Source organism: Salvelinus alpinus, chromosome 30 (assembly GCF_045679555.1).
Source record: "Salvelinus alpinus chromosome 30, SLU_Salpinus.1, whole genome shotgun sequence".
Lineage (NCBI taxonomy): Eukaryota > Metazoa > Chordata > Actinopteri > Salmoniformes > Salmonidae > Salvelinus > Salvelinus alpinus.
The window spans coordinates 13,853,469-13,974,824 of record NC_092115.1 but is presented as its reverse complement, the minus strand read 5'-3'; the positions used below and the strand labels follow the sequence as shown (position 1 = coordinate 13,974,824).

General features: G+C 41.8%; 5 protein-coding genes and 1 long non-coding RNA gene across 10 annotated transcripts; 4 read left to right on the top strand and 2 right to left on the bottom strand.

The window, feature by feature from the left end:
- Nucleotides 1-413: 413 nt before the first annotated feature.
- LOC139559644 (uncharacterized) lies at nucleotides 414-19,510 on the bottom strand. 2 transcript variants are annotated; one of them, XR_011671801.1, is made up of 5 exons: nucleotides 19,363-19,510; nucleotides 18,450-18,569; nucleotides 11,692-11,793; nucleotides 11,170-11,281; nucleotides 414-1,650 (listed from the first exon to the last, which is right to left on the bottom strand). It is a non-coding gene; the product is annotated as an uncharacterized lncRNA (long non-coding RNA). The 2 variants fall into 2 exon arrangements; XR_011671802.1 differs by lacking the exons at nucleotides 18,450-18,569; nucleotides 19,363-19,510 and adding an exon at nucleotides 12,810-18,443.
- A 3-nt stretch (nucleotides 19,511-19,513) lies between these two features.
- LOC139559643 (nucleolin-like) lies at nucleotides 19,514-23,701 on the top strand. 3 transcript variants are annotated; one of them, XM_071375816.1, is made up of 13 exons: nucleotides 19,514-19,671; nucleotides 20,036-20,096; nucleotides 20,330-20,380; nucleotides 20,500-20,583; nucleotides 20,677-20,800; nucleotides 20,906-21,042; nucleotides 21,142-21,268; nucleotides 21,371-21,513; nucleotides 21,722-21,851; nucleotides 22,032-22,168; nucleotides 22,292-22,418; nucleotides 22,501-22,712; nucleotides 23,345-23,701. In XM_071375816.1, the coding sequence occupies exons 1-13, from the start codon at nucleotides 19,654-19,656 to the stop codon at nucleotides 23,374-23,376; spliced, it is 1,383 nt and encodes a 460-aa protein (XP_071231917.1). In that variant the 5' UTR covers nucleotides 19,514-19,653; the 3' UTR covers nucleotides 23,377-23,701. The 3 variants fall into 3 exon arrangements, with proteins under 3 accessions (XP_071231917.1, XP_071231915.1, XP_071231918.1); XM_071375814.1 differs by having other exon boundaries at nucleotides 20,906-21,060; XM_071375817.1 differs by lacking the exon at nucleotides 20,330-20,380 and having other exon boundaries at nucleotides 19,517-19,671; nucleotides 20,906-21,060.
- Nucleotides 23,702-31,549: 7,848 nt separating this feature from the next.
- On the top strand, nucleotides 31,550-67,050 carry LOC139559526 (polyamine-transporting ATPase 13A3-like). Of its 2 annotated transcripts, XM_071375599.1 has the most exons (33): nucleotides 31,550-31,862; nucleotides 43,329-43,405; nucleotides 43,821-43,997; nucleotides 45,578-45,757; nucleotides 46,014-46,084; nucleotides 46,251-46,334; nucleotides 46,811-46,880; nucleotides 47,405-47,539; nucleotides 48,004-48,076; nucleotides 48,573-48,704; nucleotides 48,952-49,119; nucleotides 49,765-49,922; nucleotides 50,322-50,510; nucleotides 50,747-50,808; nucleotides 51,553-51,703; nucleotides 54,367-54,489; nucleotides 54,596-54,613; nucleotides 54,756-54,909; nucleotides 55,082-55,202; nucleotides 55,407-55,531; nucleotides 55,899-56,065; nucleotides 56,335-56,466; nucleotides 56,818-56,897; nucleotides 57,120-57,162; nucleotides 57,725-57,834; nucleotides 58,201-58,297; nucleotides 58,453-58,525; nucleotides 58,735-58,912; nucleotides 59,416-59,597; nucleotides 59,957-60,045; nucleotides 60,179-60,259; nucleotides 60,575-60,676; nucleotides 61,788-67,050. In XM_071375599.1, the coding sequence occupies exons 2-33, from the start codon at nucleotides 43,355-43,357 to the stop codon at nucleotides 61,965-61,967; spliced, it is 3,756 nt and encodes a 1,251-aa protein (XP_071231700.1). In that variant the 5' UTR covers nucleotides 31,550-31,862; nucleotides 43,329-43,354; the 3' UTR covers nucleotides 61,968-67,050. The 2 variants fall into 2 exon arrangements, with proteins under 2 accessions (XP_071231700.1, XP_071231701.1); XM_071375600.1 differs by lacking the exon at nucleotides 60,575-60,676 and having other exon boundaries at nucleotides 31,552-31,862.
- An 11,464-nt stretch (nucleotides 67,051-78,514) lies between these two features.
- Nucleotides 78,515-80,236, top strand: LOC139559663 (transcription factor HES-1-B-like). The gene is made up of 4 exons (XM_071375859.1): nucleotides 78,515-78,844; nucleotides 78,956-79,051; nucleotides 79,192-79,279; nucleotides 79,453-80,236. The coding sequence occupies exons 1-4, from the start codon at nucleotides 78,737-78,739 to the stop codon at nucleotides 79,959-79,961; spliced, it is 801 nt and encodes a 266-aa protein (XP_071231960.1). The 5' UTR covers nucleotides 78,515-78,736; the 3' UTR covers nucleotides 79,962-80,236.
- A 12,186-nt stretch (nucleotides 80,237-92,422) lies between these two features.
- On the bottom strand, nucleotides 92,423-95,220 carry LOC139559839 (carboxypeptidase N subunit 2). Its single transcript, XM_071376213.1, has 2 exons — nucleotides 95,111-95,220; nucleotides 92,423-94,790 (listed from the first exon to the last, which is right to left on the bottom strand). Exon 2 carries the CDS (start codon nucleotides 94,782-94,784, stop codon nucleotides 93,186-93,188), a length of 1,599 nt encoding a protein of 532 aa, XP_071232314.1. The 5' UTR covers nucleotides 94,785-94,790; nucleotides 95,111-95,220; the 3' UTR covers nucleotides 92,423-93,185.
- A 3,068-nt stretch (nucleotides 95,221-98,288) lies between these two features.
- cldn1 (claudin 1) lies at nucleotides 98,289-101,365 on the top strand. The gene is made up of 4 exons (XM_071375928.1): nucleotides 98,289-98,674; nucleotides 99,631-99,795; nucleotides 100,160-100,244; nucleotides 100,469-101,365. Exons 1-4 carry the CDS (start codon nucleotides 98,452-98,454, stop codon nucleotides 100,629-100,631), a joined length of 636 nt encoding a protein of 211 aa, XP_071232029.1. The 5' UTR covers nucleotides 98,289-98,451; the 3' UTR covers nucleotides 100,632-101,365.
- The last annotated feature ends 19,991 nt before the right edge of the window (nucleotides 101,366-121,356 follow it).

Genomic DNA, 121,356 nt, shown 5'->3' with positions numbered 1-121,356 from the left:
GGCGTAGAAGACATGTTGAACAAGTACAAAGGAAAGAGGTTCTTAGTTGTGCAGATAGACCCAATCCTCAATTCCTGTTTTGTCTGTGGCCAGATTAGGATATAGAATCACATCTTTTACAAAAATAGCCCTCAAAATAGAAAGCTCTGCACATAGTGTTTTTATATTTCATTGACTCCAAATTGTAATTACTAAGTGAAAGGCGAAAGGTTTATTAGTTACTGAAGAGAAACCAGAGTTGAAGGCAGTGGTGGAAAAAGTACCCAATTGTCATACTTGAGTAACAGTAAAGATACCTTAATAGAAAATGACATAAAAGTCACCCAGAAAAATATTACTTGAGAAAAAGAATTTGGTATCAAAAGTAAAAAATAATTTCAAGTTCCTTATATTAAGAAAACCAGACAGCACAATTTTCTTGTTTATATTTTATTTACGGATCACCATAGGCACATGCCAACACTCAGACAGCATTTACAAATGAAGCATTTGTGCTTAGTGAGGCCGCCAGATCAAAGGCAGTAGGGATCACCAAGGATGTTATCTTGATACTGTAAGTGCGTGAATTGGACCATTTTCCTGTCCTGCTAAGCATTCAAAATGTAATGAGTACTTTTGGATGTCAGTAAAAATCTACAGCGTAAAAATTATATTTTCTTTAGGAATGTAGCGAAGTAAAAACTCAAAAATATAATAGTAAAGTACACATACCCCAAACTATTTTTACCTAAGTACTTTACACCACTGGTTGAAGGTAAATCCAGATGTAATTCCTAATCTGGGCACAGAGACTAAACAGGAGTTGAGGACTGGGAGTTACACTAGAGAGTAAAATTGCTATATCAACGTATTCGATTTGTGAGTTTGAATATGGTATCAAGAATTCCTTCCTACTGGCAACTTAAACATTTGCGGAACATTTGTGGTCCCAATACACATGGCAAAGCACTTGGCTGAGCGTCATGTTATCCTGTTATATGTTGTATGAATTTGCTTTAAAATAGTCATTATAAAAAGGGTTTATTAAACCTTTAAAGTAATTTATTTAAAGTGGGACAGAGTGTCATACTATGAATTGATGGGGAAAAACAAGTTCTTGCAAGGTGACTGCTACCACTAATCAACGAATTGCATTGTGACTGAAATGGCGAGTTACTGTAAATCTCGACATTAATAGAACAGCTTAGTTTAAACCATGTTTAGTTTATATTATCTTCACACATCGACTGTGTATATACTTTTGCAAAAAATTACATAGGGTCAAAACTGCTAAATATAAAACGTTATTCATTGCAGTATTGGCACTTTTACAGTTCATTTCAAAGCGGTCCAGGCCGTATTTAAATAACACTGTGCTACTTCAGAGCCTTGGCTCCTCGATGGTAGTTGAACCATGAAGTAAAATAAAAAATGGCTTTTCTAATACATACAAAAGAACATGTGCAATGACATGTGTGTTATCATGTGTGTGTTGTCAAGCGCACAATACTGTCCAAGTAAGCTTATTCAGCAGAGCTCGGTCTGTCTTATCGATGTGTGTGCTTTATCGTAGTATCCACGACGATGTCTCATTGGGCCTCTTGATTACAGCACTGTATTTCATAGGAGCTCCGTCTGCCCTCAGCTGTCCAGACTAAAGATGGAGATCTCCTGAAGGACAGACAGGACAACCCTTCGTTAGAGGACATAAAACAATTACATTCAGTTTGCTTTCAGCTCCTATTTTACCACTGGGTTGGAATTCAACGCTCTACTGTTTAAGAGAACCTGCTCAATGTGGGCTAGTGCCCACAAACATGCCTCGACAGGGATTCCTGGATTTGTTTGGGGCGTCAATCTCACTAAGTATAGCGAATATGCTAAATCATTCAGTGAGTCTTTTCAAATCAAATTGTATTGGTCACATACACGTGCTTAGCAGATGTTATTGTGGGTGTAGCGAAACGCTTGCGTTTCTAGCTCCAACAGTGCAGTAATATCTAACAATTTCACAACAATACACACAAATCTAAGTAAATTAATGGAATTAAGAATATATAAATATTTGGACGAGCAATGTGAGAGCAGCATAGACTAAGATACAGTACAAGAGAATACAGTATCTACATATGAGATGAGTAATGCAAAATATGTAAACATTAAAGTGGCCAGTGATTATGTACACTACCGCTCAAAAGTTTGGGGTCACTTAGAAATGTCCTTGTTTTTGAAAGAAAATAACATTTTTGGTCTATTAAAATAACATCAAATTGATCAGAAATACAGTGTAGACATTGTTAATGTTGTAAATGACTTTTGTAGCTAGAAACGGCAGATTTTTTTATGGAATATCTACATAGGCGTACAGAGGTCCATTATCAGCAACCATCACTCCAATGGCACGTTGTGTTAGCTAATCCAAGTTTATAATTTTAAAAGGCTAATTGATCATAACAAAAACCTTTTGCAATTATGTTAGCACAGCTGAAAACTGTTGTGCTGATTAAAAGAGCAATAAAACTGACCTTCTTTAGACTAGTTGAGTATCTGGAGCATCAGCATTTGTGGGTTCGATTACAGGCTCAAAATGGCCAGAAACAAAGATCCTTCTTCTGAAACTCATCAGTCTATTCTTGTTGTGAGAAATGAAGGCTATTCCATGCGAGAAATTGCCAAGAAACTGAAGATCTCGTACAACGCTGTGTACTACTCCCTTCACAGAACAGTGCAAACTGGCTCTAGCTAGAATAGAAAGAGTGGGAGGCCCCGGTGCACAACTGAGCAAGAGGACAAGTACATTAGTGTCTAGTTTGAGAAACAGACACCTCCCAAGTCCTCAACTGGCAGATTCATTAAATAGTACCAGAAAAACACCAGTCTCAATGTCAACAGTGAAGAGGCAACTCCGGGATCGGGTCTTCTAGGCAGAGTTGCAAAGAAAAAGCTATATCTAAGACCTGCCAATAAAAATAAAATATTAAGATGGGCAAAAGAACACAGACACTGGACAGAGGAACTCCGTCTCGAAGGCAAAACATCCTGGAGTCGCCTCTTCACTGTTGACGTTGAGACTGGTGTTTTGCGGGTACTAAACTCAGCAAAAATAGAAAAGTCCCTTTTTCAGGACCCTGTTTTTCAAAGACAATTTGTAAAAATCCAAATAACTTTACAGATCTTCATTGTAAAGGGTTTAAACACTGTTTCCCATGCTTGTTCAATAAACCATAAACAATTAATAAACATGCACCTGTGGAAAAGTCGTTAAGACACTAACAGCTTAGAGACGGTAGGCAAATAAAGTCACAGTTAGGAAAACTTAGGGCACTAAAGAGGCCTTTCTACTGACTCTGAAAAGGCATGCTGCAAGGAGGCATGAGGACTATAGATGTGGTCTGGGAAATAAATTGCAATGCCCGTACTGTGAGACGCCTAAGACAGCACTACAGGGAGACAGGACCGACAGCTGATCGTCCTCGCAGTGGGCAGACCACGTGTAACAACACCTGCACAGGATCGGTACATCCGAACATCACACCTGCGGGACAGGTACAGGATGGCAACAACTGCCCGAGGTACACCAGGAACTCCATCAGTGCGCAGACTGTCCTCAATAGGCTGAGAGAGGCTGGACTGAGGGTTTGTAGGCCTGTTGTACGGCAGGTCCTTACCAGACATCACCGGCAACAGTGTCACCTATGGGCACAAACCCACCGTCGCTGAGTGCTCTTCACTGACGAGTCGCGGTTTTGTCTCAACAGGGGTGATGGTCGGATTTGCATTTATCGTCGAAGGAATGAGCGTTACACCGAGGCCTGTACTCTGGAGTGGGATCGATTTGGAGCTGGAGGGTCCGTCATGGTCTGGGGCGGTGTGTCACAGCGTCACTGAGCTTGTCGTCATTGCAGGCAATCTCAACACTGTGCGTTACAGGGAAGAAATCATCCTCCCTCATGTGGTACCCTTCCTGCAGGCTCATCCTGACATGACCCTCCAGCATGACAATGCCACCAGCCATACTGCTCGTTCTGTGCGTGGTTTCCTGCAAGACAGGAAAGGCACCTTTACTGACTTCGCCTTCTGGATGATAGCGGGGTGAACAGGCAGTGGCTCGGGTGGTTGTTGTCCTTGATGAACTTTAAGGCCTTCCTGTGACATCGGGTGCTGTAGGTGTCCTGGAGGGCAGGTAGTTTGCGTGCGTCTCTCCGTGTCTTCTTACCTGCCATACACTAGGCTCCCTGGCTCTTCTACAGCCCACACCAGTCAACTCCCTTGTGGAAATGGAATGTCACCAGACCCTGTAAACCCTTAAGAACATGACCATAACACAACTTTACACATCTCCAACTACACACCTCTGCATTCATTCTGTTCATCCCAAACATGAGAATCTCTTCCTGATCATTTATCTGGGTCATGTTTATTCGGGGAGAGAACGCAAAAACGTTCAACAGAAAACGTAAATGAGTGTTTGTTATCCGGGTAGTACCTCCCCAGTTTCAAAACGTTTTGCTATGGCTTGCTTGGGCGTGCACTTATCAATACAACCATGGTCTTGTTCATTAGGGCAGACCGTAGCAAAACTTTATTTGACAAGTTAAGAAAACAGAAATGGAGGTTCTTTCTTCCATATTGTGCCTAGCGAACGCGACCCAGGTTACCATCCACGAGTGACTCCTCTCCATTGATACAACGTCAAGCTTTATAAGCTTGCTATAGTGCTACAATCTACATGAGAAGTTCCAAATCAAATAAAATTTTATTTGTCACATACACATGGTTAGCAGATGTTAATGCAAGTGTAGCGAAATGCTTGTGCTTCTAGTTCCGACAATGCAGTAATAACCAACAAGTAATCTAACCTAACAATTCCACAACTACTACCTTATACACACAAGTGTAAAGGGATAAAGAATATGTACATAAAGATATATGAATGAGTGATGGTACAGAACGGCATAGGCAAGATGCAGTAGATGTACCAGTCCAAAGGACCACTCTCCTGCAGGGGGGCAAATAACAGTCAGCAGAGTGCAATGCTGGGACTGCCCTGAAGTCCTAACTGGAGCGAAGTAAAGTCCTAACTGGAGAGTCCTAACTGGAGATCTTTGTGTAACAGCCCTGGGTTCAAATTGTATTTGTTTTCTTTCAAATAGATGGAACCAATAGACAAGTTCCAAAACTACATCACCATCTAACACTAAATAGACTCAATCAAATGCCAAAGGTACTTGAAAGAAAACAAATACTATTTCAAGTCAGGCCTAGTATACCCTCTAACTCAACTGGACCTCGAAGCCCGTTCCACTGTCTCCCCTAGCTGCATCCTCAGAACATGCGCAGACCAGCTGGCTGGAGTGTTTACGGACATATTCAATCTCTCCCTATCCCAGTCTACTGTCCCCACATGCATCAAGATGTCCACCATTGTTCCTGTACCCAAGAAAGCAAAAGGTAACTGAACTAAATGACTATCGCCCCATAGCACTCACTTGTCATCATGGAAGTGCTTTGAGAGGCTAGATAAGGATCATATCACCTCTACCTTACCTGACACCCTAGACTCACTTCAATTTGCTTACCACCCCAATAGATCCACAGACGATGCAATCGCCATCGCACTGCAGTGATGGCACAGGAGAGGATGGCTGCTCTTTTATTGACTCTTAACCAACTGTGCGATTTTGTTTGGAACTTATTTTGTACATAATGTTGCTGCTACCGTCTCTTATGACCGAAAAGAGCTTCTGGACATCAGAACAGCAATTACACACCTCAAGTTGGATGAATAATTTTTCTTTAATGAGTCAGATGGGAAGGATATACTCCAAACACCCGAACAGGGCCTCAAACCAGTCATTCGCTGGAGAAAGAAACAGAGATCGGTGTGCCTTATGAGGATCAGGCAACAAGTGGCTAATCTGCCTTTGCCATCCGTACTGTTAGCCAACGTTCAATTGCTGGAAAATAAATGGGACAAACTGAAAGCACGTATATCCTACCAACGGGACATTAAAAACTGTAATATCTTATGTTTCACAGAGTTGTGGTTGAACGACGACATTAATAACATACAGCTGGCAGGTTATACACTATCGGCAGGATAGAACAGCAGCCTCTGGTAAGACACGGGGCGGCGGTCTATGTATATTTGTAAATAACAGCTGGTGCACGATATCTAAGGCAGTCTCGAGGTTGTTTTTTTTTAGAGTATCTCATGATAAACTGTAGACCACACTATCTACCTATCTGTATTTTTCTTAACTGTCTACATACCACCACAGACCGATGCTGGCACTAAAACCGCACTCAATGAGCTGTATTCCGCCATAAGCAAACAGGAAAACACTCATCCAGAGGCGGCGCTCCTAGTGGCCGGGGACTTTAATGCAGGGAAACTTATATCAGTTTTACCTCATTTCTATCAGCATGTTAAATGTGCAACCAGAGGGGGGGGGGATCAAAAAAAACTCTAGACCACCTTTACTCCACACACAGAGACATGTACAAAGCTCTCCATTGCCTTCCATTAGGCAAATCTGACCATGATTATATCCTCCTGATTCCTGCTTACAAGCAAAAATTAAAGCAGGAAGCACCAAATGGTCATTTGAAGCAGATGCTAAACTAGTGGACTGTTTTTCTAGCACAGACTGGAATATGTTCCGGGATTCTTCCGATGGGATTGAGGAGTACACCACATCAGTCGCTGGCTTCATCAATAAGTGCATCGATGACGTCGTCCCCACAGTGACCGTACGTACAAACTAGAGGTCGACTGGCATGGCCGATTAATTAGGGTCGATTTCAAGTGCCGATTATGGCCGATTATATTGCATTCCAGGAGGAAACTGCGTGGCAGGCTGACCACCTGATACGCAAGTGTAGCAAGGAGCCAAGGTAAGTTGCTAGCTAGCATTAAACTTATCTTATAAAAAACAATCAATAGTTAACTAGTTAACTACACATAGTTGATGATATTACTAGGTTAACTAGCTTGTCCTGTGTTGTATATAATCAGTGCGGTGCCTGATAATTTATCATCGAATCACAGCCTTCTTCGCCAAACGGGTGATGATTTAACAAAGGATCATTTGCAAAAAAAGCACAATCGTTGCACGAATGTACCTAACCATAAACATCTTTTGCCTTTTTAAAAATCAATACACAGAAGTATATTTTTTTTAACTGCATATTTAGTTGAAAGCAATTCATGTTAGCAGGCAATATTAACTAGGGAAATTGTGTCACTTCTCTTGCGTTCATTGCACACAGAGTCAGGGTATATGCAACAGTTTGCCTGGCTCGTTGCAAACTAATTTGTCAGAATTTTACATAATTATGACATAACATTGAAGTTTGTGCAATGTAACAGCAATATTTAGATTTAGGGTTGCCACCCGTTCAATAAAATACGGAAAGGTCCGTATTTCACTGAAAGAATAAATGTTTTGTATTCGAAATGATAGTTTCCGGATTTGACCATATTAATGACCTAAGGCTCGTATTTCTGTGTTCATTATATTATAATTAAGTCTATGATTTGACAGAGCAGTCTGACTGAGCGGTGGTAGGCAGCAGCAGGCTCGTAAGCATTCATTCAAACTTTACTGCGTTTTCCAGCAGCTCTTAGAAATGCTTGATCACAGTGCTGTTTATAACTCCTGAGATTAGGCTGGCAATACTAAATTGCCTATTAGGACATCCAATAGTCAAAGGTATATGAAATACAAATGGTATAGAGAGAAAGTCGACGCGTCATAATTCCTATAATATCTGCAACCTAATATTTATTTACTGGGAATATTGAAGAACTGGGAATATTGAACCACCAGCTTTCATATGTTCTGAGCAAGGAACGTAAACGTTAGCTTTTTTACATGGCACATATTGCACTTTTACTTTCTTCAACACTGTTTTTGCATTATTTAAACCAAATTGAGCATGTTTCATTATTTATTTGAGACTAAATAGATTTTATTTCTGTATTATATTAAGTTAAAATAAAAGTGTTCATTGTTCATTCAGTATTGTTGTAATTGTCATTACAAATATATATATAAAAATTGTCCGATTGATCGGTATCGGCTTTTTTTGGTCCTCCAATAATCGTTATCGGCGTTGAAAAATCATAATCAGTCGACCTCTAGTACATACCACAACCAGAAGTCATGGATTACAGGCAACATTCGCACTGAGCTAAAGGGTAGAGCTGCAGCTTTCAAGGAGCGGGACTCTAACCCAGAAGCTTATGAGAAATCCCGCTATGCCCACCGACGAACAATCAGAAAAGCAAAACGTCAATACAGGACTAAGATCAAATCGTACTACACAGGCAGGGCTTGCAAACTATTACAGTCTACAAAGGGAAGCACAGCCGAGAGCTGCCCAGTGACACAAGCCTACCAGACGAGCTAAATAACTTCTATGCTAGCTTTGAGGTAAGTAACACTGAAACATGCATGAGAGCATCAGCTGTTCCAGACGACTGTGTGATCACGTTCTCCTCAGTCGATGTGAGTAAGATCTTTAAACAGGTCAACATTCACAAGACCACAGGGCCAGACGGATTACCAGGACGTGTACTCTGAGCATGCGCTGACCAACTGGCAAGTGTCCTCACTGACATTTTCAACCTCTCCCTGTCTGAGTCTGTAATACCAACATGTTTCAAGCAGACACCATAGTCCCTGTGCCCAAGAACACTAAGGTAACCTGCGAAAATGACTACCGACCCTTAGCACTCACGTCTGTAGCCATGAAATGCTTTGAAATGCTGGTCATGGCTCACATCAACACCACTATCCCAGAAACCCTAGACCCACTCCAATTTGCATACCGCCCCAACAGATCATGTCATCTCTATTGCACACCACACTGCCCTTTCACACCTGGACAAAAGGAACCCCTATGTGAGAATGCTATTAATTGACTACAGCTCAGCGTTCAACACCATAGTGCCCTCAAAGCGCATCACTAAGCGAAGGACCCTGGGACTAAACACCTCCCTCTGCAACTGGATCCTGGACTTCCTGACGGGCCGCCCCCAGGTTGTAAGGGTAGGTAGTAACATACCCGCCACGCTGATCCTCAACATGGGGGCCCCTCAGGGGTGCGTGCTCAGTCCCCTCCTATACTCCCTGTTCACCCATGACTGCACGGCCAGGCACGACTCCAACACCATCATTAAGTTTCCCGATGACACAACACCTGATCACCGACAATGATGAGACAAGCCTACAGGGAGGTCAGAGACCTGACCATGTGGTGCAAGGACAACAACCTCTCCCTCATCGTGATCAATACAAAGGAGATGATTGTGGACTACAGGAAAAGCAGGACCGAGCACGCCCCCATTCTCATCGACAAGTTCCTTGGCGTCCACGTCACCAACAAACTAACATGGTCCAAGCACACAAAGACAGTCGTGAAGAGGGCAAAATCTATTTCCCCTCAGGAGAATGAAAAGACTTGGCATTGGGTCCTCAGATCCTCAAAAGGTTTTACAGCTGCACCATCGAGAGCATCCTGACGGGTTGCATCACTGCCTGGTATGGCAACTGTTTGGCCTCCGACAGCAAGGCACTACAGAGGGTAGTGCGCATGGCCCAGTACATCACCGGGGGGAGGCTTCCTGCCATCCAGGACCTCTATACCAGGCGGTGTCAGAGGAAGGCCCTAAAAACTGTCAAAGACTCTAGCCACCCTAGTCATAGACTGTTCCCTCTGCTTAGGCACGGCAAGCGGTACTGGAGCACCAAGTCTAGGTCCAAGTGGCTTCTAAAAAGCTTCTACACCCAAGCCAAAAGACTCCTGAACATCTAATCAAATGGCTACCCAGACTATTTGCATTGCCCCCTCTTCTACGCTGCAGCTACTCTTTGTTATCATCTACGCATAGTCACTTTAATAACTCTACCTACATGTACATATTACCTCGACACCAGTGTCCCCACACTACGATTCTGTACCGGATCCCCCTGTATATAGCCCCGCTATTTTCCTGCTGCTCGCTGATACTCAACACTGGGACCGTACAGGGATGCGTTCTCAGTCCCCTCCTGTACTCCCTGTTCACCCATGACTGCGTGGCCTCGCACGCCTCCAACTCAATCATCAAGTTTGCTGACGACAACAGTAGTAGGCTTATTAATTACCAAAAATTATGTGACAGTCTGCAGGGAGGAGGTGAGGGCCCTGGGAGTGTGGTGCCAGGAAAATATCCTCTCATCCAACGTCAACAAAACAAAGGAGCTGATTGTGGACTTCAGGAAACAGCAGAGGGAGCACCCCCCTATCCACATCGACGGGACAACAGTGGAGAAGGTGGAAATCTTCCAAGTTCTTCAGCGTACAACTGAAATTGTCCACCCACACAGACAGTGTGGTGAAGGCGCAACCGTGCCTCTTCAACCTCAGGAGGCTGAATATTATTTTTTACAGATGCACAACTGAGAGCATCCTGTCAGGCTGTATCACCGCCTGGTACGGCAACTGCAACGCCTGCAACCGCAGGGCTCTTCAGAGGGTAGTGTGGTCTGCCCAACGCGTCACCGGGGGAAAACTACCTGCCCTCCAGGACACCTACAGCGCCCAATGTCACAGGAAGGCCAAAAAGCTCATCAAGGACAACAACCACCCGAGCCACTGCCTGTTCACCCTGCTATCATCCAGAAGGCAAGGTCATTACAGGTGCATCAAAGCTGGAACCGAGTGACTGAAAAACAGCTTCTATCTCAAGGCCATCAGACTGTTAAACAGCCATCACTAACACATTAGAGGCTGCTGCCCTATATACATAGACTTGAAATCACAGGCCACTTTAATGTTTACATATTTTGCATTACTCCTCATATGTATATACTGTATCTTAGTCTATGCCGCTCTGACATTGCTTGCCCAAATATTTACATATTCTTAATTCCATTCCTTTACTTTAGATTGGTGTGTATTGTTGTGAAATTGTTAGATATTACTGCACTGTTGGAGCTAGAAACACAAGCATTTCGCTACACCCACAATAACATCTGCTAAAGACGTCTATGTGACAAATAAAATGTGATTTAGAACTGGGACACCAGGTGGATGAAATTCCTTGGCAGGTAAAACAGAATAAGCAGGCTCCGGACCTTGTAGGGTAAGAGTTGAGTACCCATGCTCTAGTGGGAACATTAAGCATTGTCTTGGTTGTACCATGATGAAGAACAGCTGAGAGCTGAGCTCCTGGACTCTCTCGGAGGCAGTCACGTCATCGTTACAGCGGGACGCCTGCTTCTGCACCTCCGCTACAGAAGAGGACCACAGCCTACACACCAATGTCACAAAGAGGCAGAGAATGTATTGTAAAGACAAGACGCGCGGGCACACACACACACGTCAACTTGAACTACTTTTTTCTTACAGAGAGGGCAGCACAACACCATCAAAGGCAATCAATCTCTCAGAGAGAACACCAGGAGAAACAAAGCCTCATCTGAGATTGAGGGTGTTTTGGAACCTAAGGGAAGCTTTGTCTTTCAACACATTACTATTCCACCACAGACCCAATCTTCTCTGGTCTTTTAACACATTACTATTCCACCACAGACCCAATCTTCTCTGTGTGCTACAAGACAGCAGAGACACTGCCTCCTTGCCCTCGTTCTACAACAAAGCCATTGTCCTCTATGGGGTAAACACACACACAGCCCAGTGTCCTCTCCTCTCGCCACCCACCCAGAGAGTCTGCCAGCCTGTGGATGATGACATCAGCGTTGCAGCGAGGTGAAGTGTCTGTAGAACAGCACGTTGCCAAGCAACATGAACTCCTCCACCAACCTGGAAGATGAATGAAAGAAAGAGGAAAATAAAGAAATTAGACAAAAAATACTGGCAACACATATACAACCAGATCTCTAGTTGCCGTTAAGCTCACTTTGAATCCAGTTCGCTTGCTTTCTTAATGTATACACACACACACTGCATTGGCCATATACCACAAACCCCCTAGGTGCCTTATAACTATTATAAACTGGTTACCAACAGTAAAAATAAATGTTTTGTCATACCCGTGGCATACGGTCTGATATACCACGGCTGTCAGCCAATCAGCATTCAGGGCTGGAACCGCCAAGCTTATATAAAAAAAAAAAAAATGTGTACACACACACACAAACAGAGAGATACATGTTTGTGTAGACATACATGTTTGTGTAGACACACACAGTCCAAACAAACATGTATCTCTCCGTTTGTGTACACACACACACACACACACACACAAACACACCCACACACACACACACACAGTCCAAACAAACATGTATCTCTCCGTTTGTGTACACACACACACACACACACACACACACACACACACACACACACACACACACAGTCCAAACAAACATGTATCTCTCCGTTTGTGCACACACACACACACACACACACACACACACACACACACACACACACACACACACACACACACACACACACACACACACACACACACACACACACACACACACACACACACACACACACACACACAATGAAAGCCTCATGATACTTTTTGGGGTTGATTCTTCTTGATCCCTGCAAAGAAGATGGAAATGTTTTTATTAGTATGCTACAGCTTTGCTTAACTTGTTAGTAGTCACCTTGACCAATATCTTAGACTGGAAGGATGGTTAGATGCCTAGCGCGTTAGATCATCTTTGACAGATACAGCTTTTGGTCAGCAGTGTCTGAAAGCCAGTATTCTTTGGTAAACAAGTAGCCATATGATTACCGTAGTTACTTGGTTTGATATAAGTATTCATCATACTAATCTTTATTTTTGGGGATGTCTTCACCTGAATGTGCTCTCCTCTCTTTAGGCCGCCGGAAACGTCCTCCATGGTCATGTACGCTTCAAACACTGTCTTCTTTGGTCCTCCTCGGCATCCTGAGTGGGCTCCCGAGTGGCGCAGCGGTCTAAGGCACTGCATCTCAGTGCAAGAGACCCTGGTTTGAATCCAGGCTGTATCACATCCAGCCATTTATTGAGAGTCCCCATAGGGCGGCGCACAATTGGCCCGTCCGGGTTTGGCCATCATTGTAAATAAGAATTTGTTCTTAACTGACTTGCCTAGTTAAATAAAGGTTCATTTAAAAAAATATATCTGTTAAACCGGCTTTTGGGGGAGATGTCCCATGACTCATGTTCTTTGGTTACCTGTGGGCACTTTGGAAGCATGGTCTTTGTAGTCTTTGTTTTGTCATCTGGTGTTGCTGCTGGGAGTCCCTCTGTTTGAGAGAGCACAACTACTCACCGGACTCCACATCTCTGTCCTGACTGGTTTTGGTGTCCCTACGCACACCTGTGGCTGCTTTTCGGAAACCCCCTGCTTCCTCTCCGGCTCCTGCAGCGCGCCACTTGTCCATGTACAAGGACAGAGAGCCCTCTTGTCTTCCCTTACCTTTCATAGGTGAAGGCAAGAAGTCACTTGAGTCAGAGCACTCGATAAATGCATGGTCCCTTTTTCTCTGCGGTATGTCTTGTTTGTTGCTGTGGGCTAGACCCTGCCTCTGTGCGTTTGGCCCATTCTGTTTCCCCTGCTGTTGGGCAGAACATCCTACTGTGATGTTGGCCGATGAGTCTGGCATAGGCATCGTTCTGATGAGGGGTGCTGGACTGGCTGGGTCCACGTTTGCCATTCCGAGACCTATTGCCTTCCTTGAATTGACGAGGAGGAACCATTTAGCAATGACAGTGCTCAGATTTTGTATTTAGCTATACAATTAATCAGAGAAAACATACAGAAACGTACAGATTTAGGTAGCGAACGTTATGCAGACTAGCTAGCTAGTTGTCACCTTGACCAATCTCATAGACTGGACGGATGGTTAGATGCCTAGCGCCACCAAGGTTATTTTGCTCCATGCCTCCTCCATCCACTGATGTGTGGTTACCTCGCTACATCATCAGGGTCACCAAGTCAGATATTGTGGCCAAGTTGACACAGATGCAAACACTAATTTACATGGCATCAAGTTACATAGCTAAAGACAACTTGGCTAGCCAACTCTACATTACCTAGCAATACAAGCAACCTCGCGTTTAAAATCTTCACCAGCTATAGGTTTCGATTTTCCTCATGAGGCTGAACTAAATATACAGCTAGCAAGACTAGCTAACTAACTCGCCAATGCAATGTTGCATCTGTTTAGTGCAACTAACGCCTTTCTCTGACACCAGACGGTGTCGGAAGAAGGCCTTAATAATCGTCGAAGACTCCCCAGTCATAGACTGTTCTCTCTGCTACCGCACGGCAAGCGGTACCGGAGCACCAAGTCTAGGTCCAAAAGGCTTAACAGCTTCTACCCCCAAGCCATAAGACTCCTGAACAGCTAATCAAATGGCTACCCAGACTATTTGTATTGCTCCCCCTTTTACGCCGCTACTGCTACTCTCTGTTTATTATCTATGCATAGTCACTTTAACTCTACCTACATGTACATATTACCTCAAATAACCCGTGCCTCCGCATATTGACTCTTTACCGATGCCCCTGTTTACAGCCTCGTCAGTTATTTTACTGCTGCTCTAATTATTTTTTGCTTCACTTATTTTTCTTAAAACTACATTGTTGGTTTAGGGCTTGTTGTTGTATTCGGCGCATGTGACAAATACAATTAGATTTGAATCAAACTTGGACTTTGAATAACAAGTCAACTGTGAATGATATCTAACGTTAGTTGTTGATCAGCGAAAAAGTACGTTAGCTAGCTATAGACGCTATAAACCAGATAGCATTAGCTACCTGAATCATGTACTTTTGATGTTCGTTTCGTGAAATTGACTAACTACTGATACATTTAACTAGCTAGTTACTTAAATAACGGTTGTTACCAGTCATATTTCTACAATTAATCTTATTAAAAATTAATTTTAAAACCAACCTTAACCACACTGCTAACCATATTCTTTTTTTTTTTTTTTTTTATTAACAACAAATCAATACAGAGAGTACATGAGGGAACACAAGTAACGTTATATATAGATTATATACAATGGACAATTGAGCTAGGGGGTACAATATCACATTACACAAAGACCTTAAGGGACATACATACACTTATAATTCTAACAGCTTTTTTGTTAGTAGAGTATTTAATTGTCTTAAAATACAGTTCAATTTCTTTTTGTAGGGTAAGAATTATTTTTTTGTTGTTGTAAATTTACATTTGTGAATATGAAGTTTGGCCAAAAGAATAATGAAATTAAGTACATAAAAATGTTTCAGCTTATTCCTATCATAGGTAAAGAATCCAAGCAGTACATCTCTCCACAATAGTGTAAGATCTTCATAAAAGTGTTCAATTATAAATCTACTGATGTCTTGCCACAGTTTTCTTACATGAATACAATGCCAAAAAAGATGCAACACTGTTTCTGGGTGGTCATTACAAAAGGAGCAATTTGAGTTGATGTTTTCCTTAAACTTCTTCATATAGTGGTTGGCAGGATAATATTTATGAATATTTTATTCATTTTAAAGGAAACTTCCCTCATTTTGTTAACAAGTAGGTATGTGTGTGGCAACATCCAAACTTTTTTCCAGCAGATATTATCAATAAATCCATTCCAATAAGGCATGACATAAGGTATAGATAGATACAACATCCTACTGAAACAAGGTTCGTATCGCTCTGTTGTTGATGGACCAAAAGAGAAACAAATCTTTCCTACTGATGAGTCAACAGGGTCAACGGAAGGTAGGCTCTGAGGCGCAGGTCTTGACACACGTTCCTGAATAATAGAGCAACATCTGAGGGAATGGCATCTAAAACAATTGAGAAATCTTTAGGTGTTACAGGGACCTTGTAAAGTGATAAGAATTCCTTATAATTGAGTAAAAGACCCTCTGCATTTACCAGTTGGCTCACCAATAGCATATTATTTTGGAACCAATATTCTAAAAACAAAGAAGTATTTTTATACAATATATCCCGATTATTCCATATATAATATCTGTGTGGAGAAAAATTGTGTTTATAAATTAAGGACCATGACAAGAAAACCTGCCGATGAAAGCAGAAAGTTTCACTGGAACTTTGTCAATATTATAATAGCAAAACAACATGAAGTTAAGGCCACCAAAAGTAGAGAAGACATGATGAGGAATACAATTCCAGATAGAAGTGGGTCTTCTTAGAAATTGTTTTATCCAATTGATCTTAAAAGTATTATTTAAGGTAGTAAAGTCCAGGAAATTCAGCCCACCATTCTCATAAGTGTTCATTACAACAGTTTTCCTAATGTAATGGGTACGGTTTCTCCACAGAAAGTTGAAAAGCATCTGGTCTATCTCCTTGCTTATTTTACTGTCAAGATATAAAGATAGAGCGCCATATGTTAGTCTAGAGATACCTTCAGCCTTGGTTATTAGGACTCTACCTTTTAAAGATAAGTCCCTCTGTAGCCATTGATTTAGCTTCTTCTGGGTTTTTTTAATAAGAGGGTAAAAATGTTGTAAGTCTCTAGACTTCTGATCCTTTGTAATGGTTATGCCTAAATATGTAAGTTCTTCTTTTACTGGAATACCATAATATGAAGGTGTCACACAATCTTTGACAGCCATGAGTTCACATTTATTAATGTTAAGATATAGACCAGACGCTTTGGCAAATGATTGTATCACATTGATCGATATGGGAATTTGGTTAGCGTCTTTCAGAAAAAGTGTAGTATCGTCAGCCAGCTAGCTTATAATAATTTATTTACCAGCTATGGAAATACGTTGTACATGACTATTATTTAAAGAATTTGCAAGAAGTTGCGTGATTAATAAAAACAGGTACGGAGAGATAGGACAACCTTGCCTAATTCCTCTCTTTAACTCAAATCTAGGTGAGGTGCCATATTTCAATTTGATAGAGCTGTTACCATTTGCATAGAGAGTCTTAATAGCCTTACAGAAAAAGTCCCCAAAGCCAAGTCTCTCAAGGGAGTGGAAGAGGAAATTATGCTCTACTGTGTCAAATGCTTTATAAAAATCAAAATATAATATGAAGCTATCCTTGGTTATTAGGTCTGAGTAGTCTAGAATGTCTAATATTAGTCTGACATTGATAGAAATATGTCTGTTCCTCACAGCCAGACTGTGTTTCATCAATGATTGCATCCAGGACTTCTTTAATTCCTTTTGCAAGTAGTAAGGCTAATATATTATAGTCATTATTAAGAAGTCAAATTGGACGCCAGTTATCGATGAGCAGCACTTCTTTTTTAGGCTTAGGTATCAGTGTTATTAACCCCTGACTCATTGTAGGAGGGAGAATATTGTTTTTAATACTCTCTAAAAGGACTTCAAATAGGAAGGGAGCTACTTGTTCAGAAAGTAATCTGTAAAATTCTGATGTAATTCCATCAACACCTGGTGATTTATTGTTCTTTAGATGTTTGATAGACTCTATAATCTCTTCAACTTTGATGGGTTCATCACACTGTTTAGATTCTATATCACTGATAGAGTGAACATTATTCAGTGAGTTAAAAAACATATCTGTGGATTCCTGACAGTCCATAGAGCTATACAATTTTCTGTAAAAATTGCTACAGTGTTTAGCGATTCATTTTTGGTCATCTGTAATAACACCATCAATGTTTAACTTATGGACAGTGTTATTTTTAGAGTGAAATTTCTCAAGTCTAAAGAAATAGGATGAATTCTGTTCTCCCTCCTCAATCCATTTTTTCCTAGATCTAATAAAGGCTCCTTCTGCTTTTAATCTATATATATTATCCAGTTTATTTTGTAACTCAATTATAGCAAGATTACTACCATATTTTCTAAGGTATTTGGACACCTCAAATTTAAAGAGCTCCCAGTTCTTGCAATAAGATTTTTCTTCGCAAGCCCTTTCCCAAAAGTGTGAGAGCAGATATTTAACCTCAAATTTAACTATATCATTATTTAATAATGAGCTATTTAGCTTCCAGTAGGATGCTCTACCAAGGTTAGTATCAGGGGTAAATATTATGATATCAATGTAAATTGCCCTATGGTCTGTGAGGGGAGTAGTACAAATATTTGTAGTAACACACTCACCATCAGTACATTTGGATATAAGCCAAAAATCTATTCTGGATTGTCTGGAACCTGTTTTGTTACTCCAAGTGAATGATCTGTCGGCCAGAAACCTCTCTCTCCATAAATCAGTAAGATCAAACTTTTCCATAAAAAGTAGTAAACCCAAATTCTGATTGGTTGGCCTACCTGGGGGCCATCTGTTAGTTGAATTATCTATCGTAATGTTAAAGTCCCCTCCTATCAATAATAACAAATTGGGAAATTTAGATAACCAATATGTTTCTCTATAGATTCAAGCAATTCATCATTCTCATGTTTGGTGTTGTACCCGTAGAAGTTTACAGTAATGAGCGTAATGTCATTGTAACTGATCATAAGACAAATAAAGTGACCACATTCCTGCGTGTAGAATATTACCACCAAAGGTATTTTTCATTGTAGTGACACCAGCGGAGCGTTCAGATCCATGGGAAAGCCAAATATCGTTGCCCCACTGCGACCTCCAGAAGTTGGCATCAGCCGAAATTGAGTGAGACTCTGGAAAAAAGCAAAAAACTGTTTGAAATTGTTTAGCAAATAAAAATAAGGCCTTGCGCTTCACATTGCTTCGTAACCCCCTAGCATTAAGATAAACTATAGACAAAGACAAAACAACAAAGATTATATAAAAGTATAAACTGTAGTAGGATGAGTCAAAGACGTAAGAGCAGTAAACGTAAACGATAAGGAACCGAGATCTGCACCATTTAAGTAAATTTAAAGTGAAAATATTCTGAGAAATAAAATACAAAATAATAATTTAAATAAAAGGGTACCTACTATTTTAAGTGCATATGAAAACTGATCATAAAACAATTTAATAAAAAATGTTTTACATATACATGTTCCTAAGACTTTTTTTCACTTGGAAATAAGTATTAATAACTAAATAGAACAATACCCGTGTAAAGTCAGAGCAGACCTGTACGCCCTTTAAAACCGTATCTTAGTTACTGTATACATAAAAAATAAATACAGCTTTCAGTCTTCTTCGTAAGTTTGTAAACAAAATAGGTGTTCTGGTCATATAAGAACAAACTAATAAATTGAAGTACCTGAGTATTCCGAAAAATAGTCACCTGATGCTTGTTAGGTAACCATATGCCTAACCTTACATTAAGACCAAAAAGCTTATTTGAGTCAAGATATAGCTTTGTGGCTGTGCTATCTAGTGGAGACCTTAAATAACTACTGTGTAAATGACTGGTAATTGCAATCTGGAATCCTTGGGACGTCCATGCCCTAAACCCTTTATTTTATTTACCTAAAAACCCTTAACCCCTACACTTACCCTAATCCAGTGTTTCCCGAACTCGGTCCTGGGGACCCCAAGGGGTGCACGTTTTGTTTTTTGCCCTAGCACTACACATCTGATTCAAAGGCACAATCCTTACTTATTAACCTTAATAGCCGTAGGGACGTTCCAAGGATACCAACTATCCCCGTCAAAATTTCAAACCATATCCGGGCGTTAGGTCAACTTGCATGCCGGGAAAGAAAGAATTTAATCGCTGCTCCGCACATGTTAACAGTCGTGTTCGCTGTACAGCAACGTTAGCAGAAAGAAAAGATAGCAGAAAACATGGCGAAGTCAGGCAAAGTAAGAATGACATCTAAAATATACTTATTATTAATGGCGAACTGGCTCACTGCAGTTAGTCTCACACGGCCACACGTGAAATGACATTGTTGAACGCTAGCTAATTAGCTAAGTTAACGTTAGGTAGCTATTGCTGAACTCCGATGTTACTCTGCCTAACTGTGTGTTCATGGAATGTTTAATTAGCAACTTTGTATCACAATTTACTTGAAACACGTGTTCAACGTAATGAGTTATAATGTATCTATTTCGAATGCTCAGTATCGGCCTGTTCTGTTTGATTGACGATTATTAACCAATCACCAAAGTCCACACCATGACTTGCAATGTACTGAAATGTTTATTCCCCCAAAATGTTTTATAGTCAACCCAATTAAAGGCCTCTAAAAAGAAAACTGGAAAGATCAGCGAAGTCAATAACTCTGGTAAGTGGGCCAGTGTAACTTTGGCAATAAATAAAATGATTTGCCCCAGGTAGCAAATGCTTTGAGGGGTGGTAAGAAGCGTAGACGGTATATCTGCGTATGACATCAAGTCCCAACATGTAGCCTAATTGGAATGGTGATAATGTTCATATGAAATTCCTTAAATGCAAAACAATATTTTTAAATTCAGTAGGTATTTCCAATGTCAATGAATATTGTTTGTGTATCTTCAGAAGCGGAACAGGTGGACACAACTGCTGATGCGGAAAAGGTTAAAGTCCAGGGTGAGGTCAAAGAACAGAACGGAATTGTAACCAATATTTGCCAGATGTCACCCATTAGGTATTTTTCATCAGGGTCTCTATGGAATAGTGTTTTAATACATGTCTGTATTTCTCTCCAGCTGTTGCAGCAGCCCCAGTAAAGAGAAAAGCGGAAGCAGAGGATGAGACTTCTCCAGCGAAGAAAACAAAGTGCATTAATGATGGTACGATTGTGAACAGCAGTAAATATCACCCCCTCTGTTTGAGCGATGTGATGGTTTCAGTGTGCTGACATGCATCTTGTTTTTTATTTTTAGGTTTTTGTCTTTTTGTTGGAAGCTTGAACACATCCAAGAAAGTGGAGGAAATTAATGATGCCTTGGCAAACTTCTTCACAACGCATAGTCTGTTGTTTCAGGATATTCAAGTGGACATTACAAAGTGAGTACTTGGCATTTTTATGCACTGCATAAACTTAACCTCTACAAATGTTTGTAGATTTCTTCATGATACAGATTCTTCCCCATGTTTTTGTGCATTCTATAGGAAATTTGCATATGTCAACTTTTACACAGAGGAAAACTTAACAAAAGCCCTTGAGCTAAATGGGGAGAAGATCCTGGACCGAAAGATGAGGCTAGACAAGGCCAAGGTCAAAGACCCCACAGTACATGACAAAAAAGGTACTAGTCTCATCTTGAGTGAGTTATCCTTGCTACTGTTATATTTGTCATTTCTAGAATTGATTGATTTCCATGTAGTGACAGTCTTTTTCCTCACAGCTAAAGATGCCAGGACCTTGTTTGTCAAGAATATCCCGTTTGCAGCAACAAAAGAGGACTTGAAGAAAGTCTTTGACACAGCTGTCGAAATCAGGTTTCCTGGAGGCATTGGCGCCCCAAGCAAAGGGTGAGATGCAGTGTCCATTTGATATTGATGTGAAATTGCTAGTTATGTCTATCCCAGGATTCTGTTCTAAACATGTCTATTGCATCAATTTTGTTGTGACAGAATTGCCTACATAGAGTTCAAAACGGAGGCCACTGCTGAGAAAGTGCTGGAGGAGAAGCAGGGGATTGATGTCCAAGGCCGTGTAATCGTTATTGACTTTTTGGGAGAAAAGAGCCAACAACAAAAAATAATCAAAGCTCCAGGTAAAGATGGAAAGAAATGAGGTCAATGGGAATTCAATTACTGTAGAAGCGCAAGGTACTTGAATAGCTAGCTATATGGCTAGTCATGCTGTTCGTTAGCATCTTCAAGATTAAAGTATGTTGCAGTGATTAGTTGAGACATCTTGTTTATCATAGTTCTCTGAAAAGTGAATGAAGTTAACATGTTCTCAAATGTTCTGTTCCAAAGCTGAGGCCACACCAAATAACGAATTACTGGTGACCAACCTGGCTTACGCTACAAAAGAGGAGGCCCTGAAGGAAATCTTTCTCAAAGCAGTCAGTGTCAAGATACCAAAGAGAAATGGTAAACCAAGAGGGTGAGTGAAGGCGTATGTTGTTACTGCATCTGCTGTGTTGAGCTCTATTGAAAATGTTGAACGCCATCAAATTGCATTTATTTTTATTTTTATTAAATGATTTAAGTATTCATGTGATTCATTTCATGTTCTGACTGGAAATAATTAAATTGTGACAATTGGGCCTTTTTCTTTCAAAAGTCGTGCCTTGATTCAGTTTGAAAGTGTGGAAGATGCCGAAGAAGCCCTGGAATCATCGTTAAACAAAGAGATTAGTGGAAGAGCAATCAAAGTAGAGTTCAGCCCGAAGGGGCCAGAAGGTGGCAAAGGGAACTCTGGTAAATATTACTATTAGACTTGCCTAATGAACGTCTCATAGCAGAGAATTGGTTGGCGAATCATTTGAAGTTGTTTGGCTGTGTGATCATGCATACTTCTGTAATGTGTGTGTTCTCTTGTAGTTCCTTCGAAGACGTTGATGGTCAGGAATCTTGCCAAGGAGACGAGTGAGGAGACTTTGAAAAGTGTCTTTGAAGGTGCCATTGAAGCTCGAGTCACCAAAGACAAGGAGACTGGCATATCTAGAGGGTATGTGGTGAAAAATTTCCCCCTTCAAATCACATTTTTACATTGATGTCCTTTGAATACTCACAGTTGGCCACTTCTTAAGGTTTGGCTTTGTGGACTTTGAGAGCCCAGAGGTCTGCAAGGCTGTCAAGGATACCATGGCAGACCTTCAGATTGATGGGAGCAAGGTGACCCTGGTCTATGCCAAACCCCAGGGTGAAAGAGGACCTCGTGGAGAAGGAGCGGGCTCCAACTGGCGTTACGGAGGGAAATCCGGAGCTAGAGGTGGCTCTGGAGGCAGGGGTGGACGAGGAGGTGAGATCATCTAGGTCAGGGATGGTTAACTGGCGGCCCGCCTTTTGTAGGCCCGTAGATCAGTTTCCACCAGGAGGAACTCAGCCGGGGTCTCAACTTACTGTTGAGTGATAGAATACACAAGGTGCAATTTGGTTGTGTGTCGGATGTTTTTCTATTATGTCAGTCTCATTCTTTTTTTTTTTAGAATGGTAAATTTAGTCCAGCGGCCAGCTATCTAAACTTATGGGGGGGGGGGCTGTGAACATTTCTCTCCGCCCCATGGCAAAATGTCAGGAAATTAAAGATGCATTATGCAAAACTAGCAAGTATAGCGTAGAGAATCATTGTACCATCTTAAACCACTGTGAAATATATTTTACATGAACAGAATTTTGCTTGGGGCCCCCAAAAGGCTAGGGCCAACTCTTACTGCTTGTATGGATGTGGGTAAGCAGATACAAGCGCCACTGTGGCCCCATGTGATAAGTTCAGATTTTTTGGGGAGGGTTGATATAGGTTGAATTGAAGTTGCAAAACTGATGAGGACATGTCAAGTGATACTTCATACTTAATGTATTCTCTTTACTCCACTTGTATCTACCAACAGTTCTACCAGCGTTGTAAGATGCTTTCGTTTGTTTTTTTTTTAGGCAGAGGTAGTGGCGGTGGAAAGAGGACTTAAAAAAGAAGAGAAGTAAAGGAAGGCGCTTTTTTTTTTTTTTTTTTTTTAACAATGGACTGCTGCAACAGCTCTAATTCAACGTCTACATTTCCTGGCAAGTTTGTGATGGGTACCAAACGATTATAAGAAACAAACCAATTTGTTTAGAGATTTATGTGAAAAGATTCTACCATGTTGTTCATACATAACGATGAAATGTCTTGACACATTGTACTGTACATGTAACATTTTTGTCTGTTTTACTTTAGTGTACCTTTTTAATTGTTAATTTCATGTAAAGACTTTATTGAAGACTGGGCAATTAAAAGGTCCCCAAATTTCAGAATTTCAGTTTTTTTCTATGATTATTTTGTCAGTCTTTTTTAGGGGAGCTTGTATTTTGTTTGAGACAAATTCTTTAAAAAATAAAATAGTGTACAAAACATTTAGGAACACCTGCTCTTTCCATTACATAGCTTTCACCTGGTCAGTCTATGATCACTTGTTAAATCCTTCAATCAGTGTAAATGAAGGGGAGACAGGTTAAAGAAGGATTTTTAAGCATTGACATGGATTGTGTATGTGTGCCATTCAGAGGGTGAATGGGCAAGACCAGACTTAAAACGGGGTATGGTAGTAGGTGCCAGGTGCACTTTTTTTGTCAAGAATTGCAACACTTGGTTTTTTTCACGTTCTGCAGTTTCCTGTGTGGATCAAGAATGGTCCACCGCCCAAAGGACATCCAGCCAACTTGACATCTGTGGGAAGCATTGGAGTCAACATGGGCCAGCATCCCTGTGGAATGCTTTCGGCACCTTGTAGAATCCATGCCCTGACAAATTGAGGCTATTCTGAGGACAAAAAGGGGGTACTCAATATTAGGGTGTTTTGTACACTTACTGTGTATGAGAAGTTTACTTTACCAGAATGAATGTAGACCAGAATTTAATTTGTATTCAAAACTGAAATATGCTATTTAGATTGCCTATACTGATTGACAGTCCACTGTCTAGACACTGAATGAAGTCAGTATATTTTGGGGGGCTTTCATTTTAAAAGGACACTGCTGGACCAATTACAGATAGTTGATAAAACAACTTTCTATCAAAAGAACAGTACTGCCATGTAAGAGAGACACATTTTAGCACATTTTCCAAGAAGCTTAGCTAGAACATATTTTCAAGATATCAGCTGTTGCTTCAGTGAAAGTCTGAAGACTAGCTCAGAACAAGCACACAACATTTGGTGAATGCACGAGCGTTTGAAGCTAAGATATGATACAGAAATGTCCAAATCCACAACCGTAACGGATATAACGCTGAAAAAGGATACTGACAATGAAAAGAGAGAAACCAATTGGGCTTTTAAGGATAATTATGAACATGGTTTCATTTGGAAATGACCACATTTTTTGTACCGCTTCAGGTTAACTTTTCCACGATATCACCCATATATACAGTACCAGTCAAACGTTTGGACACACCATTGTAGAATAGTAGTGATGAGATCACAACTAAATTAACACATGAAATAAAGTAGTAAACAAAGTGTTAAATCATGTTTTAAATTTAAGATTATTCAAAGTAGCCTTGACAGCTTTGCACACTCTTGGCATTCTCTCAACCAGCTTCATGAGGTAGTCACCTGGAATGCATTTCAATTAACAGGTGTGCCTTGTTAAAAGTTCATTTGTAGTATTTCTTTCCTTAATGCATTTGAGCATATCAGTTGTGTTGTGACAAGGTAGGGATGGTATACAGAAGATAGCCCTATTTGGTAAAAGACCAAGTCCATATAATGGCAAGAACAGCTCACAAAGAGAAATGACAGTCCATCATTACTTTAAGACATGAAGGTCAGTCAATCTGGAAAATTTCATGAACTTTAATAGTTTCTTCAAGTGCAGTTGCAAAAACCATCAAGCGCTATGATGAAACTGGCTCTCATGAGGACCGCCACAGGAAAGGAAGACCCAGAGTTACTTCTGCTGCAGAGGATAAGTTCATTAGAGTTATCAGCCTCAGAAATTGCAGCCCAAATAAATGCTTCACAGAGTTCAAGTAACAGACACATCTCAACATCAACTGTTCAGAGGAGATTGTGTGAATCAGGCCTTCATGATTCAATTGCTGCAAAGAAGCCACTACTAAAGGACACCAATAATAAAAGACTTGCTTGGGCCAAGAAACACAAGCAATGGACATTAGACTAGTGGAAATCTGTCCTTTGGTCTGATGAGTCCAAATTTGAGATTTTTGGTTCCAACCGCCGTGTCTTTGTGAGACGCAGAGTAGGTTAACGGATGATCTCTGCATGTGTGGTTCCCACCGTGAAGCATGCAGGAGGTGGTGTGGGGGTGTTTTGTTGGTGACACTGATTTATTTAGAATTCAAGGCACACTTAACCACCATGGTTCACAGCATTCTGCAGTGATACGCCATCCCATCTTGTTTGCGCTTAGTAAGACTATAATTTATTTTTCAACAGGACAATGACCCAAAACACACCTCCAGGCTGTGTAAGGGCTATTTGACCAAGAAGGAGGGTGATGATGCTGCATCCGATGACCTGGCCTCCACAATCACCCGACCTCAACCAAATTGAGATGGTTTGGGATGAGTTGGAACGCAGAGTAAAGGAAAAGCATCCAACAAGTGCTCAGCATATGTGGGAACTCCTTCAATACTGTTGGAAAACCATTCCTCATGAAGCTGGTTGAGAGAATACCAAAAGTATGCAAAGCTGTCATCAAGGCAAAGGGTGGCTACTTTGAAGATACTCAAATATAAAATCTATTTTGATTTGTTTAACACTTTTTTGGTTACTACATGATTCCATATGTGTTATTTCATAGTTTTGATTTCTTCACTATTATTCTACAATGTAGAAAATAGAAAAAAGAAAGAAAAACCATTCAATGAGTAGGTGTGGTCCAAACATTTGACTGGTACTGTACATTTATACTGAACAAAAATATAAATGCAACATGTAAAGTGTCGATCCCATGTTTACCAAATTCCCAATCTGGCCCTCAAACCATCATGGTCACCTAATAATCCCCAGTTTATAATTGGCTCATTCATCCCCCTCCTCTCCCCTGTAACTATTCCCCAGGTCGTTGCTGCAAATGAGAACGTGTTCTCAGTCAACTTACCTGGTAAAATAACGGTAAAATAAATAAATAAAAATGTTTCATAAGCTGAAATAAAAGATCCCTGAAATTTCCAATAGCACAAAAAGCTTATTTATTTTTACTACCCTGTTAGTGAGCATTTCTCCTTTGCCAAGTTAATCCATCCACCTGACAGGTGTGGCATATCAATAAGCTGATTAAACAGCATGATAATTACACAGGTGCACTTTGTGCTGGGGACAATAATGTGCAGTTTTGTCACACAACACAATGCGGCAGATATCTCAAGTTTTGAGGGAGCATGCAATTGGTATGCTGACTGCAGGAATGTCCAACAGAGCTGTTGCCAGATAATTTAATGTTAATTTCTTGACCATAAGCCGCCTCCAATGTCGTTTTAGAGAATTTGGCCGTACATCCAACCGGGCTCACAGCAGCAGACCACATGTAACAATGCCATCCCAGGGCCTCCACATCCGGCTTCTTCACCTGTGGGATCATCTGAGACCAGCCAGCCGGAAAACTGATGAAACTGAGGAGTATTTCTCAAATCAAATCAACGTTTATTTGTCATGTGCGCCGAATACAACACCTTACAGTGAAATGCTTACTTACAAGCCCTAACCAACAGTGCAATTTTTAAATAAAAAATTGGTATTAGGTAAACAATAGATAAGTAAAGACATTTTAAAAACAGTAAAATGACAGTGAAAATAACAGTAGCGAGGCTATATACAGGTGGTACCGGTACAGAGTCAATGTGCGGGGGCACCGGTTAGTCTGTAATAAAGCCCTTTTGTGGGGAATAACGTATTCTTATTTGCTGGGCCTGGCTCCCCAGTGGGTGGGCCTGGCTCCCCAGTGGGTGGGCCTGGCTCCCCAGTGGGTGAGCCTGGCTCCCCAGTGGATGGGCCTGGCTCCCCAGTGGGTGAGCCTGGCTCCCCAGTGGATGGGACTGGCTCCCCAGTGGGTGGCTGCGCCATGGCTGCATCCCTGCCCAGTCATGTGAAATCCATAGATTAGGGCCTAAATAATTTATTTCAATTGACTGATTTCCTTATATGAACTGTAACTCAGTAACATTGTTGAAATTGTTGCATGTAGCATGTATGTTTTTGTTCAGTATATACTGTATATATATATACTGTAGGTTTTCAGTAGGTGCCCATTTTGCTAATGTTTTCTTAGTCAAAAATGTCCAACCTGGTGTAAAATGTACGTGATGTGACCGTAATGATTGGAATATTACACACATTGTTATTTGATATCAGTCGATTTTAGGTCATGGTTAAATGTTGTAGAACACTGCCATCTCTTGGATAGGCATGATAGGGTAGTGTAAACCGATGGAAGAAAGATTTCAGAATGAATTGGAACATTTTCTTATTTCCCCCCAAGAAAACAGAAAAATCTTGCATGCAAGTAGATGTAAAACATTGAGATGGATGATGCAAGCCCAGTCTTTGAGGTCTGTTTTAACCAAAGATGGTGGATAAATTAAGATGTCTTACTCAGGTTGTTTACCATTGGAAAAAAAGTCTACATATATACAGTGGGGCAAAAAAGTATTTAGTCAGCCACCAATTGTGCAAGTTCTCCCACTTAAAAAGATGAGAGAGGCCTGTAATTTTCATCATAGGTACACTTCAACTATGACAGACAAAATGAGAAAAAAAATCCAGAAAATCACATTGTAGGATTTTTTATGAATTTATTTGCAAATTATGGTGGAAAATAAGTATTTGGTCACCTACAAACAAGCAAGATTTCTGGCTCTCACAGACCTGTAACTTCTTCTTTAAGAGGCTCCTCTGTCCTCCACTCGTTACCTGTATTAATGGCACCTGTTTGAACTTGTTATCAGTATAAAAGACACCTGTCCACAACCTCAAACAGTCACACTCCAAACTCCACTATGGCCAAGACCAAAGAGCTGTCAAAGGACACCAGAAACAAAATTGTAGACCTGCACCAGGCTGGGAAGACTGAATCTGCAATAGGTAAGCAGCTTGGTTTGAAGAAATTAACTGTGGGAGCAATTATTAGGAAATGGAAGACATACAAGACCACTGATAATCTCCCTCGATCTGGGGCTCCACGCAAGATCTCACCCCGTGGGGTCAAAATGATCACAAGAACGGTGAGCAAAAATCCCAGAACCACATGGGGGGACCTAGTGAATGACCTGCAGAGAGCTGGGACCAAAGTAACAAAGCCTACCATCAGTAACACACTACGCCGCCAGGGACTCAAATCCTGCAGTGCCAGACGTGTCCCCCTGCTTAAGCCAGTACATGTCCAGGCCCGTCTGAAGTTTGCTAGAGAGCATTTGGATGATCCAGAAGAAGATTGGGAGAATGTCATATGGTCAGATGAAACCAAAATAGAACTTTTTGGTAAAAACTCAACTCGTCGTGTTTGGAGGACAAAGAATGCTGAGTTGCATCCAAAGAACACCCAACCACGTTTCATCTTCAATGCCCTTGCTGATGGAAGGAGGTTTTCACTCAAAATCTCACGATACATGGCCCCATTCATTCTTTCCTTTACATGGATCAGTCGTCCTGGTCCCTTTGCAGAAAAACAGCCCCAAAGCATGATGTTTCCACCCCCATGCTTCACAGTAGGTATGGTCTTTCAGCATGACAATGATCCCAAACACACCGCCCGGACAACGAAGGAGTGGCTTCGTAAGAAGCATTTCAAGGTCCTGGAGTGGCCTAGCCAGTCTCCAGATTTCAACCCCATAGAAAATCTTTGGAGGGAGTTGAAAGTCCGTGTTGCCCAGCAACAGCCCCAAAACATCACTCCTCTAGAGGAGATCTGCATGGAGGAATGGGCCAAAATACCAGCAACAGTGTGTGAAAACCTTGTGAAGACTTACAGAAAACGTTTGACCTCTGTCATTGCCAACAAAGGGTATATAACAAACTATTGAGATAAACTTTTGTTATTGACCAAATACTTATTTTCCACCATCATTTGCAAATAAATTCATAAAAAATCCTACAATGTGTTTTTCGGGATTTTTTTTTCTAATTTTGTCTGTCATAGTTGAAGTGTACCTATGATGAAAATTACAGGCCTCTCTCATCTTTTTAAGTGGGAGAACTTGCACAATTGATGGCTGACTAAATACTTTTTTGCCCCACTGTATATATATAATCCCTTTGCTGGAGTCAATGACCAAAAGCGCCCTCTTTGGCCTCATGGGTGGAATGGTAATAATATTTTTTATAATTTCATAATTAAATAAAGATTTTTTTTTTTAAACAGATGAAAATCTGGTGTGTCTATGTCAAACAGTTTTGTTATATTTCAGTCTTCTGTGATGTATATAAAGTGGAATATTGGGATGCAAACTCAAAATGGAATACATTTAAACTCTATATCTGACATGGTACAGGTTTCTTCTTTTTTTAAAGCCCATAACCATGTGTGTGAGGTGTATACTTTTGTTTCAAAGTAGATTTATTTAAGACCACCAAGAATCACTCTGTGTTACCCTGATTTAGCCGACTACAGTAAAAGGTTATTAAGGGGTGACTCTCACATAGACACCAATGCATAGCAGCTGGGTCTGGTCTACCTACTTCATTGACCACGTTTACATGCACACAGTATTCCGGATAATAGCTCATATCCCGGTTAAAGCTGCAATATGTAACTTTTTGGGTGATCTGACCAAATTCACATATGTGAGTTATAGATCTATCATTCTCATTGAAAGCAAGTCTAAAAAGCGGTAGATCTGTTCTATGTGTGCAATTTCTATGCTTCCCGTTCTTTAGGTTTTGTATACCAGTTTCAAACAGCTGAAAATACAATATTTTTGGTTATGGAAATTATATTACATGCCCCTTTGATATCCCGCTCACCAGTATTCCTGTGGTACCCATGAATAAACAGAATATTCATAATTTGCCTAGGGATAGCAAAACTTTTTTTTTACAGGGGGTGGAGGGAAAAAAAGGTTTTAAGCCTCAGTCATTTAGCTATTTTTCTGCTTATAATTTCCGACATTAGGTAGGCTATTTGTTAGTCAACTTGTTTATAATTAGATACATGCAGCATATCTTCTGTCATTACCTGGTGCTCTAGAACATTAAATAAAGCCACGCTCACCAGAATGATGTCAGAAATCAATAGAATGGATGCATAATCAACAATCTAGTTGACATTGGTCAAGTTTTCTCTTTCATTTCTGCTTCTCTCGTGGAGTGGAGACGCTGACCGGTTTTAAGGAAATGAAAAGCCTTGAAAATGATAGTATTTCAGTTTGTCTTGGATGCATATTTTGGTTTAAAGTGAACTACTCTCAGCTTTTATGTAGCTGGAAAATAAAATCAGGGTTCGGCTACATAACAAGGTCCCTAAGCACACGTTCACATTTTCTCAAGGTGGAATAAATAAATAAAATTTCTCCACTCCTGTTCCCGAGACAAAGTTGACATTTTACGGCAAGAAACACTTCATTCTACAGGAGTTAATATTATTATAGGCTACATGTAAGGCCTAGAGTCAGTGTCCAGACTTCAGTTACTATTCCAACTATTACTGTTTCCGTCTGAACTTCAAAGGTGATAGCCTGCTATGCGAAACAGCCCGTGCAGACCGCGAAAAACAACAGTAAACGGTTTACATGCCACAGTATCCTATCAAAGAAAAGCATATCCCAGTCATTTTATTCAGGTTTCTCAAAACCGGCGTATATGAGCTTATTCGGGTTATTGTAAATAGGATGTTCATATGCATCAACTCAAAAACAGAATACTGGTATGCATGTAAACGTGGTCATATGGTGCTTTCAAGACAACTTGGAACTCGGAAAAAACGAAGTAATATCCTATGATGTTAGTGATCTTCAGGTCGGAAAGTATGAGCTCTAGAAACGCCCGAATTTTCGACGTGAAATTCCGAGTTGGATGACCGTTCAAAACGATTTGTGTCAATCGGACCACGTTTTTTCCCCGAGTTCCCAGTTGTCTTGAACGCGACAACTGACTGTAAATGAACCAGAAAAAATGGTAAGGGACTTCTCGCTTCCTCTTCCGTCTGGTTTTAACTATCCCAGAGGGGTTTGACGGCGATAGGAAATAATAAGATAATGGGAGAAAATAGGCGTACGCAAAATGTGTCCTCACATCCTGTTTTTCCACTTCCTCCTCAATGGTCGTGAATGAACCAGTTTCGGACGGTCTGTACGCGCATGGAATATACCACAGCACATTGTCAATATTGCACACGCGCCCTTTCTGTGGACACTTTACAGGCCACATAAATTGTAGAAGACATTTGTGCGCGGTGAAATTCTGAATCCGTATTTTTCCCGCAATATGAGTGATTTCTGACAGCAAGAGGCCAGAGGGTTCTGGTGAGTATTTTAAATGTTTAGAAAAAATATATATATATCGAACAAGACCCAGCGAGATAAAAACATGTTGTCTTACGTCATACAGCTCTGTTACAACGTTACAACTGTAGCATGTACTATTGGGGAATGTTTGAACAGATAACGTTACACTCTAACTGTCGTGCAAGGAATCCAGAAAGCTCTAACTTTTCTTGTGTGGGATATACCAGTAGTGAAGTAACCTAATGGTAAATATTTCTCTAAACTCAGTATTTACCATGTGTGGACTTTCAAATACTTTATTGAATGGGTTTTTAAAATAGATTACAAATTGTCTAGAAATTACGATGATAATGTTTATTATTTTACTTGAAACAATTTTAAATAATAGACACAAAAATAAACACTTTTGCCCCTAACAGTGACTGGTGTGTACAATAACTAGTGAAAGTGACTGCTAGATTTAAAGTGGTTGGTATTATCTCCTACTGTAACGTAGTAGACCACCATTACTGCTGGGTCGTTCCACGAAAAGAGTGACGTCTCTTTGATATTTTAAGTACAAATTGTGCACCAAGCCTGTTATATTAAATGAAGTGCCCTTTATTATAGACCTCATGGATAACTCAAGAAAATATATTTTTTATATGAATAAAGGCTTGTCCCTCCAACCCTGTGTCACTTCTAGGAATATTTGAATCCCCATCTGTCTCCAAGTTCACCATCATTGTAAAGCCCATGCTATTTTATTGCTCTGACAAAGTCATTCCTGAAGATTTATTATTAATTTCATGTGATTAGTCGTTCATTTATGTCTGTCCCTCATTTTAAGGTCAACCCTGTTAGGTGAACTGAACTCTCATTTTAATATGGTGAAGCTATTCCTTCCTCTTCCCCTGAACAAGGCAGTTAACCCCCCTGTTCCTAGGCCGTCATTGTAAATAACAATTTGTTCTTAACCAAGTAAAATAAAGGTTAAATAAATAAAAATATACATATTGTTTTCAAAAGAAACATCTAATAGTGAAATCATAGAGTAAACACTGGTTCTACTCTTTTTGGCAATGTACGGGTGTTTTGTGGTGGAAAACTGAGTGGGTCGAGCATAAAATATCAACCCTGTTACCCATAGATTGACAGGCTAGAAATGTTTTAACAGCTTCATTTTTTTGTGAAGCCTGCATTCAATTGCCACTCCCTGTTGCACACAACAAGCTTCCATTCCCCTTGTCACAAGGGGATTTATGGCTTATTTAAGAAGAAATCATCAACCCTGTTACTTTATTTGGCACTTACTCTAGTCATTTAAAAAAAAAAGAACCTTATTATGTAAAGTTGAACATGGGTTCTTTATGACAGAATGTTTACAAATGTTTTTTTTGACCAAGTTACACCAAATTGGTGGAATTACCCTACTATTACTTTTACTGGTGAAATAAAGTTGGAAGTCCATCTCTTATCAAATCAGGGTAGTAGACATGGTTTTGATCAGTTATCAGTTGCATGTTCACGTAACCTATAATAAGTCATAGGCAAATGCACAAAACCTCACCGGCCAAAGGTCCCCTTCTTTTGTAGGCTATATACTTAGAACCCTAACCCGACCTTAAGGGTCGTTTGCACGCTCTATAGCCATTATGGTTATTATCTGGTCCTGCTGGTCATCTATGAACTTTTGAACATCTTGAAAAGCAATCTGGCCTTAATGGCCACATGTACTCAGCGGTCTAAGGCACTGCATCTCAGTGCAAGAGGCGTCACTACAGTCCCTGGTTCATATCCAGGATGTATCACATCCGGCCGTGATTGGGAGTCCCATAGGGCGGCGCACAATTGTCCCAGCGTCGTCCGGGTTTGGCCAGGGTAGGCCGTCATTGTAAATAAGATTTTGTTCTTAAGTGACTTGCCTAGTTAAATAAAGGTTAATAAATAAAATGTTTAACATTTCTTTAAATTAAATGTCTACCTGGAAAAGTCCTGAAGAGGGCTGACCACCCCTCGGTGCCTGGTTCCTCTTTAGGTTTCTTCCTACTGTATGTTCCTGCCAACTAGGGAGTTTTTCCTGGCCACTGTGCTTCTGCTTCTGTATTGCTTGCTCTATGGGGTTTTAGTCTGGGTTTCTGTAAAGCACTTGGACTGACAACGACTGATGTAAAAGGGGCTTTATACAATGTATTTGATAATGTTCTGACTGTGAATCGTAAATTAAACTAAAATGTAGTCAGGATTCACACGGATCACCATTTAAGTGACATTTGGAGTCATTTTCTCCTTACTATAGTTACTGTATTGTGATGTGTTACAGTTTGAAATAGACCGACATTGAGCACATCCAGCCTTAAAATATAGTTAAAAATGCTTCTGATGCAGAATGGTCCACTATTTCAGTAGAAATGCTTAATGTTGACTAAATGAAATGACCGAACAGAAGAGTCAGGTCTTGAACAAGACAGAAAAAAGAGGATATCACTTTTAGGCAAAGGTCACCAGCTTTTAGTAAGGAAGAAGGCGACAATATCTTAAGTAGTGTGTTTTACATTCTTTCAAGCTTCTTCCACTGCCAAAAGCCTGCCTTTATTGTTGGTAGTTGGCGTCTGTAAAGAAGAGCTGACTAATCATCAACTAAATGTAAAGAAGCAACTAAATGTAAAGAAGCTAGGAAAAACGCCCTTTTCACTGTTAGAATGTTTACACCAAAAGTGCTCTCATTTTACATGTTCTCTTCACACCAACTATATGATTTTGTTGTTACTATCGTGATGGTTAAGACTGTGTTACCTCTCTCCAGCCTACTTGAACCATGTTCCCTCTGGTATGAGGAAGTAGGGCGTCAACTTAAAACCTCTTCTTGATGGAATGCAAAATGTACAAGCTGCAACATCTTTATGAAAATCTATGTTTATTGGTTGCATACAGCGTTTTGCAGATGTTATCTGCAGATGTTATCTGTTATGTTTCTAGCTCCAACAATGCAGCAATATCTAGCAATACAATAACAATACACACATAATCCAAAAATAAAAGAAAGAACAAGAAATGAAGACATGTCAGAACGAGCGATGTCAGAGTCCGGAATATAAATATATATGTACACTACTTTTCAAAAGTTTGGGGTCACTTAGACATTTCCTTGTTTTTGAAAGAAAAGCAAAAAATTTTGTCCATTTTAAAATAACATCAAATTGATCAGAAATACAGTGTAAACATTGTTAATGTTGTAAATTACTATTGTAGCTGAAAACGGCTGATTTTTATGTAATATCTACATAGGCATATAGAGGCCCATTATCAGCAAACATCACTCCTGTGTTCCAATGTCACATTGTTAGCTAATCCAAGTTTATAATTTTAAGGCTAATTGATCATTAGGAAACCCTTTTGCAATTATGTTAAGCACACCTGAAAACTGTTGTCCTGGATTAAAGAAGCAATAAAACTGGCCTTCTTCAGACTAGTTGAGTATCTGGAGCATCAGCATTTGTGGGTTCGATTACAGGCTCAAAATGGCCAGAAACAAAGATCTTTCTTCTGAAACTCGTCAGTCTATTCTTGTTCTGAGAAATGAAGGCTATTCCATGCGAGAAATTGCCAAGAAACTGAAGATCTCGTACAACGCTGTGTACTACTTCCTTCACAGAACAGCGCTAACTGGCCCTAACCAGAATAGAAAGAGGAGTGGGAGGCCCCGGTGCACAACTGAACAAGAGGACAAGTACATTAGTGTCTAGTTTGAGAAACAGACGCCTCACAAGTCTTCAACTGGCAGCTTCATTAAATAGTACCCGCAAAACACCAGTCTCAACGTCAACAGTGAAGAGGCGACGCTGGGATCCTGGCTTTCTAGGCAGAGTTCCTCTGTCTGATGTCTGTGTTCTTTTGCCCATCTTAATCTTTTCTTTTTATTGGCCAGTCTGAGATATGGCTTTTTCTTTGCAACTCTGCCTGAAGGCCAGCGTCCCGGAGTCGCCTCTTCACTGTTGACTTTGAGATTGGTGTTTTGTGGGTATTATTTAATGAAGCTGCCAGTTGAGGACTTGTCGTGCCCTCTTCACAAGACAAAATATCGAGAGTACACAGAGTCCTCGTGAGCGGCGTGGCCCACGTTGGCGGCTCTGTTTTCCTCTAAACGGGCAAAGAAGGTGTTGAGCTTTCTGAGAGCGAGGCGTAGGTGTCCTGAACCCATTCATCTTTATTGACACAGACAGGGTTGAAGAGCTGACAGCCTTTCTTAATGGAGGTCTGAGATTAGTTTCAGTCAGTCAATAATGTTAGTTATTCAAATAAAATTTTATTGGTCACATGCACATGGTTAGCAGATGTTATTGTGAGTGTAGCGAAATGCTTATGCTTCTAGATCCGACAGTGTATTAGTATCTAACAGGTAATATCTAACAATTCCAAAACAAAACCTAATACACACAATCTAGTGAAGGAATGGGATGAGAACATATAAGTATAAAATATATGGATGAGCAGTGACCGAGCGGCTAAGATGCAATAGATAGTAAAGAATAGATAGTGAAGGATACAGTACATATGAGATGAGTTATCCGAGATATGTAAACATTCTTAAAGTGGCATTAAAGTGACTAGTGTTCTATTTATTAAAGTGGCCAATGATATCAAGTCTGTAGATAGGCAGCTGCCTCTCTGTGCTAGTGATGGCTGTTTAACAATCTGATGGCCTTTTCAATCTCTCTGTCCCAGCTTTGATGCACCTGTACTGACCTCGCCTTCTGGATGGAAGCGGGGTGAACAGGTAGTGGCGCGGGTGGTTATTGTCCTTTATGATTTTTTAAAACTTTTTTGCCTTCCCGTGACATCGGGTGTTGTAGGTGTCATGGAGGGCAGGTAGTTTGCCCCCGGTGATGAGTTGTGCAGATCGCACCACCCTCTGGAGAGCCCTGCGGTTGTGGGCGGTGCAGTTGTCATACCAGGCGATGATATAGCCTGACAGGATGCTCTCAATTGTGCACCTGTAACAGTTAATGAGGGCTTTGGGTGACAAGCCCAATTTTTTTCAGCCTCCTGAGGTTGAAGAGGCGCTGTTGCGCATTCTTCACCACACTGTCTGTGTGCGTGGACCATTTCAGTTTGTCTGGTATGTTCACCGAGGAACTTAACTTTCCACCTTCTTCGCTGCTGTCCCGTCGATGTGGATAGGGGGGTGCTCCCTTTGCTGTTTCCTGAAGTCCACGATCATCTCGTTTGTTTTGCTGACATTGAGTGAGAGGTTATTTTCCTGAAACCACACTCCGAGGGCCCTCACCTCCTCCCTGTAGGCTGTCTCGTCGTTGTTGGTGATCAAGCCTACCAGTGTAGTGTCGTCTGCAAACTTGATGATTGAGTTGGAGGCGTGCATGGCCACGCAGTCATGGGTGAACAGGGAGTACAGGAGAGGGCTGAGTACGCACCCTTCTGGGGCCCCAGTGTTGAGGATTAGCGGAATGAAGATGTTGTTTCCTACCTTCACCACCTGCGGGGCAGCCCGTCAGGAAGTCCAGGACCCAGTTACACAGGGCGGTGTCGAGACCCAGGGTCTTGAGCTTAATGATGAGCTTGGAGGGTACTATGGTGTTGAATGCTGAGCTGTAGTCATTGAACAGCATTCTTACATAGGTATTCCTCTTGTCCAGATGGGATAGGGCAGTGGGCAGTGTGATGGCGATTGCAACGTCTGTGGACCTATTGGGGCGTTAAGCAAATTGGAGTGGGTCTAGGGTGACAGGTAGGGTGGAGGTGATATGATCCTTGACTAGTCTCTCAAAGCACTTCATGATGACCGAAGTGATTGCTACGGGGCGATAGTCATTTATAGGATTGCAGATTTTGGGGAATCTTCAGAGGTGGAAACTTTCTGTGGGAATTAACGGGAATGTATGGGAATTAATGAAAATATATGGGAATTAATATTAATACCATTTAAATGTAGATGTTTTTTTGCATTGGATATATTTTCCATATCATATGGAGACAGAAACATAAACCTTTTACGTTATCATAAGTAGACAATTGCAAATGATTCAATAGAAATCAAAGAATATATTTTTTTTAACGAATTGAAATTCAATTAAATTAGTTGATTTTTCACATGGGATGATTTCACTGACCAACAAAAGAAAGGGAATATTGAATGATCCCCAATGATCCATCGCATCTCCCAAAAACGTTTTCATCATACATCTGTACATCTGTAAAAGAAAATATAAAAAAAATGGTTGCCTTTCTCTCAGGCTTCCATGTCTTCTCCCTGGACCTCCTCAATGTCCACCTCTTCAACATCAGACTCTGAGGCCTCATCTTCACTGTCACTTTCCAACCTTGTTGAGGATGGCTCGTTGTCAGGCTCAAAAAGCCTCAAATTTGTCCGGATGGCGACCAATTTTTCGACCCTTGTATTGGTCAGCCTGTTGCATGCTTTGGCGTGTGTTCCCAAACAAGGACCAGTTGCGCTCTGACGCGGCTGATGTTGGTGGGATTTGGAGGATGATGGAGGCAACAAGGGAAAGAGCCTCAGATCCACAAAGTCCCTTCCACCAGGTGGCTGATGCGATATGTTGGCACGACTGCCATATTGCATCTCCATCCCAAAGACCTTGCTTGGAAGTGTACTTCGCCAGACTGCCAAGAACCTTGCCCTCATCCAGGCCAAGGTGGTGAGACACGGTAGTGATGACACCATAGGCTTTGACAGGATGCTCTTGCCAGCATACTTGGGGTCCAACATGTACGCTGCGGCATGTATGAGCTTCAGGCAGTAGTAGTCTTCACGCCTTTTGATGTATTTCAGAACTTAAGTTTCCTCTGCTTGGAGCAACAGTGAAGTGGGCAGGGCAGTACAGATTTATTCTCTTACATCTGCAAGCAGAGTCTGAACATCAGACAGGATGGCATTGTCTCCCTCAATCCATGCAATGGCTACTGCTATCCCAAAATACATCATCCAGGAGGATCCTCTTGATGGGCCTGTCCATATCGGCAGACTGTGATATGGCCATTTCTTGGAGAGACTCCTTCCCCTCCAGGAGACTGTCAAACATGATGATGACAACACCACCCCAACGGGTGTTGCTGGGCAGCTTAAATGTGGTGATCTTATTCTTCTCACTTTGCTTGGTGAGGTAGATTGCTGCTATAACTTGATGACCCTTCACATACCTAACCATTTCCTTGGCTCTCTTGTAGAGTGTATCCATTGTTTTCAGTGCCATGATGTCCTTGAGGAGCAGATTCAATTCATGAGCAGCGCAGACAATGGGTGTGATGTGAGCACTTTATGCACTTGGCCAGATGATTCTGCATCTTTGTTGCATTTTTCACATGATTTGGAACAGTATTTGCAAATGTACACAGCTTTTCCTTCTACATTAGCTGCAGTGAAATGTCTCCACACATCAGATAGTGCCCGTGGCATTTGTCACGCCCTGACCATAGTTTGCTTTGTATGATTCTATGTCTTGTTTGGTCAGGGTGTGATCTGAGTGGGCATTCTATGTTGTATGTCTAGTTTGTCTATTTCTATGTGTTTGGCCTGATATGGTTCTCAATCAGAGGCAGGTGTTAGTTGTTGTCTCTGATTGGGAACCATATTTAGGTAGCCTGTTTTGTGTTGTGGTTTGTGGGTGAATGTTCCTGTTACTGTGTTCCTGTGTTTGTATTGTCACTTTACGGGACTGTTTCGTCTTCGTTCGTTTATTCGTTATTTTGTTTGTTTGTTTCAAGTATTCCGATTAAAATGGATACTCACTACGCTGCATCTTGGTCCGACATTTCTTACTCCTCGTCAGAGGAGGACGAAGAATTCCGTTACAGCATTTTCCTGTAAAGATTAGAAAAAAATGAGTAAAAAAAACAACAAATACAATTCCATGTACAGATAAATATTTAAGCAATTAGATTAAAACAACTCCTTTGTAAGATAAATGTTTTAAAATGAAACATGTATGGAAACAGGTGAATTAACACTCCTCAGTTAGCAGGCTCAAGCAAGCTAAAACCCACAAGTTAGAAATTATTTAAACACACTTTGCTGTAGGCTACTATTTACTCATTAACAAAAAATTATGTATGTCATATAAAATATATTCACCCCACCCAGTATTGTAATTCAAACTTACCAGAAAGCATGTAGTCCTTGGCTCAGACAGTGTAGTAGTGTGGGCTCAATAGCATCTCATTAGTGTGCAAGATCTTGCGAATCAGCTGTACATGTGATGGAAGAGTACACTGCACATGTGATGGAATAATGCACTGCATGCAGATGGTTGCGATCCCATTGCATTGGGGATAGTTTAACCAAGATATGCCACAAGACCTAGAATTGCCTTGTGTATCCCACAAAAAAAGGTTCACTGTTATAAGCAATCTTATTTGATTCATTTAAGCAAATTTCCCCAAATTCCAGGGCCTCTCTTGGGCATGTGAGACGGTAGCGTCCCACCTCTTCAACAGCCAGTGAAACTGCTGGGCGCCTAATTCAAATACAGAAATACTCATTATGAAAATTCAGAAAACAAAACATATTTTACATAGGTTTAAAGATTAACTGCTTGTAAATCCAACCACGGTGTCAGATTTAAAAAATGCTTTACGGCGAAAGCATACCTTACGATTACAAATCATTACAAACAGTAGCCAGCCCGATAGAACAGTTACACAATTTAGAAATAGAGATAAAATTATTCCCTTACCTTTGATGATCTTCATATGGTTGCACTCAGCAGACATTCATTTACTCAATAAATCTTCCTTTTGTTAGATACAGTCTCTTTATACCCAAAAACCTCAGTTTTGTTTGCGCGTTTTCTTCAGTAATCCACAGGCTCAAACGCAGTCAAAACAGGAAGACAAAAAAATCCTAATTGTATCCGTAAAGTTCATAGAAACATGTCAAACGATGTTTATGTTCAAACCTCAGGTTGTTTTTAGCCTAAATAATCGATAATATTTCAACCAGACAATAACGTTGTCAATATAAAATGTAAACAAGAAACGCACTCTCTCGGTTGTGTGCAGGAAAAAGCTCCGTGAAACTTTAGGGTCCACTCATTCAGTCTGCTCTTACTTCCTCATTTTTCAGAATACAAGACTGAAACGCTTTCTAAAGACTGTTGACATCTAGTGGAAGGCATAGAAACTGCAAGTTGAGTCCTAAGTTAATGGATACTGTAATGGCATTGAATAGAAAACTACAAAAACAAAAAACAAAACTACTTCTTGAATGGATTTTTCTCAGGTTTTCACCTGCCAAATCAGTTCTGTTATACTCACACTATTGACACTATTGTAACAGTTTTGGAAACTTTTGAGTGTTTTCTATCCAAATCTATCAGTTATATGCATATCATATCTTCAGGGCCCGAGAAACAGGCAGTTTACTTTGGGCATGCATTTCATCCAAAATTCCAAACGCTGCCCCCTACCCTAGAGAAGTTAACTTCCCGTAGAAGATTTCCGAAAAAATTCAGGAAATGTATCATAAAGTTTCCGACCCATTGCAACCCTAGTCATTTAGCTTTCTTGGGAGCAGGAACAATGGTAGGAACAGCAGACTGGGATAGGGATTGATTGAATATGTCCGTAAACACACCAGCCAGCTGGTCTGCGCATGCTCTGAGGATGCGACTAGTGATGACGTCTGGGCCGGCAGCCTTGCGAGGGTTAACACGTTTAAATGTTTTATTCACGTCAGCCACGGAGAAGGAGAGCCCACGGTCTTTGTTAGCGGGCTGTGTCGGTGGCACTGTATTGTCCTCAAAGCGCACAACGAATTTGTTTAATCTGTCTGGGAGCAAGACGTCGACGTCCGCGACTGGGCTGGTTTTCTTTTTGTAATCCGTGATTGTCTGTAGACCCTGCCACATATGTCTCATATTTGAGCTGTTAAATTGCGACTCCACTTTGTCTCTATGCTGATGCTTTGCTTGTTTGATTGCCTTAAGGAGGGAATAACTACACTGTATGTATTCGGTCATGTTTCCAGTCGCCTTGCCATGATTAAATGTGGTGGTACGTGCTTTCAGTTTTGCATGAATGCTGCCATCAATCCACGGTTTCTGGTTAGGGAAGGTTTTAACAGTCACAGTGGGTACAACATCTCCTATACACTTCCTTATAAACTCGCTCACTGAGTCAGCGTATACGTCAATGTTATTGTCTGAGGCTACCCGGAACATATCCCAGTCCACGTGATCGAAGCAATCTTGAAGCATGGGATCCGATTGGTCAGACCAGCGTTGGATAGACCTAAGCACGGGTGCTTCCTGCTTTAGTTTCTGCCTATGGGAGGGGAGGGGATTTGCCAAAAGTAGGGCGGGGGAGGGCCTTGTATGCATCGCGGAAGTTAGAGAAGCAGTGGTCGAGTGTGTTACTCGCTCGTGTACTGCAATTGATATGCTGATATAATTTAGGTATTGTTCTCAGATTAGCTTTGTTAAAATCCCCAGCTACAATAAATGCAGCCTCAGAATATATGGTTTCCAGTTTGCATAAAGTCCAGTGAAGTTCCTTGACGGCCGTCTTGGTATCCGCTTGCGGGGGGATATACACGGCTGTGACGATAACCGAGGAGAGTTCTCTTGGGAGATAATACGGTCGGCATTTGATTTGTGAGGAATTCTATGTCAGGTGAACAAAAGGACTTGAGTTCTTGTATGTTGTTACAATTACACCATGAGTCGTTAATTATGAAACATACACCCCCGCCCTTCTTCTTACCAGAGAGATGTTTGTTCCTGTCGGCGCAATGCACTGAAAATCCTGTTGGCTGTACGGACTCCCAACAGTATGTCCCCAGCTAGCCATGTCACCCGTGAAACAGAGTATGTTACAATCCCGGATATCTCTTTGGAAAGCAACTCTTGCCATAATGTCGTCTACTTTGTTAACTAGGGACTGGACATTAGCTAGTAATATACTCGGAAGCGGTGAGTGGTGTGCGCGCATCCAAAGCCTCACTAGAAGACCGCTCCTGCACCCTCTCCTCTGACGGCGTTGTTTTGGGTCGGCCTCTGGAATCAGTTCAAATATCCTGGGATCTGCTTTGGGAAAGTCGTATTCCTGGTTGTAGTGCTGGTTGTGCTGGTAAGTTGACGTCTCTCTGATATCCAATAGTTCTTCCCGGATGTATGTAATAACACTTAAGGTTTTCTGGGCCAACAATGTAAAAAATAATACATTTAAAAAAAATACTCCACAGTTTCCTAAGGACTTGAAGTGAAGCTGCCATCTCTCTCGGCGCCATCTTGCAATGTATAGCACATTAAACATTTGTCAAAAAGGGCTTGACAGCATTCCGGGCCTAAACTGCCGCAGGCAAAGGTGATAGTGCCAAGGGAGAACAGGTTTTCGGATCCTTTGGTTTCAAGTCAAATACCGCAGCTTCAATTCAAACATAACGAGACAAAATCCAACATGCTACCCAAACAGGAATATTTACAATGGCAAACAATTCCAAGATGCTGAGTAAGATGTTCCCTGTTGTTTCAGTGAGACCTTTAAACACTTCTGACAGGATGGAGAAGAAAGACGTGAAGATCATCAACCAGGGTCTGGAGGACGAGATGGTGAGTGACTGAACAAACACCATATCATGCATGCCTGTCCAAAGACCATAACTCCGTCAAGAGCCAAGATCCTACCCCTAGGGCCCAGCTAGGGTCTTTATGTAGATCGGAGATGACTGAATACTACGTGTAAGCATATATAGTGAAAGACCATCTAGGCTTAGCCTTGTGTATATACCATACTGATTACCGCTGCGCTAGCATAGCCTAGCAGGTGGCGTGATATAGCTAGCTAATATTGATCTAATACTTCCTTAGATTTGGGTATGTCATTTTAGGTGAAAATTGGGGCGGGTCCTTTAAGAAGTGCCTGGGGTAGGGGCTAGAGTAGCTGAGCTTCCATCCAAGAGGTGTTACAGACAAATGTTGCTCTCTGACCCAACATGTGCCACAATCTCATTGTGTGTGTCTGTAGGAGGTGTGGGGTTACCGGCCGTGCCCCTGGAAGATGGTTCTGGTGGCCGTTGGGGCGGTGTGCACCGGGGGGCTGCTGCTTCTGGTGCTCTACTGGCTGCCTGAGTGGGGAGTGAGAGGGACCTGCACACGGACCCCCTTCATCAGGGAGGCCCAGACACTGCTGCTAAGATCCACGGTACACTGATCTTACTCAAAGATAACCTTTCACTGGGTGATTTGAAAAGTCCTAGTCAATCGATCCATAATATAATAAAACTTTTCCCAAAAAAATTGTATCTTTAATTTACAATCTGTAGAAAATATGAGAATAGAAAGGTTCAGAACTTTTGTGAAACATCACAGCACAGTTGAAAAATATATAGCAAATAGAAATCCAATGTGGATGGTGTTAGATGAGATGGATGAGATGGATTGAATGGAGCTGAAGGGTGGGACTAATAACAAGATAACACATGTAAAATATACTGTGTCTGTAAAAATGTTGTGAAATATAGCACAGTTAAAAAGATATAGCAAATACAACTGGATGAACATCAGAAATAGAGGAAGGCCAGAACTACAAACAAACAAAATATAACTACTGTAAAATAGATTGTGCCCGTAAAATGTATATAGTACGTATAAAGCTGGAAGTAGAAGCCTAAGTTTTGTTGTTCACTAGTTTACTCCAATTAGGGGAGGAGTGGTAGGGTTTGTGGGAAATTATAAAATATATTTGAAAAAGATATGTATGTATGCATGTTTATATATATATATATATATATATATATATATATATATATATATATATATATATATATAGAAATATCCTTGTTTTTGAAAGAAAAGCACTTTTTTTTTTGTCCATTAAAATAACATCAAATTGATCAGAAATACAGTGTAGACATTGTTAATGTTGTAAATGACTATTGTAGCTGGAAACGGCTGATGTTTTATGGAATATCTACATAGGCGTACAGAGGCCCATGATCAGCAACCATCACTCCTGTGTTCCAATGGCACGTTGTGTTAGCTAATCCAAGTTTATAATTTTAAAAGGCTAATTGATCATTAAAAACCCTTTTGCAGTTATGTTTGCACAGCTGAAAACAGTTGTCCTGATTTAAAGAAGCAATACAACTGGCCTTCTTTAGAGTAGTTGAGTATCTGGAGCATCAGCATTTGTGGGTTCGATTATAGGCTCAAAATGGCCAGAAACAAAGACCTTTCTTCTTAAACTCGTCAGTCTATTCTTGTTCTGAGAAATGAAGGCTATTCCATGTGAGAAATGGCCAAGAAACTGAAGATGAACAAGAATAGACTGAGTTTTAGAAGAAAGTTATTTGTTTCTGGCCATTTTGAGCCTGTAATCGAACCCACAAATGCTGATGCTCCAGATACTGGGGTATATATATACCCCATAAATATATGGGAGATTGGAAATTATGCAGACAATTACATTGATGGAAGCTACAATCTATCCGCAATATTAAAGTTGATCTACCCCCCCCCCCCCCAAAAAAATAAAAAAAATAAACTACTCAGCCCTAAGTAACAGTAAAGATAACATTGGCTTGAGACTACATTACAAATTGTAATTTACAATAACCAATTCTCTACTGAAGAGTCAGTCTGCTTAATCACTAATATCACTGTCTTACAGCATCAAATGGATGGTATTCACATCCTCCCCAAGCTCGAAGTCCATGTGCTGTGCGCAATTTATCCTGGGGACAATGTTAACTGGATGACTTGACATTGGTTCAATTCTAACAGGACGAGTTTAGGAGGTGGTTCCGGGCCAAGGTACATGTGATGCTAGCCCCTGGAAAGAGACCCTTTGACGGTGTTGATCTCCTAAGCCCTCTGCACATACCTAATGGGGACAGTATACACTCCTTCAGTGCCCTCCAAGATGAACATCAGGGAAAATACATCCATATCCAGCCAGTTCAGGTAAGGCAATGGCCTCTGATATTCATTAACAAACACTGTCCCAGTTGTCTTGAATGGCTCTCTCCCTTCATGTCCTTTGCTTCAAGACAACTGATGGGTGAAATTTACAGATCAGTGGTCCTGGAGGAAAGGACACAAGGGAAGGAAGGTATCCAAGATTATTGAGACGCATGAAGTGATGGATACAGATCCAAAGACCTCTCAGTTGATTTCTGAACATTGCTTGGTGTTCTGACTACATCTCTCTTTCTATCAGGTTTGCTACTTTACCCACCACAGCACAAAATACTACTGGAATGATCTGCTTCAGAATTTTGAAGTGTTTAAGTAAGAGCCCTATTGCAAAATCACATTATGTAAGACTTCAGTAACCCCCATACATGTGTAATTGTCCAGCTACTTTTAAAACATGGACATTCTCTATCATCCTTATATGAAAGGTGGTAAGTATACAGTATTACCATGGAGGTGACTGTGTGTGCTGCTCTTCTAGAGGTTTGGAGGATGTCAGGGTGACTTGTTCCAGCATCCACACTGACCACAGCTCTGGTCTCAGCAAACTACTTCAGGACTACAGGTAGCCTACATTACCCACAACTCTCTACTTCCATACACAGTACATAAGAAGAGACCAGTGGGAGGAGCTATAGGAGGACATGCTCATTGTAATGGCCAAAATGGCATGAAAGGAATGGAGTCAAACGTGGTTTCCATATGTTTGTGTTTAATACCTTTCCATTTATTCCATTCCAGCCATTACAATGAGCCCCTTCCTCCTATAGCTCCTCCCACCAGCCTCCTCTGCTGCACCTCTACCTTACACATAGGCATAATCATCCCTGTTCCTACAGGCACTATTACACACACCACCTGTTCTTGAATCTCATTGGGGCCAACGCCTCTTTTGAATGTTGGAATTTATCTCTGAATGTACAGCTAAGACTGGCTAGTCGGCACAAGCATACAGTGCATACCGGTATTTGAACACTTTGGCCCTTTGGCGTGTGAGAAAGCTGGCAAAAATGCTAATGGTTTCTAATCCGGTTTCAACAGGAGACTGTTCTTTGAAGTGAATGAGATAGCAGTTAGGGTGCCATCTGTGTTCAAGCTACTCATAAAAGAGGTAGGTTACTGGATACATCTTCTCTCACACAACTACAAGTATGACCTGGAGTTTTTCTTGATCAGCTGATCTGGAAAAACCCTGGAGCCTATTTATAGTCTTCAACTAGGCCCCAGAGTTTTTACGGGTCAGGTCACATGGCTAGGAATAACTACTGTACCTTAGAGCAGTGGTTCCCAACTCCAGTCCTCGAGTACACCCAACAGCACACATATTTGTGTTGTAGCCCCCGGACAAACGTACCGGATTCAACTCATTGAGGGCCTGATGATTTGTTGACAAGTTGAATCAGGTGTGCTTATCCGGGGCTACAATAAAAATATGTACTGTTGGGGATACCCAAGGACCGGAGTTGGGAACCACTGCCTTAGAGTAAACGCTGCTTATTTTCCAATGACTCATCTGATAATAACAATCCATTAAATAACAATAAAACAATCATAAATTTGACAATAAAGCTGCATAGGATGAAACTAGCTCAATAATTTCCCACTTTTTTCCCATATTAATTCTTTCATCCTCAGGTCCTGAATCCGTTCTACATATTCCAGCTCTTCAGCGTGATTCTGTGGAGCATTGAACAGTATTACTACTACGCCGCTGCCATAGTCTTCATGTCTGTCATATCCATAGCTACCTCGCTGTACACCGTCAAGAAGGTGGGTGATCGTCCTAGACTAAGCACTTCCTCATGTAGCGGAAGTGGCAGCCATGTTGCCTTTCAATCTGAGTTATTGAAGTTAAATGTTACTCGTTCCTTGGCATTGACAGAATAGTTATTATTGTGTGTGTGGTGGGGGGGGGGGGGGGGGGGGGGGTGTGCGCTAGCGTTAACTTCAAATCTCCCTACCATCATATAGGAGAAGGGTTGAATCCTAAGCAACCTGCCTACACATAGTTTGAAGTACAATACCAACATAGCTACTGTAGTAGGTCAAAGCTGTGTGCTGGAAAGCCTTGGTAGAGCATGGGTGGAATAGGCATTGTGGTGCTGGTGAATTTCATTTTTTCGGGTTCAAACCAATTCTCACTTAAAACATATATTTTTTTGTTTTTAATAGATTACTTCTGTGTTGTTTAGCTTATGTTTATTTTAATGGATTCTCTTTTTCTCTGCTTACAGCAATACATCATGCTGCATGACATGGTGACGACCCACAGTATTGTACGTGTCTCAGTGTGCAGAGGGACGCTCGGTATGTAACAGGCCTGATAAGACCTGGCTCTATAGAGATGAATGTAGTGTATTCATTATTATTCATCTACAATTGTTTATTAGTGGCTTCCTCCTTTCCATTGTTTCGGTTACACTTTTGAAGTATTACATTGATTATGTGTATTTGATAATGGTTGACAATGTGTACTTGATAATGGTATAATTTCATCCTACATCTTTTATTACATATTTGTATTTATTTATTTATTTTAAATTGTTGATTGTGAAGGAAAAACAAGTCCTCCTTATGGACTATGCTGCTTGTTATGGGTTTGTCATCTGACCAGAGGGGTATACTACAAACCAGATCAAGAAGTTAGCCAGCTAACTTGCCTAAATATATTGAAATAACTTTTTTATTTATTTAGTTTAGCTTTCTTAATGAAACAGAAAATCCATAGTTATTTCTGGTTGTTTATCACAGTTAGCTGGCTGCTGCTTTGTAGTATACCCCTGTGGTGTTGTGTTGAACACAGATGTCGAGGAGGCCATGTCCACAGAGCTGGTCCCTGGTGATGTCATCGTCATCCCGTCCAATGGAATGATCATGCCCTGTGACGCCGTGCTGGTTCATGGAAACTGCATAGTCAACGAGAGCATGCTGACAGGTGACTATAAAATGTTCTTCCTTTAATTTGAACACTATGGGCCAGGATTAAGCCTTGTCCTGGACTAAAAAACATGCTCAATGGGAAAACTAATTTGAAAGTGCTTTTTCGGTTCAGGACTAGCTTTAATCTGGGTCCGGAAAACAGCCCCATATGCTATAATAAAAGCTGCTATGGTTCCATTGTAGTGTAATCAGGTTATGTGTACCTATAATATTTAAAGAGTCGTTCTATTGGTCCTCTCCAGGTGAGAGTGTGCCTGTCACCAAGACCAGCCTACCCGGCTCAGGAGAAGATGGGGCTGGCCTCTATAGCATAGAGGAACACAAGAGACACACGCTGTTCTGTGGCACTCACGTCATTCAGACCCGCTTCTACACCGGGGAACTGGTCAAGGCCGTGGTGGTCAGGACTGGTGAGACCACTTATTGTTTCTAGTCTTCTGTTATGGAGCTGTTTTTCATTGACCTTAATACACCTAATACACATTTATTACCTATTATAAACTGAGTGGTTCGAGCCCTGAATACTGATTGGCTGACAGCCGTGATATATCTGACTGTATATCACAGGTATGACAAAACATTTTTTGCTGCTCCAATTACGTTGGTAACCAGTTTATAATAGCAATAAGGCACCTCTGGGGTATGTGGTATATGGCCAATACACCAGGGCTAAGGGCTGTATCCAGGCACTCCACGTTGCGTCATGCTTAAGAACAGCCCTTAGTTGTGGTATATTGGTCATATACCACACACCCCCCATACATTATTGCTTAAATATAGCATATGTGTATTAGTGCATGGGCCTCAGACTCTAGGTTAACTGACCTATACAGGGCTATAAAGTTGTTATAGGTCTAGCTCAAAGTGTTTGTGTGCATTCAGTTTTAAACCAACCTTCCCAGAATACAACAGTGGAGAGAGACATGGTGAGGATGGACTCCCAGCTTCCACCGGGATGTGAGATAAATGTACTCAATTAAAGGGTTAATAGGGCCCTCTGTAGCTCATCAATTCAAATGCTATTTAGGTTATTTCCAATATTTGTTGTCTGTCAGGTTTCAGCACAGAGAAGGGCCAGCTGGTGCGCTCCATCCTGTACCCCAAGCCCACTGACTTCAAGCTGTACAGAGATGCCTATCTCTTCCTGCTCTGTCTGGTGGGAGTGGCCGGCATTGGCTTCATCTACACCATCGTCCTCAGCATCATAAACCAGGTACTGCACTTTGCAGTTTGTCTGTTCAGGCATTGAAATCTGTGTAGTGTGTAGTGCTTTTTTCGCTAGTACTCAAAGAGCATTACACCTACCCACTCCACAATCAATGTGTAGTATCCATCCTGTGATTTTGGCTTAGTATTAAATGAGTGAAAATAGTCCTCTGACAATGTATGAATTTACCATTATTTAAACATGCATTGCCCATTCCCAACCAATTCTCTTTTTTGGAAGAATATGACCATCTCATAGTAAAATAGAAAATATCAGTATGGAGACAGTTAAGTCCAGCAATCGTGTTGTTTCCCTATGTCTGCAGTTTGTCAATTTCATTGAGTATTTTCCATGTCCAGGTTCCAGCCAAACTTATTAGAAGGTTCTTCTCTTCTCTTCGAACAGGTTCCAGCCAAAACCATAGTGGTTGAATCTCTGGACATTATCACCATCACGGTGCCCCCGGCGCTGCCTGCAGCCATGACAGCTGGCATCGTCTATGCCCAGCGCCGGCTGAAACGTGTGGGTATCTTCTGCATCAGCCCCCAGAGGATCAACATCTGTGGCCAACTCAACCTCGTCTGCTTCGACAAGGTACCCACTATGCCACGTAAACACAAACTATCAAACTTCATGCCAAGTATCAGGCTGTTATAATCCCTAGCGAAATATTTTGCTCTATCTAGTAGTATGTTTTTGTAAAACTATGATTCTGTGATTTTAAATGAAAGTATTCAGAAATCTTTAGCTAGCACACAGGTACCAAATGCTGACAGTTGTATAATGAAGCTACAGTATATTTCTGTGTAACTGTCCTGCTCCTCACACAGACTGGTACTCTCACTGAAGATGGTTTGGACCTTTGGGGGATCCAGAGAGTTGAAAATGGCAGGTGAGAATGAGAGGGATATGAGGTGTCCATGTTTCTCATCGTGGCCACCATGGCTAAGGAGAGATGTTCTCTTCTACCATGTATCAGTTATCTACTGTCTCTGACCCCTCCATTGTTATGGGGAAATCAGTGGATGAATACCACAGCTCCTTTGTTTCCCCCAGTCCTTTCTCTGTGACCCCATTAGTCCCCCCTTGAAACCCCCACTACGTTAAAGGGGCAATCAGCAGTTGAAACGATAACAAAGCCCACCACTGTTTTGGTAAAAAACTGAGGGGTGGGGCTGGAGAAATGTAACCAATTTCAAATTCATAGACAGAGATATGGATGCAAGGGCTGACCATCCATGATATCAAAAATTATAGTTCTAACCATGTTTTGAGGCTATACAGTGTTTATTTACATTTACTTTGTTTTATAAACATTGGAGTTAAACAAGCTTATATTTTGGGTTCTGATGGGGTACGGCAGTTGAACTAATAAGCTCATGAGGTATTTATAAGTTAAATTCCTCAACACTCAATGGGTACATATTAATTTGTAGGGCCAAAAATGGATGTAGCAATTTGCAGATTGTCCTTTTTAAAGGGATAGTTACACATTTACATAATGTTGTAGTTACCTTTTTAAAGCTATTCAATCAGAAACCCACAATTTACACGCGTTTACTTAGCTGCAGCCCCCTATGGGTGAAAAACACAAAATTGGTCTTAGATCAGCTTTCAATCTACTTCTTTCTCTCAGTTTCTCTCCCCCAGAGGATGACCCAGCCAATGAGACCCTAGTCAGGTCCTCGTTTGTGTCTTGCATGGCCACTTGCCACTCTCTGACCAAGCTAGAGGGAGAACTCTCCGGAGACCCACTGGACCTCAAGATGTTCAACGCTACAGGCTGGGTCAGTCGGTCGCAATGCTGTTTTGATGTGGTCGCAATGTTTTTATCCGACGCTGTCTCTGTTCCTGTGTGGATATTGTAACCTACAGTAGTTTCTGTTATATACTGAAGAAAATTATAAACACAACATGTAAAGTGTTGGTTTCATGAGCTGAAATAAAAGATCCCAGAAATGTTCCATACGCACAAAAAGCTTATTACTCTCAAATGTTGTGCACAAATTAGTTTACATCCCTGTTCGTGAGCATTTCTCCTTTGCCAAGACAATCCATCCACCTGACAGATGTGGTGTAATGCAGACACTGGGAGTCAGGAAGCAAGTACAGGGGGTGAATTGAATAATACAAAAAACATGGAACAATACAAAACAAGAGTAGCGTCTGAACATGAGAAACATAACTAATACTGCCTGGGGAATGAACCAAAGGGAGTGACAGATATAGGGCAGGTTATCATAGAAGTGACGGAGTCCAGGTGAGTGGAGTCCAGGGGCGCGTAACGATGGTGGCAGGTGTGCGTGATAATAAGTAAACTGGTGACAACGAGCGCCAGAGAGGGGGAACGGGAGTATACGTAAAATTTCAAGAAGCTGATTAAACAGCATGATCATTACACAGGTGCACCTCGTGTTGGAGGCAATAAAAGGCCACTCTAAAATGTGCAGTTTTGTCACACAATACAACGCCACTAATGTCTCAAGTTTTTAGGGAGCGTGCAATTGGCATGCTGACTGCAGGAATATCCACCAGACCTTTTGCCAGATAATTGAATGTTAATTTCTCTACCATAAGCCGCCTCCAACGTCGTTTTAGAGAATTTGGCAGTACGTTCAACCGGCCTCTCAACCCCAGACCACGTTTAGCCACGCCAGCCCAAGACCTCCACATCTGGCTTCTTTACCTGTAACATAGTCTGAGACCAGCCACCCGGACAGGTGATGAAACTGTGGGTTTGCACAATCGAAGGATTTCTGCACAAACTGTCAGAAACTGTGTCGGGGAAGCTTATCTGTGTGCTCGTTGTCTTCAACAGGGTCTTGACCTGACTGCGTCGTAAACGACTTCAGTGGGCAAATGCTCACCTTCAGTGGCCACTGACACTCTGGAGAAGTGTGCTTTTCACGGATGAATCCCGGTTTCAACTGTACTGGGTAGATGGCAGACAGCGTGTATGGCATCGTGTGGGCGAGCGGTTTTCTGATGTCAATGTTGTGAACAGAGCGTCCCATGGTGGCGGTGGGGTTATGGTATGGGCAGGCATAAGCTACAGACAATGAACACAATTGCATTTTATCGATGTCAATTTGAATGCACAGAGATACTGTGATGAGATCCTGAGGCTCATTGTTGTGCCTTTCATCCGCCACCATCACCTCATATTTCAGCTTGATAATGCACAGCCCCATGTCGCAAGGATCTGTACACAATTCCTGGAAGTGAAAATGTCCCAGTTCATCCATGGCCTGCATACTCCCCAGACATGTCACCCATTGAGTATGTTTGGGGATGCTCTGGATCGACGTGTACGACAGCGTGATCCAGTTCCCACCAATATCCAGCAACTTTGCACAGCCATTGAAGAGGAGTGGGACAACATTCCACAGGCCACAATCAACATCCTGATCAACTCTATGTGAAGGAGATGTGTTGTGCTGCATTAGGCAAATAAATGGTGGTCACACCAGATACTGACTGGTTTTCTGATCCACGCCCATACCTTTTTTTTAAGTATCTGTGACCAACAAATGCATATCTGAATTCCCAGTCATGTGAAATCCATAGATTAGGCCCTAATGTATTAATTTCAATTGACCGATTTCTTTATATGAACTGTAACTCAGTAAAATCGTTGAAGTTGTTGCATGTTGTGTTTTATATTGTTATTCAGTGTAGTTTGTAGATAGCCAAGTCAATGGGATTCCAATGAAGTGTTGTGGAGAAAGAGTTGTAGAGGCTCCAAGACAATATTGGAAAGATAATCTCTCCTACACTTGTTCAGTTTAGTTATGCTAACAATGCTACACGCTAACTGCATTTCTGTAATAATACTGTAGCAATGTGTTACACATACTGGTATTACACAGGAAATGGAAATGTTCAAACTTGTATATGTACTGTTGCTGACTGAAACATGCTCTGACACATTCTTCATATCTTTGTATGTCATGACTACAACACAAAACACATTGACAGATAGTGGCAGCAGTGGGATTCTTTCTGTTAGAGCTATGGTAACAATAGCTGGAAGATGGTACATTTAAAAAATATATATATTTTACCTTTATTTAACTAGGCAAGTCAGTTAAGAACGAATTCTTATTTTCAATGATGGCCTAGGAACAGTGGGTTAACTGCCTTGTTCAGGGGCAGAAGGACAGATTTTGACCTTGTCAGCTCAGGGATTTGATCCAGCAACCTTCCAGTTAATAGTCCCAACGCTCTAACCACTAGGCTACCTGCCACCCCGACATGCTAATATAAACACAAAATCCCTACGACTGGTGCCAGACTGTTTCTACATTCAGCAATGTTACATCGTTGCCTTGGCAAGATGGCAGACTGGCGTCGGGTTACCCGTCTAAATCATGTTTAGCCTGTCAGAAGTGGCTGCCAGGTTTCAAATGGGTCACTAATGTTGTTTAACACCAATGTTTGTAATGTTCAGATTCTAGAGGAGCCAACAGAGGAAGAAACAGCCCTACACAATCCCATAATGCCCACCGTGGTGCGGCCACCCAAACAGGTGCTCCCAGAGGTCAACCAGGAAGTCAATCTAGCACAGAACATGGTACAGTATCCATAGTATGCTCTCTCCTACCTCGCTACATCTCAATATCTGGTAGATATATCTTAACTATGTTCTTTAACCCTTCTTTTCTCCTTTGTGTTTTTAGGAGCTGTCTGAGCTGACGGTAAGTAGTGTGAGGGCTTTTTCAAATGCATCTTTCTTTCCTTCCTTGAATATTGATTTGTATGTGAATGGATTTGTTTATGAATGGGAAAAGTTGAACGGTTGAATGGATTTTGTTTGACCTTGTGCTGTCGGTCTCTCAGTTGTCCTATGAGATTGGGATCGTCCGCCAGTTTCCATTCTCGTCAGCTCTACAGAGGATGAGTGTGGTGGTCCGGAAGCTGGGGGAGAAGCGCATGGACGCCTACCTCAAGGGGGCGCCAGAGGTTGTGGCCAGCCTCTGCGCAGAGGACACAAGTTAGTTAGACCTTTATTCAGTCTTACCAGGCAGCAGCTTGCCAGAACATGTACTTCTATTCCAGTACCCCACCTGTATGTGCACTGTCAAGACAGGCTTACGCATTTACATGAACATGCTTGCAGGTTAATAGACTATAACCCAATTCATTATTATTTTATCTTACTCTAGTACCAGAGAGCTTCACAGAGACCCTGGCGTCTTACACCAGGCAAGGGTTCAGAGTCATAGCCTTGGCCCATCGCCAGCTGGAGGCCAAACTCTCCTGGCACAAGGTCCAGAACCTCAACAGGTAGTACAATGTGCTTAATACAATGTGCCGAGTAGAATCACAGGAGTGAGAACTGACTTATTTCTTGTTAGAAGATTCAAGACATTTGAATGTGTGAATTTGTGAACTTCCCCTTTCACAAATAGTCAAACTTTTTTATTTGCTGGATTATGTGGGCTAAATTCCTATTCTTTAATAAATGAATCTGTTTTCCATACCTGTCAGAGATCTCATAGAGACCAATATGGAGTTCCTTGGGCTCATAATCATGCAAAACAAGCTAAAGGAAGAGACTGCTGGGGTTTTAAAAGACCTGCGACGTGCAAACATTCGCACTGTGATGGTTACAGGTGAATAAGCCAATCGTATACAGTCTTCATCTACAATACAAAATGTTGTCAGAATTCTGGGAGATTGTTTAGGTTTGCTAGTGCCTTTTTGTACTGTAGCATGTACCAATCTTACCAATATTCAATACCATAGTCTCACCAGCACTTTACACTGAAGTAACCATCAGTACTGCAAAGCCATATAAATTGCTATTCTGTCATTTGGAAGGACTAAGCTAACTACGACTAGCTGCCACACCTACACTGATATCAATGAAAATGTAGAGTGTCTTACATTTTAAATCTTACATTTTGCATTTTACATTTTACATGTTAGTCATTTAACTTGTTTTGCATCTTGTTGTCATCTCTCTCTGTCTGACTGTAGGCGATAATATGCTAACCGCTATATCAGTAGCCAGAGACTGTGGGATGATAACCCCTCATGAGAGGGTCATCGTAGCAGACGCCACACCTCCCAAAGACATCCAGCCTGCTACGATCAATTGGCACTACACAGAGAACCACGCCACCAGCAAAGACAACCGTGTTGAGGTGAGGGGAAAAACGTAATTAAAAGATATGGATTGATATTAAACTATTCTATAAAGACAGGATATGAGTTTATTAAGCAAGTCTCACTTGGAAACAAGATCTTTATATTTAAAAAGTACTCCCTGGATGAATTAACGCAGTATGTGTAAATTCAGTATATTGTATGTCCTGTAGCCTAAGGACACAGTTTCTCTTTTCCTCATTGATGTTGTTGCAACTGATGAGCCATCATGGCCGTTCATGTCCCCCTTTTCTCTATTGTTCCCCAGTCAGTGGAAATCAGCCTTGAGGATGTGGGCCATGTGGCTTATGGTGAGCAGCAGGAGCAGGGCTACCACTTTGCCATGAGTGGCAGGTCCTTTGCTGTCATCACCGAACACTTCCCTGACCTAGTCCAAAAGGTCAGTGCCAAACTCCATCACTCTGTTCAGACAATAGAAATGAAATGACTGTAGGATGACAGGTGTACTAAATTGCTACATTCCAGTGTTCAGTGCCTCCCTTAACTGAGCTGGGTTTGTAATACCTAGATGGTAAACCCTTACGGACATCATGGCTGTGTTTACACAGGCAGCCGAATTCAGAGATATTTCCACTCATTGGTCTTTTGACCAATCAGATCTGCTCTTTTGCCAATAAATGGGCAAAAGATCAGAATTGGGCTACATGTGTAAACGCAGCTTTAGTCACACTAATACAGCGTTATTTGACGCTAGTGTTATGCTCTGTCTGTCCACTGGGTGGTGCTGTAGCTGGCACTGCGTGCCACAATATTCGCCCGCATGGCTCCTGACCAGAAGACTCAGCTGGTAGAGGTCCTACAGAGTGTGGAGTGAGTCTCCTCTTCAGCACTAACCCCTACGAGCACAAGACGTTCAAAATATTTTTTTGGGGGGGATGAAAATACGTCCTTTTGGAATCACGTTGAAAATACATATTTTCAACGTCTTGTGCTTATTGGGAAACTACATTATGCTAAATTTCTGTCATCCAGCTAGGTAATATGTTGACCACTTGGCTTTAATTTCCGCCTCTTTTTTTGCTTTCTTTGCAGCTATACTGTAGGGATGTGTGGTGATGGTGCCAATGACTGTGGCGTAAGTATGGGGTTGTCATTTTTATGTGTAATACTGTTCTGGAGAGACAGAGTGTTTTTCATCTCATAATATAAAAGCATGCTTTACTGCAATTAATGTGGTCCTTTGTAGCTCAGTTGATAGAGCATGGCGCTTGCAACACCAGGATAGTGGGTTCGATTCCCGGGACCATCCTTACGTAAAATGTATGCACACATGACTGTAAGTTGTTTTGGATAGGAGCAGCTGCTAAATGGCATATATTACTGTAAAGAATGCTTGAATGGGGCAGATTAGTGTTGCTATCAGACCATAGGATCAGCTGTTTTCAAACTGTACACAGCTCAAGCAGTATGACATTGGTCAGTAGATTCCATAAGGGGACAGTATTCTGATGACGCCACTATTAGGAACAGACGTCTCTTTCCTGTAATGCCGCCCTCTTATAACTCTGCTATAAAATGTATTTTACCAGACAGGCTATTACCTTTCACCTGGCCTCCATGGGAATTAAACCCACAACCAATGTTCCAAGCAATTATTTGGAGCACATTGAGTGACCTCCTCCCTCTGCTATCTCCAGGCCTTAAAGAGAGCTCACAGTGGGATCTCTCTGTCAGAGTTGGAGGCCTCAGTCGCCTCCCCCTTCACCTCCTCCACCGCCAACATCTCCTGTGTGCCCAACCTCATTAGGTACTGTAGCATCAATCAGATGTTTTTTTATAAAGCCCTTTTTACTTCATCAGTTGTCACAGTGCTTTACAGATACCCAAGCCTAAAACCCCAAAGAGCAAGCAATGCGAAGGCAGAAGCACAGTGGCCAGGGACAACTCCCTTGAAGGCAGGAATCTTGGAATAAACCTATAGAGGAACTAGCATCCCTTTTCATCAACAATGTCAAATGTCTCTTTATTATACAGTTGTTATAAATTACTTGGCACAAGTACCAGTCAAATATCTGTCTGTGGAATAAAATGTATCTGTTGAAGTATTTGAAGTGCTGTATGAAAGTAGTCTCAGAGTTGCCAGGCTGAATGATGGCCTGTTGTTTCTCCACAGAGAGGGGCGAGCTGCTCTCATCACCTCCTTCTGTGTGTTCAAGTTCATGGCCCTGTACAGCATCATCCAATACCTCAGTGTCACGCTCCTCTACTCTGTGAGTACTGGTCCCAGATCAGTTTAGCTACTAAGCTCAAATGACAAACATGATAACGGCTGGTTTGAGATAAGTGTAGCTGCTATGATCAACTGACGAATATGGTAATGACTGGTTTGAGATCAGTTTTAAGGGGTTGTGTCTCCATGTTCTAGATCCTCAGCAACCTGGGAGACTTCCAGTTCCTCTTCATTGACATTGCTATCATTCTGATCATTGCCTTCACAAGTGAGTAATAGAAACCTGTCTCCAGAATGTTTATCCGGCATTACTTGAGTTGAGTATCCAAACAGACATTGATAGTTTCTTTACGGGGCCTCAAATATTCACATCCTAATTGCTGTATCAGTGCTGTATCACTGAAATGAATGACTAAAATAGATTTAAAAAATGTTCTGACATTTATTGATTTCCTATTGTTCCTTATTTATTGTAAGTGAGTCTGAACCCGGCGTGGAAGGTTCTGGTGGCGCGGCGCCCCCCGTCCAGTCTAATCTCAGGCCCTCTGCTGTTCTCCGTGCTGACCCAGATCCTCACCTGTCTGGCCTTCCAGGTCCTGGCCTTCGTCTGGGTCCGGGGCCAGAGCTGGTACGAGAAATGGACGCCCCTCTCAGAGTGAGTACTGCACTGCCTGGGCTGTGGGGGAAGGAATCTGGGACACATATTTGGCTATTTATGACCCCAAAAGTTATCTGATGGTCCAAAAGGTAATCTGGACCATATATATGATCCAAAATATTATCCGATGGTCCAACAAAATGATCAGGGATACCCCTATTGATTATCCAAAATATTTATCTGATTGTCCAAAAAGTGATCTGAGACTCTTACTGTATATGGAAGGTCCACAAAATAATTGTAGGACACGACCTCAGATGGTCCAACAACCCAATCCAGAAGTCCAAGAAAGTTATTTGGGGGTCTAAGGGATTGATAAGGGGTACTCCACCAGTCCACCTAGGAAGTCCATCCAAAGGTCAATAGACCCTTAGACTTTTGCTCTGGACGACAGTTGCGATCTTGGCATATCTTGGAAACAATCTGAGGTACAATAGCTGGCCCATGTAATTATGTCCAAGAAAGTTATCTTCATGCTAACTCAAGTTTCTCTTCAACAGTGCCTGTAATGTTTCCAGTGCCAATCTCACCCATGGTCCCAACATAACGTTACATGTCGACCACAAGAACATCAAGAACTATGAGAACACTACACTCTTCTACGTCTCCTCCTTCCAGTACCTGGCAGTGGCCATCATCTTCTCCAAGGGAAAACCGTTCAGACAGCCAAGCTATAAAAACTGTAAGCTCCACTTGTGTCAACTGTGTTTGAATCAACAGCAACAGCAGATTTAAGATGCTAATGTTATTGTTTGACATAGAGCTAACATTTGCTATGAAGCTATGGCTTACTGTATTGATTTGTCAATCTGGGCTTTAATTCCAGTCATTTCAGAAAGTAAACCAAATTCAATTTTCATTTCCAAATGTTCCTCATTGAAAAGCATTGAAGAGAATTGGAATTTGAATTTCAGTGTACTTCCAGAATTGACTGGAATTTAAATGGAATTGACCCTGACTCTGATTAAATTAAATTGTCCATATGAGCAGCAAAATGGCCTAGTTACTGGTGACCTCATTTTGTTTGAACCAATGTCATAGGGCCGTTCATGCTATCCTGTATGGCTCTGTACATATTCCTCTTCATGATCATGCTGTATCCTGTTCCTGCCATCGACAATTTCCTGGAGGTGAGTGAGACAAAATATCCGACCCAAAATGGCTGCCGTTGCCTGGCATGATGTGGTGTAGTGTATGCTTTGCCTTGTGACGCTTTTGTCTTGAGACTAGCTAACCCCATCCCATTGCGCTCTTTCCCCGTAGATTGTGTGTGTTCCCCATGAATGGCGCATAACAGTGGTCATCATTGTCCTAGTGAACGTTGCTGTGTCTTTTCTATTGGAGGTACAGTATGCTATAGGGAACTTCATGTGTATTCACCCTACAAACTGTCTCTACAGGATTCAGCTTGTTGAGAATCTTGCATGTAGACATTTGTGATTATTAAATGACACCAATCCAATCAATTGATACAATCCCTCAATAATCAAATCTAACAACCACATTGAATCAATATTTCTTAAATAATGTGTGTTTTTATTTTTGACTGTTGTTCTGAGTGACATCCTTGTCTTTGCTCGTAACCTGATCATCACCCCCTAATTATGGACGATCAGCAGCCATTTTGTTTTCACTCCTGCCCAATGAAATCTTCCTTAGACTTTGGTCCTTGACATCATCTTATGGAAGCTGGTGTTCAGTCGAGACAAGCAGGGGGGCAGCGATGGCATGGCCGTCACCTCCGCTACTCTCACACCTCAGGTTGGGAATGTTTAGGCTTTGCGTATTTATTTAGTTCTCTTTCACTTTGTAGATCTAGTAGTTGTTCCTCCCTTCCCCCCCACTATGACCCATAGTAGTTGTCTCTCCCTTTACCCCCCCCCCCCCCCCCCACTATGACCCATAGTAGTTGTCCTTCACTACCCCCCCATGCATGCACAACGTTGATACATTGATCCTTGCTCTGGCTTCTGAGGGGCTTGATATTCAATTAATTTGTTTTGTCTTTTTTCTGATTGAATAAGCTGAGAAATAAGTGAGATTTAAATGACTAAGAATGATAGATGCACCGATATGGAAATATTCAGTTCTAGAACCATTATTTTATGGGCTGTGATAGACATGACCAATATTTTAAAAACTGCTTTGCAGAAATATCTGCAAATCTTCTCAAGCACGCCTTGAGTTTAAGTGGCAGATAATTTTGGAAATAAAATATAATCTTAATATCAGGTATGAAAGATATTGATATTGATACCGATATCATGTTTTTAGCAATTATTGTCCTATACAGATATTTAGTCTAATATACAGTGCACACACCTTGACTTTTTCCACATTTTGTTACGTTACAGCTTTATTCTAAAATGGATTAAATAAAAAAAAATCCTCATCAATTTACACACAATATCCCATAATGACAAAGCGAAAACAGGCTTTTAGAAATGTTTGCTAATTTATTAAAAAAAAAAAAAAACGGCAATACCTTATTTACATAATTATTCAGACCCTTTGCTGTGAGACTTGAAATTGAGCTCCGGTGCCTCCTGTTTCCATTGATCATCCTTGAGATGTTTACCTGTGGTAAATTCAATTGATTGGACATGATTTGGAAAGGTACACACCTGTCTAACATACAATATAGCTCAGTATTTGAATAATGTATTTCATACAGTCATTATTGCTCATCTTTATCAAGGGTGTCAATAATTTCACACCCCACTGTGTCAAATTCTTCCTCCAAAGGACCTTTCTATGTAGTCAATTTCGTGAAAATCCCCCAAACCAAGTCTTTTTTTCTAGTTTGGTGAGGAATCACCCTGCTGTGGTCTATGCTGCTTTCTTGTTTGATTTGTGTATGTACTATTTCTAGTCTGCTAATGAGCATTGGTGCACGGCGTTCCTCTCCTGGCTGTTCTATCGGAAGGGGAAGACCCCCAGAGTGCGCTACATGCAAGTCGCCCAGGAGCTGCAGGAGGACCCCGACTGGCCGCCCAAACCTGCTACCGTCACCTACACCACCAGCACCCCCCTCCACACTGTCAGCATGTGACACATGGCCACACCCACATATAGCTGCAACATTTTTTTTATATAACTAGGCAAGTCAGTTAATAGCAAATTCTTATTTACAATGATGGCCTACACCAGCCAAAGCCGCCATATGGTACTCCTGATCATGGCCAGTTGTGATACAGCCCGGGATCGAACCAGGGTCTCTAGTGATGCCACTAGCACTGAGATGCAGTGTCTTAGACTGCTGTGCCACATGGGAGGCATACAGTACCCAGTCTAGAACCTTCCATTCCCTGGACCACTGACTGGTTTATAACCAGTTTCAAGTCTAGAACCTTCCATTCCCTGAACCATTGACAGGTTTATAACCAGTATCAAGTATAGAACATTCCTTTTCCTGGACAAGTAGGGCTGTGATGATACCAGTATCGCAATATTTTTCCATGGCAAAAATGAAAACATGAAGCAGACCAAACTCTTAGGTATTTAAAAAACCTGCTGTAAGTAAAATATTGTGTGCAATAGGCAGGTTGGTTGTTGAGTAACAAAACGGACGCGTGCGTAACTATGGGGGAAAACAGACAGGTTGGCTTAGATTGTTGACAACATGTCAACTATATTTATTCTCCAATGTTTATTGAAAACCAAAATCCATTTGCACAATGAGCACTTGTCTCTCAAATACATCGTAACAGTTGTTAGCTAGCTAGCGAATTTGAGCCATATTAGCATTGACATGAAATCAGTCAAAACACCTCAAAACAAGACATAGTATCAAGAAGATGAAACTAGCTGAAATCAGTCACTTGCGATTCCCCACATGGCAGTTTCTTGTCATTGTTGGTATCTATCTGGCCATCCAGAATCACAACAACTCAGACTTCTGCCCCATTTGAAGAGTGCACATCATTTTCATGACATTGTCAGCTAACCCATCTATAGCTAGGAAAATAAATAAATGTGACTCCAACATAAGGGCTGTTTTCCTAAAGAAGTTAAATCTGCTTCGTTTTTCCTTTCCAAGATAATAACAAGTATCGCAATACTGATATCGTCCCGGCCCTAGTTTATAAACAATATCAAGTCTAGAACCTTCCATTGCCTGGACAACTGACCTGGTTTATAACCAATATCGAGTCTAGAACCTTCCATTGCCTGGACAACTGACCTGGTTTATAACCAATATCGAGTCTAGAACCTTCCATTGCCTGGACAACTGACCTGGTTTATAACCAATATCGAGTCTAGAACCTTCCATTGCCTGGACAACTGACTGGTTTATAACCAATATCGAGTCTAGAACCTTCCATTGCCTGGACAACTGACCTGGTTTATTACCAATATTGAGTCTAGAACCTTCCATTTCCTGGACAACTGACTGGTTTATAACCAATATTGAGTCTAGAACCTTCCATTGCCTGGACCAATATTGAGTCTAGAACCTTCCATTGCCTGGACAACTGACCTGGTTTATAACCAATATCGAGTCTAGAACCTTCCATTGCCTGGACAACTGACCTGGTTTATTACCAATATCGAGTCTAGAACCTTCCATTGCCTGGACAACTGACCTGGTTTATAACCAATATTGAGTCTAGAACCTTCCATTGCCTGGACAACTAGCCCCATATCCAGGAATAAACAAAAAGAATAATGTGAAATCACATCATGAGCTTGCAATCAGACTGTGATCCTGTCAACTTCTTGACCATAACTGCTCCGTCCTTACCCATAAACCCCAAAGCACACATAGAACCCCAGCAATGTGACTACTGACAGGCTGCTCCATACCGGGTACTTTTAACCCTCTTTTTGCTATTAGTTGAGTCTTGGTGTAGAGGCCCAGAGATTATGTCTTTCCAATACAGGGCTTGCCTTGCACTCACCACTGGTTGATTTTTCAGCTTCACAAAGACTAAGAACTATGGAATCGTCCACTAACACTTTCTCACTTGCCTTGATTGCTGCTCCAACGAAATGTCAAGAGTTAAAGAGAACATGTGTGAACAGGACCGTACTGAGAGAAATGGAGGGATAAAAAATATATATATATCAACACACCCAGATTATGCATTTTGAAAGCACTGTGTGTGTGTTTTAAGCGTGAGTGGTACTACTGTATTTGCCAAGATTGAATAACATTCCAATGCACCAATAATATATTGCTGTGTTTCTCTGAGAATTTGCTACGCTTTATGAATGTAATTCTTCCTGTGGAAGTATGTGAGTGCCCGTGACCCTTGTAAAAACTGAACACTTGAGTTCATCTGGTGCCTGTGTGTTTGTGCATGTGTATGCAGGGTTTTTTCTGCATAGAAAAGTCTTGGGCTGGACTTAATACAAAATTATTGGGATGGGAAAACATTTTCAGTGTAAACTTAAATGACTTAAACCAGATATATATTTAAAAAATATGATGATCTTTGAGAACTAACAATCGCCCAAATAAAATCTAGCCCGTTAGGGAGAATCAAAAATTCGGAAAATTATGCATTCAGTATTTTTGTCATGGCATGGGGCCCCCATTGATTTTGTTATGTTTGAGTCACTCCGATAGCATAACAACGCATAAGCCATGGCAAAATGTGTAGATTTGCTGACAATTTGAATTTAAAATTATGTTTCGCTCACATCATGACAAATGTGTAGAATTGCAGGACATTTTTTTTCCGCGGCCAAGAGGGCCTCTAAAGTTTTCAGTCGGCAACCGCACTATTCACCACGCCCCCATCACAGCCACCACCTAACCCCAATTTGGATCCAGAAAAAAAGATGGTGGGTGTGTGCACGTACACTCCTGTACGTATTTATTTGGACGCTGAAGCTAAAACGTTTTAATTCAGCTCTATACTCTAGCATTTTGGATTTGAGATCAAATGTTTCATATGAGGCGACAGTACATAATCTTTTATTTTAGGGTATTTTCATATATACCTGTTTTACCATTTAGAAATGAAAGCACTTTATGTATCTAGTGCTCCCATTTTAAAGGTGTCAAATACTTGAAACGTTCATATAGATGAACTAATAACATGAAGTGCTTTAATCTCTAAACGATAAAACGGATATGTATGAGAATACCCTCAAATAAAAGGTGACATTCTGTACCGTCTCCTCATATGAAACATTTGATCTCTGTAGAATAGCGGACCTAGAGTATCCAAGTGAGGTGATGGGTGGGAATGAGGTCATGCCATACCTTTTGTAACATTTATAAACCATTGCACCTGACCTAAATGCTGCTTTTATCAAAGGGAATTGTTTTGAAAAGATATCACATTTTCATTGTATTTTATATTCTCTGAGATTAACAGCTAATTCTAATATCTGTTTTTTGAATTTGTACAGTACATGTTTTACAACTGATGTATCGCCTGTATTGTCTAGTATACACTACCGTTCAAAGGTTTGGGGTCACTTAGAACTTTCCTTGTTTTTGAAAGAAAAGCAACAAAAAAAAGTCCACTAAAATAACATAAAGTTTATGCGAAATACAGTGTAGACATTGTTAATGTTGTAAATGACTATTGTAGCTGGGAAAAGCTTCTTCTTTTTTTAATTTATAGAATATCTACATAGGCGTACAAAGGCCCATTATCAGCAACCATCACTCCTGTGTTCCAATGGCACATTGTGTCGATTACAGGATTTTGATCCTGTAATCGAACCCACATTAAAGGGCTAATTGATCATTAGAAAACCCTTTTGCAATTATGATGGCACAGCTGAAAACTGTTGTTCTGATTTTAAAAAATTGCCTTCTTTAGACTAGTTGAGTATCTGGAGCATCAGCATTTGTGGGTTCGATTACAGGATCAAAATGGCCAGAAACAAATAACTTTCTTCTGAAACTCGTTAGTCTATTCTTGTTCTGAGAAATGAAGGCTATTCCATGTGAGAAATTGCCAAGAAACTGAAGATCTCATACAACGCTGTGTACTACTCCCTTCACAGAACAGCGCTAACTGTCTCTAACCAGAATAGAAAGAGGAGTGGGAGGCCCCGGTGCACAACTGCGCAAAAGGACAAGTACATTAGATAGTCTAGTTTGAGAAACAGACGCCTCACAAGTCCTCAACTGGCAGCTTCATTAAATAGTACCCGCAAAACACCAGTCTCAATGTCAACAGAGAAGAAGCGACTCCGGGATGCTGGCCTTCTAGACAGAGTTACTCTGTCCAGTGTCTGTGTTCTTTTGCCCATTTTAATCTTTTATTTTTATTGGCCAGTCTGAGATATGGCTTTTTCTTTGCAATTCCGCCTAGAAGGCCAGCATCCCGGAGTCGCCTCTTCACTGTTAACATTGAGACTGGTGTTTTGCGAGTACTATTTAATGAAGCTGCCAGCATTAACAATGTCTACACTGTATTTCTGATAAATTTGATATTATTTTAATGGACAAAAATTAGATTTTCTTTCAAAAACAAGGACATTTCTAAGTGACCCCAAACTTTTGAACGGTAGTGAACATCCAAGCTTGTTGATATTGACCTAAACATTTGTCAACAATTACTTTGAATAGATCTCTCTGTAAAGGTCTCACCAGAAGTATTAAAGGGATAGTTCAGTGAAATTAAATAGTTCGATATTTGTTTCCTTACATTTGAAAATTTCATGCCCAAATCATCTGTTAAATAGATTGTATTGTTCAATGACTTGGTTTGAAATTATATTAAGATGATTTGGGCATCAATATACGGGGGAGATTGATGTTCATTGATTTTTGGTCTGAATATGCTAATATTAGCCTTTGTTGGCAGTGGCTAGTTTAACAAAACCAAAGTGTGGATTGCAGTCTCTCCTTGTCCATACACAACTTTCAAGGTAAGGAAACAAATCTAAGTATGTAATTTCACTAAACTATCCTTTAAATGCCTTACCGCTAGTCAGAACCACACAAAAAAGAAATAAAATTAATTGTAACGATTGTTTACTTTTAATTCCTTCCTTTCTATTGTGATACAACTCACAAAGAATGTGTGATTTACTGAAAATGTCTACAATAATATTGATATTTTCCCTTGTGTTTGTTCTGTAGAGAGGATTGCATAAATGCCTTCTTCCATTCTGATGACTTAACTCAACCATTCCATTTGCCAATAAATCTGTATATTAAAACACTCCTGTGTGCTTCATGGGGGGCTGACCACGGTCACAAGTTTTACACTTACTGATCAATTATGAGCTTTCCCAGCCGCCTCGCTGCCTGGCATATGGGCGCTTTAAAGCCCAGAGTGTAAGAGGGTATCATTTCATGTGGAGATCAGGGCCCATAGCTGTGAATGGGTGGATTTAGAGTTTAGAGGGGGACCCTGAAAGAGAAGAGAGGGGTGCCTGGCTGCTCAGTGCCAGTGAAAGGAATGGAATCTCCCAGAGATCAGGGCAAGAAGAAGCCATTGAGGAATATTCATGATGATGGGGATGAGGAGGAGTCATGAATTGATGTGTCCACTTGTAGATCATCTTTTTGGTCAACAGTGGCGTTTTGGAATGAGGATCTCTTGCTTTAGAGCAGTGTGTTTTCTGGCTAGTGTTGCCTCACTTGTGAGGAATTAGACGTTTGGTGTAAGTCTTTCCTGTATTCCTTTGTTTCCAGACAGTAACAGATGAAGATGGATAGAAAGACCAAAAGAACACACACAAACACAGGCTTTATTTCTCACTGTTCTCACAAAGTTGGGGGCTTGGGCCGCCTTGTGGAATGTCCTGCCTATAGTTACATGACTGACCGATGCCAGAATTCATGGTTCCTTCTATTTAGGAAAGTTGTCCAGGTCCTGAGGCAGCAAAGCATCCCAAACCATCACACTACAATCACCATGCTGACCGTTGGTGTGAAGTTCTTACTGTGGAATGCAGTGTTTGGTTTTCACCAGTCGTAATGGGACCCATGTTGTTCAAAAAGTTATACTTTTGAATCATCTGTCTATAGAACATTCTTCCAAGAGTCTTGATGATCATCCAGGTTCTTCAAGTTGCTTTTTGGCAAACTTGAGACAACGAATTGGACGACATTGGTCCCATTATTCCAAAGATAAGAGTATCAAAAGTCACAGTAAGATACCCTCACTTGGAACTATGGGCCCGCTCATAAGGCCATCACAGTGATTGATAGTCGGGCCACAAGGCTAGCCCGCTGCTCACTTATGGTTAGGCCCATTGTACCTATGACACAAAGACGCCCATGTCTGGTAGCGGGCCTGCAACGATCTGTAGGACAGCAGACGGACACAAAGCCTCTTCTCCTCCCTCTTGTCCCCTTAGCAAGGCTCCTGCCACCATCCTTTATGGCCATCTCTGTCCGCTTCTGTTATCAGGGGGATATGGGCCTGAATGGGTTCTGCGGTTGGTTAATGAATTCAGTGATTCAGGGGGTGGACAGTTGCAGCCGTGTTAGCGTTTGTTCACCGCCTTGTTGGAGGGACGGGCCCCGCCCCGGGCCCTTTTGTCTCCTCAGGTCCCTCGACAGGTTAGAAGTCAATGGAGGGCCTTGTGTTCAGGCGGCAGGGCAGGGATGGGGCCGCCTCTCACATGGCATTCACATAGGGGGAGGACAGACTGGTATCACTGACACTTGTTAGTGTGGGGCCACACAGAGCTGTAGGTTACCCTGCTCAAGGGCTGATGGTTTTTAGTCCCCCTCCCCCTCCTAATAGTTAAGGCTAGCCGTTGGGTAAACTGATCTGCACTTAGGGGCCACAATGAATGATTGCAGTATGTTTTACGCTCTCATTTTAGAGAGACTCAAAATTTTAAAAAATGATCAGGTTTTCATTTGACGACCAGTTGCATTAAAGTAAACCAGTAGTTGATGTTGTACTGTGGCCAACATTGTCCTCATGCTAAAAAAAAGTTCAGTGTGGGCAAAAAAACGGTACATTTTAAATGGATGGGATGGCACATTTTTATTAGATTTATTTAACTAGGCATGACAGTTAAAAACAAATTCTTATTTACAATGACGGCCTACCCCAGCCAAACCTGGACAACGCTGGGCCAATTGTGCGACGCCCTATGGGACTCCCAATCACAGCATGGATTACCAAATGCATGTTCCGAATGCTGCAACTAGCATTGCATCACGACGTATACACACACGGCATGGACTCATCTCAACATTAGACCTATTTTGAGGTATGTAAACCACTGACAAACTGACATTTTGGAGTGAACTATCACTTATAACTTCACCAACCCTGACCATTCTTGCAGGCTTTGAGCATAGCAGCGAACAGCTGAAAACTGCGGGGGTGAATAGTTACAGAAAGAGTGAGAGATAGAAACGGACAAATAGATGGGGGTTGGGGGGGAGGTTGACAGAAAGAGACAGAAAGCTGACAGAAAACAACACTCAGGGACCAGAGAGAATTCAGACCCATGACTGAGGCCCAAGTGTCATGAGAAGATGAGAGTTGCCATGGCCACCATGGAGCCACCCAGCAAGCATGTGAGAACGGGAGGCCGGGGGCCAGAGCCCAGGCCTAGTGGCTCACATGCACTAACCAGGGATTATGTGCATAGCTAAGTGATGAGACACTAAGCCGGCAGGTGAAGAAGGGAGGGAGGCCCGGGGACAAGGGCATCCTTCAGGACAGCTCCCCCAAAAGAGCAGAGACTTTTCCCCAGTGAGGCTGATCTCCCGTGTGAAGGGGGCTCAGCTAGAGGTCCTCGAGTGCTGAAAGGGCAGACCCAGAAGTCTCTTTCATAGCGTAAGTGGCCAAAATAGGGGTCTTGTGAGTCATCTTCACTGGTAAGAATGGCCTTCACAATCATAAATCCCTCAGCAGACACACTCATGGATATGGACTTGGAGTAGCTAGGTACTTACTGGGTACTGGCTGGGTACTGACTGGGTACTGGCTGGATACTGACTGGGTACTGGCTAGGTACTGACTGGGTACTGACTGGGTACTGGCTGGGTACTGACATCAACAGAAGCTGCCATTTTGTGTATTTGTATTTATTATGGATTCCCATAAGTTCCTGCCAAGGCAGCAGCTACTCTTCCTGGGGTCCGGAAAAATTAAGGGAGTTAAACTATTTGAAAAACATAATATACTCATTACAGAATTCCCAACAAAGTGTGTGCCCTCAGGCCCATACTCCACTACCACATATCTACAACCCAAAATCCATGTGTACGTGTGTGTATAGTGCGTATGTCATCATGTGTGTGTGTGTATGCATGTGTCTGTGCCTATGTTTGTGTTGCTTCACAGTCCCCACTTTTCCATAAGGTGTATTTTTATGTTTTTTAATCTGATTTTACTGCTTGCATCAGTTACCTGATGTGGAATAGAGTTCAATGTAGTCATGGCTCTATGTAGTACTGTGTGCCTCCCATAGTCTGTTCTGGACTTGGGGACAGTGAAGAAACCTCTAGTGGCATGTCTTGTGGGGTATGCATGGGGTGTCTGAGCTGTGTGCTAGTCGTTTAAACAGACAACTCTATGCTTTCAACATGTCAATACCTCTCATAAATTTTATTGATATGAATTTATTTTGGGTAACAGGCATACAGTTGAAGTCTGAGGTTTACGTACACCTTAGCCAAATACATTTCAACTCAGTTTTTCACAATTCCTGACATTTAATCATAGTAAACAATCCCTGACTCAGGTCAGTTAGGATCACCACTTTATTTTAAGTATGTGAAATGTCAGAATAATAGTAGAGAGAATTATTTATTTCAGATTTTATTTCTTTCATCACATTCCCAGTGGGTCAGAAGTTTACATACACTCAATTAGTATTTGGTAGCATTGCCTTTAAATTGTTTAACTTGGGTCAGACGTTTCAAATAGCCTTCCGCAGGCTTCCCACAATAAGTTGGGGGAATTTTGGCCCATTCCTCCTGACAGAGCTGGTGTAACTGAGGTTTGTAGGCCTCCTTGCTCGCACACACTTTTTCAGTTCTGCCCACAATTTTTCTAAGGGATTGAGGTCAGGGCTTTTGATGGCCACTCCAAATACCTTGACTTTGTTGTCCTTAAGCCATTTTGCCAAAACTTTGGAAGTATGCTTGGGGTCATTGTCCATTTGGAAGACCCATTTGCGACCAAGCTTTAACTTCCTGACTGATGTCTTGAGATGTTGCTTTAATATATCCACATCATTTTCCTCCCTCATGATGCCATCTATTTTGTGAAGTGCACCAGTCCCTCCTGCAGCAAAGCACCCCCACAACATGATGCTGCCTCCCCCGTGCTTCACGGTTGGGATAATGTTCTTCGGCTTGCAAGCCTCCCCCTTTTTCCTCCAAACATAACGATGGTCATTATTGCAAAACAGTTCTATTTTTGTTTCATCAGACCAGAGGACATTTCACCAAAAAGGACGATCTTTGTCCCCATGTGCAGTTGCAAACCATAGTCTGGCTTTTTTATGGCGGTTTTCGAGCAGTGGCTTCTTCCTTGCTGAGCGGCCTTTCAGGTTATTTACATATAGGACTCGTTTTACTGTGGATAAAGATACTTTTGTACGTGTTTCCTCCAGCATCTTCACAAGGTCCTTTGCTGTTGTTCTGTGATTGATTTGCACTTTTCGCACCAAAGTACATTAATCTCTAGGAGACAGAACGCATCTCCTTCCTGAGCGGTATGACGGCTGCGTGGTCCCATGGTGTTTATACTTGCGTACTATTGTTTGTACAGATAAACGTGGTACCTTCAGGGGTTTGGAAATTGCTCCCAAGGATGAACCAGACTTTTGGAGGTCTTGGCTGATTTATTTTGATTTTCCCATGATGTCAAGGAAAGATGCACTGAGTTTGAAGGTAGGCCTTGAAATCAATCCACAGGTACACCTCCAATTGACTAAAATTATGTCAATTAGCCTATCAGAAGCTTCTAAAGCCATGACATAATTTTCTGGAATTTTCCAAGCTGTTTAAAGGCACAGTCAACTTAGTGAATGTAAACTTCTGACCCACTGCAATTGTGATACAGTAACATAAGTAAAATAATCTGTCTGTAAACAATTGTTGGAAAAATTACTTGTGTCATGCACAAAGTAGATGTCATAACTGACTTGCCAAAACTATAGATTGTTAACAAGAAATTTGTGGAGAGGTTGAAAAACGAGTTTTAATGACTCCAACCTAAATGTATGTAAACTTCCGACTTCAACTGTATACAACAAAATGTACAATGTGGACCCAGAGGATATCACTTGAAAGTATTAATTAAAACGCTTGTTTCCAAAGTGGTACTTGATGGTAAAAACAATAACACATAATGACAAGTGGTGATGCAGTCAATCTCTTCTCTACTTTGAGCCAAGAGTAATTTGCATGCATATTATTAATGTTTTCTCTCTGTGTACATTCAAGGGCCAGCCGTGGTGCCCTGTCCTGAGCCAATTCCAATTTTCCTGAGTCCCTCTTTGTGGCACCTGACCACACGACTCAACACTAGTCCAGGTGCGACAGAACTAGAGCCTGTAGGACCTGGCATGTTGATAGTGGTGTTAAGAAGTTAGAGCAGCGCTTTATTATGGACAGACTTCTCCCCATCTTAGCTACTGTTGTATCAATATGTTTTGACCATTGACAGTTTACAATCCAAGCAGTTTAGTCACCTCAACTTGCTCAATTTCCACATTATTTATTACAAGATTTAGTTGAGGTTGAAATATTTAGTACTAACTTATTACTTGCCACCCATTCTGAAACTAACTGCAACTCTTTTTTAACTGTTACAGTCATTTCAGTCGCTGTAGTAGCTGACGTGTACAGTGTTGAGTCATCCTCATACAAAGTAAGGGGCCTAGACAGCTGCCCTGGGGATTTCCTGATTCTACCTGGATTGTGTTGGAGAGGATTCCATTAAAGAGCTCCCTCTGTGTTCTGTTAGACAGGTAACTCTTTATCCACAGTATAGCAGAGTGTGTAATGCTATAACACATATGTTTTTCCAGTAGAAGACTATGATCGATAATGTCAAAAGCCGCACTGAAGTCTAACAAAACAGCTCCCACAATCTTTTTATCATCAATTTCTCTCAGACAATCATCAGTCATTTGTGTAAGTGCTGTGCTTGTTGAATGTCCTTCCCCATAAGTGTGCTGAACGTCTGTCAATTTGTTTACTGTAAAATAGCATTGTATCTGGTCAAACACCTTTTTTCCCAAAACTTTACTAAGGGTTGGTAACAGGCTGATTGGTCAGCTATTTGAGCAAGGAAAGGGGTTTTTACTATTTTTAGGACAGCCATATAGTCCAAAACCAAATAAACAGTTTTAAACAGTCAAAAGTTAGTGGAACGGTTTACATGATAACTATGGCGTTGCAGGAATGCGTTTGAACGACGATGGCACAAATAAATAAAATTCCTATGTTCCATAGCGAGAAAGACATCATAGTTAACTAGAACCTACCCTCACACTTTTCAGGACTGGTATTTCTGAATATATTAACATGTAAATACACTTAGAAATGTTGACAATGCACCAAAATGCATATAATCTACATGTTAACTAGCCCTTTAAAGGAGTCGCCACAGTTGAATGTAGTCGAGAAACACTTTCATGCCAGGGTTTTAAAAAATTAAATGCAGGCTGCTCGCGGAATCCTCGAAGAAGCGTTTTCAATTTGATGAGGGAGAAGGAGGACCTCAATTCCATTTGAAAGGAAGGACCTAGAGTTCAATAAGACTTCAGTCTCATTGCCTTTGCTCCAAGTTGAAGCTCTCTAAATGCTGGCTTTTTAAGACTTAAAGCTTAAGGAAGATGACAGATGGCGGCTTGTTGTGGTCTGACCAATTGCAAAATGCCTGTTGCTATGGTCCCCTTTTTCTTCTTCAACTCATTTTCCAAAGCTAAGCATCCCTCCTGTTTATTGACCTGGGATGAGCAGACTTGAAAATGCTCCAGGTTGTTGACGAACGCGAGGTTGGATCTCCGATCTTTTTATTTGGTTGGTGTGACCGACTGGGTTCGAACACAGTTCTTCTGCATCATGCCACAGGACTGTTAGCCCTTTGAGCTAAAGCCTATGCATAGCTCTAAGATCTAACACAAGTCTTCAGGTCTCAGGCAAGGTTACTCAACATTTGAGCGTGTCTGGCTAAATAAAACCACCCCTGTGCATTAGGATTGCTCTCTTGGTATCTGATTATCATAGAGGGCGGGAAAGAGAGCTTTAATCTTTACTCTTATGGCCTCTCCTTTTCATCCCCACCTCCAATAAATTCTACCATATTTTTGGGACGGATGGTGACCATGGAGATCAGTGATTTCCCGTCACCGAGCCTCTCCCCCTACCTTCCCACTATCGATACCTCCCCCTTTTTTTGTCCAAGTAAAACAAAGCGTGGTGCTGAATGGGCTCTGAGGTAGGTAAATGTATTCAGTGACATCAGCCAGGATGATTCTATTCTGCCGGATTCCTGTACCATTTGTTTCCAGCCTTGTCTGAGGGCCGAACACTCTGTTGGGCTCATTGTCCCGTGTGTATTCCACACAGGCCCACAATTAATGGGGGCCTTGTCTAAGGCTTCTGGAGCAGAAACTTCTGTTGGGGAGGGGGACAAAAGGCAGGCGGGCCACTGCCAGGAGTTGCTATGAGAGGCCCCCCTCTTTAAGAAGGTCTCAAAGGGAGGAGGTGGGGAGAACAAGCGGAGGCCTGGCTGAGATGTTTAAGTGATCCCTCTATACCCATCTGGCTGTCCTTGCTCTCAGTGTCACACAGCCCAGTACATTCTTTTACATTTTTTTAAAGTAACCTTTATTTAACTTAAGAACAAATTCTTATTTACAATGGCGGTCAAACCTGAACGACACTGGGCCAATTGTATGCTGCCCTATGGGACTCCCAATCATTGCTGGACGTGACACAGTCTGGAATCAAACCAGGGACTATAGTGACGCCTCTTGCACTGAGATGCTGTGCCTTTTACCGCTGCGCCACTCAGGTAAAACGGTTGATTCCTGGGATTTGGTGATTGAGATGGCCATTCCACTGCCCATTTTGTCTTGGAAATATGTGGAGCGGTCCATCTCAAACCGGGTAAATGTGAAGATAGGTTAGTGTAAAAAAAAAAAACTGGCAAGTAGCCAAGAGCAAACAACCCAGGGTGCTGTCTTTGTTTAAATGTAATGTTGTGGACACAACATGTCAATCATCATCAACAGTCATTGACGTGAACAAAGTGCCATAATGTTAAGAGCATGCGTAAGTTAAAGTAGCAATATATTTTCTTTAAATATATCCAGAAGGTTATCCTAATCTGTGCCAGTCTAACTCAACCGCCCTTCTGTTGTGGGTTGTTATCAGACACTGTTGGCCCGCGATAGCTTTCTAACCCCCTCCCATGGCGTCCTGGGCCTCTGTGCCTCTCTCTCTTCTGTGTTTCCCACACTGATACTGATCTGGAGTGTGCCATAAAGCACAGTTATAGATCACAGTGCACAATAAAGGCACGTCTCCAGCCAGACCAGCAGGCTTACTGAGCATGGAGCTGATAAGGGGAAACACGTTGCCGCTTCCCCTCCTATCCTGCACCGCCACTCTCCCTGTTGTCTTGTCCCAGAACCCATAGCCCTTGTTTATGAAAGAAAGAAGAATTGTGTACATTGAAAAATAGCATCACCACTGGACACCTAAATATTCTCTGCACATCATGTAGTCTTTAGAAGATACTCGCAGACAAAGGCACCTGTGAGAATCAGCGTTGAATCATGTTTTTTTTGGGGGGGGGACTGGTAATTCTACACATTGGGTGTAAAACAGTGTCCATGAACAGAAAAAACATGATTACATGGCGGATGCCCCTGGCTTTTGGCTCCTTATGTGTCCAAAAATAAAGATAATGTTGAAGTGTTTTTGAGGTCAGTATTGGGGCTTTATTTATATTCACATTATTAACAAAGTATTTGAAGTTACAGATGACTAGTTTCTTTGAAAAATAGAGAAGGCGCTCAGACCTGTATTGTTGTTTCCCTCTTCTGTGATGTGGGCCCTGACCTTTTGGGGTCATTTGACCTGAAAGGTTTTAGGAGCTTTAAAAATGAGACGTTAGGGGACCTGAAGTCTGTCAAGAAGGTAATAGTAAGAGCAACCTGATAACCTTGTACTCTAGGGTGATAGTTAATTTCTTCTGCATGTTAAAACCGAGACATGAAGGTCATTGAGTGCAACTTGGAATCTATTAGTCACAAAAATGGGATGGTAGTATACAGAGAGATTGTCTATAAAGGCACGATGACCTGAAAAAGACTTTCTTTCAAAAATAACACTGACGATGTTAATCAAGTACATTGACTAGTCACTCTTCAATTAGACAAAATGTAAATGCATTTCTGTGATTTTATTTTATGATGAACCAAAGGTAAAAAATCAGGGAACCCAGTTTTCAATTCAGTCGAGAAGTGAATTGAAATGTAATTAATGAATTGAAAGATCAATCCCTGACCTCAGTATATCATATAGTAAATACAGTGGCAAGAAAAAGTATGTGAATCCTTTGGAATTACCTGGATTTCTCCAAAAATTGGTCATAAAATTTGATCTGATCTTCATCTAAGTCACAACAATAGACAAACACGGTGTGCTTGAACTAATAACACACACAAATTATTGTATTTTTCTTTTTTCTTCTATATTGAATACAGCATTTAAACATTCACAGTGTAGGTTGGAAAAAGTATGTGAACCCCTAGGCTAATCACAGATTGGAAATGTTGGTTAGAGCTGCCCTGCCCTATAAAAAACGAACACAATTTTAGTTTTCTATTCACAAGAAGCATTGCCTGATGTGAACCATGCCTTGAACAAAAGAGATCCCAGATGACCTAAGATTAAGAATTGTTGACTTGCATAAAGCTGGAAAGGGTTACAAAAGTATCTCTAAAAGCCTTGATGTTCATCAGTCCACGGTAAGACAAATTGTCTATAAATGGAGAAAGTTCAACACTGTTGCTACTCTCCCTAGGAGTGGCCGTCCTGCAAAGATGACTGAAAGAGCACAGCGCAGAATGCTCAATGAGGTTAAGAAGAATCCTAGAGTGTCAGCTAAAGACTTACAGAAATCTCTGGAACTTTCTAAAATCTCTGTTGACGGGTCTATGATATGTAAAACACTAAACAAGAATGGTGTTTGTGGGAGGACACCACGGAAGAAGCCACTGCTGTCCAAAAAAACCATTGCTGCACGTCTGAAGTTCGCAAAAGAGCACCTGGATGTTCTACAGCGCAAGTGGCAAAATATTCTGTGGACAGATGAAACTAAAGTTGAGTTGTTTGGAAGGAACACAACACTATGTGGAGAGAAAAAAGCACAGCAACATCAAAACCTCATCCCAACTGTAAAGTATGGTGGAGGGAGCATCATGGTTTTGGCTGTTTTGCTGCCTCAGGGCCTGGACAGCTTGCTATCATCGATGGATAAATGAATTCCCAAGTTTATCAATACATTTTGCAGGAGAATGTAAGGCTCTGGCTGCCAATTGAAGCTCGACAGAAGTTGGTTGATGCAACAGGATAATGACCCAAAACACAGAAGTAAATCAACAACAGAATGGCTTCAACAGATGAAAATATGCCTTCTGGAGTGACCCAGTCAGAGTCCTGACCTCAATCCGATTGAGATGCTGTGGCATGACCTCGAGAGCAGTTCACACCAGACACCCCAAGAATATTGCTGAACTGAAACAGTTTGTAAAAAGGAATGGTCCAAAATTCCTCTTGACTGTTTGCAGGTCTGATCCGCAACTACAAAAAACGTTTGGTTGAGGTTATTGTTGTCAAAGGAGGGTCAACCAGTTATTAAATGCAAGGGTTCACATACTTTTCCCACCCTGCACTGGGAATGTTTACATGGTGTGTTCAATAAAGACATGAAAACGTATAATTGTTTGTGTTATTAGTTTAACCAGACTGTGCCTATTGTTGTGACTTAGATGAAGATCAGATCCAATTTTATGACCAATTTATGCAGAAATACAGGTAATTCCAAAGGGTTTACATACTTTTTCTTGTCACTGTAAGTAGGGGAGTGTACTTGTGTGTGTGGGAGAAAGGTTGTGTTTACACAGGCAGCCCAATTCTGATCTAATTGGAAAAAAGATCTGATCTGTTTGGTCAAAAGACCAATTAGTGGCAAAAATATCAGAATTGGGCTGCCTGTGTAAACACAGCCAAAGAGTGTGTGCATGTGTGTCAACCCTCTGAGGGGAGGGTTGTCAATAGTGTACAACTATTAGTATTGTTATTTAGAGTTTTTGTTCTAGGATCAATTAAACTGGGGAAAGGGCCAATACATTTATTTTATTCACCTTAAATGACTGTTACTAATAACTATGACAACTGAAACCATATTTAATCAATACGTTTCATCAAATTTAACCTGTTGGAAGTTCTGATCACGTAGTAACCTATCTGTATTGTGTGCTGTGGACCACCGTCTCACACACAAGACACCAGATAGCCAATGGAAGGCCTCCTTGCACGAGCCAACCGACTCCCTGGCAACGTGTCCCGCGCGCTCATTGGTAGAAGGTTGGAGAATTAAACTTTGGGACGATTCACACGAGCCATTCGCGTGCAGCTTCCTCTATAAATATGACCGGAGGTGAAAGTGACAGTGTTGACTTGTTATCAACACCATACTGGCAGGTCGTTAACTGCAGGATGTAGCCTCAGCAATAGCTACGTTGTAATAAACACCTGTAACGAACAGCGTCGGTCAGAAAAAAAGTACATGGCCGGTGTTTGAATATTCCTCAATAGGTTGGACTTTATTGAACAATTTTGGGACAAATGATTTGCTGAGGTTGACTGGACAATTGTGGGATATTAAACATTTTAAGATGCCGGCTGATATTTTGGAGAAAACGTCTCCATCTTCTGTTGCAGCCACCCCGTCGAGCGTAAATGGAAATCCGGATAAACTAAGGACTGCCTCAGAGCACAGAAAGGTAGGCCTACAGAAAAGCACGGAAATAAAACGAATCCTTTTTTTATATGTCAATTGTTGTTAATAAGTTACATGTCTAATAATCATGTGTTTTTTTTAATTTTATTTAAAGTCTTCTAAACCAATTATGGAGAAGAGAAGACGCGCGCGAATCAACGAAAGCCTTGGACAGCTCAAGACCCTCATACTGGACGCTCTAAAGAAAGATGTACGTTTAAAAAAGCTTTTATAATCATAGAAATGTATGTTTACGACATATTCTTCTATAATTATGTTAATTTGATGGATTAGAACGAAGCTCAAATAGATTATTAATCATGTGTAATATTCTTCTTGATGTCTGTTTAGAGCTCCAGGCATTCGAAGCTGGAGAAGGCGGACATCCTTGAGATGACTGTGAAGCACCTAAGGAATATGCAGCGTCTTCAAATGACTGGTAGGTTTCATTCTAGACGTGCATGTTTAAATTGCATCTGTGACTGTTCCCACGGTACTATATGCATAAGTCCATCAAACCTATTGATAGACCTACTGAGTATTATATAATTACATTTAAAGGGTTTTCTGAACAATATATCCTCAAATACATCATATTATTTCACTTTACAGGTGCTATAAGCACGGATCCGTCAGTCCTTGGCAAGTACAGAGCGGGATTCAGCGAGTGCATGAGTGAAGTCACCCGTTTTCTGTCCACATGTGAAGGGGTGAACATGGAGGTCATGTCCCAACTTCTCAGCCACTTAGCCGGTTGTGTGTCACAGATCAACACCGTAAACTACTCAACTCATCGCCAGAGCCTCACTTACCCTCCGCATCCAGCTCATCCAACGCTTGGCCAAGCCATTGTGCAAATCCCAAGTGCGTCGCCTCAGTTGAATGTAATCATGCCTTGCAAAAGTGGCTCGCCAATCAACTTCACGTCAGCAGTGGCTAAATTATACAGTGGACTTCAGATTGTGTCAGCGACAGATGGACAATTCGCCTTTCTGATTCCAAGCGCGGCCCTTGCGCATATGAGCGTGCCAAACGCCCTACATGGCAATCCAACAGTTGCGGTGGCGGTGTCACCTGTTGCACCTCCCATCACTGCATACTCCGTGTGGAGACCATGGTAGGGTCATTAGACTGAAGGACTTTTATGCACCATAACACATTCTTTTCTAATATGAGTTTTTGTATATTTTTGTATAGGCTGTTCAAAGCAATAGTCAAGAGTGATGCTTACTCACATGTTGTTGTTCTTTGATGGAGAATACACTTTTCCATGAGATATATTTTCAGTGATGTCATGATCATGTTTTATTGTTGTGATACAACAATTATTCAAATTACCTCAAATGCTATCCTTCAGGAAATCAATAAATTCTTCAAATTAAATTGCAATGTTTAACACCTGAAAATTGTGACTTCTTAACTACATTTAAAATAATTGTCTATCCTTGCCCTAATGATACCCACATGGAAAACTACTACAGTTTACTATAGAATACTACAGTACTTAGAATTATGTTGTAAACTGTAGTACACTGTAGAGTACTATACTACACAGTAATATATCTTGATCATGTGTTGTACTTACTATAGAATATATATACACTACCGTTCAAAGAAAAATCCATGTCTCAGACTGGCCAATAAAAATAAAAGATTAAGATGAGCAAAATAACAGACACTGGACAGAGGAACTCTGCCTAGAAGGCCAGCATCCCGGAGTCGCCTCTTCACTGTTGACGTTTAGACTGGTGTTTTGCGGGTACTATTTAATGAAGCTGCCAGTTGAGGACTTGTGAGGCGTCTGTTTCTCAAACTAGACACTAATGTACTTGTCCTCTTGCTCAGTTGTGCACCGGGGCCTCCCACTCCTCTTTCTATTCTGGTTAGAGACAGTTTGCACTGTTCTGTGAAGGGAGTAGTACACAGCGTTGTATGAGATCTTCAGTTTCTTGGCAATTTCTAGCATGGAATGGCCTTCATTTCTCAGAACAAGAATAGACTGACGAGTTTCAGAAGAAAGTTATTTGTTTCTGGCCATTTTGAGCCTGTAATCGAACCCACAAATGCTGATGCTCCAGATACTCAACTAGTCTAAAGAAGGCCAGTTTTATTGCTTCTTTAATCAGGACAACAGTTTTCAGCTGTGCCATCATAATTGCAAAAGGGTAGGGTTTTCTAATGATCAATTAGCCTTTTAAAATGATAAACTTGGATTAGCTAACACATTAGCTAACGTGCCATTGAAACACAGGAGTGATGGTTGCTGATCATGGGCCTCTGTACGCCTATGTAAATATTCCATAAAAAATCTGCAGTTTCCAGCTACAATATTAATTTACAACATTAACAATGTCTACACTGTATTTCTGATCAATTTGATGTTATTTTAATGGACAAAAATTTGTTTTTCTTTCAAAACAAGGACATTTCTAAGTGACCCCAAACTTTTGAACGGTAGTGTATATATAGTATACAGTATACTGTAGAATACTAAAGTAAATACAACAATATACTCCAGACCGCAACAACACTACAGTAAATACTACAGTAATATCTGCAAAAACACTACAGTCCATAAAAACACTACAGTAATTTCTATAATATATACTACAGTATTTCATTTGCATATACCCTGCCCATTCCCCTCCCCCATATCCCAATTTGTTCAGCTCATAAGTGAGAAACCTACATGACCTGTATAGATCATATATTGTGTTCCCTACAGGTTATAGAAAAGAGCAGAAGCTCTGAACGATCCATTCAGACCTCATTCCTACCTACCTACCTACTTACTTACAGGTCATGGAAAATGTGCTATTTGAGTATTTTGTTGAGGACAAAGCCACTGCTATGTCAAAGATAATAAAAAAAAATTACTATAGTAAATACAACAGTAATGTCCGCAAAAAAAACAACAGTAAATACTACAGTAATGTCCACAAAAACACTACAGTAAATACTACAGTATACTATAGTAATGTTCCCAACACTGCAGTATATACTACAGTATACTATAGTCATGTCTGCAACACTACAGTAAATACTACAGTATACTATAGTCATGTCTGCAACACAACAGTAAATACTACAGTATACTATAGTCATGTCCGCAACACTACAGTAAATACTATAGTATACTATAGTGATGTCCGCAACACTACAGTAAATACTACAGTATACTATAGTCATGTCTGCAACACTACAGTAAATACTACAGTATACTATAGTGATGTCCGCAACACTACAGTAAATACTACAGTATACTATAGTGATGTCCGCAACCCTACAGTAAATACTACAGTATACTATAATGATGTCCGCAACACTACAGTAAATACTACAGTATACTATAGTGATGTCCGCAACACTACAGTAAATACTACAGTATACTATAGTCATGTCCGCAACACTACAGTAAATACTACAGTATACTATAGTCATGTCCGCAACACTACAGTATACTATAGTGATGTCCGCAACACTACAGTAAATACTACAGTATACTATAGTGATGTACGCAACACTACAGTAAATACTACAGTATACTATAGTGATGTCCGCAACACTACAGTAAATACTACAGTATACTATAGTGATGTACGCAACACTACAGTAAATACTACAGTATACTATAGTGATGTCCGCAACACTACAGTACATACTACAGTATACTATAGTAATGTCCGCAACACTACAGTATACTATATTCATGTCCACAACACTACAGTAAATACTACAGTATACTATAGTCATGTCCGCAACACTACAGTAAATACTACAGTATACTATAGTGATGTCCGCAACACCACAGTAAATACTACAGTATACTATAGTAATGTCCGCAACACTACAGTGAATACTACAGTATACTATAGTAATGTCCGCAACACCACAGTAAATACTACAGTATACTATAGTCATGTCCGCAACACTACAGTAAATACTACAGTATACTATAGTGATGTCCGCAAAGTATTCACTGTAGTGTTTTTTGGGGACTTTAGTCTGCAAAAACACTATTGTGAATACCACAGTAAAGTCCACAAAAACAACACAATCAATACAATAGTATTTAACCATAGTATACGAGTATTTTGTCATGTGGGTGTGCTGTGATTGAATACCCTATTAAGGCTGATCTAACCACAGAAATAAATGAAACATAGAATTATCGGATCTTGGACTATGCACCGAACACAGAACAGCTCTTTTTGCTGAGCAAACTCAAATACTTCCATATATTGACGTCTTTCTTCTCATCCAACCTCACCTCTGAGCTATCATTAATTGGTGAAGGGGCATGCAAGAGTTCTATGAATTAAGATTCAAGCCTGTACTGTAGACGTACACCAACCCATGGCCATGTTCTAGTGCTCTGACTAGTGTTATCATCCCATCTCATCCCTGTTAGCCTCATCTGTCTTCTACTTCTACTTCTTTTTTTCCCCCGGCTGGAAATAAATAACTCCTAGATGAGGTGAGGAACCTGAGAGGTCGTGAGAACGACTCTCAGCCCAGCAGGCAACGGCCAGGATAGGGGTGGGGGAGGTGGTGAGTCTGTCGGACATGAGCAGGGCTGCCTGCCACAGAGGAAATCTTAACATACAGGCCAGGAGCTGAACATGGGGAGGGAAGGTTCCAGAGGAAGGGAGGGTGGCGAGAGAGAAGGGAGAACAGAGAGAGGTTCTGGAGGGAGGGGAGAGAGGGTTCTGGAGAGAGGGAGGGTAGGGAGAGAGTTGGGAGGGCCAGACAAAATGTTCCTAGCTTGTTACCAATACCCAATGACTATATACATGTGACACGCAATGACTTTATGGTGACCCCCTCCATGCATGCTGTTGCTCCGGGTAGAGGTTACCAGAGGGGACAGATCTAGGGTGCAAGTGATGGGGTATACGACAACAAAAGTAACGTCAAGCTACATTTTAAACTGGGTGGTTCGAGCACTGAATGCTGATTGGCTAAAAGCTGTGGTATATCAGACCGTATACCACGGGTATGACAAAACATTTATTTTAACTGCTCTAATTACATTGGTAACCAGTTTATAATAGCAATAAGGCGCCACAGGGATTTGTGGTATATGGCCGATATACCACGGCTAAGGTACTCTGCGTTGCGTTGTGCGTAAGAACAGCACCTCCTCAGGCCTCATTGCTTAAGTATACTACATTCAATTCATGAGGTTCAGGAGTTTTATTATGTGCTCTTCATTCTTTAGTATATTTATCTTAAAAAACTAGATATGCTTTTACATAGGTAGTGGTAAGAAATGATACAGAAACGAGGTAACTTGCGTTTTGCTCACCAAGGTGTGACAATGCTCTGCTCAAATTATGACTGACACTCGTGACTGTGAGTCAAGCTTGTCATTAAGCTTAAAGGGATACTCCCAAAAATCACAATGCATTTTGAATGTAACTGGATGGTGCAAATCAGACTAATAGCTAAATTATTCAAAGTGACCTGAACCCCTATTTGATTTACACACAGGAAGTGCATGTTTGCACATGGGATCTTGGCGGCTTATCTTAGCGACAGGCAGGGAATAGCGCTGCTGTCTATTTAACGGTCTGGCACCCAGCTAATGGAGTGACTAGCACAGTGTGTGTCCAATGTGTGTCCAGGGTTGAATGCTCCCACAGAGGGCCATAAGGAGAGCTTGACCAGGGGTCACAGGTGCCTGTCACTCTGCCTCACAGGACTGGACTAGCCTCGAACCAGATATGTTTGTGTTGCCTTGCAACTCTGTTTGGCATGACAATGACCATATGAGTTGGCAAGACAACACAAACAGATCTGGGACCAGGCTTGGACTAGACAGCTCCAATACAACATGCAGTCTGAAATATTCTAGTTCCTCTGTCACTATAGGACACCGTTTTGACAACATGAAACAGGTAGAGCTGGTGGAAAATGAGAGAGCAAAAATCTGAGTGTTTGTGATTGAATTGATCTATAAAAAATCTAAAAAATCTGCAATTTACCTCCATGGTCTTATTGTAAGAGTGCAGACATCAGTCTGCATTACAAACTTGTCTGAAAATAATTTCCAATGTGTAGTATTTGAAATGATACAGTGCTTTTGGGCATCTTTGTCACACTTTTAAGATGTCACCCCTAGAAAATGGCTGAACACCTTTGGGTTAAATAGATTAGCTTTTTTCAACTTTGGTGTCTCAGTAACATAATTACGTTGCGTCATAAAAGGTATTTTCATTATCGAACAACTTTCTATCTCAGCATATTTTAAACTTGGAAACACAGCAAAATCACTCTCTCTTCCCAAATAATGTCAGTCAAACCTGCTCCTGCTCATAATGCAGTCAATTAAGTTTACAGTACATCTCTGTTTGACCAAAACATACCATCCTGGCAATGTGTAAGAGCCCTAAAAGCCAAATATAGCCTCCCTGATCAGAACTGGCCTTTGAGAAAGGGCCCCACAACACAAAAACAAAGGCAGGCCCCTCAATGGCTCAATGACTCCTCTCTGTGTGGCCCTCTCACTCTTCATAAAGGACCCTGCTCTTGTTTATCCAGGAAGAGGTTTAATGGTCCACAGGGGGGAGGACCATGCTGTCACTTTCACCATGCTGGGACTAGAGGCTCATTGTTGAGTAGGTCCCAAGACTCCTCTAAGGCCAGGCTACTCTCTTCAGAGACAAGAGGGCTACTACTGAGTCTCTGCTCAGGTTTGAGTTTCTTCTAGCCAATCGCCAGCTCCTCTCTCAACTCCTTGCTGTGGACCACCTGAAGTATAATGGATGCATTTGGACTGGTGTTGGGTGGAGGCCGGCCCGGGATTTAACAACAGCTGAGGGTCACTCTACTCAGAGAAATATCAACACTGTTTACCAGTGCTAGCTAAGACATTGGCCCAGCCAGTCTCATTCTTATCCTTTCCCCTCCTTCCTGCCTCTTTTCTTCTATTGCGGGCCTTCCAGGCCTTCCATCTCGCCCCCTGGGTTTGATGCTCGTTTTTCCCATACCTTCTAAAAGGGAATATGACAAGCTTTAAGTTAGCTAGGCCTGGCCCCTCAGTGTAATCTGTGATGGATGAGTTGTTGGTCACAAAGACAGTGACATGGTGACAGGAACCCTGCTATGGGAAACCTATCTTCCTGACATGTATCGGAAACCTCCGCTGTGACTGCCTCTATGGTGAATTGGCCTGTATTTTTCTTGGGGGCTGTAACAATGTTTTCCAAGGGTGAACTCTATGGGCAAATAGTTCACATGCAATGGTGACGCTAAACAAATGCATAGATTATGCACTTGACATCAGTGGTGAATGAATTCAGATACTTGTGAACTAGAGAATGGCCCCTCGTCAACACATCCTATTCTCTTGTCTTTGAGTTATGAGCTTGTTATTGAAAACAAGATAATTATTCTCAAGGACTTACATACTTGGACATGAAGGTTGTGCAGATACATGAATGTGTACCATCACAGGCCAGCAAACCCTTTCATGCTTGGGTATGAATGCCTAGAATTCTCTAGCTATACATGCATAATGCGTCGGTGACTATTAGTGTCCATATAATGTTGTTCATTATTATCCAAAAGGCAAACACAGATCCTAGATCAGCACTCCTACTCTGAGACACTTTTTGAAGTTCCTATGCTGTGTTTACTTAGCTTTTAAACAATGTTGTCAAGTGGCAACATGACAATCTGACATCTCAATGGTTGAGTTTTTCGCTGTAGAGACGACAATTGCTGTGGAATGATGTCACACGTCTCAAATCAAGGATATGACTACTGCACTTCATCACTAGCTACCAGATCTTCAAAGATGTTGGCTTTGGTGTCTGCCGGTCTCGTTTGAGGGCTCCTTTCTACTCCTGTTCTTGTTACGCTTGGCTCTCTGCCCATATGGGGTTATGGCCAGTGCCATAAAGATACACTTTCACGGCAGGTGTCCCTTCAAAGTAAGACAGCCCCATAACTCAGCATGGTTCGGTTACAACCTTGGCCTTTTAGGCTGTCGGTCTTTCTGATGGGGCAGGCAGACAGGAGACTGAAGGACCATGTGTGAGGCATCTGAGGGTGACCATTGAGAAGGCTTGCAAAAGTTGTATGGGGATTTTAGCGGTGTGTATGTATCCCTGACCCAAGGTGTGATTTAGAGTTTTTTTTAGCAGTGTGTATGTATCCCTGACCCAAGGTGTGGTTTAGAGGGGCTTTTAGGGGTGTTTATGGGTACTTGTGGATGCCTGGCCCAAAATATTGCAGGCCTGTTGCATCCTGGCTTATTGTGGTCCAAAAGGCATCCTGACTAGAAGCAGGACTTTCTGATCATGTTATTATGCTCTTAAAATATAATCATATGATTTGTATCTGTTTGTTGGATCCCGACCTGAAGCAATATTATAGCCTATGTCCCATATCTGTTTGTGTTGTTTGTGTCCAACTCATATGGTGTTAGCACGACAATGACCATAAGAGTTGGCAAAACAGCACAAACAGGTCTGGGACCAGGCTGTGGATATTCCTATTTAGATTGCTTAAAGAAGCCACCAACATGTCAATCACTCCTCCACAGACTTCGTAGTCTTTTAAAGCTGGAATCCTTACAGCTCTCCAGCCTCTGTTTCGGTAAAAAACTGAGGGATGGGGCTGGAGAAATGTAACCACTTTCAAGTTCATAGACAGAGTTATGGATGCAAGGACTGACCATGATATCAAATGTGTAGTTTTAACCATGTTTTGAGGCTTTATAGTGTTTACGTTGTTTACAAACATTGGAGTAAAACAAGCTTATATTTTGGGATCTGATGGTGTACGACTCTTGAACTAAGCTCATCAATAAAATGCAATTGCGTCCGTTGTCCGTAGCTTATGCCTGTCCATACCATAACCCCACCCCCCACCATGGGGCATTCTGTTCAAACCGTTGACATCAGCAAACCGGTTGCTCACACCACGCCATACACGCTGTCTGCCATCTGCGTTGCACAGTTGAAACCTGTGAAGAACACACTTCTCCAGTGTGCCGGTGGCCATCGAAGGTGAGCCTTTGCCCACTTAAGTCGGTTAAGACGCCGAACTGCAGTCAGGTTAAGACCCTGGTGAGGACAACGTACAGATGAGCTTCCCTGAGACAGTTTCTGACAGTTTGTGCAGAAATTCTTCGGTTGTGCAAACCCACAGTTTCATCAGCTGTCTGGGTGGCTGGTCTCAGACGATCTCACAGGTGAAGAAGCTGGATGTGGAGGTCCTGGGCTGGCGTGGTTACACGTGGTCTGCGGTTGTGAGGCCGGTTGGATGTACTGCCAAATTCTCTAAAATGACATTGGAGGCGGCTTTTGGTAGAGAAATGAATGTTCAATTATTTGGTAACAGCTCTGGTGAACATTCCTGCAGTCAGCATGCCAATTGCACACTTCCTCAAAACTTGATACATCTGTGGCATTGTGTTGTGTGACAAAACTGCACATTTTAGAGTGGCCTTTTATTGTCCCCAGCACAAGGTGCACCTGTGTAATGATCATACTGTTTAATCAGCTTCTTGATATGCCACACCTGTCAGGTGGATGGATTATTTTGGCAAAGGAAAAATGCTCACTAACAGGTATGTAAACAAATTTGTGCACAAAATTTGAGAGACATTTTCTGGGATATTTTATTTCAGCTCATGAAACATGGGACCCACTTTACATGTTGTGTTTATACTTTTGCTCAGTGTATAATTGAAAACAACAATAAAAACATTTAAATGGAGAATCTCCATTGAGATACAACAAAGCATGGGTTGCATGCATAATAACAAACACTCCATCTGGAGTGTCCCAAGTGTCACAAACAAAACCAGGATCTCCGTTGTAAGAGCAGGTCCCTCTGTCCAGGGCTGCAGATTCATTCTTCCTCAATAATTGTAATTTGATGATAAGAAGCTTAAATTCTCTTGTTATTCTCCCACAGAGCAGTGCAGCTAGAAGAGATTACCATTTGTGCCTGCTCTCCTCGTCCACTTAACATCAGCATCAGGTCAGCTGTTCCTAATTTGGTCAGCGACACTCATTGTCTCATGCCTTGGGCGTTTGGATGCATAAAGAGGGAGGAATATTAACCCCCAGGAATGAAGGGTAAACAGGCCTGTTTGTGTTTAGGGGGATGTGGCTCATCATTGTATCATGGTGCATGAGTATAAGGGAGAGACCTGTGATAGAATGTGGCAGGTAGCCTAGTGGTTAAGAGCATTGGGCCAGTAACCGAAAGGTATCTGGTTTGAATTCCTGAGCTGACTAGTTGAAAAATAGGTATATGTGCCCTTGAGCAAGGCACTTAAGAAGAGCATCTGCTAAATAACCAAAATGTTTAAAATGGCACTGAATCCACAGTGCTGGCTCTCAATCCGCCATTGACTCAATCGGTTGACAACTGACTTTGTAAGTGAGATGATGAGGGTAAACATTGTAGATATAAAACATTACTGCCCTGCAAAATGGTTTTAGCCTGTAATGTAGACCTATTGTCTTTTATACGAGTGAATTGATATATGACCTTGTGATAAAATTGGGTCTAATCTCTATGATGTCCTGACTTGAACCTGTTAGAATTACACTCTCACAAAAAAGGCGATACCCAGAGGCTATAACTGCCCCAGAGGCTATAACTGCCTCAGAGGCTATAACTGCCCCAGAGGCTATAACTTCCCCAGAGGCTATAACTGCCTCAGAGGCTATAACTGCCCCAGAGGCTATAACTTTCCCAGAGGCTATAACTGCCTCAGAGGCTATAACTGCCCCAGAGGCTATAACTGCCCCAGAGGCTATAACTTCCCCAGAGGCTATAACTGCCTCAGAGGCTATAACTGCCCCAGAGGCTATAACTGCCTCGGAGGCTATAACTGACCCGGAGGCTATAACTGCCCCGGAGTCTACAACTGCCCCAGAGGCTATAACTGCCCCAGAGGCTATAACTGCCCCGGAGGCTATAACTGCCCCGGAGGCTATAACTGCCCCGGAGGCTATAACTGCCCCGGAGGCTACAACTGCCCCGGAGTCTACAACTGCCCCAGAGGCTATAACTACCCCAGAGGCTATAACTGCCCCAGAGGCTATAACTGCCCCGGAGTCTACAACTGCCACAGAGTCTACAACTGCCCCAGAGGCTATAACTGCCCCGGAGTCTATAACTGCCCCGGAGTCTATAACTGCCCCAGAGGCTATAACTGCCCCAGAGTCTATAACTGCCCCGGAGTCTACAACTGCCCCGGAGGCTATAACTGCCCCAGAGGCAACAACGTCCCCAGAGGCTACAACTGCCCCAGAGGCTACAACTGCCCCAGTTGTGTATCGTCTCAAAGCCTCTGACCACAAATGACGGCCATAACCAAAACCCTCTCCTCAGGTTGTAGATCTCAGACAACCTCTCCCCTTTGTCCTCTGAACTCTGGTCTTCCCTCTCAGCCACTCTCCTCTCCTTGGCTGTCCTAAACTCTGTGGGAAACCTCTCAGCGCATTTGTGTCATCTCGACATTGTGTGTCCTGGGAGATAATGCCCCCACTTCGAGATCCCGCTTTCCTTCCATACAATCCCCACCCTCCCAGCTGAAGAGGTGCTGTGTGAAGTATGGTGCCCAGCACTAACTAGCCTATAAGTGAAGGACTGGGGTTTACATTTACATTTACATTTAAGTCATTTAGCAGACGCTCTTATCCAGAGCGACTTACAAATTGGAAAGTTCATACATATTCATACATACATATTAATGACTGATTTGATGGGTTAAAAGGTGGTTTTCAACCAGCCTCGCAGGACAGCAGCACAGCATCTCAACTCCCTCCCCACTGCTGTAAATATCCCCACCCTCCCCACTGCTGTAAACTCCCTTCCCCTGCTAATCTGGTAACTGTCAGTGATGGTCTAATGGATCTTAATGACTGATTTGATGGTGATGATAACTCTATTAAAGATAAAGGAGATAAGAGAGGAGTCCTGGTCTGGCTACTTGACCTCTCCTCAGAACATCAGTCATTACAGCTGGTGATTGGGTTGTTAGCCGTATGGTTGTAATCAAGCTAATTTACAGTCTGATTGATTCATGTTGATGTTAGTATTTTACCTGTTATAACTGTCCCTAAGTGCAAATAAAGATGGTAAACTTTATACCGGTGTAAATAAAGGGACAAACTTCGTACCGGTGCAACGCTGCTCTGCATTCAATACCGAGGAGCTGATTGATTGAAAAGACAAGTTTTAAATTAATTCTAGATTTGTGTTCAATCAACAAAATGCTAAACCTCAAATTCAATTTGTATTTTTGGGTTAGTGTCCAGCTTCGTCTTAATGGCTGAATAGACTTTAATGGCTGAATAGGCAGCTGGTCCCAGGCATAAGTGACAAAAGCGGTTGCTTAGGGCCCCAGTTTTAGGAACTTCTGTTGAGAATAAGAATAGTAGTACACCAAGCGCAATTTCTAAATTCGGCTGTGCTTCAGCAGTAGTTGGTAGTTAGTCTAGCCAGCTATCTAAATTTGCAGTTATCATTGCCAAATACAAACCGGTACGCAGGGAACATACCCTTACCTCTAGGGGGCCCTCAATGATTGTGTTAGTCATTCTCACTCAGATATCATACTGTATTAACATGGCATAAGTCATTGCAAAATGTGTACAATTAAAGGAAATTAGCTTTAAAACTACGCCCCATGAGAAAATGTGTAGAATTGCAGGAAATTAACTTTCAAACATTTTTCTCTCCGCTGTCAAGAGGGGGATCGCTAAAATGTTTTACTGCTAGTTGGGGGGCTCCCCAACCAAATCTCACTTAGGGCCCCTAAAAGGCTAGGGCTGGCCCTGGCTATAGGACCAGTGATATTTGAGTGAACACCCCAGTACTTATATTGTGCTCATTTGGTAATCATTAGATATGTGTATTGGGACAAATATTTCCCCACAATTCATGTTTACCTCTTAGTTTTGGTCAAGTGAGGATTACGCTGTTTCATGCCATCCCTGCCAACTTTGGACGCTGCTACTTTGTCATTTGAATTGTGATGTCAGCTCAGACCAAGGACACAATTGACCCGATGACCCCTGACCCTTATAAACCCTGGGGTTAGAGTGCTTTATTCAAGGTGTTGCCATCTGTGGGCCCCACTCATCCCTTTCCCCTTCTCCCCCCTCCTTCTTCCTCATCTCTCTCTTTTCTCTCCCTGGTACTATCATCTTCTCCTGTGTCCAGGGGCAGAGGGGTGTGAAGACAGGTCTCTGTGGACGACTTGTTTGTCTCGATCAACTTTTAAACCCCAGAATAAAAGAGTGAGAGAAGCTCTTAAATTGATCTCCATGGGGGAGATTTGTATGCACCTGCACCCATGCTTGTGTTTGTTGGATTTGTGTTCCAGAATTTTGTCTTCTCTGATTTCGCTATAACATGTTTGATCTTTTGCAGGGTCTTATAATTATAAATTATTTATAATAAATGATAATACAAGAGTTATTCAAATATATTTCCAAATGGATTGCTGCTTAGATTTAAAAAAAATAATATCCATATGTTAACTGCATTGATTACTTTAAAATGGAGATAAACAAGGTTACCACATTAATTATATTGTCTTCCACGGGAGGATTGATAGTTTTATAGATGTTAAATTAGCCATACACAGATTGTCAGTTTAATTAATTAAGACTAATCAACTAAACAAAACAACAAAGTTCATTGCTGGGGTGGTTGAAATCAGTATGTGAATTTGTTGTTGCATGTTAACAGAGTTACCATCTACTACATCTAAACATGTGTGTTGATGTTTGAGAATCTACAGATAATCTACAAGTTTCAGTGGTGCTGAAAGTGTGAGTAAATTTAAGGAACATGGCCAGGGAAGTCAATGGAGGAATAGAGTCATCTGCTGGCAAGAGCATACATTGCAGTAGATATATCTGTTAGTACCATCCACACAATCATATACTATGTTCATTACATAGTCTCTAGAACTCTAGGGATGAACTTTGAACCGCGCAAGAGATAGTTCATCCACCTCTCTTATCTCTCAGCTATGAGTGGGAAACACCGTCAGCCTGGTTATCAGTTTTGAGTTGAGTTAAAAGTCTGTACAATATTGACATTGGCAGTAGGAGACATTTGTTAAGCCCATACCAATACTGCTTGTGTCTGCGAGACATCATATTATAAATTATTCAAAGCCAATACCTTCAAAATTAAATTAAATTCAGGTGGAATTCACTCTCATCTCATATGCAGTATGTTGGCATATAAAATATTGTGTGTTTGATAAAACTCTATGATGTACGTAGATGGATAAAGAAAATCCAATCTGCATAGAGAAGTTATTGCAAAGCTTCAGCCCATGCGCTGATGAACACCATTCACACAGTGAGAGTTATAGTCCCATTGCTACACTGTGAAGATTCTGCCCAGTCCTTTTTCATGATGTACTCAGACGTGGTGCCATCCCCTTCTTTGAAATGCACCATAAGTCTCAATGGGGAACATTTAGTCATTTTGCACTTGATAGTCATGTTGTCGTTGATGAACTGGACAGTACACTTGCTAGGGTGTGGCCTCTCTTCCAAGCCTTGGAAGGGGGTGGCTTTGGCTCTAGAAGAGAAATTACCTGGACACACCAGCTGGTCCCTCTCTAAGGAGACCAGACCCTGTCCTGTCAAAGGCTCAGGGCCTTTACAATACACATTACTCAGGTCCTCCACCAAGTGGCTGTGCTCCGCCACATAGTCATACAGATATAGCATGTGGCAGTCGCAGCTCCAGGGGTTCCTGCGCAGTCTCATCACGTTCTCGTGTAAGAACGCGTCAAAGAAGCCCTGAGGAAGGGTCTGGAGGTTGTTCTCTGAGAGGTACAGCTGCTCCAAGAAGGCCTGGTCCTCAAACAGCATGGCCTCCAGAGAGCTCAGGTTGTTATTCTGCAGGTGGACAATTTCAATCTTGGTGAGATCTTGGAAGATAGTTCCCGGCAGCGATGTGAGCTGGTTCTCCGAGAGGTCCAGGTTTTGCAGGTCCGTCAGGTTCCGAAAGACGTCCTCTGGAAGGTTAGTGAGCTGGTTCATTGACAGAAACAGGTGTGTGAGACTGGTTAGACGACCAAACGAGTCAGGCGAAAGCTGAACCAGCCTGTTGCCTTTGAGATCCAGCTCTTTCAAGCCAACGGGAAAGGTTCCAGAACTCACATTTGTGATCAAGTTGCTGCGAAGGTTCAGCTCCTCTAGTTTCTGTAAATGTGAAAAGACACCCTGAGGGAGGTAAGATATCTGGTTTCCCTGCAGGCAAAGCTCTTTCACGTGGGAGATGTTGTGGAAAGTGTCGGGCAAGAGGACGTTGATCATATTGTAGCCTAGTTTGAGGGACTCTAGCTGGGACAAGCCGCTGAGGAGCTCCTTGTCCACCCCTGTGAGCATGTTCAGGGACAGGTCAAGAGCGTGAATACTCAGGTTCTGGAAGAGCTGCCTGGGCAGGTGAGAGATGATGTTGCCCTTCAGCTGAAGAGTCCTCAGCTTCTGAAGTGAACTGAAGAGGCCGTCATTCAGTGACTTGAACCTGTTGAAGTTGAGCAAAAGTTTGGTGAGGTTTCTCTGCTTGCTGAAAGTTCCTAGGTTCAAACAATCCAGCCAAGAGTTGCCGCTGATCTCCAGCTCCTCGAGCCCGGTCAAGCCATCAAAGGCCATGGTGGAGACATCCCGCAGCAAATTGTTGAAGAAGACCAGCTTGGTGAGATGTCGGCTGTACTGCATCGTGATCGAGCCCAGGTGCGTCATTCCCGTCGTCATAATGACCAACTCCTTCACCTGTGTGGAGATGTTCGTGGGCATGCTTCTCATGCTCTCCTCAGAACACATCACCTTAGTCGGCGTGAAACACTGGCATCTGGGAGGACAATTTATGTCGGAAGTGTTCCCTTGGTAAGAGAGGTGGAGCATCAGCCATAACATGGAACCAAAGTCTTTCCACATTATTCACTGTAGAAATAGAATGAAGAGGTTTGAATTAAATGTATATTCTAATATTTCAAATACCTCTGTTCTTTGAGTGAGCACATTGAGGACAGTGGGCAAAAGGGAACACTTTTCCCAAATGTATTTGGTGAAGGGAATTACAATTCAGCTAGATGCTGACTGTGATGTTGACATCAACCCTCTAGCAAGCCTCCCTGATATTTAGCATTTCACAGAAAGTAATGCTATTAGCTAACCATTTTTTAAGACATAGCAGGGCCATTGCTGACCGTTTGATATTCTGTTTCTTAATCTCATAATCAAGAAAACCAGTCATAACATACCTGTGTTTTGTATCTGTGTTTAGAATTCCCACAAAAGCAGAGGAAATAAATTCCCTTGTGGATTTGAGGGCTGAGTCCAACTGAGTCCAGCACTGTGCAAATCCACCCACAACATACCTACATTAGGCAAGACAAACCCTTTGGCTGTTGGACAGATTCTGTCATTCAATCATTAGCTCACAGGGGACGGGGACGGGGCAGTTTCCGAAATCAAATGGGGCTGCTGAGATTCAACGTGGTTGGTATGATATACAGTAGATATAGGGGGCCCATTTTGGAGACACTCTACACTGGTTATTGGGCGCTGCACTGTGACTGCCCTCTGAATCAGCCTTTGTGTGTGTGTGTGTGTGTGTGTGTGTGTGTGTGTGTGTGTGTGTGTGTGTGTGTGTGTGTGTGTGTGTGTGTGTGTGTGTGTGTGTGTGTGTGTGTGTGTGTGTGTGTGTGTGTGTGTGTGTGTGTGTGTGTGTGTGGTGTATCGGACATGTTGGGTTCAGGAAGCAGAAGAGAAATGTCCATCTCAAAGTATTATTTTATACCAGGCCATGTGCAAACACTTTTACCAGAGACCTTCCTAAAGCAATCAAGTGACTCGTAGTACATTGCTCATCACATTCTATTACAAACAGTAGCAGAGAAGAAGAAAAAAAACAAGACATGTTCTGGCTTGGATGATAATTTAAGTGTGAGACTTCACTAAACCGTTACTGGACAACTGCCGTCATGGGCCCCAGCTGAATCTCTTTTGAGTGCAATTTGCCATGGAACAGTATAAGAATAATGTGACTTCTTACTTAAAACCGGAATTTCTATTGTACCTGAATTTGTATTTCTTGTTGTGTCATTAGACTACAGCAGGAAAATAATCCTGCGGCAACTGGAAATTTGAATTATTATGTGGATTATAATTAATGTACATTTTTTTGTAGGGGTTGCTACATTTCTCGTTAGGGAACATCAAGTCTGACATTTTAAAGTGGAAATGACAAACTTTAGAAGCCTTTTTAATCATTGAAAATTCTCAGCAACAGTGTGATCAAAAAACTTTATTATGTAAGATATACTTTTTTTCGACACAAAATTATGTTTTCCAATTATATTTTCTAGATGTAATGTAAATGGAGAAACTCCACTGACATAAAGTCATATTTTAAAGCTAAATCTGTCGAATTTGGAATAATAAAAAAATTATCTGTGTCAAAGTCGCTGTCTTCGTTGTAGTTGTAGAGTTCTGAAGGCCTATTCAAATGATTCCATTCCTTATTGTGACATCATTAGAATAACATCACAGTGTTCTATTAATTTTATGAATATGATTCTGTGGTGATGCCCTCTCTGTCATCATGTATGGAATTATATGGTTCTGATGGAATTTGTTAGATTAGGTCTTTATGAAAGCAGGTTTGTGTGTCTTTTGTTCTTATGTTGTGTTTTTTTCTCAAGTGCGAATAAGGGCTAGAAAAGGTGTCATTCATTACCTTCATTTATGATCAAATACCTGATAGACTTAGTCTACCATTGGAAACGTGTTTTTTTCTATCAAGTCATTGGTAGCCTACGACTACATTTTCTTGATCAACTAAAGAAAACCTTTTTGATCATTAAATAAAAACCTGTAAAAGAAACTGGTGTCACACTTCACTGCGCCCTTTAAAAATAAGGACAAAAAACTTCCACTAGGCGGCAATTACAACCCTTTTCCAAAATGAATGGAATTCCAGGACATTCCTTCAGGTGGCCCCAAAGGATGCGCTCTGTGTAGACTAAATCCGGGAGGTACTGCAGGGGGGCCAGACAATATATATATATATATATATATATATGTATGTGTTTTTATGGATATCGCGAGCAACAACCGAATAAGCACATTTTGAATAACATAGACTACCTACAGTAGAAAAGAGGAGAGTATCTTCATTCTAATAATGCCAACTTTACTTTTCAATCCTAATATTGAGCAAATGACACTCATTGAAGCCAATGACACTCACTATATCTGTATCTGAAAGTATCTGAAAAATGCTTTGAAAAAGCACATGTCAATAGGCTACCAGTAAGGCTGAATGCTGGTAAGCTTTCTTAACTTCAACATACATGTTTTGCCATGGCTAACCTTTGTTTAACCAGCAAAACAGCTGCTCTTACCGAAAATGTGTTTGGAATTACCTTTCTAGCAAGTGGGTTATATTAGAGTTTACACTTCCTCCAATGATAATGTGGGTAGGTCAAAATAATGAAAAAACGATCTCCCAAATCTATTCATTTTAAAACGTTGATTAGCCTAATCTTGCTATTACCATTCAGCTGGTGATAAGACAAGATATGTGATTTTTTTTTTAACAACGTATGGTGGGGTCTCCCTGGGTCGCCGGTTTGCCTGGGAGGGGGTCCCTGGGCAAGAAAAGGTTGAAGGAACTAAATTACTAAATGTAAACTACACCTTTACCAGAGCGCCAAATAAGCGCAGGTTGACGTTAATTGGGATGAGTCTTGTCCTGGAGACAGAACTGAGTTATTTCTGCTAGATGGGCCAGCTGAAAAGTCAAAATTGGCTATATTGTACAAATTCTTGAAAACAAAAATTGCTTTTTGGTCTTGATTTAAGGTTAGGGTTAGGCATTAGGGTTAGCAGTGTGGTTAAGGTTAGGGTTAAAGTTAGGGTAAGGTTTAAAATCAGATGTTATGACTTTGTGGCTGTGCCATCTAGTGACCACTCTGCGGAGCTGCCTCCAGAATAAGATTCATGACAAAAAACGCTAAACTGCCAACCAAGCGCAGACTGAAATATCGAAGATGTTCTATTATATTGACAAGAAAGTAAAGTGACCGCTCCAACAATGGAAAATACATGTCCTCAACGATGGAGGCAGGCGGGAGGAGGCGAGATCACGTGGGACCATTCTAGCCAATGAGAGGGTAGATACGCGTGTGACTAGGCAGAACTCCGATATAGAATAACTGTTTTCAAAGTTGCCGAAATGCCACGGGCGTCCACTTATATCAGTGCATTTGTAATAACCTAACTATTACGAAACTTATATTCGATCAAATAAGGCTCTTGTAGCAAATTAGCAATTCCATTTTTATTGACCAAATTCGATACTCTCTCATTGGCCATAAAATAAAATCCTCACTTCGTGGTCTTATTTTCGTGGACAGATTTTGGGCGGAGTAACCCCTCTCGCTTTATCTCTTAATCTCTAGCTGTACCTGAAGTTTCGAGGACCCTTCTGGAATTTGGGATTTTATGTGGATTTTATGTGAATACTGAGTGGACCCAATTGATCTCTTCTATATTATTGAGGGTTTATCTTTCATTTATTAACCATTTATTTAGTGAAATGGCAAACGCGGGGATACAGCTCCTTGGATTCGTCTTGTCTTTTTTTGGCTTCATCGGGTTGATAGCATCCACGATCATGGCCGAGTGGAAACTGTCATCCTATGCTGGGGACAACATCATAACGGCGCAAGCCATGTACGAGGGGCTTTGGAAGTCTTGTGTGTCACAGAGCACTGGTCAAATCCAGTGTAAAGTCTACGATTCTCTGCTCCAACTAACGGGTAATTTATTACTTGAATTTATTTTTCATGCTTCACAGTACTATAAAAACAATTATTAACGATTTATCAAGCCTTTTTCATGGTTCAAAACTTAGTATCAGAAGGCCTATAAATTAATCCACATCTGTAAAGTGTTCATAAAATACTTGATACTACTCCACTGTTGGAACTAGGAACACGAGCATTTCACTACACCCGCAATAACATCTGCTAAATATGTGTATGTGACCAATAAAGTAAATTAATCTGATCTTTGAAAAAATGCATTACCCTACAATAGACTAAGTGAGGTTTAAGAACGTATCCCCCCATGCTACAGAAGATCTCATGCATGTACAGACAAGTCTTGAGAATGCCAAGGATAACCATCATGCCTGCTCCCCATGGTAACAGAGGAAAACACATGAGCTCCAACTACACTAGGTTTAAACCCCAACCCCATTGTGCGCCAGTGTCTGATACAATGGAAATCTGAAGTCCATATTAATTCAAAATCCAATTTCTTAACAAATGTTTGAAGAATGTTTTAATAAAGCAATAATTGCTGAGTGGGTGTGGTACAGTATATTACCAATATACCATGGCTAAGGGCTGTTCTTACGCACAACGCAACACGGAACGCCTGGACACATTCCTTAGCCGTGGTATATTGGCAATATACCACAAAACCCAGAGGTGCCTTATTGCTATTATAAACTGGTTACCAACTTAATTAAAGCATTTGCATTTGCATTCCTGCCCAATTATCCATTTTCTATTATAATTTTATTAGCTCTGAATACATTGAGAATATAATATTCTTTAGGCAATCTGATGTTATTCAGTAGCTAGGCTATATGTATGGCCTATGACGTATGTAATAACATGTAATGGCATAGTAATGACAATCATTAAATATCAAATATGACATTCTATTATTGATTGATTGTGTCTTCTGTCCTTTCTCTTGCCCCCAGGGATGGTGCAGGGCACACGAGGTCTCATGGTGGGTGCCATCCTGCTGGCTGGCATTGCCATCCTGGTGGCCATGGTGGGCATGAAGTGTACCACCTGTCTGGCTGAGGACCAGGAGCAGAAGCGCAAAGTTGCCCTGACTGGAGGAATCGTCATCATTATCGCAGGTGGGGCTTATAGTCCACACAGTGCCATGCAATAGATCTTTATTCATCTATTTGCATGAATCTTGTTCTTCTTTTTTTGTTTGTTGCTGAAACAGTTCCCGACTTGACACACCAAAGAAAGTGTTATACAAAGGTGTTGACTAAAGAAACAACACACTGGAAGTCATGCTAACTAGTAGTTAGTACCTCAGCCACATGTTTCAAAATAGTACGGGGTACTTCCTTTTAAACTTGATGTCATGTTTCCTCTGCCTACCCTGTCATTTCATACTGCATTACAAGCCCACGTTTTTTTCAACCAGATTCTTTCTACATAAATATCTATTGATGATTTTTCCTATGATGTTGTCCTCCTGTCACTTAGGTCTGTGTGCTCTGGTGGGGACTTCCTGGTACGGGAACAGAATAGCAAAGGAATTCTACGACCCCTTCACTCCTACAAACTCCAGGTGTGCTGTCATCATCATTTTGACAGGGGACTAGGAAGGCTTTGTTTGTCTTCGGGGAGAATCATAACCTAGCTGGGTTTTGCGTAAATTATGCAATATATTACGATTGTGTGAATATTATAGATACGCAATATTTCAAGGTTGCAGTTGTGCCTCTATACATAACTTACCATAATCAATGTTTAGTTCTTGATTGATATTGTTATTGAAATGTCTATCTGCAGGTATGAGTTTGGCAAGGCCCTGTTCGTAGGTTGGGGCTCTGCCTGCCTCACCATCATAGGTGGAGCCTTCCTTTGTTGCAACTGCTCCAGTAAAGGCTCAGGAAAGTCCTCCCGCTACCCCCCGAACCACTCCGCTGCCCCGGCAGGCAGAGACTACGTCTAGAGCCTGGGGATATCCAGGAGACCAGGGTCGTGTTCATTAGGGTAGAGGTTTCAAAATGTTGTGCAACAGAAAAATCGAAAACACGCCTTTACTTACTGGTCGGGTAGTGCCTTCTCATTTCACTCCATTTAAGTCCGTTTTCTTCTGTTTTGTGCTGAACATGACCTACCTCCATCCATCCGCTCTCTATTCAGGGTACAGCACTGCCTAGGGTCAAAGCTGGGGTTAATTTTTGTTGATTTGATGGTTGGTTTGGTTGGATTCATGATTTCTGGCATTTTCATTTCTGGTTGTTTTACTGTGAGACTCTCCACTAGCAAACAATATATCCATGGTGCATACATACAGTACTCATACAGTACTCTATTACTATTTTCACACTATCGATTCAACCCAAACTGCACTGTGCTGGCTCTGATGTTTTCTTTTCACACTGTTCATGATTCCAGCAACTATGGTGGATGCGTAACGAGGATAGCGCTGTTCAGCTCGGCCCCGCTTAGGTCGGCCCAGTAGTGTGAAAATAGTATTTGTGTGTAGTTTGAGATGTACAGTGCATTATATTTAGACCCCTTGACTTTTTCCAGGTTTTGTTACATTACAGCCTTATTCTAAAATGTATTAAATTGTTTCCCCCCCCTCATCAATTTATACACAATACCCCATAATGACAAAACAAAAACAGTTTATTTTTTATTTTAGCAAATGTATAAAAAATGGAAATATCACATTTACATAAGTATTCAGACCCTTTACTCAGTACTTTGTTGAAGCACCTTTGGCAGCGATTACAGCCTTGAGTCTTCTTGGGTATGATGCTCCAAGCTTGCCACACCTGTATTTAGGGAGTTTGTCCCATTCTTCTCTGCAGATCCTCTCAAGCTCTTTGTGTTAAACGCTCTACAACAAAGCTTTCTTAGTGTCCAGCAAGCTTTCTCTGCCCTTCTCTGCCCTTCTGAACACCTCCAAAACAAAGGTCATGTGGTTTGGTAAGAAGAATGCCCCTCTTCCCATCTCTGTGATTACTACCTCTGAGGGGTTAGAGCTTGAGGTAGTCACCTCATACGAGTACTTGGGAGTACTCAGCACATATCGAAGGTGCAGGCTAATATTAAATCTAGACTTGGTTTCCTCTATCGTAATCGCTACTCTTTCACCACAGCTGCCAAACTAAACCTGATTCAGATGACCATCCTACCCGTGCTAGATTATGGAGACGTAATTTATAGATCAGCAGGTAAGGGTGCTCTCGAGCGGCTAGATGTTTTTTACCATTCGGCCATCAGATTTGCCACCAATGCTCCTTATAGGACACATCACTGCACTCTATACTCCTCTGTAAACTAGTCATCTCTGTATACACGTCGCAAGACCCACGGTTTGATGCTTATTTACAAAACCCTCTTAGGCCTCACTCCCCCCTATCTGAGATATCTACTGCAGCCCTCATCTTCCACATTCAATACACATTCTGATAGTCACATTTAGTTAAAGGTCCCCAAAGCACACACATCCCTGGGTCGCTCGTCTTTTCAGTTCGCTTCAACTAGTGACTGGAACGAGCTGCAACAAACACTCAAACTGGACAGTTTTATTTCCATTTCTTTATTCAAAGACTCAATCAAGTACACTCTTACTGACAGTTATGGCTGCTTCGCGTGATGTATTGTTGTCTCTACCTTCTTGCCTGTTGTCTGTGCCCAATAATGTTTGTACCATGTTGTGCTCCTGCCATCTTGTGTTGCTACCATGTTGTTGACATGTTGTGTTGCTACCATGTTGTTGACATGTTGTGTTGCTACCATGCTGTGTTTTCATGTGTTGCTGCCATGCTATGTTGTTGTCGTAGGTCTCGCTTTATGTAGTGTTGTGGTGTCTCTCCTGTTGTGATGTGTGTTTTGACCTATATATATATATATTTTTTAAGTTTAATTAAATCCCAGTCCCCGTCCACACAGGAGGCCTTTTGCCTTCTGATAGGCCGTCATTGTAAATAAGAATATGTTCTTAACGGACTTGCCTAGTTAAATAAAGGTTAAATAAAAAGTTCTGTCAGGTTGGATGGGGAGTGTTGCTGCACAGCTATTTTCAGGTTTCTCCAGAGATGTTCGATCAAGTTCATGTCCGGGCTCTGGCTGGGCCACTCAAGGACATTCATTGGAAGGTAAACGTTCGCTCCAGTCTGAGGTGCTAACCGATCTGGAGCAGGTTTTCATCAAGGATCTCTCTGTACTTTGCTCCGTTCATCTTTCCCTAAATCCTGACTAGTCTCCCAGTCCCTGCTGCTGACAAACATCCCCACATTATGATGCTGCCACCACCATGCTTCACCGTAGGGATGGTTGCCACCACCATGCTTCACCGTAGGGATGGTGACAGGTTAACTCCAGACATGACGCTTGGCATTCAGGCCAAAGAGTTCAATCGTGGTTTCATCAGACCAGAGAATCTTGTTTCTCATGGTCTGAGCCCTTCTCCCCCGATTGCTCAGTTTGGCCGGGCAGCCAGCTCTAGGAAGAGTCTTGGTGGTTCCAAACTTCTTCCATTTACGAATAATGGAGGCCACTGTGTTCTTGGGGACCTTCAATGCTGCAGAATTTTTTTGGTACCCTTCACCAGAACTGTGCCTCGACACAATCCTCTCTCGCAGTTCTACAGACAATTATTTTGACCTCGTGGCTTGGTTTTTGCTCGGACATGCACTGTCAACTGTGGAACCTTCTACAGGAGCCTTTCCAAATCATGTCCAATCAATTGAATTTACCACAGGTGGACTCCAATCAAGTTGTAGAAAACTCTCAAGGATGATCAATGGAAACAGGATGCACCTGAGTTCAATTTCGAGTCTCATAGCAAAGGGTCTGATTACTTATGTAAATAAGATATTTCTGTTTTTATTTTTGTTACATTTGCAAATATTTCTAAAAACCTGTTTTTGCTTTGTCATTATGGAGTATTGTATGTAGATTGCTGAGGATTTTTGGGGGTTTTAATACATTTTAGAATAAGGCTGTAACGTAACAAAATGTGGAAAAGGGAAGGGGTCTGAATACTTTCCGAATGGACTGTAGCTTGCTAATGCTGTGAGCAGTATCTTCTCAAAAATGCACTGAAATACAGTGGTGTAAAGTACTTAAGTCAAAAATACTTTGAAGTACTACTTAAGTAGTTTTTTGGGGTATCTGTACTTTACTATTTATATTTTTGACAACTTTTACTTCACTACATTCCTAAAGAAAATAATGTACTTTTTACTCCATACAGACACTCAAAAGTACTCGTTACATTTTTTATGCTTAGCAGGACAGGAAAATGGTCCAATTCACATATTATCAAGAGAAAATCCCTGGTCATCCTACTGCCTCTGCTCGGGCGGACTCACTAAACACAAATGCTTCTGAGTGTTGGGGTGTGCCTCTAACTATCCAAACAAATAAAAAATAAGACAATTTTGCCATTTGGTTTGCTTAATATAAGCAATTTTAAATGATTTATACTTTTACTTCTGATACTTAATAAGGTTTAATTCCAAATACTTTTAGACTTTTACTCAACTAGTATTTTACTGGGTGGCTTACTTGAGTCATTTTCTATTAAGGTATCTATACTTTCACTAGACAAATAAACCTTTTGTTAAGTTCTGTGTGATAATAGAAGAATAAACCTTTTGTCAAGTTCCGTGTGATAATGGACGAATAAACCTTTTATTATGTTCTGTGTGATAATAGACAAATAAACCTGGCTGTTGTTTTAAAGGTAAGTGTTTATAATAGTTTTGATATCGGATGTTTTTTTGCCTGTGTTATCACAGAAGCGCTTTTTATTTTATTTAGAAGTCAGGTATTATGAAATGCATATTTAGAGTGTGCGTAACACAGTAACTAAATTAGATCTATAGTTCTCTCCTGTCTCCCGTTAGCTCCTGCGTTATATTTTGAAAAGGGAGTTGTCTCGACTTGATTTGTGCTGATATACCTTGTGCCTGCAGTAACACGCCTCTGAGGGTCTTTAGAACATTTGAGAGGAATTTCTAGAAAATAATTTATATTTAAAAATCACCATTGAATTTTCAATAGATATGAACATGTATATCCCACTCTCAATTATGTATTATTATTGACAATATTCATGTTTATTTAACTGTATCCAAATTTAGACTAAAACTAGTGAAATAAAGAATTAACATTCTCCTCCTTGATGTTCCAACATGCATACTGTAGGCAAAAACTTTACTCCTTTCCAAGGAAATCATAGGTAACTTTCTTCCACATACTATCTTTAGAATGGGTTTCAATACAGTCGTTGGTTTCAATAAACAATCCTTAGCGGTAAAATGTGTAACCCCAGGGTTATGATTCCACGGCACGCCCAGTCATCCTAACAGAGCCAAGATGCTGGGGGGTGACTAAACCAAAAGGAATTCTTCATATCTCCAACAACCTGCCTTTACATGTTCCTGGAACCTTTTCTCTGCTGGGAGAGGGAGTTGTCCTCTGAATTTAGCCTCAGCCATCCAATGTCACCTCTATTCACCATATCCACCCATGTTAGAATTCAATCCACTGACACAACTTTACTAAATAACTAAAGTGATATAAAAAGAGATTGTTGTGATTTTTCTATTGAAATAATGCTGTGTAAGTTCTTAGCACTATCGCTAGGCTAATGTTTAAAACCTGAGTTGAGTTTTCCAGTTGCAGCTGTGCCTCTTTAACTGTCCAGTACAACAGTATAGGACTATAAAGCAAGCGCACATGACCTGAAACATCCTCCTGGATCTGAAGGGGGTCACAAGAACAGATCAGGTTGGCTATAGACTGATCCAGAAACAGTGCCTAGCTCCAGGGCCCTAGCTCCTATGTACTTCTTAGAGGTCTGAAAAAGTTGGATAGGTATGAGGAAATTGTTATCTTTAACCTGATAGGTGGAATGCTAGCCATATTTCTCAAACCCATCTACTCCTTTCAAATCAACTAAGGTGCTTGGGGGCTGCGGTTAGACGGGTAGTTTACGAACCACGCAAAGGTTTTCACTCTTGCACTGATTTCTTAGCAGACAGCACCACCCTCTGGCGCCACCTATAATTGATGTTTAATATTGTACTAAATGTTCATTGTTCATCAGGAAAAATAGTATTTTAAAGCCCAAAAGGGACAGACATCCTTGGGAGATCAAAGAAGTTATACTGTAATGGCCAGTAAGTCTGAGGGCATCATTTGAGGGTTTATATCACGAAAACCATGTAGCAACCCAATCAATCTCTCTCTCTCACGAATAAGCATTCTTAAACAACTTACACGATTTTATTACAATCATAATAATTTATGAAGCATTCATAAACATAAATAAATATGTATTAGTGTAACAGTTTAACTTTCGTCCGTCCCCTCGCCCCTACCCGGGCTCGAGCAAGGGGAACAACTCTCAGAGCGAGTGACGTCACCGATTGAAACGCTATTAGCGCGCACCACCGCTAACTAGCTAGCCATTTCACATCCGTTACATTAGCATACATTTCATAAATACTTATTAATGTAAAGTGTCAAGAATTGATACGTTAGAAAACTCCCATACCGTGATAACGGAAAAGCAATCTCCAAAGAAAACGCCATACCTGACCATACCTGCCGCCACATAGATGCTGTATGTACAACCAGGAATTGCCTTGCAGGTAAAAGACCACTAGAGGACAGCAGAGATCCAAGTTAGGTGATTGGATCACACGCACCTCCTGTGGCGATAAGAGCTACTAGAGATAATTTGTGTTGAGTATTTATCGTCTTGGCCGTTTAAACAAGTGATCCCAGAAGGCTAAACAGCAACGTCTAGCTGGGGAGATAAGCAGGATGAACAAAGTGTGCTAATTGACTACTATCGCCGAGGTAAATTATCTGAGTTCACACAGAGTTCAGTAACAGTAATTCATTCACATTAGTAGGTTATTTTCTTACATTGGGGTCAATTTAATTTCAAGATATGACTGTAATCGTTCCATGACTTTTATTGATAGTAGCGAAAAAGGCATTTAGACTGACGAAATGCATTCACACAGCAGCACTTAACACAAGGCATGGTAGGCTACCCACTTAACACAAGGCATGGTAGACTACCCACTTAACACAAGGCATGGTAGGCTACCCACTTAACACAAGGCATGGTAGGCTACCCACTTAACACAAGGCATGGTAGGCTACCCACTTAACACAAGGCATGGTAGGCTACCCACTTAACACAAGGCATGGTAGGCTACCCACTTAACACAAGGCATGGTAGGCTACCCACTTTAACACAAGGCATGGTAGTCTACCCACTTAACACAAGGCATGGTAGGCTACCCACTTAACACAAGGCATGGTAGGCTACCCACTTTATCATAAGGCATGGTAGGCTACCCACTTAACACAAGGCATGGTAGGCTACCCACTTAACACAAGGCATGGTAGGCTACCCACTTAACACAAGGCATGGTAGGCTGCCCACTTAACACAAGGCATGGTAGGCTACCTACTTAACACAAGGCATGGTAGGCTACCCACTTAACACAAGGCATGGTAGGCTACCCACTTTAACACAAGGCATGGTAGGCTACCCACTTAACACAAGGCATGGTAGGCTACCCACTTTAACACAAGGCATGGTAGGCTACCCACTTAACACAAGGCATGGTAGGCTACCCACTTTAACACAAGGCATGGTAGGATACCCACTTAACACAAGGCATGGTAGGCTACCCACTTATCACAAGGCATGGTAGGCTACCCACTTATCACAAGGCATGGTAGGCTACCCACTTAACACAAGGCATGGTAGGCTACCCACTTATCACAAGGCATGGTAGGCTACCCACTTAACACAAGGCATGGTAGGCTACCCACTTAACACAAGGCATGGTAGGCTACCCACTTAACACAAGGCATGGTAGGCTACCCACTTAACACAAGGCATGGTAGGATACCCACTTAACACAAGGCTTGGTAGGCTACCCACTTAACACAAGGCATGGTAGGCTACCCACTTAACACAAGGCATGGTAGGCTACCCACTTAACACAAGGTATGGTAGGCTACCCACTTAACACAAGGCATGGTAGGCTACCCACTTTATCATAAGTGTGTCAAACCTGGATTACATCCAGCTGCTACTAATGCAATCACTTTACAGGTCGACAGCTGTGCTGCTCGCAAATGCAGACATTTCAACTGCATGGCACAGTGTGTCTGGTATGTGTCAAACCTAAATGACAAATGGAAATCCATTGCATTATCAACATCCCTGTTGCCATGCCGTTTTATAAACGCACTCGAAATAGTACAGGATGTAGGTGTAACAGTATAACGTCCCCTTGCGAACCAGGTACCCTCTGCCCACATCAACAACAGTTACCCACGAAGTGTCGTTACACATCGCTCCGCAAAGCCCGCGGCCCTTGCAGAGCAAGGGGAACCACTACTTCAAGGTCTCAAATCGAGTGACGTAACCGATTGAAACGCTATTAGCGCGCACCACCGCTAACTAGCTAGCCATTTCACATCCGTTACACTCACCCCCCTTTCGACCTCCTCCTTTTCCGCAGCAACCAGTGATCCGGGTCAACAGCATCAATGTAACAGTTTAACTTTAGTCCGTCCCCTCGCCCCGACCCGGGCGCAAACCAGGGACCCTCTGCACACATCAACAACAGTCACCCACGAAGCATCGTTACCCATCGCTCCACAAAAGCCGCGGCCCTTGCAGAGCAAGGGGAACCACTACTTCAAGGTCTCAAAGCGAGTGACGTAACCGATTGAAACGCTATTAGCGCGCACCACCGCTAACTAGCTAGCCATTTCACATCCGTTACATAGGATCTTAATTTGACTTTGTTGCTGAGAAGAATTAGGTTTAAAAGGTGTAAAAAGTCTTCTAAAGTTTGTAATTTACACTTTAAAAATGTCAGACTTGATTTACCCTCACGAAAATGTATCAACCACTTCAGAAAATGATGTGTAAGGCACCCATTAGATATATATCTAAATTCAACAAAGTTTCGGACAAAGATTCCTTTCCTTTCTCCTTGTTTTTGAATGAAGCTATACTTGTTCACTGTATCATATAGACTTTGAACAAGTATATCTTCATTCAAAAGCAAGGAGAAAGGACTAACTCTTTGTCAGAAAACTTTGTTGAATTTAGATATAAATCTAATGGGTGCCTCACACATCAAGCGTTTTTCTTATCAAAGACACACACAGCTCTGATTCATTCATGTGTGACGGAGCTTTGGAACTTTTAAATCATTTCATCCTATTACCCTCAAGCGTGAATTAGCACAGACAACCACAGACATATAATGTTTACCAGTCATATTGCCAGGGTTAGAGGTTCCAAGTCTGTTCTGTTCATTCTATTTCTATGTGGACAACTGTGTCACACGGGGCCATGAGATGAGAAATAGATTCCTCTGAATTACATCCAGACCATAGAACCCCGCTGCCCAACCCTTCTCTTTGCCAAAAGATAATCAATGCTTCTCAGTCTGTGTGAGATACCATAATTTAGCTCAAAGAGGCCGTTCAAGTCTCAGGGAACAGTTTGTTCAATGTGAGTAGCCTAAAGAGGCCATTGGTGCATTCGCAGACAGCACTGTTTATCGACTGTTTAAACGACTTCTTTGGAAAGAGACAAAAGAAGGAATCCTGCATTTCTTGAAGTAAAGAATTTTTTACGTATCCAATAAGGTTCTTGTGAATTCAAGAGACTTAGTCAATAATGAGATAGAATGGCAAAGGCTTGTACTGTACCATCATGACTACAGTAAGACATTCATTCTAGTTAAAAAGACTAAGATACTATTTTTGACTGTAGGGCTAGAGGCCATGTATACTCTAAATCCATTGCACAAGCCATTATGTAATTAACCCATATTACGTCTGATTCTCGCCTGTTGCCATACACCTGCCACTGAGCTTCCACCTGAAACTGAGCCGCCAACGAGTTTAGCATTTCCAAAGCTCTCTCCAGCAGCAGACTCCCTGAAGAAGAATCTGTGGTGACGCTTCTTCTGGATTAACACTTTAAAGTCTGATGATTCGAGCTTCACGGACTGTTTGTATTCCTCAACGCTCACCTAACGTGACCTCTAATGAAAACTTCACACGGGACTGGAAAACCGGAGAGTGTTAGCATTTAGGCTAAAGAATATGTAGGACCACTAAGGGTTAACCGGTTCACCGGTACACCGGAGAGAGTTGGCATTAAGTACAAAGTCCATGGGTTAAACCAGGCAGAAACACCTGTCAGGAATCTCTCTTTGACAAGAAGTGAGATTAGTTCACATTAGTGTACTACTTGATTAGTGTCTGGGGCCTCCAATCGTCATCACGGACCAAGGATTGTAAATCAAGTGACTGACCCATAACAATAACACTGGGATGGCACAGAAGCTAAGAGGAGAGAGTTGGCCGCTGGATGGCCTGATCAGAACGGTAATAATTACCAGTATCTCTGCTTCGTTGAGTCCACATGGTTTTGACTAATTTACTAATTAACTGACTAATTGACCTTCGGGTGATGATACAGTATGTCACCAGCACATACACAGCTAACAGCAGCATTTTCATTATCGAAAAGTTACATACAGAAACTGTATTTACACAAATTAAATTGTATGAGACATCACCGGTTATGGTCCATTGCAGTTTGTAATAGTAATAGTAATGGAAACTCACTGCAAAGCCAGTGATCTGACTTTGCAGAAGATAGTGGGGTTAGGACCCATAGGATCCAACAAAAGGAGAACTAGGCATAAAGAATTAGTGATGCAGGAAACCGATGTGTGCTTTTAGAGGTCAACTCACATAGGTCAAAACATGTATATAAGATCATGGCAACTTGGAAAGACACACCTTAACCTCTGGCTTCAGATCATCTTCAACTGTTGGTATTTTTTATTTGAAGCTGAATATGAGTCAACATGGAGAGTTATTCGCAGTCGAGATCATCTTCGTTAAGATAAATTAATGAGATCATGCTCGGTTGATGTTGATTGCAATTGACTCGGCCTCGCTCAGCGAGTTGGAGTAGTGGGGGTGGGTTGGGGAAGGGGGGAAGACAATCTGAACAGCAGCATCTCCAGCAAACAGCATGTCCACAAAGCTCTCATCTCATTCTCAACAGCGTCATGAACTCCCTTGACCTGAACAAGCTGCGGGATCACGATGTACACCGGGAGAGGATGGAGGTTACCACGGCAACGTGTGTGTCATGCATTATGCTGTGAACTGTGATTATTTACCTCAGCCGGGAAGTTGCTGTCTTCATCCGCTCAGCAACGTGTGTGTGTCTGTGGGTATGTATGTGTGTGTATGCATCCATGCATTTGTGTGTGCACACAATACTGTGTGTGCGTGTATGTGTGTCTCTCTCCCTCTTTCATCTGTTTCATACCATTTTGTCACAGTATACTAAAATACACTACTGTGATTGTTTTAACAAGGTGGTCCTTGTTTACATGGAACACTGATGTCACCTAAAATCATCTTCCTGCTCTGCTGTGCTCTAATTGATCACATCATCCCGCCAGCATGTGGCTCATATCATGGGACACAGAAAACCAAAGACATGGATGATCTTTTATCAATAGATTCTTTTCATATCTATCTAGTTCTTTCGGTTGAGTCAGAAAACTTTCAAAGGACACAGGCTATCAACCTGAGAATGAAGTAGTGCAGTGTCTCTGTACCTCTACTTAAATGTACTGTTCAGCAAGAAACTTTTACATCTCCTAGGGCCTATGTGAATGTACCTGGAGCTGAAAATATCCACATACTATATCCATATATATAGTGAAAACCGTGAAAGAAGAGATGCTTCAACAAAACACAGCAGGTGCAACCGTTGTGTAATCAGGCACTGGCTATGGAAATGTCACTTATGTCGTATGACATAAGAGGTAAGTAGCATAGATTAATATATCTTCCTGTGATATTTATATCTTGAGAATGGGTCAAACCAGGCTGCCATGGCATTCTGTTTTGAGAGTACAGTTTAAGCACCGGGTTTATGTGACCACTGCTGCTACTCTACCATGCTAAAGATTACAACACAACATGTAAAGAAAGATTAGCCAAACATGTGACAGTAATTTTGACCCTAGCTCAAGCTAATCATTCACCGAGGTCCCCTTTTTTCCTAACAGAAATCATGTGTAGATCGTATGGATTCCGTACTGTAAACATTCAGCTTTTCTCAGGTCAGGAAAGGGTTAGCAGGCGATAGAAGAAACCTCAATGAGTTAATAGGAGCTGCTGTGGCAGGAAGCTCTGGGAGCCAGCTAAGTTCACGCTGTGCGGAATGTGTACACAGTGTTCCCAACTGATTCAATTTACAGGCAACGTGGGCAGATCAAGCAGTGCTCTGAGGAACGTCGAGAGGGGGAACAGAGAGGGGGACAAGAGAAAGACACCTGCGAATGACAATGGTCATTGTGAAGAGTGGTGTAACAGTGACACAGTGTGTCGCTGCCTGTGACTTTCTTTCTCTTCATCTTTCTCCGTAGGTGTGCGCTCTCAGAAACCCCAAAAGAGAGAGTGCGCAGGTAAACAGCAGTTTACTGTTGAGCCTGAGCCCCTTCAGCATCGACTGGAAACTCTAGAGAGCTTCTGTTGCCAAGGCCCATCTCAGGCAATAAACCCACGGGTCACTAAGAGCTTCTGTTGCCAAGGCCCATCTCAGGCAATAAACCCACGGGTCACTAAGAGCTTCTGTTGCCAAGGCCCATCTCAGGCAATAAACCCACGGGTCACTAAGAGCTTCTGTTGCCAAGGCCCATCTCAGGCAATAAGCCCACGGGTCACTAAGAGCTTCTGTTGCCAACGCCCATCTCAGGCAATAAACCCACGGGTCACTAAGAGCTTCTGTTGCCAAGGCCCATCTCAGGCAATAAACCCACGGGTCACTAAGAGCTTCTGTTGCCAAGGCCCATCTCAGGCAATAAACCCACGGGTCACTAAGAGCTTCTGTTGCCAAGGCCCATCTCAGGCAATAAACCCACGGTTCACTAAGTGTGCGGCTCAAAGTGATTCATCTCAAATGGAAAAATCTAAGGGGGCTGGCTACACTGTCCTGCTGGCAACGCAACATTGCTGGGCTTGCAGGGTTTTTAGAACCAGAAGAGGCATCCCAATACAAATTATTTGTATGGCTCACTTTCAGATGATGGGCCACGCATGCAGTGTGAACAGCTCAGGAGTGTTAAACACAATGCTCTCTGTATCTACCAAGCTCAATGTGCCTCTGATTCAGAGGGGTGGGGTTAAATGTGGAAGACACATTTCAGTTGAATGCATTCAGTTGTGCAACTGACTAGATTTCCCTTTCATGTTGAGGATAGTTACAATCAGAGGAGGCTGTTAGGAGGAGCTATTCGAGGACGGGCTCATTGTAATGGCTGGAATGGAATACATGGAACGGTATCAAACATATGGAGACCACATTTGACTCCATTCCTTTAATTCTATTCCAGCCATCACAATGAGCCCATCCTCCTATAGCTGCTCCCACCAGCCTCCTCTGGGTAAAATACTGTCATATCTCTGTGCTAGTTGGGCAGTTATACCATATGTGAGATAGGACTCTCCTGATATAGAGGTACCATTTTTGTTGCTGTGTGTTAAAGAAAAAAGCCTGGGATAGATATCGAGTTTGCAAACCGCATAAACATAGATGAAGTTGCTATTGAATTGATCTGGCACTGACAGGAAGGTGGTATTTTGTTTGCGAAAGTGATCGCTGATTGCTATTGACCCATTGTAGCTGTTTCTGACAGAGTCATGGAACTGATGAGCCCGAAGCTGGGTCTTTTCTAGTCTGAGTTTTTAAAGTGTGTACTTAATGGGGATGGATGTTATTGGACATTAGGCCTCTCGCTACTGAGCTACTTGATGATAATTATGCATAAAAGGCTAGTTATAGTTGCTGAGGAGGAAAACCAAATTGTGAAGTTGTGGCTAGACATTAAAGGGAAAATCAGTCATTCTGATGAGAAATTATATGGGAGACCTAGGGGTGTGGGGTCACACAGATGTTACTGAGACAAACCGAGAGGCTATGCTTCTCATGGTGACTATGAGCGATGAATAGTAAATGGGGATTGTAACGGTGAACGGGGAGGGGCCCATGTTATATAACTTGTGTTCAATCACAGTGTGAGCAGAGAAATCCCATGAGAACAGTGCCCAACTACAGAGAGGACTGATGTGCTGTGTACACAACTGACCCTTTTACAGAAAATGTATTTCCTGACTTTTAATGAACTTTGTAATACAAATCTACTGGAAGTTATACTGTATGTAGGTAGTCCATACTGTAGTTTGTGGTACAGACAACTTCAGATGTTTTCCTTGATGCCACAGGCCTGCCTAAATAACTTTTCTCCTCCAAGCCAAAACGCTGAGCTGACCCTCAACATCTCAAATCAAATCAAACTTTATTGGTCACATACATATGGTTAGCAGATGTTATTGCGAGTGTAGCAAAATGCTTATGCTTCTAGTTCCGACAGTGCAGCAATATCTAACAAGTAATATGTAACAATTCTACAACAAATACCTAATACACACAAATATAAGTAAGGAATAAGAATATATAAATATATGGATGAGCAATGACTAACAAGTAATATGTAACAATTCTACAACAAATACCTAATACACACAAATATAAGTAAGGAATAAGAATATATAAATATATGGATGAGCAATGACAGAGCGGCATAGGCTAAGATGCAATAGATAGTGTAGAATACAGTATATACATATGAGATGAGTAATGCAAGATATGTAAACACTATTAAAGTGACTAGTGTTCCATTTATTAAAGTGGCCAATGATTTCAAGTCTGTATGTAGGCAGCAGCCTCTGTGCTAGTGATGGCTGTTTAACAGTTTGATGGCCTTGAGATAGAAGCTGTTTTTCAGTCTCTCGGTCCCAGCTTTGATGCACCTGTACTGACCTCGCCTTCTGGATGATAGCAGGGTGAACAGGCAATGGTGGTTGTTGTCCTTGATGAGCTTTTTGGCCTTCCTGTGACATTGGATGCTGTAGGTGTCCTGGGGGGCAGGTAGTTTGCCCCCGGTGATGCGTTGTGCAGACCGTACCACCCTCTGGAGAGCCCTGCTGTTGTGGGCGGTGCAGCTGCCGTAGCAGGCGGTGATGCAGCCTGACAGGATGCTCTCAATTGTGCGTTTGTGAGGGTTTTAGCTGACAAGCCAAAGGCTGTTGAAGATGATCCTCCTAAAGCTGTTCCTCCTAAAGCTGTCCTCCTAAAGCCTTCTTCACCTCACTGTCTGTGTGGGTGTACCATTTCAGTTTGTCCGGAACTTGAAACTTTCCACCTTCTCCACTGCTATCCCGTTGATGTGGATAGGGGGTTGCTCCCTCTGCTGTTTCCTGAATTCCACGATCATCTCCTTTGTTTTGTTGACATTGAGTGAGAGGTTATTGTCCTGACACCACACTCCGAGAGCCCTCACCTCCTCCCTGTAGGCTGTCTCGTCTTTGTTGGTAATCAAGCCTACTACTGTTGTGTCGTCTGCAACTTTATGATTGAGTTGGAAGCGTGCATGGCCACGCAGTCATGGGTGAACCAGGAGGTGGCTGAGCACGCACCCTTGTGGGGCCTCAGTATTTGTATTTATTAAGGATCCCCATTATTAAGGATCCCCATATGTATTAAGGATCCCCACTTTTCCTGGGGTCCAGCAAAATTAAGGCATTTTATACAATTTTTAAAACATTACAATACATTCACAGATTCCACAATACACTGTGTGCCCTCAGGCCCCTACTCCACCACTACCACATATCTACAGTACTAAATCCATGTGTATGTATAGTGTGCATGTTATTGTGTGTGTGTGTGCGCGTGTGTGTGTATATGCACGTGTCTGTGCTAATGTTTGTGTTGCTTGAGGATCAGTGAAGTGGAAATGTTGTTTCCTACCTTCACCACCCGGGGGCGGCCCATCAGGAAGTCCAGGACCCAATTGCACAGGGCGGGGTTGAGACCCAGGGCCTCAAGCTTAATGATGAGCTTGGAGGGTAATATGGTGTTGAATGCTGAGCTGTAGTCAATGAACAGAACTCTTATATAGGTATTCCTCTTGTCCAGATAGGATAGGGCAGTGTGCAGTGTGATGGCGATTGCATCGTCTGTGGACCTATTGGGGTGGTAAGCAAATTTAAGTGGGTCTCGGGTGACAGGTAAGGTGGAGGTGATATTATTCTTGACTAGTGCTACGGGGCGATAGTCATTTAGTTCAGTTACCTTTGCATTCTTGGGTACAGGAACAATGGTTGCCATCTTGAAGCATGTGGGAACAGCAGACTGGGATAGGGAGAGATTGAATGTGGGGGGTGGGGGAGGGGCAGTGGAACTGGCTTCAAGGTCCAGTTGTGTTAGAGGGCGCTAAAGTATACCAGACCTGAAATGTCTTACTCACATCGGCCACGGAGGAGAGCCCACAGTCCTTGGTAGCGGGTCGCGTCGGTGGCACTGTATTATCCTCAAAGCGGGCAAAGGTGTTTAGTTTGTCTGGAAGCAAGACGTTGGTGTCCGTGACGTGGCTGGTTTTCCTTTTGTAGTCTGTGATTGTCTGTAGTGCCTGCAATATACAGTGACAAGAAAAAGTATGTGAACCCTTTGGAAATACCTGGATTTCAGCATAAATTGGTCATAAAATTTGATCGGATCTTCATCTAGGTCACAACAGACAAACAGTGCTTAAACTAATAACACACAAACAAATACACGTTTTCATGTCTTTATTGAACACACCGTGTAAACATTCACAGTGCAGGGTGGAAAAAGTATGAGAACCCTTGGATTTAATAACTGGTTGACCCTCCTTTGGCAACAATAACCTCAACCAAATGTTTTCTGTAGTTACGGATCAGACTTGCACAATGGTCAGAAGGAATTTTGGACCATTCCTCTTTACAAACTGTTTCAGTTCAGCAATATTCTTGGGATATCTGGTGTGAACTGCTCTCTTGAGGTCTTGCCACAGCATCTCAAATCGGGTTGAGGTCAGGACTCTGACTGGGCCACTCCAGAAGGTGTATTTTCTTCTGTTGAAGCCATTCTGTTGTTGATTTACTTCTGTGTTTTGGGTCGTTGTCCTGTTGCATCGCCCAACTTCTGTTGAGCTTAAATTGGCGGACAGATAGCCTTACATTCTCCCGCAAAATGTATTGATACATTTGGGAATTCATTTTTCCGTCGATGACCGCAAGCTGTCCAGACCCTGGACAGCAAAGCAGCCCCAAACCATGATGCTCCCTCCACCATACTTCACAGTTGGGATGAGGTTTTGATGTTGGTGGGCTGTGCTGTGCTGTTCTTTTCTCCACACATAGTGTTGTGTGTTCCTGTCACGCCCTGACCAGTACCACCAGTGCCGGCCCCACGCAACAAGCTTCCGGCGACAGTTCCCAGTCCGGAGCTTCCGGTGACAGTTCCCAGTCCGGAGCTTCCGGCGACAGTTCCCAGTCCGGAGCTTCCGGCGACGTTTCACAGTCCGGAACCTCCAACGCCGGTCCGTGGTCCGGAACCTCCAACGCCGGTCCGTGGTCCGGAACCTCCAACGCCGGTCCGTGGTCCAGAACCTCCAGCGACGGTCTGCGGTCCGGAGCCTCCAGCGGGGGTTCTCAGTCCGGAGCCTCCAGCGGGGGTTCTCAGTCCGGAGCCTCCTGCGAGGGTTCCCAGTCCGGAGCTTCCGGCGACGATCTACGGTCCGGAGCTTCCGGCGACGATCTACGGTCCGGAGCTTCCGGCGACGATCTACGGTCCAGAGTTTCCGGCGACGATCTACGGTCCAGAGCCTCCAGGGACGATCTACGGTCCGGAGTCCCCAGCGACGAACCACGGTCCAGTTCCTCTGGCGACGATCCACGGTCCGGTTATACCGGCGACGAGCCACGGACCGGTTCTTCCGATGAATCCACGAGCGGAGTGGGTGCTTCACCCCGACCCGGACCCTCCCCTATTGAGTCAGGTTTTGCGGTTGGAGTCCGCACCTTTGGGGGGTGGCCGGTACTATCACACCCTGACCATAGAGAGATGTTTATTCTCTATGTTGGTTTGGTCGGGGTGTGATTAAGGGTGTGTTATCTAGGGGAATTATCTGTATATGTTGGCCTGGTATGGTTCCCAATCAGAGGCAGCTGTTTATCGTTGTCTATGATTGGGGATCATATTTAGGTAGCCATTTCCCCATTGTGCTTTGTGGGATCTTGTCTAGGTATAGTTGCCTTTGCCTGTGAGCACTACGCTGAGCTTCACGTTTCGTTTGTTCGCTTTATTGTTTTTGTTCTTTAAGTTTCTCTTCCAAATAAAAGGATGGAAACATAACGATCGTGACAGTTCCTTCCAAACAACTCAACTGTAGTTTCATCTGTCCAAAGAATATTTTGCCAGTAGCACTGTGGAACATCCAGGTGCACTTTTGCAAATTTCAGACGTACTGCAGTGTTAATTTTGTACAGCAGTGGCTTCTTCCGTGGTGTGCTCCCATGAACACCATTCTTGTTTAGTGTTTTACATATCGTAGACTCGTCAACAGAGATGTTAGCATGTTCCAGAGATTTCTGTAAGTCTTTAGCTGACACTTTAGGATTCTTCTTAACCTAATTGAGAATTCTGTGCTGTGCTCTTGCAGTCATCTTTGCAGGATGGCCACTCCTAGGTAGAGTAGCAACAGTGCTGAACTTTCTCCATTTATAGACAATTTGTCTTACCGTGGACTGATGAACATCAAGGCTTTTAGAGATACTTTTGTAAAAATGACAATTTTTATTACGCAACAATGTCAGATATGATCAATCATTTAACTTTGAAAGATAACATACCAGTTGTAGTAGTAATAATATGAATGTAATTGTTGTGTTTCCATCTGTATATGTACAACTACACAGACTATAATAATAGTATGAGAACAAAGACAATATTTGTTGTTGTGCAAAGCTGTCATTAAGGCAAAGGGTGGCTATTTTGAAGAATCTCAAATATAAAATATATTGATTTATTTAACGCTTTTTTGGTTACTACATGATTCCATATGTGTTATTTCATAGTTTTGATGTCTTCACTATTATTCTAGAATGTAGGAAATAGTAAAAATAAAGAAAAAACCTTGAATGAGTAGGTATGTCCAAACTTTTGACTGGTACTGTATATACACTGAACAAAAATATAAAAGCAACATGCAACAATTTAAAAGATTTTACTGCGTTACAGTTCATATAAGCCAATCAGTCAATTTAAATATATTCATTAGGCCCTTATCTATGGATTTCATATGACTGGGAATACAGATATACATCTGTTGGTCACAGATACCTTAATAACAGGTTGGGCGTGGATCAGAAAACCAGTCAGTATCTGGTGTGACCACCATTTGCCTCATGCAGTGTGACACATCTCAAATCAAATGATATTGGTCCCATACACATATTTAGCAGATGTTATTGCGGGTGTAGCAAAATGCTTGTGTTCCTAATTCCAACAGTGCAGTATTATTTCCTTCGCATAGAGTTGATCAGGCTGTTGGTTGTGGACTTTGGAATGTTGTCCGACTCCTCTTCAACGGCTGTGCGAAGTTGCTGGATATTGACGGGAACTGGAAAACGCTGTCGTACACGTCAATCCAGAGCATCCCAAACACGCTCAATGGGTGGTGACATGTCTGGTGAGTATGCAGATGTCATAAGGTGAGTGTAGTTGGTGCATGAAGTCAGGCGCAGGAGAGCAAAATGAGTGAGCGACGTACTTTACTCAAAAATAAAGGCATAAGTACACTTGACCAAATACAAACGGTAAATATATTATGCACGGGTGAAAACTGCACCCGTCGAAATACCAGCCATCATGAACCGAAATTAAGATTGAAACAATCACTCACAAAAAAACATGGGGGAATGAAAACCAGGTGTGTAGAAAACAAAGACAAAACCAATGGAAAATGAAAGGTGGATCAGCGATGGCTAGAAGACCGGTGACGTCGACTGCCGAACGCCGCCCGAACAAGGAGAGGGACCGACTTCGGCAGGAAGTCTTGACACCAGGCCATGGAAGAACTGGGGCATTTTCAGCTTCCAGGAATTGTGTACAGATCCTTGCGAAATGAGGCTGTTCATTATCAAGCTGAAATATGAGGTGATAGCGGCGGATGAATGGCACGACAATGGGCCTCAGGATCTCGTCACGGTATCTCTGTGCATTCAAATTGCCATTGGTAAAATGCAATTGTGTTCGTTTTCTGTAGCTTATGCCTGCCCATACCATAACCCCACCACCACCATGGGGAACTCGGTTCACAATGATTACATCAGCAAACCGCTCACCAACATGACACCATACACGCTGTCTGCCATCTGCCCGGTACAGTTGAAACTGGGATTAATCCATGAAGAGCACACTTCTCCAGCATGCCATTAACTATCTAAGGTGAGCATTTGCCCACTGAAGTCGGTTACGACGCCGAACTGCAGTCAGGTCAAAACCCTGGTGAGGATGACGAGCACGCAGAAGAGCTTCCCAGAGACAGCTTCTGACAGTTTGTGCAGAAATTCTTCGGTTGTGCAAACCCACAGTTTCATCAGCTGTCCGGGTGGCTGGCCTCAAATAATTCCGCAGGTAAAGAAGCCGGAAGTGGAGGCCGGGTGGACCTACTGCCAAATTCACTAAAACGATGTTGGAGGTGGCTTATGGTAGAGAAATTAACATTCAATTATATGCCAACAGCTCTGTTAGACATTCCTGCAGTTAGCATGCCAATTGCACGCTCCCTCAAAAAAAATGTCCATCTGTGGCATTGTGTTGTGTGACAAAACTGCACGTTTTAGTAGCCTTTTATTGTCCCCAGCTTAAGGTGCACCTGTGTAATGATCATGCTGTTTAATCAACTTCTTGATATGCCACACTTTTTAGGAGGATGGATTATTTTGGCGAAGGAGAAATGCTCACTAACAGGGATGAAAACACATTTGTGCACAAAATGTTAGAGAAATACGCTTTTTGTGCATATGTAACATTTTTGGGATCTTTTAATTCAGCTCATGAAACATGGGACCAAGACTTTACTGAACAAAATATAAACGCAACATGTATAGTTGACAACGTTTTCTCTGTAATCTTTCATGGAGCAAAGACATTTAGGGACTGGGGAGAAAAAGAAAGCTGTGAAAATGACCCAATGTGTTTGGGTCAATTCTGATAAGATTTCAGTTCGACTTTGATGCATATTTTACGTGGTTGAAAAACGATCACCTTTCATGCTGGTTTTATGATGAAGATGGAAGCTCTACAGATGGTATCTAACTGAGCATTGCATTCTATTAAGATGCAGGAGGAAAAAAACATATTTCTTCACTCCTGTTCCCAAGTACAAATTTAACCGACTTTTAGTTCTTCATTTTACTGTAAGAAATGCTTAATTCTACAGGAGGTATCATTAAGGCTATGTGAGAGGTTATAGATCTACAGTCAGTGTCCAGATTCCAGTTTCCATTTAACCCATCTAAACAGCAAGCTACAGTTCCCTTGACATGCCATACGCCTATTTAAAGTCTCGTATTGTGACTGTTAAATTTGTATAGCACCTCATAATCATCACACATAACACTGCTATTATCATCCTCTTTTACCACTTCCCTAAATCTTTTCCAAATGTTACTTTTCTGGGCCCCCC

Excerpts from the sequence above, each read along its gene's own strand:
- LOC139559643 (XM_071375814.1), top strand. Across the intron at positions 20,584-20,676 it reads AACAAAGTGCATTAATGATG|GTTTTTGTCTTTTTGTTGGA; the intron begins GTACGATTGTGA and ends TTTTATTTTTAG. Across the intron at positions 21,061-21,141 it reads AGGTACTAGTCTCATCTTGA|CTAAAGATGCCAGGACCTTG; the intron begins GTGAGTTATCCT and ends TTTTCCTCACAG.
- LOC139559526 (XM_071375599.1), top strand. The coding sequence starts at position 43,355 with ATGGAGAAGAAAGACGTGAAGATCATCAACCAGGGTCTGGAGGACGAG. Across the intron at positions 46,085-46,250 it reads CAGAATTTTGAAGTGTTTAA|AGGTTTGGAGGATGTCAGGG; the intron begins GTAAGAGCCCTA and ends CTGCTCTTCTAG. Across the intron at positions 54,910-55,081 it reads CCTCTGCGCAGAGGACACAA|TACCAGAGAGCTTCACAGAG; the intron begins GTTAGTTAGACC and ends ATCTTACTCTAG.
- LOC139559663 (XM_071375859.1), top strand. The coding sequence starts at position 78,737 with ATGCCGGCTGATATTTTGGAGAAAACGTCTCCATCTTCTGTTGCAGCC. Across the intron at positions 78,845-78,955 it reads CTGCCTCAGAGCACAGAAAG|TCTTCTAAACCAATTATGGA; the intron begins GTAGGCCTACAG and ends TTTTATTTAAAG. Across the intron at positions 79,052-79,191 it reads TGGACGCTCTAAAGAAAGAT|AGCTCCAGGCATTCGAAGCT; the intron begins GTACGTTTAAAA and ends ATGTCTGTTTAG.
- LOC139559839 (XM_071376213.1), bottom strand. The coding sequence starts at position 94,784 with ATGTGGAAAGACTTTGGTTCCATGTTATGGCTGATGCTCCACCTCTCT.
- cldn1 (XM_071375928.1), top strand. The coding sequence starts at position 98,452 with ATGGCAAACGCGGGGATACAGCTCCTTGGATTCGTCTTGTCTTTTTTT. Across the intron at positions 99,796-100,159 it reads AATCGTCATCATTATCGCAG|GTCTGTGTGCTCTGGTGGGG; the intron begins GTGGGGCTTATA and ends CCTGTCACTTAG. Across the intron at positions 100,245-100,468 it reads TTCACTCCTACAAACTCCAG|GTATGAGTTTGGCAAGGCCC; the intron begins GTGTGCTGTCAT and ends GTCTATCTGCAG.